Here is a 123,828-nt window from a genome sequence, read left to right as displayed (position 1 = left end):
CCCAGAGCCCTGCAGCACTTGGGTGGGAAATACCATGCCTCGCTGCTCAGAGGAATCCATCGAGCCACACATGAGAAAATATTTTCTTAACCATTGTAGAAGTTTCTCCTGAATGTTGGCTACTGCACCTAGTTGTTAACTGTCTGCCCCACGAGACGCTAAGTCCCATGAGATTGGCAGCTGCCTGTCTAGGTGATTCACCCTTGATCCTAACCTAGCAGATGTGTGGCATTTTGTAGATGTTCATTAGATGGTTGCTGAATAAATCAGAGAATGGGAGCATGGATGGATGGATGGATGGATGGATGGATGGATGGATGGACAGATGGACGGATGGATAAGTGGGCTCATTTCCGATTCTTGATTTTGATGTCTTTCTGGGTGAGGTAGATGGCCAATTGCATCACTGTGTTCACCATATGAAGCCTGGATGGAACCGGACTCTTGGGGCGCCTGGCTGGCTCAGTCGGTAGAGCTTGCTACCCTTGATCTCAGGGCTGTGAGTTCAAGCCCCACATTGGGTGTGGAGCCTACTTTAAAATTAAATACATACATACGTACATACATACATAAAGTGTAGAAAAAAGACTCCTATTAAGACTCCTGGAGGGCTCCTGGGTGGCTCAGTCAGTGAAGTGGCTGCCTTCAGCTCAGGTTATGATCCCAGGGTCCTGGGATCGAGTCCCGTGTCGGGCTCCCCACTCAGCAGAGAGTCTGCTTCTCCCTCTCCCTCTGCCTGCTCCTCCCCTTGCTTGTGCTCTATCAAATAAATAAATTTTTAAAAAATATTTTTAAAAAAAGACTCCTGGCATATTTTTTAATAGAACTAAATTCAGAAGGAGAAGCCCTCCAAGTGTTAGTGCTTAGGAAGCTTAGGTAGCATTAATTGGATAAACTGCAACAGTACATCAATGGGTTTCTGCTGCATAAAATAGAATAATTTTTGTAATAACAGCTGAAGTGTTTACAGTTACTGTCGTTGCTTACAGTTTCAGGATTTATGAGTGGGATCACTTTGTCAGTTTCCCTAAATACATTTTGTCACATTTACATACAAGGGCTTTGAGGCTGGTACCTACTTTCGAAAGAATATCAGCGATGTTTGTACCCCTGTTAAGTGCTCTTTTTTTTCCACTGTGGTAAAATATACATAAAATTTACCATTTTAACTGTTTTCAAGTGTACAGTTCAGTGGCATGAAGTACACTCACTTTGTTGTGCAAACATCATACCATTTAGCTCCAGAACGTTCTCATTGTCCCAAAGACTTAAACACTAACTCCACGTTCTCCCTCTCCCTAACCCACGGCAACCCCCATTCTACTTTCAGTCTCTATGAGTTTGGCTCTTCTAGCTAATTCACATAAATGGAATCATGCAATATTTGTCTTTGTGCCTGGCTTATTTCACCTAGCATAAGATCCTCAAGGTTCATTTATGTGGTCGCCTGTGTTAGACTTTCCTTCCTTTTTACGGCTGAACAAGACTCCATTGTATGGATAGACCACATTGTGTCCATCCCATGCATCCATTGGTTGACACTTGAATTGTTTCTACCTTTTGGCTGCTGTGAACAATGCTGTTCTGAACATGCTGTCCAAATATCTCTTTGAGTCCCTGCTTTCAGTTCTTCTGAGTATATACCCAGAGGTGGAATTTGCTGGATAGTGTGGTAATTCCATGTTTAATCTTTTCGAGAAGCCACTATACTGTTTTTTGGCTGCACCATTTTTCATTCCCATCAGTGATGGTTTTCATTTTTTTCACATCATCACCAACACTTGTTATTTTCTGAGTTTTTGATAATGGCCATCCTCATGTTGAAGGGGTAGCTCATGGTAGTTTTGATTTGCATTTCCCAGATACTTAGTGATGTTGAGCATCTTTTCACATGCTTTTTGGCCATTTGTATATCTTCTTTGGAGAAATGTCTATTTAAGTCCTTTGCCCATTTTAATTCATGTTTGGTTTCATATTGGGTTGTAGGAGTTCTTTATATATTATGGATATTAATCCTTTATAAGATACACGATTTACAAATATTTTCTCCTATTCCATGGGCCATAAACCCATTTTTAATCAATTAAAAAATAATTCCCACAACTAAAAGGCCTTGGTTAAGACCTCACTTGTGTTTCTTATACAGTTCATCACTGTTTTCCATGATGTTTGTGCCAACCCCCCCAAGAATGGGGTCGAATGTATCAGCAGTGGAGAGTAGGTGTGACTATTTGTCAGAATTTCAAAGACAGAAACAATTCTTGGTTTATGCAACTCAGAGTAAGAAAATTCCAGAAAAATCCCCCAGTCTTTTTTGCCATTTGATTAGATTGAGGTGATGGGTATTTGGTCTTTCTCTCCATCAATTTTCCTGGATTCGAGTGGAAAAAGGACACTGAGAAGCAGGGGACATTTTAGACAGTGTCATCCCTCTTTGCCTTATGTATTGAGTGACCTTTCTGCCCCACATCACATTTTAAAGAGAATGAGTGGGACAAGGAAGTAATATCTGCAGGCCAGAAATCATTAAACACTCTTCCAAATGTTCACACTATTTCAAAGAAGTGTTCAGTTACCACGTACAAATTGTATATTAAGGAGCTCATTCTGATTGATTAACAAGTATGAGAGGAGAAAAGTTCAAAAAACAAGCTTCAGTGACCATCGAAGCAGGCACATTAATTTCCCTTGCCAACAAATGTTTGAAAAAATTAAGACTCAGCAATTACTGAACTAGCTGAGCCCCTCAGGCCAGAGGAAATAAGCAATAAACCATCAATCACCCTCAACCACGGGATGGTGGCAACACAGAGTGAATTAACTGATACACACACTGCTTTTGCTGATTTTTATATTACTTCATGTCATTTTATGTTTCTCAATAAAGGCAATTTATAAGATTGATGTGACTGGCTTGAGGGCTGGAGGGAAAAAGGGTTTCATCCAAGGGCAGTAGCAAGAGGTGAAGAAAGAAAACTGCGTGACTCCAGGCCCTGAGAAATCTCAGCAGGGGAGGGACGGGAGCCCCACAGGCATTTTGGGGGCACAGCCAAGGCCCACTTGCACCCCACAGCACCTGGCTTCCAGAATGTCTTAGTGCAGAATGCTTCACCAAAAGGAGAAACCTGAGTCTGACTGTGGTTGAATGGGGCATTTGGGGTGGGAACAAGACACACTTGGCCTGAAGTTGTGGGGACAAGGCTCAAGGATGAGTGAGAAGTTATTTATTTGGGGTGATACCAGGCTGACCCTCAGCGCTCCCCTCTCCTCCCTGCCTTGGGCCTCTCTGCCCCCACGTTTGATACTCACCCCATCTGTGAGCCACGGTTCCTGGGCCTCATTCCAGGGCTTTGGGACAATAGCCAAGCCAACCAGGAGCTTTCTCCACCCCCAGTCCTAAGGCCTCCAACCACTGTGCCCCTCACCAAGTCCTGCCTTTCCCAGGCAGGGAGTCTAAGGTTCTATAGGGAGCCACCCCACCCCCACCAGCCCTCTTCTCTCAGACAGCGGAGCCAGCAGCACCAGAAGGCACAGGCCCTAGCTCTTCCTCCAGGGTCAGCCCAAGTGGAACAGGTGAGATGCAAGAGCCAGGCCTTCCTCTTCTGTCTCGTGAAGGCCTCAGGGGAGACCCCCAGCCTCAGGAGCTGGTAGCCACCGGGCGTCATTTGCTTGGGCTGCCATAACAAGGTACCACAGACAAGTGAGGCTGAAAGTCCGAGATCAAGCTGTCAGCAGGGCTGGGGGTCTCCTGAGGCCTCTCTCCTTGGCTTGCAGATGGCTGCCTTTTCCCTGAGTCCTCATGTGGTCTTCTCTCTGTGTGCCTATGTCCTACTCTCCTCGTCTTCTAAGGACACCAGTCCTAGTAGATCAGGGCCCACCCTAATGAACTCATTTTAACTTAATGACCTCTTCAGAGCCCCTATCTCCAAATGTAGTCACATTCTAAGGTGCTGGGGTTAAGGGTTCACCATAGGAATTTGGGAGGAACACATTTCAGCCTATACCACCCCTTCCCTGAAAGGCAACTCTGTCCTGTGGCCCCGGGAGTCCTCCTTCTGTGACTGAGCTGCTGAGCCACCGTAAGGAGCAGTACCTTCTGGGCTGGGCTTTCCCTGTGGTGAGCACATGGCTGCCACCCCCACGTCATACACAGACATTTGCATCAGGGTGGGGGTACAATCATTCACACCCACGTGCACTCACCAGCTTGGTGGGAATTCTGGTTTGGGGGATACAGGTGTGACTCCAACATTCCCCCTTTCCAGGGCTTTTCTCCCACATCTCTGACCCCAGTTCCACTCCTTGAGCCAGGCCCTACCTCCTCCCCAACCCCCGAACCGTTGCTCCTGCTTCCCGCGAGACACCAGCCATTGGCCTGGAGAGATCTGAAAAGCCGAGATGCTCAGTGCCTGATGTTTGTTCATTGCACAAATGTGCTTAGGGCGCTGGCTCTGTGCCAGACACTAGCTAAGGGCTGGCGAGAAGACAGTAGTGTCCCCAGAATCCTGCCGCCAGCAAGCTTACCAGTGGGGCAGAAGCAACAGCTTGCTGCCAGTTCAAGCTCCCGTGGCACCCGATGTGCCTCATCCACCTGCTCTGACTTTTATATGGACCCAGAGAATTAGGCAAAAGTGCCCCCAATTTGTTAAGGAGGAAAAGGAGATTCACAGAGGTTAACAGGCAAAGGGTGGACGAGGAACCCAGGTCTGGCTGCCCTAAAGCCTGGGGGAAGGGAAAGCCTCTGCTGGAAGACTGCCTGGGCTGAATGTCCCTTGTCTCCCCGCCCCCATCCGGTGCTAAGCCACCAGCCTCCCGCCCTGTCTCCCCGTAATGATGGGCGGCTCGCTGTGTTCATGCCCCAAGCCTGACAAATGAGCTAACGAACACAGACGCAGGCGGATTCCATCTGTCTGGGCATGCCCCATGGACCCTCCTCCACGCAGGCACTGAGGGAGCCCCTACGTTAAGATCCCCACGGACCCCCAAATCACAACCTCCCCTGACCTATGGAATTAAGGGCCCAGTTTTGAAGCGGCGGGGTCCTTTGGTTCCAGAATGCCTAGAGTTGGGGTCAGAGCTCTAGCAGCTTCCAGCAACAGAGCAGCCACTTCTTACACTCTGCTCCTCCACCTCGCTGCCTGAGAAGGGCCCCCGAGGCAGGGGGCAGGCCTGAGCTGCTGTTTGTCTGGGTGGAGCTTGTCGCAACACTGTTTACCCACCTTTGCCGGGGCTCAAAGCCCCTCGGAATGCGGTAGATACAGAGCCAGCCCGGAGCTCAGAGGTCACTGTGCTGCCTGCTCCAGACCCTCGCTCCACCTCGCCTCTGCACCCCCGCTGCCCAGGGCTCTGCTCCCAGAGGAAGCCACAGTCAGCCGAGGCCACTGACCTACCCCTGGAGCCATGGTAGGGTAACATGGCACAGCCGGTCAGCCCAGCAGGGCTGCGTTCAGGCTGGGCCCATGAACCAGGCATGGGAGGAGAAACTTAGGTCACGTTTGGGGCCGAGGGGAGGCCACGGGGACCGTCTTGAATTGGACATTAAGCTCTAGAGGTGTCACTGGGGTGGTGGGAAAAGCATGGGAGAGGAAGGCCTGGGTTGGACTCCAGTGTTTTCACTTGATCGCTGTGTGTGCTTGGGGCAATTACTTCACCTCTCTGAGCTTCTGTTTCTGCTCCTGAAAATGGGAGTAATATTACCTATTTTGTGGCATTATTATAAGGTCTAAATAAGATACGATGTATAAAGGATCTCAGTACAGTGCTGGGTACACAGGCCGGTACCAGCAAACGAAAGGCTTATCCCCAGGGCTCCCTGCTTTGGTCTAGAGGCCAGGAAGGCTGCTGTGGAGTCTCCCAGACTTGGCCGTTCCCGGCAGGAGGAGCCTGGTGGGAGAGCTGAAGGCCAGCTCCAAGTCCTTCTTGGGGCCACTAGGCCAGCTCCGGCCGCCCCTTCCCATCACCCTGCTCGGTCGGAGTCCACCTTCTGCTGGGTCCCTCGGAGAGGTGCCCCAGACAGAGCAGGGGACAGGAGCCCCGAGGCCAGCTTTCCCCAGCTCCACCCCGCCCCTTCTACTGAGGAGGGATGTGGCCCGTGTGATCTGGCCGCGCGGGGTCAGGGAAGACCCGCTCGGCTTCCGAGCTTCCGGCGCTTGTTACATCTTCCCACCGCCCGGAGACGTGACCAGTGCGGAAGAGCCTGGCTCGGCGCCCAGGCCTGGCGTCCCATCCTACGATGGCAGGAGCGTGGAGGGCCGTCCGGGCAGCCGGCAGCCACGGATCTGAGCCACCCAGCTCTCTTCCCCTCACAGGTCCATGGGTACAAAGGAGTCAAGTTCCAGAACTGGGCTAGGACCTACGGCTGTTGCCCAGAAATGTACTATCAGCCCACGTCCGTGGAGGAGATCAGAGAGGTGAGTGTGCATCCAGGGCTAGAGACCAGGCCCTGCCTGGCTAGGAGCAACCTCCTCCCCACGCACCCCCCACCCCAGAACTGCTGGCCAGGCGAGAGCTTGAGGAAGCCGACTACAGTCTGGGCTCCAGGCCCCTGCTTCCCCTGTTCAGCCCCACGTGAAAACTGAGCAGGCCACCGGTGGCTGCTGGCATTACACTTCCAGCTCAGAGCCCTCGTCTGGGCGCTGTCCTTGTGTGTCCCAGAGTCATCACAGACTTCAGCCTCTTCTTTGCCTGTCTCTGCATGGGGCACCTGCTTGCTCAAACTGGAGGCCAGGAAGTGGGGCACTGTCTTTTCTTTACCCTTATCTGGCACCAGCAAGACTTGCCCCAGAAGTTTCCAGAATCCATCCCCTTCTGTTCTGCACCGTTGCTGCTCTCCATGCCCAGTCCACCATCCCTTCCTCACCCACCATGACCTGCGGTGGCCTTGTCCCTGGTCTCCCTGCTTTTGTTTTTACTTCCTTGGAATGTAACTTCCATATCAATAGAAGGAGTTTTCTTAAAATGTAAGTTGGAGGGGGCTACTCCCCTGCTTGAAGCCGTTCAGAGTCTCCCTATTGTTTGTGGAGTAAAACTGTAACTTGACTCCCAAGGCCATGTATCACCTGGCCTTGGTTCACCCTTTGTTCAAAAGATAAACCAAACCTTGTCCTACCTCGGGGCCTTTGCACTTGCTGTCCCTACCACCAGGAATGCCTGTCCCTTAACTTTTCACATGACTAACTCCTTTTCATCCTTTAGGTCTCAGGGTAAACTTCAGCTCCTCGCTGGACTCCCAGACCACCTAATCTGCAGTATGGCCCCAGTGTTCTCTGTCGCCGCTCCTTGTTTTTTTCCTTCACTGCATATTTATAATCACTTGCAATTATACTGTTTCACAGATGGGTAAACTGAGGCTAATAGAGGCTTTGTTATTTTCCCATATTAATAAGTATCAGAGCCAGGAGTCACATGGGGATTGTCTGAGTCAAAGCCCCCACCTTCTCCTGCAGGAAAAGCTACACACAGGAGAAGCGGTTGAGCTGGACCCAGGAGAATGAACAAAAGCTCCACAGGGGGTTGGGGAAGGGCACTGCCAGCAAGGGAGTGTGGGGAGTCAGTGAGTGATGGATCCAGGGTGGGGACAGACATGCCTGGAAGGGATGAGTGGGCAGAGGATGAGTGGGCAGAGGGCAGAAGAGAAAGGCTGGGATGGTGGGATCAGAGGGCCTTGAATGCCAAGGCAACTGGCTTCCTTCTGAGCTGAGGGAACAGTTGGAGGTATGCTGAGACGGCCATAGGCCAAGGCCGTTCCTCAGCTGTGCTGGCCTACGCAGTTGTGAATTCCTAACAGATGGAGGCCGCTGCGGGCTGATGTCTCCCTAGAGGGCTAGTAGGGTCCTAAAAGTCGGTTGTGTGGTCAAGGGGGCTCACGGAAGATGATGATAAACAGATTTCTTTGTTGCAGAGCCCGTGGTCTTAAACATACCACAGGCGTGGTGGGTGGAGGAGACAGGCACTTCCAATCTCACTTGCTCATGGAACCTCTCATGGTACCCATTGTCAAATCAGTGTTCCATGGACCAGATGTGAGGTTTTTGAGCAGGGACGTGAGGGTGAAAGGGAATGCATTCATTTAAGGGATACCAGGCATTTATTTATTTATTCATTCAGTGATCACTAAACACTAGTGGGGCTGGGCCTGGGCAGACACAGGTACCGAGTCAAATTAAGTCACTGTCACCCCCAGCGGCCTTCATTCCAGCTCGGGAGGCAGCCGAGCCCAGGTAGGCCAAGACGGGAGCCGGGACCTTATTCTGAAGGCACTCGGGTGTCCTTGAAAGGTTTTGTGCCGGGGAAGAATGCGATCAGGTGTGCCCACAGAAGAGCCCCCAGCTGCAGCGGGGAGAGCGCATGGGAGCCCCACCTTAGGATGATTCCTTGGTTCTCCATCCCGCTCACTTCCTGGCCCTGCATTCTCGCTCCCTTTCCCGGAGTGGACTGCACAGTGGCCTCCAGCCAGGCAGGGGCCTTGGAGGCCGGGGGGTGTGAAGCCTGGGCGGCCCACCCCGCTGCGGGCCCCGCAAGGTCTCCGGCTGCCTCGCGGAGAAAGGCCGGAGCTGGGCTGACTCCGGCATCGTCTTGGCAGGTGCTGGCCCTGGCCAGGCAGCAGAACAGGCGGGTGAAGGTGGTGGGCGGTGGCCACTCGCCCTCGGACATCGCCTGCACCGATGGCTTCATGATCCACATGGGCAAGATGAACCGGCTACTCCAGGTACTCAGAGCCCTCAGCTCCCCACCCCTGCTGGCCCCCAGCCCGGCAGCCTCGGCCTCCACCCCAGGCCCCAGGAAACACCCCAGGCCCCAGACTTTGCCCTCAAGCCTGATCCCCTCCCTGCCCCTGAATCCAAAGTGACACCCCAATTTCTGACCGCCCGTGATCACCCCTCCCCAGAGCCCTCCCTGGGCCTCCTCAGGCTTCTTGTCAGGTGTGCGCGCCTCCCTGTGGTCACAGAGAGGATGTTCACCCCTCCTGCCAGGGCTCCCTGTCTGCTTCTCTGGAAGAATGGCAAGTCAGACCCCCAAAGATGCATTCACAATGACAAGTCTGGAAGGATTGACACTTAACTCGTTTTACGTATGGGGAAACAAGATCAGAGAGGGTGAGTGACTTGCCTAGGGTTACACAGCCAATCAGTGACAGAGCTGGGCACAAACTCGGGAGTCTAACACCAGCGTTGTGCTGAGATACTGTCCGTGCAATTCAGCCAGCACTTGGTGAGTGCCCCGTCCCTGCCCCCTGGGCACCTGCCAGGGCATAGAGGCCAGATAGGTGCCCTGCACGTTAGGAGGACCCCTATTCTCCCCTGACAGGGCCAAGTCCCCCAAGCTACAGTTTTTGCCACATAACCTCCTCTCCACCCAGCCCTGCTAGCAGAGATTTTGGGTTCCTCTCTATTATTTCCTCCCTTGCTCTGGCTGACAGTCTCCACCCTGCAGAAAACGTTCTGGTCAAGATGTCAGTCATGGCAGTAATTAACTCTGATTGCTAAGTAGTGAGGATTGGGCTCCAACAATTGATTTTGCCCAGCTCTGTGCTCAGGGTCAGTGCAATGAGCTGCTCATTTAGAGTCACGCAGATGTGGATTCTCCTCTCAGTTCCACCCCCGATTCTCGTGTGACCTTGAGCGAGTGACTTAAAGTCGCTGAACTTGAGTCTCCTCCCTGCCAAAGAAAAGACTCTGCTCTAACCTCCCTGGGCTGCCGGGAATCTTCTAGTGCTCTTACTGCACATGTGGGAAACTCCTGTCCCCTTCCAGTCCCCAGTCTTCGCCTCAGACCTCCCCGGGTGAGAGTAAGTGGAGAATTCGGACTCCAACTAGCAAACTCAAGCCCCTGCGGGATTAGACCCTCCTTAGTTGGTGACTTTGAGCAGCTCTGCAGGAATCCCACCTTCCTAGTCTGGGGGGCACGGTTGTGGCAGTTAGGAGACCTGAATGCTAGTCCAGCTCTGCCAGTGACCTTGAGCGAACCCCTTCTCTTCCTTGCTCATTTCCTTCCCCTGTGAGAAGGAGGGGTTCCACAGACTACACTAGTCTCCCCCTTACCTATGGTTTTGCTCTCTCTGGTTTCAATGACCCTCGGTCAACCACCCTCTGAAAGCAGATTGATCAGAAGGATCATAGAAGGACAGAAGGACGTATCATCAGAAGGTCAACAGTAGCCTAATCCTATTTCACAATTCCTATGTCCTTCACCTCACTTCATCCCGACACATGGGCATTTTATCTTGCATCCTTGCAAGGTGAAAAGCCTGAGAACAGTACAATATCTTAAGAGAGACCACATTCACGTAACTTTTATTACAGTATATTGTTACAATTGTTCTATTTTATTTTTAGTTATGGTTGTGACCCTCTGTGCATCATTTATAAATTAAACTTTATCACAGGTATGTGTATATAGGAAAAAACATAGTATTTATAAAGGTGGGTGTTACCTGTGGTTTCAGGCATACTTTTGGGATCTTGGAACATATCCCCTGTAGATAAGGGGGGAATGACTATATTCCCCAAACTCCAGCAGATCCAGGGTTCTGCCCACACTCCCTTCGGCTGCCTGCAGCAAGCGGTGGCTTGAGCTGACCACAGGCTAGGACAGACATGTTCATATTTGCGGGACTGTGGCTGCCAGGGAAGGGCTGGGTGAGAGCCTAGCGCACCCCAGCCTATGCTGGTCTTTTGCAGGTGGACACAGAGAAGAAGCAGGTGACTGTGGAGGCTGGCATCCTCCTGGCTGACCTGCACCCACAGCTGGGCAAGCACGGCCTGGCCTTGTCCAAGTAAGAACCACCTCTCCCATGCCTGGTGGGCCAGCACTGCCCACCACCCCTGGCCCTGGTCTCAGCCGGACACTCAAGGATCTGGGAGGAGAGAGAGAAACACTTCCCAGGGTGCACCCCCCTTTCTCTGAACCCCTGTTCTTTCCCCATGGGGTACCTGTCTCCCATCGTCCATGATTTCAGGAACCATTGTGCAAGAATAAAAAGAAACAGGTCAGAGGTGGGCCGAGCATTAAGTAACCGCCTTGTAAAGGGGTGTGAAAATTATGGATTAAGTTTTTCTTAAAATTTGAAATAAACAGCTGCATGGACCCAGACAGAAGAGTATGCAAAATAAGCACAGAGGAACAGAAGGGCACGCAGACTGAACCACAGTCTGCATGTTCAGGGTATACCTACCTATGGTTATACTCATCTCTCTATGCAAACATGTCAGGGATTGCTCTGGTTTAGTATCAGGGGGTTTCCATTGGAACAGGAGTCAAATATAGCCAAAGGATTGAATGTCTAACTGTAGAATTTCAACCTCTGGAGAAAGGTGACAGGTGTTTTGGATGTTGGGGTAGCAATCACTTTGCAGCTCAAAACTGCACCCACAGAAGCCTCTTGTTTGTTTTTAAGTGTGGGTGGTCCATTTGCCTTCACTCTGTTATCACAGGCTGGGAGGCACTGCTACAACTTTATTCTGGAAACTATTCTGTCCTGTTCCTGCTTCTCCAAAGATCATGGCGACTCAAACATTTATGAGGTGTCTACCACGTGTAGGTCTTGTTCAGGCCCTCAAGAGGCAAAGATGAGTAAAACCCAAGGAGCTCCTGGCAAGGGGCAGACCAACACCCAAAATGATAAGCATGATGCAAGACAATAGGTTCAATGTCAGAGAAGTGTCCAGGGCACTGTGGGGCTCTCAGGTGGCCCTGGGTTCAGCCTTGGCAGGCAGGGGAATACGTAACGGGATAGGAATCTGGGAGCCTGCAGAAGGGGCCCCTGGATTGAGTCCTAAAAGATGATGGGGCATAAACCAGAAAAAAGGGGAAAGAAGGGATTCAGGCAGAGAAAACAGCATGAGCAAAAGTCCAGAATGGGGAGAATGTGGGGGCATACAGGGGCCGATGAGCAGATAGTGGGACAGAGTCTGTGACCAATGATGACAGGAAAACTTGTTCTAGTAACATTGGGCATTAGCCTCTGGACTCTGACGCATCTCTGTGCCCTGTTCATGGTGTGTCTCTGTCCCCCCTGGGAACCAAGTCCTCCTCAGTGGCTGCCTACATGGGGCCCTTCTGCCAATCAAAGGGAGTCAGGATGTCCTATCCTGTGTATCGCAGAGGAGCCTGGGTGGACAGCTCCAAGGATGCTGTGGGGACTCCAGGAGTATCTGTGGCTGGGGGGCTGAAGAGAAGGACAGAGCTGAGGCCCCAAGCTGGGTGCTGACAGGTGAGGAATAGAAGCTACAGAGGAAGAAACCGGGGTCTGAGGCAAAGTGGCTTACCAAAGTCACACAGCTGGAAAGTTCTAGAACAGTCCACCATGTGGTGAACCAGAGGAGGCAGGACAGCAGCTTGGTGTAGACCCCACCCTGCTTCTCCAGAAGCAGATGGCCTGGGTGCAAATCTTGCTATTCGCTGTTAGTCAAGTTTCTTAATGGGCCTCAGGCCTAGAAAATGGGTCTTCAAACAGGACGCTCAGAGGCCTGGATGAGTTTAGGTTGGCTGACATAACTGCTCCATAAATGTCCATGCTCGTTGCCTTCTGGCTCCGTGGGGGCCTAGCTCCACATGTTCTGGAGTTGACCTTTCCCCTGGGCGTGTGATCTCCAGCCTCTCAGAGGCCAGTCTAATCCATCCTTCCTTGACCCTTCTCCCTCAGGGCCTCGCTGTAATCCAGCTTATTTCTTTGAACACAGTGGTCACAAACCCATTTCCATATTGCTTTTTAGTCTGGTAGGCTGCAGGGACAGGCGGAGACACATTGCAATTCCGTTAACCACCCCGTTCGTGGGCGCTGAAGCCCTCCTCAGGTTGTCACGATTCTGCGTAATGCTGTGATGAACGTCTTCATGCTAGACCTTTCCTCGCATTGGAGGATTTCCCTAGAGCAGGATTCCACGATCCTCTCTTAACATTCTGGTATTTTCTGGGCTCCTGGGTGGCTCCGTCGGTTAAGCGTCTGATTCTGGCTCAGGTCGTGATCTCAGGGTCCTGGGACAGACTCCCACATCAAGCTCCACGCTCGGCGAGAAATCTGCTTCTCTCTCTGCCTCTGCCCCTTCCCCCTCCCCCCGTTCCTGCTCTGTCTGTCTCTCAAATAAGTAAATAAAATCTTCATTTAAAACATTCTGGTATTTTCAGAAGTAAGCCAACTCATGTGGACAAAGACACAAGACTAGACACAAAGGTGGTAGTGGGGGTGAGTAAGGGGAGGCTGGAGAGCCTTGGATTTTTTTGTCCGTTTCCTGTTCTGCCAGGACAGTCCCCAGGTCTCACCGCCTCCACAGGAAGGTCTGAGGCTGGACTGTCTCATCACTGTCTTAATGGCAGGTGTCCTGCAGTGCCTTTGGGAGCCAGGGTCCGCCTGCCTCGGGCCCGCGGTCGGTGCTGGGAGCCAGGGTGTGAGTGGCGGTGGGCACACGGCTACCCCTGTGAGCCCAGTGCTCAGGTGGGCTGAGCTGTGGTGAAGATACCGTGTAGCACGTAATGCTCCCACCGCCTCGGCACCCAGGGGGCCGTTAGTAACATAAACATCAGTTTCCTTCTGCTTTAAGCTAGAGCTAGGATGTCTCAGAGGACGCTGCTAAGAAGTAAGATCTTTGAGCACTCTTTTCCCTGGACGCTGAGTTCTGGGCACATCTTTCTAATTCCTGCCCCCAGAGCACGCCTCTAGAGGGCTCCTGCTCCGCTTCGGAACTCTGGTCCTCCTGTGTACACACAGTGCTGTTAGTATTCCTTCCAGGGCCCGGGACTCTGGGCTGAGGGACGTGGGCTTGTCCTCGGGGCCCCGAGGAACCCCTGAGCGTTTCTGAGCCTGAAGGTGACAGAACGTCGTCCTCCTCCTTTCCTGGTGGCTAAGGAAGCTCCCGCCTCCTCGTACCTTCCTGGCACAGCTGTGTGAGCCATTTGAACCAGGTCACTCGCTCAGGGACTTGCAGGCCTTGACAGGCTGGGTCTAGAGAGGTGTTCGCAGGATCATTTGGGCCTTTGGTTGGTGGAGAAGCTATTGTTGACAGATGGGGGCCAGAGGAAAGGCATGTTCCACGTTGCAGAAAGCCCAGAGCCGGGCAGGCAGGCACCCCCCTCAGAGCCAAACCACGCCCTCACCAACTTATCTGACAGGCCACTGAGATGAGGAGGCTGAGGCTCAGAGAGGGGAAGGGCCACCAAGTCAGACAAGCTAAGTCACAGTACATTCGGGGCCAGAACCTAGGCAAGAGATGAATCTGTTATTCTGCTCTGAGTGCCTTGTCCTGAAGCCCAGTGGAGGGGATGGGTATGGTCTGGTCCCAGGGGAGCCTAACGGGTCCCTTGTGTCCCTTTTGCTCCCTCCTGTTGAGCCCAGCCTGGGAGCTGTGTCAGATGTGACTGCAGGGGGCGTCATCGGGTCTGGAACTCACAACACGGGGATCAAACACGGCATCCTGGCCACCCAGGTGAGTCCCCCTGCTTGGCTGCTCCCCTGACTGCCAGGGGTGGGGGTGGGTGGGTACCTCTTACGGCAGCTCCTGGGAAATTAGGGGCTCCCTCGGCCTCAAAGCCACCCTAGCTCCCTGCCTCTGACAGACAAGTGGCAGGTGTCCTCCAGCCACTTTATCTCCTTTAAGTCTCATTCGTCTGCAACAGACACAAGTGATGAGACATCCTGCCTCTTGGGAGCATCCTGGCCACCCTGTAGAAAGGGCAAGCAGGGCAAAAGTTTCCATCCCCATCGAAAGGTCTGAGCCAGGAGCCAGACACGGCAAGAGGTCTTCCCAGGTCAGCAAGTCACAGAGGGGCCCGGACTGGAGCTGGGGCTACCTGGAGTGGAGTCCAGCACTTGTGGGCCCCGATCTGCCCCTGGTGGTCAGTGAAAAGCACTTCTTAAACTTAATGAGAGTCCAGTTTGGGGAACTGGTTAGGAACACAGATTCTGGACTCAGATCTGGGTTCAAAAGCTGCCTCAACATATAGTAGACATGCGCGTGTAGGCAAGTTACTTAACTCCTGTGGACCTCCCTGTTTTCATATGTAACTTGGAGAGAACAATCCTCAGCCCAGGAGGACCAAAGGAGATAGTGTATGTTACTTACGTGGCTGAGCCAAGGACACTTCGTGGTTTCTGTGTTGGGAGCCACCCTTCGGAGGGGCTTCGTAACAGGCCGGGCTGCGTGGCCACGAAGCAGGCTGGCGGCGTGTGCACCGTCAGGGACGGTGTTTCCACCTGCAGGGGCTCACCTGCACTGTGGGCCGTGGGACCTCCGGCCCCTGGAGCATTACGGCTGGGGACTGGGGCCTGGGTTTTGCATCCTGGCTCTACCAGTATTGTCCGATCTGGGGCAAGTCTCTACCTCTGGCTACCTCAGTTTGCTCAGCTGGAAAATGGGGGTGTCACAACAGCAATGCTTCTGGGATGCTTAGAAGAGTGTACACAGTTAGTGCTCAATAAACATTCGTGGTGGGTTTTGCATGTCAGACAGGGCCCTTTCCAGAGCTCTCACTCTGTGCTGTAAAAGAAATTTCAGGATTGCTGGGGATTAGACCACATGGATCGCTTAAACAACCCCCGTCAACTACTCAGGTGTATGGCTCTCTCCTGAGGTGGACAGAGGCCCCGTAAACGTTATCTGAATGTGGCTTCTGGGGACTGGGTCCCATGTGTGCCGGTCTCAGAGCAGCTCTGAGATCAAAGGAAAATAGTCCAAAAGCAATTTCTAAGAGATTGATTTTTTTTATATTTGTTTTCCTGAACACCACGAGGGAAACCTGATTCACACTTGCCCTTAAAACTTCTCTTTGCTTTCTCACCAGCATTGTGCACGGACTCTGGTTGCTCTTGTCCTCCTCCCCTCCCTCTTTCTACCACAAAAGCCCCACAGAATCCCCAGGCAGGCGAGGGTTGTCGTGGGGGAAGGGCATGAGCCAGGGGAGGGACGCCGACCAAGGGCAGCTGTGTTCATCGTGCTCGACCCCTCCCATAGCAAGAGCTGCTGCCCCAAAGCATGCTGGGCTCTGTGGGACCCGATCCCCAGGTACTTGGAGCCCTCATGAACATGCCATGATGCCCTCAAAGCTGGGTTCCCTGCCCAGCAGAGCCCAAGTGGTAATGGGGGGTGACAGACAACAGCCACCCCCCAAGATTAGGCCACAGTCCTGATCTACTGTCCAGGGCTGATGGCAGTTTCTAAAAAATGCTCAGCAGAGTATGAAATAATTCTGGGTCACCACAAATCAAAAGGCACATGAGATTTCCCGGCCCCTTTTCTTAGGAAGCTCAGCTGAGCAGGACCAGCCCCTGGAAAGAGTGGGAGAGGCCCGCTGCTTTATTTTGCATATTATGGCAATGGCTGGGAGCAAGGGGAGAGGATTGATATCTTCGGTGTCCCCTGTACACCAGACACTCAGCTGGCTACTGCACATGCTATCTCTGAGACAGTTACTGTCCTCATTTTACAGATGAGGAAACAGAGAGGTTGGATAACATGCCCTCGGTCACACAGCTGGTAAAGCAGTGCCTACTGTCTTTGTTGCTGGACCCTGGAGAGGGGTTTCACTGGCCAGTTCTCACTCACAGCCCTGGATCGTAGACAAAATTTGTTTTTTATAAAAATCATTCTGATGCCCTCACTCCTACAGATGGCCGTCGTGCCCCATTTCTGCCAATTTCTCCCCTCTGGTCTTGGTCGCTGTTAATTAGAATTAGTTCAGCTTTCTCTGTTCTCTCACCCGGAGCACCCAGCCACCAACCACGCATGTCAAAAGCAATTTCCATCCGAATTAGCAGGTAGCAGAGTGTGGAGAAGTACTTAAACCGGCGATAAAAGAGGATTCCTCTGGAAATGGGGGCCCAGGGTAAGAGACTGGGGACTGATGCTGCCCAGACAGAGCCTGGCTTCCCTGTTGCCCTGTGGCCAGATGGCACTGATCTTCGGGGCGTGGTGCTACCTGGCCTCTCGCAGCCCAGGAGGGCCTCGCCTGGCGCCTGCGGGAAATGCCCACAGGGATTCTGCAGTGCTCTTCTCCCACTGCTAGGTGGTGGCGCTGACCCTGCTGACGGCCGACGGGACCGTTCTTGAATGCTCCGAGACCAGCAACGCAGACGTGTTCCAGGCGGCGCGAGTGCACCTGGGCTGCCTGGGGGTGATCCTCACCGTCACCCTGCAGTGTGTGCCACAGTTCCACTTGCAGGAGATCTCCTTCCCCTCAACCCTGGAAGAGGTACTGGTGTCTTGCTCGCCACCGCTCAACCTCAGAAAATAAATGGAGGGTGCTGACAAGTAGGCCATGTTCCACTGACGACCCCGGGGGGCTCTGCTGGCCCCCTGAGTAGGGGAGTAGGCTGACCTCTCTAACTCTTCCTTGGCCCAAGGATACTGTGGCCACGTCCCTTTCTGAGCAGGTCAGTGAAGCTCAGATGTCCTGGAGAGAAGGGAGGTTGGGTAGAGACTTGCCAGGGGAGATACTGTGTTGGCATGAGCTGACTGCTCCTGGAAAGGCATTAACTCTCAACTGCACTGAGCCAGACAGTGTGCCCTGTGTTCCCTTTACAATGGCTTCTTCACAGCCAAGTGGGTGGGCTAACTTTCCATCGGGCTGGCTGCCTCAGGTCACATGCAGGGGCTGTGGATCTAGGTGATGGAGGGCAGAAAGGAGGACTTCTGACTGATAGGACTGTTTTGGGAATGAATGAAAAGCATGTTGGTTGGCTGGCTGGCTGGCTGGATAGATGGATCAATGCATGGATGGATGGGTGATTGGATACATGGATGGCTGGGTAGCATGCAGCAGTCCTGAAACGCCTGGCAGGCGGGGTCTGTGGCTGGTAATCACTAAGCTATGGGGCTCGAATCTATCGTTCCAAGTTCCGTGGTCTTTTGAGTTCCTCCATGGTCACCTTATCATTCGATATGAGTAGACCCTCTGCACAGTTGGAATAGTCAGTGATGTAAACACTACTGACCCAACGTGCTTAAGATGGGACTGGCGATTCAATTAACCTGTCCTTGAATGCTGGCCCTGCCACTTCAAAGCTGTGACCTTAAGCCTATCATTTAACCTTGTTAAGCCCTAATTTCCTTATCCAGAAAGAGAGTTAACAATATCTACCTTAAAGTATTGAATCTGAGGATTAAATCAGGTAACACACATAAATTATCTAGTTCCGTATTACAATATGCCCCCAATGGCACCAAGTCAGTGATAAAAGGAAAATACTGTTACTTAGAACCAGGTCTCAAATCCTGACCTCAGAATTTCTAATGCATGAAGCCACAAGGCAAAGGCCTTAAATCCAGAAGGCCCCCTACTCAGAGGCATGATGTTTGGTGGAAATTTATCCCCAGAACTCCCAGTTGGTGGTAAAGAAAGTGATTCCACGGGTCTGGGCGGGGGCAGCATCGATCCCTGGAGTACCAATACTGAGCCTGATGGGCCAGTAATTGGCAAGTGAACTGCCTGATGCCTTGGCCCAAGAAAGTAGGACTGGTTTGAGACGAGGACATTTCATGGAATTGTTTGGCAGGGACAAGGTGTAGCTAAGCCAGAAAGTCCCACGAGGGGCTGGCTGGAGGCCCACATGACTCTGCCTGCAACCAGCCCAGACTCTGAGCTCTTTGGGGCCACCTAGGCCTGCCTCAACCAGCTACAAGCTCCCAGACCAGTGCTAGAGGGCAGGTCTAGACCCCTTGTTCACTCCAAGTAGGGTTCAGAAAGCATCCTACGTTCTGTTCAGTGCCAGGCATGTTGATTGAGGCCTCCTGTGGGGTCAGCATTTGAGACTCGGATGACTTTAGGGCTGACTCCTAAGGCCAGGGAATATTCTGAGCACCCACTGCAAAGATCAATTTTCCCTTCAGCCCTCATGCCTCTAGTATCCTCAGGCTTGTCATTCTGTACTACTCAGAGGGACAACACCTCCATCCTGGGCAACCCCTCTATCCTGGTCATGCAGCAAGATGTGGCAGGGACCCTCCACTGAGATACAACCCGGGCATTCTTCTCAGGCTTCAGCTGAGAAGCCTGGGTACATCTATTTCTCAACAGACCCAGGGACAGTCTGCTTCTCTGCCCCTTGGCGGCTGCTACCATCCGTCCTCTGTACCCTCCCGGTGTCTTGCCCCCGGGCTGGCTGCATAGGAGATCACGGATCCTCCACCATCCCTCATCCCTGCTGCTTCTGAACCAAGTGTGCCAGTCTTCTCAGCCAAAGCGTTTTGAAGAGACAAGGAATTACAGAAATGCATGCAGGGGGAGGTTACAAAGATCGCTCATCTTGGTCCCCACTCCGAGGTTAACCAGGTATGCCGACATGGCTAACGAGGGCACGATAGTCTTGGAGCTGGGGCTCCAGGATGCACCGACTAGCCAGGCTGCCCCGGGCCTTGAAACTGAAGACAGGAGCCAGTGCAGATGAAGAAATAGTCCATAACAACCATCATGTCCCAAGGGAGCCTGGCAGAGAGCGCTTTGACCAAAGTCAGTGCTGGGAGGGAGATTTGGAAAAGAATGAGGTAGAGGGGGCATAGCCTGGAGAGGTACACGAGGAGCTGAATTACAGAGCCAAGCCCACTTTTTTTAGGGCACAAGTTAAGAGAGATTTAAGATGAGGAACCAGTAGGACTTGGCAGCTGAGTGTGGGTTGAGGGAGTCGGAGGCAGGAGGCAGAAATGGTGCTACCACAGAGGTGGAGAATCCAGGAGGCACGGCAGGTGCAGGGAGCGAGATGGTGGGTTTAGTTTGGGAACTCAGATTTGAGGTGTCTCAGGTGGAGGTATAGGAAGGCAGCTGGCTTTGCACGTTTGGGACTCAGGCAGGAGGCAGAGGCTGGAGGTGCAGATCGAGGGGTTGTGTTAGTCTGCTAGGGCTGCAGTAACAGCACGGACTGGATCAAGATGTCTACAGGGTTGGTTCTTTGTGGGGACTCTCCCCTTGGCTTGTAGATGTCTGTCTTCTTGCTCGTCCTCACATGACCTCCTGTCTGTGCATATCTGTGTCCTAATCTCTTCCTACAAGGACACTAGTCATATTGGATTAGGGCTCACTCAGTGACCTCATTTGACCTTAGTTACCTCTTTAAAGTCCCTGTCTCCAAATATAGTCCTATTACGAGGTAGTGGGGGTTAGGATTTCAATATATGAATGTGGGATGGATACAGTTCAGGCCAAAGTAGGGGTCATCAGCCCCCTAAGTCGTCATGGGGTAGGCAAGATCACCCAGAGAGAGGGGGTTTGGGTGAGAAGGGAGTGGATAAGAAGATGGAAAGGGTGTCAAGGAGACCGAGGAGGATGGGTTATAGAGGAATGAAGCCCGTGAAGAGAGGATGGCCACAGGGGCAAGGGATGCCAGGTGTCTGGGCTGGAGCAGTCAGCAAGGTCTCATGCCTTGGGGAGTTTGCGTGTTGACCGGTCTGGTCATCAGCAGGCTGCAGCTGGCCTTGGTGAGGATGGTTTCAGGGGAACAGGGGGCAGGTGGTGGGATGGATGAGTATCACCAGCGAGGAGGGGAGCGGGGATCCAGTGAGGAGGGGGGTTGGGCAGCACAGACCACTTCAAGCAGGAAGGCGCTGTAACGGGCTTTACTGCTGAATCTGTTTTCCTGCCTCTCAGATCGGTCAGCACTTACTACTTGTTAAGATGAAGATGTTGACCCAGAGATTAAAAAAAAAAAAATTGCTTCTTTTTGCCAGTAGCACAGGCCCCCAGGTTCCTACCAGGGTATTGTAGCCAAGTGGATGAGTGGTCTCTGATACCTGGTCTGTTCTCTTTCTGCTCCTCTTCTGCCCCAGCTGAGATTGACTAAGATTGATTACAGCCAGGTCCTGCTTCTAGTGGAGCCTGTTCTCGGGCCACCCTCCGCCTCCCCCCACACACTCACACATGCATGTGCGCGCACACACACACGCACACACACACAGAGGCTGGCCTCTATGTCTGTCCAGAGCACAAGGATATTTTTGCCTCCAACTTAACCTCAATGTGGAGACTTCTGACTTAGTCACGCCATCCTTGAAAATTCTCAGTGGCTCTAGGCAATGGATTGCATTCTTCTCAGAGCTTCCAACTTCTTTGATTTTGAAAGGCTAGGGTGACACATGAGAAATAGCAGTTGCCATCTCCTCCCCTAAAAGACAACGTGGGCGCACGTGTGTGTGTGCGCACACACACACACACACACACACACACACAAGTTACAAACCAATGAACACTCAACAGGATGTAGTGAAAGGTGTCCAGGGAGGGAGGCAGGGCCCCCGAGTCTGGCTGTGCTGCCGCCCTGTTTGAATAGGGTCCCTGCTACCCTGATTGAGCAAATCCCTCACATGTGGGGTCCCCAGTTTCTTTAGCTTTTAAAAGCAGGGTCAAAGTGGATGGCCCCTAAGGCCTTCTCAGCTCTGACACTCTGTAAGTCAGAGCAGCGCCTGGGTGCAAAGCTGTCCCCCCACTTGCTCACCACACCCTGGAGGCAAGAGTTACGTCCCACATTACTGTTTCTCTCCGTTGGAGCACCTGGTGAAGTGCTTGGGCCTTACCCACAAGGAGAGGCCTGAGCCCCGTGGGAACACTCCCACGGCTCCCACATAGACCCCAGCTCACCCCGAGAGGGCTCCTGGAGCAGGTGTCTGTGAGGCAGCAAGCCCTCTGTGGGTCTCCCCCTTTCTGTGAACCCATGGCTGCCGCTCTCCCCGCAGGGCTGCAGAGCCAGCCTGGCTCTCTGAGAGGCCCATCATCAGGGCCATCAAACCTGCCCACAGCCTTCCCCACACTCACAGGCCAGAAACAAGGGCTGCCACGGAGGGTCGGTGGCATTTGCAGCCCTGTGGTTTATTCCAAGGGGGTGTGTGTGCAATCAGTGGCTCCATACTCAGTTTGCTTTTGCTCTCTCCGCTCAAAGAAGCCTTTAAAGGACACCTTTAAGAGGCTTTGAGTACTCAGGAGGAAGAGCTAAGTGGATATGGAAAGCCACACAACACGGGCCTTCCTCCCCTCAAAGGAAAGAAACCCATGGAAGAGGAGGAAGGATCAGAAAATCATCATTAGAAACTTCTCATCCTTGCTCAGCCTCAGATGTTTTCCCTCTAATCTAAAAGGAGCAATAATTGGATGTAACCTTCAGGAGGCATGAAGTTTTTGAGAACCAACAGGAAGACAGGGCACCCTCCCGTTCAGACACTGGTACCTGCTCCTGGTTTCCAGCCATTCAGGTTCCCGGGAAGCTGCCCCACCTCCATTCGGGTGGCAAACTCCCTGAGTGTTTGCCTCTATGTCTGGGCCACTCCCAGAGGCTCGCGGCTCCCCGGCATCATGTCCTCTCTGACCGCGGGCTTGTCGCTGATGGCCAAGCCCTCCAGGCTGTCTGGCCCTGAGTTACAGGGGGAGCATTTGAGAGTAGGAGCGCAGGAAGCCAGGACAAAGGAGAATGACAGCCGCTTCTGGCGCATAAAGCTGGGTTTGAAGCTCTGGCTGCGCCACCGTTTTCCCTTCCCTTACGTCTTTCCTTCCCTCTTCTCCTCCTTCCTGCCTTCCATCCAGCACGTGCTCACTAAACACCTACCATGGGTCTTCCAGCCTTGAACTTTGGAAGAGCCCAGGTAGACCCATCATGAGGCGTGTGACGTAGAGGTTGGGAATCTTCTCCAAGTCACACCACCAGGTTTGAAGCCCGGTGTCTCCACTCACGCTGTATGAGTCTGGGGAAGTCTCCTCACTTCCCTGAGCTTGGATTCCTCACCTGCATGGTGGGGAAGAGTGCTCCAGTGTCCGCACAGGCTGCTGTCAGGACGCAAGGAAACACAGAAGGTGGACCCTCTGCTCTTGCTTTCCTTTAGAGTCTCAGAGAGAGGAGCCCCCGGCGCCTCTTCTCTCTGACTTTACTCGCAGGGACTATTACTTACTGACACAGGCTGTGTGGGTAGATCCCAGAATCCGAGCTTGGGGTGCTGGTCACTCTGCTTTGCTCATGGACATTGTCACCACTTCTTGAAATGTTCCCCCTCCGTCTTGCTGCTCAGTGATTCCTTTCTGGAGGGCAGGGATTTTATCTGCGGCCTCCTGTACCCCAACATCCACAAAACACATGGCCATGCTCAATACAAGGCAACTTAAGGTCAGTTAACCAGCAATTTATTAAAAATCCATCCTTCCTGGGATTTTCCCCATCTCCTTCCACCCATGCTGTGTGGTGGTCCGTCTCAGATACGAGTCTGTGCTTCCCATTACTGATTCTCCTCAGTACATTACAGCATGATTTCTGAACGCTGCTCAAAGCTATGTGAGGGGAAACGGTCATTCCTGGGCCCCAGGGAGAGTTGGAATCAGTGTTTCTAGATGCTGGGAGGTGGGGGGGTATGTTGGCTCGTCCAGTTTTGTGGTGCCAAGAAAGGGGCAGCCTTCTCAGCTTTTCTGGCAAAGTCTCAGCATTTTAGACGCTTGCCATTTGGTCGGTATGGAATCACAACCAGTTAGAAGGCGTGAAGGTTTTAGAAATTGTTGTCAACCTTTTTGCCCTTTATGCCGCCCAAAGCTTAATGAGATGTGATGAGGACAGCTGGCTGCCACAGACCCCAGGAAGCAGGACTGGTCCTAGTTCTATCGCCAACCTGGTCGTCAGCATCCAGATGCTAGCCACTCCCTGGGGTAACTGTCCACTGAGGCTGAGGACCCCCCCCACCCCTTGTCAACTCAAAGCCCTCTGCTCACAAGCCTGATAGCCAGTTCCCAAAAGCCAACTCCACAGTGCCACAACATCTAAATCGGGGTGGACAGAACCCTCTAGAACCCTTCATGTCAATAGTGTGCCAAGGAAGAGATTCCTGTGGAACCCAAATGGTTGTGGTAGTGCTCCCAGAAAACACAGGTTAGAGCAAGGAAGTCCATGATCCTAGGGACCATCCTTCTCCAGTTAGGATGGTTTGTGGGTCCTGAAGGAGAGAGTTTAAGTTACAGTTGGGGGGGGGGTGTCACTGTTCCACCACCATTCGGCAACCATTTGGTGCATAGTTAGGGCCACAGAAAGTCCAGAGCTTGATTATGCATGGTTCATGCCTCTAGAAGCTTAGAAGTGTGTGTGTGTGTGTGTGTGTGTGTGTGTGTGTGTGTGTGTGTGTGTGTATAAGATACGCCTTGTTCTCTCATGCAGGGAGGAAAACAAATGGCTGGTGTCAGGAGAGAGGCACAAAGTGTAATAGGGGGGTTGATTCTCATCACCCCACTCTATGTAGGAAGCTAGATTCCGGCACCAGAGCTGAGAAGGGTGCCATTACATTTACTACTGGCATTCTGGACAATAGAGTTGGATGGTCTGGGATGCCAACCATGAGGAGATGGGGGTTTTTCTCCTTTCCAGTGTCCTAGCCCCATCCTCCAGGCCAAGCCAGCAGGCTGTGCTCTTGGATCCCCCAGGGGAAAATCAGCTCGGCCCAGAGGCTTCCCATGTGAGAGTCCTGTGGACCATGGGCCCATCCCTCTGTCAGGATGGAAGTGATAGTGACAGGGGTCTTGGGATTTCATCCTGAACTTTTCCTGGGCCTTCAGCACAGCAGGAAAAGCCTTCCTCCTCAAATAAGGAGTGATAGGGTACTCCAGCATTTTCTGTGCAAGGCCTTGTGCCAGCAGCTCTAAGTCAAGGGATTGAGAAAGTACAGCCCGCAGGTAAAAGTTTGTCTCGCTGCCTGTTTTTGTAAATAAAGTTTTATTGGCACACAGCCACGCTCATTGTTAATGTATTGTCTGGCTGCTTTCACGCTACGGTGGCAGAGTTTAATAGTTGCAACAGAGACCATATGGCCCCCAAGGCCTAAAATATTTCCTGTCTGGTTCTTCATAAAACATTTTGCTGATCTCTGCTCTAGCAGGGGGAACCAAAGCTGGATGAGATAGTCCCTGACCTATAAGAGAATGTTGCCCAATTTCAGAGACAGATGGATGCTTCAGTAACTACAATATAATTCTGGGATGGATGCAATATATGTAGAAGCCACTCAGGATGGGAGGAGATGGCTTTATGAGGAGCATTTGAATTATACAAATCTCAGCTCAGATAAGTCAACTTCAGGTGCGCAATGGCCAGTTGTGGCCAGTAACTGTTATATCAGACAGTGTTTGTGGACAGAGATCTGGACGCTGAACAAAGTTGTGTGGGTTTTATTCTGTAGGAAATAGAGAGCTGCTGGGGCTTCTGAGCTGTGCTTTGGATGTTCTCTGGAGATGTTGTCTGGAGAGATGAGAAAGGGGGGATATTATGAGGGCCAGTGCAAGAGTATGGGTGACAGCTAAGAAGGGCATGGGCTATATCACAGCAGCAGCAGTGGGTCACAGGAGAAGGCTGGGGAGACATTTGCAGAGTACAACAGGGGACCAACAGCTTGGGGCTGGGGTGGAGTGGGGGAGGGTTAGGAGGAAAGCCACATTACTTGAATGCAACAATCGTCCACCCATCCTTGTATCCCTGGCTCTACCATGCACTGCTTGTGAGTCAGGGGGCCTCCCTGACAGTCATGACAAAGACCCAGAATTCCAAAGTTCCACTGCCCTCAGACACTCCAGACTTAAGTTCTAGATGGGTTCATCTCAGTGCTTCATCTTGACTTCACCTTCCTGATCAGATGTGGCCATCCTCCCTCAAGCTCACCAACCTCTTTAGACACTGTATTAACCCATGATTCGATACAGCCTTTTATCTGTACTGGGTACCAAATTCCCCACAGTGTGCTTGGTCAGGAAGTTTTTTTTTCCTGACACTCTGTCCTCCCTCACTCAAATGTTGAGTTTACACAGCTTATAGAGTGCTTTTAAATCCATGATTTCCTCTGCTCCTCACAAGATCCCTTGAAGGAGGGAAGGAAACGTATTACTGTCTTCATTCTACAGATGGAGAAATGCTACCCAGAGGCCTCAAAGCTTTCTGGAAGTCACAGCTAGGGACTTTGGGGAATAGGACTGGTTGGTGTGCGTGTGCTAGCATTGATCAAATCCAGAACCAAACTGTTACTTGGCCACATGCCACATGGCAGTCACTGTACCTGGGAGCTTTGACATAGGTTATGTCATTTCATTGCACAAATGCTCACATGTTATTGATAGGAAAGCCAAAGCTCAGGGTACATGGCTCCTCCAAGGTCATGCAGACTGTAAGCTACAGACCAGGACTCAAGTCCAGAATTTACTCCAAGACCAGTGTACTTTTCCTCAACCTCCCAGCTCCCTGTCAAATGCCCAGTCTGTCTACCCTTGTCTCAGAAATTGTCCTCTATCTGCCCGATGGGTTTTAGGAAGACATGATCTGCTCTCTGATGTCATCTCCAGGAGTACAATGATGAGTCACATTACGGCGAGATTCTTCTGTTCATTTTATTAAGGACCCATGATGTGAGGGGCGTTATGGGGATAAAGGATAATGGTGATGACAATGTAAGGGTAGCAGCAGCAGCAGCTTACACCTGTACAGTGCTTACCATATTTGTGACACCATCGTAAGCACTCTCGAGGCATTAATGCATTTCATCTTCATACCAGTCCCAACATGGGTATTGTTATTAGTCCCATTTTATGGATGAAGAACTTGAGGCACAGGGAATTAGGTGCCTTGCCCAAACTCATATAACTAGGAATTGTTCAAGCCAGGACAAATAAGAAATCATTTCTATCCTGTGAGCTGCTTGGGGAAGTCAACATGCAAAAGGAACATTTTAATGTCCAATGAATTACAAGCCACATTCCATGTCATCTGACAATGTTAGGGCAATTTTAAGTATTTCCTTTTGATGGGGAGAAACTGAGGCACCCCCAGGCCCTGACTCCCAGTACTTCCCCACCATCATCCTGTAACCAACACAGTCTTCCCTTTTTCCTTCTGCCGAGGTCAGGTCCTGAACAACCTGGACAGCCACCTGAAGAAATCCGAGTATTTCCGCTTCCTCTGGTTCCCACACAGCGAGAACGTCAGCGTCATCTACCAGGACCACACCAACAAGGTAGCAACAGCACCATTCCTTCCCACCCTCACACACAGCCTGCAGTCCCCAGGGAAGCTGACATTTGTCATTGTGCTGATGATCAGTGAGGTGTGAGAGGGAAAGCAAGAGTGGGCATCACTGAGCATGAGGACAGAAGCAGAAAAGGCGGGAGGGTGGAAGGAGGAAGGAAAGTTGGTCCCATAAGGGTCCAGGTGACCACAGTAGGGATGTGTAGGAGTGAGGTCAAGGGACAGCCTAGATGAGGGAGAGGGGAGCGGAAGTGTTGGCAGAACAGGATAGGATAAGATAGAGTACAAGGCAGCTGGGCTATACCTGGACGAACCACCTAATACACCCCCACCTTCCCTCCGACAGCCCCGTCTTTCCCACCCCCAACTGGACAGGTGAAGGAATCAAGTTTTGTCTTTCCCCCATGTCCTTAGCAAATGGGCTGCTTCTCAGCAAAGCACAAAGCCATCACTTAGGATGAACATTCACGGGACAAGTCAAGGAAAAGCAATGACACTCATTGTATGTTAGGGGCTGGCATAGGTTTCATAAATGGGGATCGCTGGACACCTGCTTCACGGGCTCAGAAGACAAGGGACAAATGCACATCTTTGTCTTGTGCAAAATATGTACATGCATAAATACACATGAAATGAAAGGGGCAGGAGATTTGGCTGTGTCACCGAGTGAGGCTTTCAATTGTCCTGGTAGGTGGGTCACCCCTCCCCCCCACACACACACACATGTGCAGCCACTCCTGGGACACATCTCTAAGGGGCACTGTGATGCATAGGTCAGAAAGCAGCCACTGAACTCTACTCCAGAAACCAGTACTGCTCTGTACGTTAACTAAAATTTAAATGTACATGTGTATGTATATATATATGTCTATGTATATGAAAGCAGCTGAGATCTGGCCCTGAACTGATCACGGATTTTTCTTCCCAGCCCCCCTCCTCTTCTGCCAACTGGTTTTGGGACTATGCCGTCGGATTCTATTTACTGGAGTTCCTGCTCTGGATCAGGTAGGAATGCAAGGTTACCTTCTTCCAGCATCTGCTATATGCTGTTGAGGATGTGGTCCCTGAGAAGAGTAACACCCTGGCCTTTATGCATGTGAATTGGGTCTGTCTCCTGGGTCTAGAGCAGTGATTTCTAACTCTGCCTGTACATTCAAATCCCCTGAGGAGCTTTTTTAGAAGGACCAATGCCCAGGCTCTACTCTCTGGCTCCCAGGTGATATGTACATCTTCACATATTGTCCTGTTTTCTACCTCCTTCCCAGCCTAAGATCTCTGTTCATGCTCAGGCCCCATGTCTGCCAGTGGAACTCTGAGTGGTGGGGAAGGTTTCACAGGGCCTTGAATGGTAACTTTGCATCCAGCCAAGACATGGAATGGCATCATGTAATTTTTTTGAAGTATTTTATACATGCAAAATAATACAGAAAACAAAGTATAAGGAATAATGGAATAAGCACCCACGTGGTGACCACCAGCTTAAGAAATGACACAACTTGAGTACAACTGGCATGTCCTTTGTGAAATCCCAAATCACAGCTTCCAAGGGGTTACCAAGAAGTAATCACTACCCTGAACTGTATGCTTACCAGTCCCTTGCTTTTATTTACACTTTAGTTATATGAATCCTGAAATAATAAATTTGGTAATTCAGTGTTGATAGTGATAATTACCCATGTTGATATGGATAGCTGTAATTACTTGTTTTTCACTGTGGGCATTTATCAGGATGTGTTTATCCATACTAAGATATTTGGGTGGTTTCTAGGATTTTTTTTTTTTCCGTACTGCTGTGAGCATTCTCAACCATTGCTCCTGGTGCATTTTTATTTTTGTCCTGAGTGGAGTTTGTCATGAGTGGACTACTCCTGAGTGGAATTCCTTGGCCATCGAGTATGAGTATCTTCAGTGTCCCCAGATCCAATTGTTCTCCCAAGTGGTTATGCCAAGGTACCTCGCTGGGCACTGTCAGATTCTCTGTGCTGCGCCAGCCGGTCAAAATCGGAATTGTCAGGCTTTTACACTTTCATGTGGCATGAATTAAATAGTATCTTACTTTGGTCTGAATTCTTATTTCCATGCTTACCCGTAAGGGTGCACCATTTTTCATTTTATTGATCCTTCGGACTTCTCCCCTCTGAAGCACCTCTTTATGTATTTTGCCCTTTTTAAAATTTGAGTGGGTATTTTTTTCTTACTGTTCTGTAGGGTTTTACTGATATATTTTGGGCACTCACTTTTTGTGTTGCAACGTCTCCCTGTTTGTGTTGTCTTTCACTTTTGTGGCTTTTTTTTTTTTTTGACGTGTAGACGTATTTAATGTTAATATAGTGAAATTTGGCCATCTCTTCCTTTACCTTGGGGACTTCCGTGTCTTGTCAAGAAATCCTTCCCTACCAAAAGGTCAGAAAAGCCCATCAAGGGTGGCACTGACGACAGGCCCTGTGGAACTAGCTGGAATTCCTGTCAGTCCTGGACGCGGCTGAGACCTTCAGCACCATAGGCCTGCATCCGGGCATCTGGGGAAGAGTTGGCCCTCCCCAGGGTAGGGGAGCTACAGGTGGCATCAGATGGGACCCACGCTGGGGTGACTAACCACCTGGAAGGTGTTAGGAGAGTGAAATGCAAGCTGGGACTCATCTGAGCAGGGAAGGGACAGGGAGCCGGGAGGAAGCGTGCCAGGGGGCTACTGCACCAGCAGATTATGGCTGGCAGTGAGTGGAACATGCCCGGTCAGGCTCGCTCTCCACCTTCCATCACAGCCTCTCGGCAGCTTATGTGTGTGTGTCTGCGGAGCCCAAGCCCAGTGAGCACCCAGGTAAATTGGGCTCTAAATCACTGCTGCCCTTTCTGGCCTGAGTGGACGCTCTGTGAGAGCTCCGCAGCCTCGGAGTTCAGCCCACGTGGCTCTGGCTTAGCTGCTTCTGGAAACCGCGTCCACCTGGCTCGCCCCTGCAGCTCGGCGGAGCTCACTAAGCTGCATGCCCTAAGGTGCGGGAATGAAGAGTGAATAACAGATTATACCTGGTGGTTTAATGGCTGCTTCACAGTAAGACTCAATGTGTCCCTGTGTCCCTGTGTCCCTGCAAGGGCAGGGACCCTGTCTGTCCCATCACACTCGGTCCCCAGTGCCCCGAACAGTGCCTGGTACCTAGGAGTGGCTTCTGGAGATCTGTGTAAGAAACGCCAAATGAAAAACCTGGTGCCTGTCTCTGAGGAGTTCAGTGGTGGTCCCCTGTAGGAGTGATGGTGGTGGCCAGAGCTGACCAGGACAGAAAGGCAGGCTGTCCGTTGGGAACAGGCCCCTGGAGGGTGAGCCAGGGCCAAGGCCAAGCTCAGCAACTCTGGTTAGAAGAGCCCTGTGCCCAGGGGCCAGCGAAAGCCCCACTGCAGCCAGCTGGCCTCTGAGACACCAGAGAGCATCTGCCTTGAAACAGATGACATCCTTCTCCCTGCACCCCACCCCTGCGGCAGGTACCCAGGTACCCCTTCTGAGTCCCAGGAAACTGGGCATCTTGGGACCATGGGAGCAGCATGAGCTGTGGATTCAGGGGGACCTGGACTCTGATCCTCACCTCTTCATTTTCCTGCTGTGTGACTCTGGGTAAATCGCTCAGCCTCTCTGAGCTGTAGTTTACCCATATATAAAGTAGAGCTGCTAGCAACAGTTGGGTTGTTTGGAGGATTCAATGTCAAGTCTGCTTGAAAGGTGTTTACTAGACCTCACTTCCCTCTCTTCTCACTACGGCTTCTGTGCCGCACCCAAGTGGCAGGATGCAAGGCCCTGAATCTGCTGTTACCTGTAACCCCCACCAGGTGCTCTGAGCAGCTGGGATGGATTTTTGACAGACAGTGAGACGGCAGGGATGTGACAAGGGACAGGCGTCTGGGAGGGTGCCTCTAAGCAGAGGCCAATGTGGGCAGGGAGAAGCCAGACCAAGCCATGTTACCAGGCGTCTAGAGTGACTCCAGGAGAGGCACGAGCCACCACTGATGCGATTAGAGCCAGTTCAACTCGGAGGAGCCCGAGCTGGCGGGAACTGGGTTCATGAATGGGATGACCAGACAGGTCCCTGCAACCAGCCTCAGGACCTGTGTCCCCTTTGGGTATATATCTAAAAGAATTGAAAGCAGCGACTCAAAGAGATAATTTGCACGCCCATATTCATAGCAGCGTTATGCATAATAGCCAAAAGGTGGAGGCCGCCCACATGTCCGATGGATAAATGGATAGACGAAATGTGGTCTGTACTTACCATGGCATATTATTCGTCCTTAAAAAGGAAGGAGGTTCTGACAGAGGCTACAACATGGATGAACCTTGAGGACAAGATGCTGAGGGAAAGAAGCCAGTCACAGAAGACAAATACTGTAGGAATGCACTTCTGGGAGGTGCCTGGAGCAGTCAGATTCATGGAGACAGGAAGCAGCATGGGGGCTGCCAGGGGCTGGGGGAGGGGCAGTGGGGAGTTGTTCTCAGGGGACAGAGTGGCAGCTCCGCAAGATGCCGGAGACTCACTCCACAACAACGTGAATACACTTAGCACTGCTAAACTTCATACTTAAACACGGCTACGAGGGTGAATTTGATGTTATGTATTTTTTACCACAATAAGAATGAAAACAACCCAAACACTGAAAACAAGCTAGTCCTGGGTAGTGGAGTAGGAGCATGCTGGTGGGCTCCCCAGAAGGGGCTTCTGGCAGGGGTGGGAGGGGGAGACCATGCTTTGTAAGCGCACCTCGGGGGCTCGCTAAATGCTGAATAACAGGATTATTTTTTTAAAGATTTTATTTATTTGTCAGAGAGCACAAGCAGGGGGCGGGGGAGAGGGAGAAGCTGGCTCCCTGCTGAGCGGGGAGCCCAACACGGGGCTCAATCCCAGGACCTGGGATCATGACCTGAGCCGAAGGCAGATGCTGAACCGAGCGAGCCACGTGGGGGCCCCGATCATATGATCATGAATTGCCCTCTGCGCTGCCCCTCCAGCTCCTTCCTGCCGGGCCTCGTGGGCTGGATCAACCGCTTCTTCTTCTGGCTCCTGTTCACCAGGAAGAAGGAGAGCAGCGACCTCAGCCACAGGATCTTCACCTACGAGTGCCGCTTCAAGCAGCACGTCCAGGACTGGGCCATCCCCAGGTAGGGGCTGTGCGGGCCAGCTGCGGGGTCCGGGTCCTCGCGCAGCCCCGGCACACACACTGCCAGCCAGGTTCCCGGTCCCGCCCGTTCGTAGGGGGCACCCTGGAGGCCGAGTCCCCTCTTGGCACCCTTGGGCCCAGCTCTTCTGCCTCTGAGGGCACAGCAGCCACGGAGTCCCCTCTGCTCTCCTGTCAGTCCCTCCCCAGCCCTGAGGTGGGTCACAGCATGTGGGCGTGGACTGTGGGCCTTCCTGCCTAGCTTGTTTTTTGGAAAGACTGTCCCCTGCATTCCATCTGTCGGGGGAGCAGAGCCCACCTAGCATGCCAGGGGCAGGTGCTCTGCCTTGGGAGAGATGCCTGGTGAAGACCGAGGCTATGTCTGTAGCCCTGGACCTCATTACAGCTTTCTCTTGGAAGTGTCCCCTCTCTTTGTCTCTCTCCAGGAAAAGGGGGTGATGGTGCCCAGGGCTTAGGGGTTGCCCCTGGCACTGTGTTCAAGGGCTGGGACACTGCTGTACTGGGGGGATATTAGAGCAAGTGGAAGTATTAGAATCAGACTGGCTTTGCTCTGTCAGAAAAGGAAGAGGCCGGGGGTGTGGGACAGCTGCGGCCAGACACCCGAGGGGAGCCCAGACTGGGCGGGGGCCAGGGCTAAACCAGGAGCCGGAGTAGCCCCCCATGAGGCACATTCACAGGCTCCCCTTCTGTGAGAAGGACTTTGAGAGGAGCCACCAGCCTGGACTGCCTCTGGCACTGGGAGCTCCCATCCCTGGGCGCGGGCTGGGGGGCCGTGCAGAACCCTGTGTGAGGGCTCCGGAGACCCTTCCCCGAGGTCTGGGTTCTGTCCCCCCCGGCCGAGTGCAGAGAGAAGACCAAGGAGGCCCTGCTGGAACTGAAGGCCATGCTGGAGGCGCACCCCAAGATGGTGGCCCACTACCCCGTGGAGGTCCGCTTCACCCGCGGGGATGACATCCTGCTGAGCCCCTGCTTCCAGAGGGACAGCTGCTACATGAACATCATCATGTACAGGTGACCGGCTCACTGCGAGCGGTGGGCTGGGGTGGGGTGCGGGAGGCGGCCCCTCCGCTTTGCAAGGACCCCTCTCGTCACCCATCTTTCAAGGCCAGTTCAAATGCCGCCTTCTCTAGGGAGACTTCTTTGGTCCTGGAAGCAGGAAAAAAAATATCTCCCCTTTGGGTTTCTACACCTGTAGTATGTGAATTACGTGAATGACAATATTATGGTAATGCGATAATTAATATTAATTAATAGCTAATGTGACTACGAATAGCTACCATTTGTGAGACAGATGCTATGCAGTGGCGAAGGCGTGCTCTCTCGTGTGCCTACTCTGGTCGATGGCTCTGAGAGCCTAGAACGCTGTGTTGAGAAGGATTCTGAGACCAGGTTTAGGTTAAGCAGAAAAGAGGATCACGCTGCTTTCGAGCTGTCTGCCTGGGTGCCTTGGCCATCCTGACCCTCTGCACCAGGCGCTGTGCAGTGCCGTACGCTCACGGAGGCATTATCTTTTTTCTAGTAAGTGATACGTAGCAGTCTCCAGGATTACAGACAGGCACGTTGAAGAAGTTCATCTCTTAAAAAAATGTCCTTGTAAAATGTGCCTCTTCTTCCCACCTCTCGTTGACAATAACCCTCCTCTGACTTTGCAAAAGAAAAACATACCTCTTGCCCAGCTCGAATCTTACTATGGTGTATTTCTCTAGCTTGTAAAAACCCCAAACCTTGAGGATGCCGAAGGGACAATTAAGGAATGCACTGTTCAGAAAGGTGTCCCAAAGATGGGAGGCAGCTTCTCTCACGCAGGGACAGACTCCTGGCAAGGCTCAGACCCTGTCTATCTGTCCCTCTGTCTGTCTTCTCCCTACCTATGAATGCAAATCAGTAGTGAAAAAGTTGCCATGTGTATGCATCATGTTTATTTGAATTTTTGACTTCCACTTTTTCTGTCTGTAAGTCTGACTTGGCTGGCAGTGAGGACTGACCAACTAGGTGATATGCCATGCTTGCCATACATCAAATGAGGGGATTCAGAGATTCCTAGGCTTTGTCAAAAAGACGGCATATTTAGGGGCGCCTGGGTGGCTCAGTCAGTTAAGTGTCTGACTCTTGATTTTGGCTCAGGTCATGATCTCAGGATTGATGAGATCCAGCCCCACATCAGGCTCCGTGCTCAGTGAGTCTGCTTGAGATTTTCTCTCCTCTCCCTCTCCCTCTCTCTGCCCTTCCCCCGTTCACTCTCTTACTCTCAAATAAATAAGGAAATCTAGACAGGAAGGAAAGAAGGAAGGAAGGAAGGAAGGAAGGAAGGAAGGAAGGAAGGAAGGAAGGAAGGAAGGAAGGAAGGAAGGAAGGAAGGAAATAAAAGAAAGAAGAATGCCATGGCATTAAAAAAAAGATGGCATGTTTATATGCCATAAAGATGTGTGCATGTGTGTGCATATTTAAACTCGTGATACTTTTCAGAGGCCAGCTATAAAATATGTGAGAGGAAGCAACCCTTTATGAAATCCCTCTGGTGATGAGCAATGAGCAAAAACCCTGAGGTTGCGCGATCTCTGCAGTCCATGTCGTGCGGACAGAGCCACCGACTTGATCTTCGTACCACACGCCACGTGCTGGGCATGGCACGGAGAAGGTGCCACGTCACTGGGGTGGGATTCTCAGGGCAGGGACAGGGCCTCACCTCCTTCTGCTCCCCACCAGGCCCTATGGCAAGGACGTGCCCAGGCTGGACTACTGGCTGACCTACGAGACCATCATGAAGAAGGTCGGGGGTAGGCCCCACTGGGCCAAGGTAGGGTTTGCCAGTGAGAGGCTTGCAGGGCCATTGGCCGGGCAGCTGCTGTGAGCTGGGGGCTCCCCAGAGGGCTCCTCTCTTCCCTGGTCCTTTGCCTGCCCAAGGCTCAGAAGTTGGGAACAGGGGCTGAGCGAGTCACAGGAAGGAAGGGTTCCACTGCCTTACGCAGACCCAGCTTCCCCCTGCATCCGTGTTCCAGCTGCTCGGTGATTGTACTCAGTGACAACTCCCTTGGAGTTTTCAGAGACATTTCTCATCTTTCATTGCATTTGATTCCCATAGAAACCCCATGAGCAGGATAAGGCAGGAGTCCATGAGCCCCTTTAACAGATAGGGAACTGAGTCTCTCAGAGGTAACGAGACTTACTAATTAGCAGTAGAATTGGGGCCAGAGCCCTCTCCACTGTCATCCTGTGGGGTGCCACAGGGAGTGGAGAGTTTCATGTTAACACTGTAACACCTCCCTTCTTTAGCTTCCCAGAACTTCCTCTCTCCGGTTTGGGTCTTTACATTATGTGTGCACGCATGCGTGCATGCGTATGCCTGGATGTGTGTGCACACAGGCGTGCGTGCACGGATAGGTATCGGTGCATTTTGTGTGCATGCCTGCATGTGTGGGTGAGTGCACGCATGCGTGTGCCCAGGGATAGGAGTGTCACGTATGCAGACATACAGACTCAGGGTTGCCCATTTGCAGCCCCACTGAGATGCCAGCTCCAGGGAACAAGGCCTGTTGTGTCTGGTTGCTTCCCCAGGCCCACAACTGCACCAGGAAGGACTTTGAGAAAATGTACCCAGCCTTTTTGAAGTTCTGTGCCATCCGAGAAAAGCTGGACCCCACCGGGATGTTCCTGAATGCGTATCTGGAGAAGGTGTTCTACTGAAGCAGAAACAGAAAATAGATTGAGCCCACCCCATCTCATCCTTCAGGCCCACCTCCAGTGAGGTTGAAGGCTCACCGTCCCACGGGCCTGGTGGGGAGCAGACCTCTCTCTGCGGGCCCTCCGCTGCCGCCCCCACAGCTGCTCCAAACCCCAGCGACGAGCCTGGATCTGGGCAGGGCTCCCTATTCTCCTACTTCCTGTATCCTTATAACAACCCCTTGCAAAGAAGAGCACCCAAGTGTCCATGGACATCATTTACATGCGGCAGTCCCTTTTCCTGAACCTACAATCACCGCAGTGTGTTTTCCCGGGAAATAGAGAAACCCGGAACTGTTAGGTTTGTTTAAGAGGTCGGGGATTCGGTCATTCACGGGTGCCACCTGCTAGCTAGGAGTCTGTAACTTCTGGTCCCCTCGTAACATGTGTTTGGGCACAGTTGTCGTGTGTGCTCTGCGTTCTTACACCCTTGAAGGTTTCTCACATGCTTAGGTGAGTGCCTACCTGCCCTGGGGCTGCCCTCGTCCAGTTTCCGTCTGTCCACCTGACCTCCCATAGCCTGACCTTCAAGCACATCTGTTTCAGGGGATGTTTGGGGAGTGGGCCCCTCCTTGCCTTCTTTTAAATAAAAACCAAGAATTATTCACTCTCTGCCCCGACCTCTTCATCTCCAGGTAATGCTTTGGGAACAAGAGGCTGGGTTTTTTTCCTGGGTTCCCTCCAGAGGTAATGGGGTCTTGGGCCTGCCTAGAAAATGTTCTTCATATTCCTTTTGCAAATGTAGTTTCAGTTGGCCTCTGACCTGTCACCCTTCGTGACCGTTCTTTTGTGAGTATCCACTGCACATCTACTAGGGTGTCAAGTGCTTTGGGGAATTGATGGAACATTTAGACAGATTCCTGGCCAAATTTCATACCTCATAAGAGGATACCATCCATGGTATATAAAGAACTCTTAAAATTCAACAACAACAAAAATGTTGAAATGGGCAAAGGACTTGAGTAAACAAGTCTCCAAAGAAGATACCCAAATGGTCAAGAAGTCCCAGAAAAGATACCCCACATCACGAATCATTTACAAAGTGCAAATAAAACCACAATGAGATAGCACTTCATACCCATGAGGATCATTATTATTTAAAAAATTAAATTAAAAAAACAAGTGTTTGAAGGATGTGGAAAGAGAGGAACTGTTACGTATCACTGGTGGGAACGTAACCCGGCACAGCCACTCTGGAAAACAGTATGGCGGGTCCTCAGAAAATTAAACCTAGAATTACCGCATGACCCAGCAATTCCACTTCTGGGTGTGTGCCCAGAAAAACCGAAGGAGGGACTCGAGGAGAGATTTGTACAGCATGTTCAGAGCAGCATTATTCACAATCGTCAAAGGGTGGAAGCAAGCCAGCTGTGTGCGGATGAACGGGTAAGCGCAATGTGTAATGCCCTCACGGTGGAGCGTTCAAGGCGGAGCCACAGGCTACGGTATGGATGAAACTTGTGGCCACCATGCTAAGCGAAATAAGCCAGTCACAAACACACAAACACTCTATGACCCCACCCAGATGAGGCAACTACCGTAGTCGGATTCATAGGGAGTGGAATGGGGGTTGTGGGGGGTGCTGCTGAGGGAGGGGAAGTGGGGAGCTAGTAGTTACTGGGGACTCAGTCTTGGACAATGAAAAAGTTCTGGAGATGGACGGTGGTAATAGTTGCATGACAATACGGATGTTAAAATGATAAATGTTAAAATGATAAATTTTAGGTTGGAGATTTCTTACTCCAATAAACATGAAGAAATGAATATTCTAGTTCAGGGAAACAAAATTAGTGTGCATATGACATTAAATAGTGCTATCAAGGAGGGTAAGATGAAGTGTTGGGGAAATTGCAAAGCTGTGAAGACCCGGCCAGCCCATCTGGACGAAACTTCCTCAGGGAGGCTCCCTCAGTCGGAAGATCTGAGTCCGTGGCTAGGGAGCAAGACCCAGCCCTTCTGCTGGTCTGATTGTGTCATTCACAGGGTCCAGGGCAAAACAAACATGCCAAGAGGGTGACGCAGTGCATGACACCAAGCGTAGGGTCCTTCTGAGCACCATGGGTAGTGCCCTCCTGGGCCCTCCTCGGAAGTGTGTGTCACAGGTGTGACAGCTCGTTTTATGTTGTCCACTTACTAGACTCTGGTACTGAGTTATTTAATCTAGGAACTGATCTGAAGATGTTTTGTAGGTGTGTTTAATGTCTACAATCAGGTGACTTGACATAAAGGAAATTATCCTCGAAAACGTGGGTGGGCCTTGTGCAATCAGTTGAAAGACTTAAAAGCAAAAATTGAGGTTTCTGGAAGAAAAATGAATTCTGCCTCGAGAGTTTCCAACTGAATTTCAAGACTGTGGGGCTGCCCCACGGATTTCAGGCTTGGGAAAATCACAATAGCCAATTTCTTGAATAGATATGAAATACACCCTGGTTCTGTTTCTCCAGAGGACGCTGACTGATAAACGTAAGGGATGGATAAAGTTACTAAAAAGAAAAGCATAGCAGGAAAAACCCTGAGGCTTTGGAAATCCAATCACTCTCGGGTTCTACAGAGGAGGAAACCAAGGCTCAGAGAGGTGAAGACACTTGTCCAACATCACACAGCAAGTTAGGAAAAAGTGTCTTCAAACCTTTCAACTGAGGAATGGCAGTGCTACATTTTCGAGAATTTGAACTTAATTTCTAAAATCTATGGATGTTGCATTCTATTTCATAATGTAACTGTGTTTTAAACTTTTGAGTAAAATTTTACTTTCCAAATCTTGAAATGACATTTCCACTCTAGGAAAGAGTGGCACGTTTGCTCTGTGGTCTTCTGGCAGCTCACGCTGACCCCAGCAGGAGAAGTACACATTCTGAGGGACACACAGCACAATGTCTTCAGTCTGAAACCTTGAGATTCAGTAAAACTTCCAGTCCTGCAGTGTTAGGGTGAAAGAATGTTCTGGAAATGTACTTATTATTGCAGAACCCAGATGTCTCTTTTGGCTCAAGCTTTTGACAAATCTATTTTACTCTTCCTTGGATTTCAGATGTTTTGATGCCTGAAGGTCATCCTTCCCAAAAATTAACAGTGCAGAATCCTTTCGATATTGAATGCTGTGTCCTGAGGCCATAAATGGGGCTCCTGAGGGCATCACTGATACAGATCCACTTTTTCCTCTCCTTCCTTGATTCCTCCTTGCTACTTCTGTCCCACATTCCCACTGGCTGGCTTCTCTTCTCTCCCAGTGTAAGCCTCAGGTCGCAGGAGCCAGCCCTGCCCCTACGGCAAACACACCCATCTCAGGAAATTGGGAAAATCATGGTGCTGAGGCCTGGAACCTCTGCTCTGGCCCTGGACTTCTAACAGTGGACGGTGACTGCCATCACCATCTAAAGGGACAGATGGAAAGATAAGGAATGGTGTCTCCCCTGGGCCCATGGGAAGCTACATTGCGGTGCAGAATCAGGGCCATGAGGGCTCTCAAGGCTAAATTGGGGTGTGAGCTCAGCAGCCAAAAGAAAAGGTGCAAATCTCCCCCAAGTGGAGTAATTGAACTGTGGGTGGCGTCTCCCTTGGGGCGGCCACCTGGCCCCTCGCCGCACAGGGGAAGGGCTGAGAATCAGAGGGGTCCGGATGAGCTCTGAGAGTCTCAGAAGGATGCGCCTCCTCCCAGAAAGTCTCCCACAATGCAAAGATGTGAGACATTTAAAGGCCCAATATGGATGCCCCCTCGCTTCACTTGCAGCATCTCCGCATGGGGGAAAACCCCAGATTGGCTGAATCAACCTGACCACCTGCATGAACGGGGCCAAGAGGATAGACAAGGGGGTGGGTAGGTAGGGCCAACTCGAGGGAGGGGGCGGCGAAGCCCACTGGCCTGGCTGGTGGAGCTGCAACACAACTGTGGTCCTTCTCTCCAGGTCAGCATCCACTGTCAGCCCCAGAACAGGGACTCATGGCGCCCCCTGGTGGCAGCTGTCCCAACCGAGCCAAGGTACCCAGGCGGAAACAAAGCAGCCCCGCCCTGACGTACACCGCGTGGCCGGCTCCCACTTTGCCACGAGCTTCCTAGAGGCCAGAAACGAAGGGCTCATTAGCCACAGTCTTCCTGCCAGAATTCCCCACATACATCGTGGCCCTGCACCTTGGTGATCTCGTGCCCTGCCTTGGTCTTTGTAGTGTCTCAGGCTAGGATATCTGTCGGGGATGGAGAGACATCCAAGGACCCTCAACAAGGCTACTGTGCAAAGGGGGAAAGAGGATGGACACATGACCTCGGAGTCAGCTTTAGGCTGTTTTTTAAGGTGCTAGCCTAGCACAGTATAAGATTGCATAAAAAGAAGCAACATTTGGATATAGTGGCTTCCAGAATCTAGTGACATAATTAGAAAATAAAAAGTAAATTTAGAAATAAGGATGTGACAGTAATGCGATACATGATTTACCATGATGATTTTAGCAAACGCCTTCTGAAGCCATGCCCCTAATTAATATATGTCATTAAGTGACTCATACTAACTTTATTCTGAATGTCTTTGGGAGCAATATGAAAATACCAGCTTCTTTGATGAGCTAAGCCTTGGAGTGTCAGTTGTGCTGCAGAGGTCCTTAGAATTTAAAGATGAGGAACAGTGACCTAAGAATATTCTAAGCGTTTCATTAATATGTGGACTTTGCTACAAACCTGGAATGCAGCCAGATGTGTTTTCTTCATGTGAAGTATATTTGACAAAAAGAATTCCATAGTTAGAAAACACTCAGAAATGGTAAGGCTGCATAACTTAATGTTGCGGGAAGAACCATGGTTAGGCAGGGCCATCTGCTGGCAGCACAGGGTACTGCAGCCCAGCTATATCAGACTAAGCGGTAAATACGCCATCAGGAAAAACCCAAGTAGAGAAGTTGTGGTCGAGGGAAAGATAGGAAGGTTGCATAGATTGACAGCAGACAGGCAATACCACAGTCAAGAAGGTGTGACAGGAATTCCAAACCCTTACAAGTAAAAAGGAAATTGCCTCATTTTGTTTCTTGGGGATGACACATACCATTAAGAAAATACCAACTGGGCATTCAAATACCCGGGACGCCTTATTATTATCCCTTCTTCAATCCTATTTTCAATGTGTTCCTTCAGAAGATCTCACCCACCCCAATCAGAATACAGCAACTGTTTTATAATGGAACGGACAAGATTCACTTTTCAGAAATATATTTTACTTGGCCGTTAGAACACATTTCTGCTCCTAAAAGCAAGAAATCCTTGGTTTAACTCTGTCGCACTCCTTTTATTCTCAATTACATGATATTCCTTATACCATCTTAGCTAGTGCTTTTCTTTTCTATTTTTTTTTTCCATACCAAAATGAAGGTGTGTGGGAGATGGAAAAACCCAGCATAAAAGCAGGACACCCCAGAGCACTCAGATTACTGGCGGTTTTATTGAGTTAGTGGCACGTAGGAGTTCTTCTCATGATCAGCGAACACGGCATTATGGTGCAGAGTCCAGAGGGAGGAAAGCCTGGGTGAGGGGACAGGAGGGCCTCGAGGCAAGGCCCGGTCACTCGGTGACATGCGGAGCTCTCTCTAGGGGTCTATTGCTCATCTGGAGGCAACGGAACTCAGACGCCCCCCTACTGGGAGAGGCAGTGATCACATCTCATTCCTCCCTGAAAACAAAACGGAGGAGAACGAAAGGTGAGGGCTAGACAATCACCCAGAAGCACCAACCCATACTCAAATGCTTCTCAACAAAGAAAGAACATCCTCCAAAGGAAAAGTAAAATTTCCAGAGATCAGAGATTTTCTGGCTTCGTGCCTGGGCTCTGGCTACTGGAGCAATCATTCCTAGGCTGAATCTGCTGCCGTTTTTCTGGCTCCCGGGGACCTGCAGGGCCCGGAGGGAGCACAACTGAGGCCTGCATACTCACCGGTTCTTCTGGCGGTATTCCTGAAGCGCTTTCTCTGCCACGGTCTCCATAAATTTAGGATTGTTCCTGGAGACGACTTCTGGGACCATCACAGTAATGGGGTCGGAATCGAAGAGCTTCACAACCACCTTAGTGACGCCAGAGGGCACGCCGGAGTCAGAAGTCTGGGAACCCACCTAGGAGGAAAAAGGGTAAGAGAAGGACTGAAATATTGGTCAAAGTGGACTCGTTTTTGCAACGAAAGCCAGGCTTAGATTTGGACAGGTGACCCCTTTGCTTTTTACTAAGTCTGACATCCGTACAATTCAATGAGCAGAAAGGCCCTAATTCAGAGACACTTGTTTGTAGGTGTAAATACTATCTGCAAATGACCAGCCCATGGGGAACCCCCCAGAGGAAAAATGGTTTCTAAGCCACCACGTTTTCTTGGGCAGCCCCTAGCTGGGCTAGTAGCAGAAAAGGAATCAGGGAAAGAAAAACAAAACAAAAAAAAGGTTACCAGCACGAGAGAGAGGCTTTCTATCAGTGGTAGAGAATAATGCATCAATTCATGAGCCAAGCTACGTGGCATAGGGCAGCAAGGCCACTTCGTGGGAAGATCACAGGCTTTTCAGCCAGGCAGACAGGTTCAAATGCCTAGGTGAGTCACCTGTTAGTTATTAAACCTTGGACAAGCTGTTGAATCTCTCACTTTCCTCAACCATAAATGGGGTCATGATGGGGGGGGGGGTGCCTGGGTAGCTCAGTGGATTAAGCGCCTGACTCTTGATTTCGGCTCAGGTCATGATCTCAGGGTCATGAGATCGAGCCCCACCTTGGGCTCCATGCTGGGCACAAAGCCTGCTTAAGATTCTCTTTCTCCCGGGGCGCCTGGGTGGCACAGCGGTTAAAGCGTCTGTCTTCGGCTCAGGGCGTGATCCCGGCGTTACAGGATCGAGCCCCACATCAGGCTCCTCCACTATGAGCCTGCTTCTTCCTCTCCCACTCCCCCTGCTTGTGTTCCCTCTCTCGCTGGCTGTCTCTATCTCTGTCAAATAAATAAAATCTTAAAAAAAAAAAAAAGATTCTCTTTCTCCCTCTCCCTCTGCTCCTCTCTAAAAAAAAAAACGGAGTCATGGCGTGCTACACCTCACTGGGGGATGAGGTCTCCATGCATCAATGTACCTCAAAGTTATGTTTCCTGCCATATGACAAATGCTCGATCTAAAGCATAAGTGCCCCCTTTAATCCCTTCATCCCATTTTGCTCCCAGACCATACCTGCCCACCCCCCAACCCCGAGCTTCAGTGTGTGGCCAGGACGGGCCTCACCGTCGTGACCTGGAGATAGAATGGGTCTTCGCTTTGAGTGAGATTAGCCAGCTGGGACACCCAGCTAAACTGCTCGTTCAGCTGCTTCAACAGGGAGGACGTGTTGAACATCTTCTCCTGGTAGGACTGCAGCAGCTCGTCGTACAGCTTGGTGAACTTCTCGGCAATCTGGAGGGAATTATTAAGTTCCTGTCGCAGCTGGACCTGCGCGGGGTTGTTGGAAGAACAGTCTGCCCGGAGATGGAAAAGAAAAATAAAAAAGGCGGAAATGTGAAGGGAAGGCTAAAAAGGGATAAAAACATGAACTAGAAATCAGTTCATGGAGCGAGGACCCAAAGCAGGGCAACTCTAAGTACTTAGCCACACGCCGTGTGTGGTCAGTCTGTAACGAGAGACAGAGCTCTCCCCAGAATGTCAATCAACACGCAGCTTCCTTCATAGACAAAGTCCTGCTCTGGAAAACAGTGTTACCTGATCTAAACAGTGTCCTTAGTGACATCATTGATTTACCTTTGGGTGCAAAACCCTCACCTCCTTGGAGACTGGTGACAAAGGGCGTTGACCACACTTTGAGAAGCACTGATCTCAGTCTGTGTGCTCAGACCTGGAGCTATTCTCGCTGCCCTAGTCCCCCGCTGCATCATTTCCAGAGAGAAGGAGGGTTCCTTAGAGCTACTAGGTACCAGACACTACGCGAGTGCTTTGGATATCCAGTATCTCCGATAAGCACCTCTCTTCTACCTTAAGTATTACCAGTGATGAAAATGAGACCCACAGAAGTAAATAACCTGCGTAAAGACATAGAATGAATGATTTATGGGACCAGGATTGAACTCAGGGCTTTAATTCCTAAACTAGGCTCTTCCTCCTCTGATTCTGTAGCTCTGGAAAATTCTCCAAGCCTATCTTTTGAGCGTATCTTCAGAGCTAAAACCTAGTGCCAACAGTCCATGACACAGAAGAGCTGGCCAGGATCCTTGGGGCACAAAGTGCAGCAGCCTGGTGGCTCAGGGGCCCGGCCTGCCCATCTGCCCGTCACGGCTGGTCACCCAGCTCCCCCGGGGGACAGAGAAGACACAGGGCCCTGCTTTGGGGCCTGGAATGCCCACTGCAGGTTGTCTGAGCCATAAGAGCTGGCAACGACCCACTATCCCGTGAAAAACTACTGAGTTTCTTTCCCTAATTAAAAAAAAAAATATCCAGTACATCAAAACAGATCTTTGCACACTGCGTTTACTATAAAGGGTCACCATAAGTGATTATAGTAGATGCAATCATTTGTATTAAAATCTTAAAAATGGTAGCTGGGGCAAGAAATAAAAGCCAGGTTGAAAAGATAATATAATGGATAACCTTAACTCTTTCTCCAGGGATAAATTAAAAAGTTAGAAAAGTCATCGAAAACTGAAACTCCGTCTAGAGCAGTGGATCTCAACCGGGGGCTCTGCTACTGCCAGGGGGATATTTGTCAAGGTCTGAAAATAAATTTGGTTGTCACAACTGGTGTGGGCAGGGAGGCTACTGGTGCCTCGTGGGTAGAGGCCAGGGGTGCTGCTGAACATCCCACAGGGCACAGGACAGCCCCCACAACAAAAAGTGATCGGTCCGTGGGCGCCTGGGTGGCTCAGTCGGTGAAGCATCTGCCTTCGGCTCAGGTCATGACCCCAGGGTCCTGGGATCGAGTCCCGCAGGGGTGGGGGTGTGGGGGGATGGTCCCTGCTCAGCGGGGAGCCTGCTTCTCCCTCTGCCCCTCCCCCAGCTCATGCACACACACACACACACACACACACACACTCTCTCTCTCTCTCTCAGATAAACAAATAAAATCTTAAAAAAAAAAAAAAAAGGCACTCTAGTCCAAAATGTCAATAGTGCCGAAGTCGAGAAACCCTGGTCTGAAGTGTTTGGGCAGTGCGTGCTCATTTGGCAGCCCACGCCTGAAACAAGAAGCCTAAGCCTTCCTCGGCGGAGAAGGGAAGGCAGTGTGGGTAAGCTGTGATCGCTGACCGTTAAGATCTGTGCTCGGGGCGCCTCCCTTCTCCTGGCCCACACCTGACTCTCTGGTGGTGAGGAACTGTGATGCTCCTTGGGGGTAGCTGATGGGCGGAGCCCGGGAGGCTGGGCTGAGGTCTCATCCCCACTTCATACGCCAGCCCCTCCCAGCACGTGTATGTATTTTGCAGTGGCTTCGAAAATTATAGGAGTGAGGCTAGGAATATTTAACTAGACTCCGAAGGCTTGCCCCGGCAAACCCAAACGTATTAAGTAAGAGCAAAGCCACAAGATCGATCTGCTACGTCCCAGGGGAACAATTAACCCTTTCCGAGCAGAGACTACTGTGTGCCAGGAACCATTCCAGATGCTTTTACAGCTGTTACTCAGAGTAGGAAGAAATGAGCCATGGAACAGCTGATACAGCTGAGGGGAGCCGCTGATGGGAAGTACGGTTGACCCTCGAATAACACGGTTTGAACAGTGTCTGCTTATATGTCGTTCTTTACAGTATAGTATTGTAAACATAGCTTTCTCTATCATTTTCTTAATAACTTTTTTCTCTAGCTTACTTTAAGAATACAGCATATGATGCAAGTTACACATGAAATACGAGTTAATAGACGGTTTATGTTATCGCCTCCCCTCACCCTCTCGTTGTTCAAGGGTCAACTATATTTCCGTTGCTTTGGGGACTGCCAGCCAAAGGATATTTTGCTGGGAAACTAAGGGGCCACTTACCGGTGACCCACGTGTTCTGGGGACAGAACACCAAATACTGGTTAAGGTGATGGGTAGTAAGGAGGGCACGTATTGCATGGTGCACTGGGTGTTATACGCAACTAATGAATCATCGAACTTTACATCAAAAAAAAAATAAAACAAAATAAAAAACAAAACAAAACAAAAACCAAAAAGAACACATCCCAAACACCTAACTCTCCAACATATGGGTGTCCTATAATCTTGGGAAGTTACTCAACCTCCCTGTGACTATGAGCTTTTTCACCCCAGTAAGATAGGGACAGTCACTGTACCCAACTCAGGGTCATTCTGAGGAAATGAGTAAATGTTTGCAAAGTGTCTACAACAGTACCAACATGATAAGAGTTTGTTAAACAGAATACATATTATCTAAAAGTCCATCATCTGCAGGAAAAAAATGAGGTCTACCCGGCATGGCCCTTGGGAAGAGAGTAACTGGGGAAATCAAAAAAAGATGTCTCCCAATTTCAGGGACAACACTACCTCTTAACCCTTGTCTACAGATGGAGGCCCACGTGGAGCAGGACCAGGGAACCCCTCCCGCCAGTGCCACAGCTAGAAGGCAGCGGAGCTGGAATTTCAAGTCCCACATGTCTGACCCCATAAAGGGAGCCCCGGTGAGGTACCAGCAACCAAGGCTCTCCGGCTCACCCACGGACAAGATCTCCTGGCACTTTTCACACTGGTCCTTCATCTTCAGGCACCCTGTGGAGTTATGACGGATCTCCTTGCACACAGCGCGGTCCTGGTTATCTTCTGGAAACACACGAGGGAAGAGGGAGTCACGCTGAGGGACCACACAGAGCAATATAGTGAAGGGCCTCCCCTCCGACCCCTTTCACACTACTGTCTGCCTCTTCGAGATGCTTCTGTGAGCAGAGAATGAGTTGTCTGCTTGCAGACCCAGGCCTCTCTGGTCAGGCCTCCCTGCAGAGGGACAGGAGGGCGTTCGCGGGCTCCCTCAGCTGGGTGTGACCTCGCCTCCCACCATCTCGGTCCGAGGAGCCCTTCCTGCCTGCACACTGCCATAGCTATATGCACTTCTCTTTGGCATCAGGACCTTTCTGCTCTGCATTCTGTCAGGCCCACCTCTGCCCCCCTGGGGTCAGCAAGCCCCTCGAAGGCAGGAATGAGATCCTCCTTAGAGACACCTCATAACACAAGCCCCCCCACCATTATGTATCTAATAGATAGCAGTGGATGCTGTCAATTCAATGTCCTCCTGTATCCCAAACCCTTTCAAGCCAAACTTCGTGCCAGTCGGACAGTAGCATTTAGGAGACGGTGTTGGTTCAAAGACGGAAATCACTTCTAAAAGTATTGACTTTTCATGTCCATACTAGACCTCATTCATTAAAAAATATTCATGCATGCCCATTCTCTACCAGGTCCCAAGGTGATAGCCAGCAACAGCTTTCTAAACTGTAGCATGGACAGATTATATAATTTGTCACCACTGTATGCATGGCATCCACATAAAGGCACCTGGGTTCCCAAGACAAAGGGGTCTGGTTCTCTAGAAAGGCGTAGTAAGGGTCACGCCCACCAGTGGCTGGAAGGGGCATGGTAAACTTGAAAGAACACAGATTCCAAGTCTGGCAGGGCTAAATCTGACTGGGTCCCCCTCTATCAGCTGTGACTACTTGGACACGTTCCTTCACCTGTCATACTTTTCTCCTCCTTAAATGGGGATAATACCACCTTCATGGGGTTGCTGGGGGAAACTGAGATGGCACACGCCAAGCCCCTGGCATCGTTCTTAGAATCTAATGGGTTTCTCAATAACCTGCTAGTTCCCATCCCTTCGTAGGATGAATGAGACCCTTTCTAACCTTCTGTGAATTCCATTGGGAAGTGGGGGAGTCTATGCAGGTTGACATCCATGGCCTGTTGAGCCTGGTGTATCATGTCGAAGAAGGGCTGAAATATGTCGTGGAAATTCAAGGGTTGGTAGCCAGGGAAAGGCATTATGTTCCGGGCGAAGCGGGACTTGGGATTGAAGAAGAAAGGCCTCCTCTGGAATGAGCTGAAGGGTGAGTAGTGGAAAGGATCCTGGGGCTCACGGGCGAAGAATCTGTCCTGGAAAAGCTCATCCATAATGCTGGATACCCGGTTGAAGCTGTCCTGCATGACGTCCAGGGCGTGGGTCTGCTGCCGGTCATTCTCCAGCAGCGAGTCGATGCGGTCACCATTGATCCAGAAGTAGAAGGGAGAACTCTGGTTCAGGAACTCCTCAAGCTGTGACGGGCAGGATGGGGAAGTTAGAAGCTCACTGAAGTCCCAGCCTCCTCCTGCACCCCCCTCGCTGCCCCTCGGTCACCTCAGTCACATAGCTCGTGACCAAAGGCCCTGCTGGGGCTGGCTCCCTGGCCCCCCAACTGTCAGGCCAACGCCCTTCCATTCTATCCACCCAAAGGGGAAGAGTTTGGGAAAACATCTGAGGCCAGGAGATGCACAAACCCCTGTCACCTGAGACTAGTCTCCTCTTTGGGCACTAAGGATCCCCACCCCAACTCAGCCAAGGGCCAACAGATAGGCCTTCAGTTCATGAGTTACAACTGCACAAGGCCCGCAGGGGAGGATGGGATCGATATTAATGTGCCAAAATTCTTAATTCCTTCTGCCTAAGTGCACCCAGGGATGTGCCATACTACGAAGTCGTTTGTTATGTTATCCAGCTAATAATTTCTGGATAAGAATCTTCTAACACATGGCACAGGTGCTTGTAATGACTTCACATTTGCGCACTGACAGCAAACGTTACCAACTGCTCGTGGCGCTCCGGGCCCCAATGCAGCCGGAACAAATCAATTGCATCTGGCATGTGAAATGAAGCCCAGATACTGTGACATATAAAAAGAAGTGTATATTTGGTCTTTGGTTCCTAAAGCCCTTAGAATTTCCTGTGAGGAGAGGAATAATGGTCTTTTGTTATGCTAATGAGGTGGCTTTTGGAAAGCACCTGAGGATGGGGCCTGGTTGCCAGCGGAACCAACCAAGATTAGAAGGGTGTGGAGGTTGACTCCATCAGCAACCGCCAATGATTTTATCAGTCAATCCCATGGGAGGAAGACTCCATAAAATCCCAAAAGGATGGGCTTGAGGAGTTTCTGGGTGGCTGAACATGTGAAGATGCAGGAGAGCGGCGCCCTCTCAGAGGGCATGGAAGCTCCCCACCTCTTGCCCACACCTCGAGCTGTGCATTGCCTCCCTCTGGCTCTTCTGAGTTAGATCCTCGTATAAGAAACCAATAACCGAGTAAGTCAAATATGTCTCTGAGTTGTGAGCTGCTCCAGCAAATCAACTGAACACAAGGATGGGGTTGTGGGACAGTCGGATAGCACGGGTGCCAAGCCAGACTTGTGACTGGCGCCTGAAGTTGGGGGGGGGGGCATGGGGAGGACAGTCCTGTGGGCCTGAGCCCTTAGCCCGGGGATCTACTGCCGTCTCCAGGGAGACAGTGCCAGAACTGAGCTGACTTGTAGGCACCCGGTGGTGTGGGAGAACTGCTCGGTGTGAGGAACAGCCCCATGCGTTGGAATTGGGTGCAGGACCAGAGAAGAAGCATATTGCACTCAGCTCCCACATCTGCCACTCTGAGCCCAGCTGTGATCAGCAGCCTGTCCCCTTTCACCTGGTGGCCGACCAGCCCCGAGCCGCTTCTGCAGACGCGGGCGTAGAACTTCATGCAGGTCTGTTTCAGGCAAGGCTTACACTCCTCCCAGAGGGCCATCATGGTGTCATTACACACCCCCTGGGACGCCTTCAGCTTCGTTTCGGAATCCTTGGTCTCATTTAGGGCATCCTACAGGAGGACATGAGGCCAGGTTAGCCATGCGAGACCACAGGCTTCAGGCTCTCCAAGCAGGCCCGATGGTGCTGGGCCCCCCATCCCCAGAGGCAGGCCTTCCCAGGTCCAGCCACACAGCATGGCTCTTTCCTCCTCTGCCTCCTGTGTTGCGTCCCCTCCTTCGCCTGGACTTCCCTCCCCACCTAGCTTTAAACGTCTTCTCAACTTTGACCGGGCTCTTCTTTACGGTCTTCCCCAGCCACTAGAACCCATGTGGAAATCCCTTTTCTCTGATGCTGCACTTAGTCTTGACCCCAGGATTTACCCCTCGCTTATACCCTATTTTCTATTCTCCACTTTCAGTATTTAAATGCTGTTTTCCGAAGCTTCCCGAGGCTCTCTGAATCATTCATCTATTGCAGCCTCGGTCACCGGCACGCCACAGGAAGAAGCAAGCCTTCAAAATCAAAGTCACGACAACTACCAACACCCTCTAGCACATCCACGTCATTTGGCCCAATAATTCCGTAAGAATCCGTCCCAAGGAATTCCTGCCATAAAGGGGAAGTCCATATGCATGAAGATATTTGTTCAGTGCTCGTTTACGGCAGGGGGAAAAAACACGGGAATCAACTCGGACGCGTAAAAATAGAAGGTCAAGCAAATCGTGGTCCGCACAGAGGCCGGAGAAGCACAGCTTCGTGAGGGTGTTTGTAGTTAAGTTTTAAATAGTATAACAAGCATTTTTCATGTTAACAATCTGTGAGTTTGAATAACAGTGACTATCAGAAGAGTATAGAGGGAAAACTAAGTAGTGAGAAACAGATCAAATGTTAACAGGGAATTGTCCGAGGGAAGAGGGTTAAGGGAAACTTTTCTTCTTCCACTTTTCTATATTAAAATCTCGACAAATGAGTGTATTAACCCTTCGAAGAAGTAAGTAGACCATCCACACCCCAAAGCAAAGCTATGCTGAGAAGGGCTGAGCAGGAAGAGTTCTAGTGAGCTCTCTCTCCTGTTCCAGGTCCCCTGCTTCTGCTGGGAAGGCCACCACATCTCCTACCGAGCCAATTCACAAGCGCCAACTGCACTGCCCTCTTCCTTTCTTTCCCTGGTCAGATTTGGGAACCAAGACGTCATGGAGTCTCTTCCTGACCTTGATGGGCTTTATCACAGAATCTGGACTGTAGAATACCGAACTCTGACGATAACCACAAAACTCAAGAACAGGACTTGCCTGACACGTCTCTATGAGCTACTTGAGAATTCTCATAGAATGGTGAGGAAAAACACGATGCCAAGGAAGGGCATTAAGTGTCAAAAGAAAGAGCGGCATCCAGGCCAGCATTTCCTTAAGTGGCTTCCAAGGAATTGTGCTAAAAGCTATCATGGGGAAAGGGGTGCCTGGGTGGCTCAGTTGGCTAAGCGTCTGCCTTCAGGCTCAGGTCATGATCCCAGGGTCCTGGGATCCAGTCCTGCATCACATCAGGCTCCCTGCTCATTGCGGAGCCTTCTTCCCCCTCTCCCTCTGCCCCCCACCCCGCCCTCACTCATATGCATTCCCTCTCTCTCTCTTGCTCTCTCTCAAATAAACAAATAAAATCTCAAAAAAAAAAAAAAAAAGCTATCATGGGGAGAAAAAAGGATTCCCTGATCAATTCAGTTTTGAAAACACAGGGTTAAATGAAGTTCCACGAACTTCTTTACTACAGAACTTCTCAGAGCCTTTAAAACACTTTATTATGCATTACGAGTCATGAAGGTGTCAGGTGACCCACCTTGGCATCTCCTTCATTAGGGGTAGGGAGGCAATGGGGGTAGGTTTTTAAGATACCCTTAAGGAGACTACTGATTTTTAAAGTAAGTCGTTTATTGCATGGTGGTGTTTTAGTTTTATTGAATCACTAAGCACAGTCTAGACCCACTAGTTTCACTATTCGACTTAGATGTCTCTTTATGAAGTAATCACAACTCTAGAAAGCCATGGGGCACTGCAGCGTGTGCCGGCCTAACCCCAAAGTTATTGCCCTACTAGATAAGCTTCCTAAAGGTAGGGCGCCATCCCCCTCCTGACCTGGGTCAGATCCTATCCAAAGCCTACCTTGGAGCTTGTATAATCAGGGTTTAGAAAAATCTATTGGAGTGAGTCTGGTCATCATCAGGCACTGGGCCAGGCTGGCAAGAAACCAGATCCAAGATCTAACCCCTCAAAGCTTTCAAAAGCAAAATAACCTTCCCTCTTTCTTAACTACAGCCCCAGCATCAGCTGACACTAGCCCGAAAGGGCTGAGGGTCACCATGGCAACCCAGCAGGGCACCAGAGGGGCGATGACCACGCCCCTCCAGCAGGGGGACTCAAGTGGGGGTGGAGTGCGCTCAGCTGGCTCCTCCTTACCTCTTTCTTCTTCTTGGCCTCTTCCAAGTTGCTAAGCAGGGATTTGCGCTCCTCGTTTGTTTGTTCTATCAGGGTCTTTATCTGTTTCACCCCCTTGAGAGCATTTTTAATTTCCTTATTAATGTACTTACTCCCCTCGGTGGACATTTCTGCAAGAGAAGGGCCGGGAGGGAGAGTGAGGAGAGAGGAAGAGGTGATGCTGGGGCTATCACCCTAGAAGCAGCTGGAATGGTCAGGAAGGCCAGTTCCCTCTAGGGGCAGTCAAGGCTGGGAGCACCCACCCCGACGGGCGGCCTTCGGCCCCAGCTTTGCCCTGACCCGGGGCTTATTGTGGACCTGGGGCCCGAGTAGCGACTATGCCACCTGCTCAGGAGCACAGAGCAGTGGCGCAGGCCCACCCCAGAGGAGGGAGAGCGAGCAGCACGATGCCACGACGCCCCTGCAGCTCTGCAGAACGAGCCTGCCTGGCTGCAGGAGAACATTTTCATGGAAAAAAATCCTGAGAAACAGAACAGAGGATCATAGGGGAAGGGAAGGAAAAATAAAACAAGATGAAATCAGAGAGGGAGACAAACCATGAGAGACTCTTAATCATAGCAAACAAACTGAGGGTTGCTGGAGGGGGATGGGGTAACTGGGTGACGGGCATTAAGGAGGGCACATGATGGATTGAGCGCTGGGTGTCATATGCAACTGATGAACCACTGATCTCTACCCCTGAAGCTAATAATTCACTATATGGGACTTAAATTGAATTCAAATAAAAAACTTTAAAAAATATTCTGGAAGCGTAACTGTGTCAACATCAAAATGTAAAATCTTATTTTGGATACAAGTGTTTCTGGGATTCAGTTTTACCAAACATCTGAACTTCCTTATTCCATGGCGCCACGTGATAGGGGACACAAAGATGAATTGATAGCACCATTCCACAAGGAGACTGTGATCCAGACCCAATGCAGTGTGGCAAATACAATGAGACAGTGTCACTGAGGTACTGAAGGAGTGACAGCTAAGGTTTTTCTGGTGGTTCTCCCGGGTCAAGCACTGAGCCAGCCACGTCACATGCCTTCCACGTAATGCTCTCTGCACTGACGTCATCCCCACGGCACCAACGAGGGAAAAGCAACACAGTGAGATCAGACCCTTGCTCCGGGTTAATACAGCTGGGGAGTCACAGAGCCAGACACATACCCAAGTCTGATCTCCAAGTCTGAGTTTTTAACCCCAGAGAACCAGTCAGCTTGCAGGACAGTGTGGGGAGGATGGCAGGGGGGTTTCAGGAAAGGCCTGGCAGAGGAGGGGACCCTGAAGCTGGGCTTTACAGGAGGACATTTCCCCTCTCCTGGATACGGAGCATTGGTTTTGTAGGTGGAAAGGTGGAGGGTACATATAGTAGGGGCTATGGAGACTCAAAAATGGAAACTCACAAAGGCTCAAATGAGCCAGGCTTCCCGGAGGAGGCGTGGGGCCCGGGACAAGCAGACTGGTGAAAAGGGACGCAACCGCCAGCAAGTGCTGGGGAGACACGGACAAATGCCTAAAAGCGCACCTGACCACCAAGAACCTAAAGCAGGTTGCTGAGGAGAGGAGGCTCCGAGAGGGGCAGCCTGAGCAAAGCTTCAGGCCCTGGCAGAGAGGAAGTGTCCTAGGAGGGGAACCCCTGCTCCACTTACCCTGGAGCTCTGCGTCTGAGACCATCTGGTCTCCCAGAACCCGTCCATTCTCCCAGGTCAGCAGCAGCCCCACCAGCAGCAGGAGAGTCTTCATGGCGCCTCCCTCTCCAATTCTGGAATCCCAGCAGGCCTCTGTTTGTAGAGAACAGGAGACTGTCATGGTAACAGCTAGCCAGCCTGCTGGTTTCCGGCTGGCCTACAGCTTCCCGGAGCCCCCATGGAGGCCCTGCCCTCAGCCGGCCCCTCAGCTGGCATTACCGTGTTTTTATCCCCCGGGGAAATTGGGAGAAAAGATCAGACTTGCCTCCGGACCCCTTCAAAACAAGGTGGAGGCAGTGGGTACAGGGAGGAACCATCAGAGAAGCAGCCTAATACAGAAGCAGGGAGAACTCTGGAGTCAGCGCCCTGGGCTCTGGTCCAGCCCTCCTCCTCCTCCTCCTCCCCCTCCTCCCCCAGAATCGCTGACTAAGTCTGAGCATGTGCTTTCTGCATCCAGAAAGGATGTCTATCTGATACCTGCTCATATCAAATACACCCTCAAAACACCTCTCTCGGCTGATTCACGGGCCCTCTCCTTCCCCAGCCCTAATGGGGGGGGGGGGCAGACCCCCTGTGCTGTGTGTATCACTAATCCGGCCCACAGCAAGTGTCCCCAGTCCTTCATAAAAGAAAAATCCCCTTTTTCTCCACCAAGCCTCAACACCCCCTAAAATGGCCTTTTAAGACTCTGAGGCAGTGAGAGTCAACCCTTCGGGTCAGCAAAGGAAAATAAATGCCATTTGCTATCCCTTGCATGAAACCTGAGATATATATCCCTGCATAGATTTGGGGTATAAATGCAGGGGAGCAGGGGGCAACTGTCTTCAGAGAGAGGGGGGTAAAGTCAAAGGGTTAAAGGGAAGGCCTCACACCTCCCCTGAAGTTCCCTCTGGATGGGTGGACGCCTTGGCTGCCAGGTCCTTTCCAGTGGCTGTCCCCTTTAAGCCCACAGTAGGGTGCCCTGCCAAGGTGCCCCCGCCACCACTCAGCTGACTGCTGGGAGCCCAGGACAGCCCAGTCTTACACAATGGACCCTTTCCCAGAAGCTGGAGTTGTTGCATAAAACAGAACCCCTCTCCCCAGCAGCCCAGCTTCTGGCCTCCCCGCACTGCCCTCACCCCCCACTGCTTATCTGAACTCCATTTCCCCTAACAAAACTGGGAGGTGGAGTTCCCCCCTTCCTGAAATTGTGAACATCTAAAAACCTTCCTCAGCTCGGCAGACCCATGGGGACACTTGGTAGCACATGAATAAAGAAAGCCTCTCCTGGAAAGTAATTAGTAAAGCAGCCAAGATGGAGTTCGCAAACCAGCCACACAGAGCAAAGGAGCAGCGTGGGAGAAGAGAGTGGGTCATTGCCTTCCCCAAAGACAGGGTGGGTGGCTGAGTCGGGGTGCTATTTCAGGCCTGCCAGAAGGCCCAGGGCTCACGGGCTCTGCCCTAGCTGCTCACTGAGGCCTGAAGCGCCTCAGAGAGAAACAGAGCTTTTGTCACGCCAGAGAGAGAAAGCCAGCAGGAACACCGACCTCTGGGGGAGAGGCCCCTGGATACTTCTCAGAAATTCATACAAGAGCCTCTGAAATAGGTCTGGACCAGAAGACAGGGCGTTGGGCCCTAAAGAAAAGGGAGCTGAAGGCAAGAGCATTGACTGAGGAGTCTAGAAACCCAGCAGCCAGTACAGCGTCTCCTACCAGGAGCCTGGGCTCCATGGGCAGCCACTGGGTTCTGAGCTGAGAAAAATATCAGTCTCCTGCCCCAATCCCTCCACTTCCAAGGGGAAGCCAAACCCAGAGACAGCATGGGGCTCCCCAGGGTCTGCAGCAGGCTGGCAACCCCAGGATGAGAACCCAGCCTTCCTCCAGGGTTCTTTCCCAGGCACCATATCACTTAAATCTGAGCCTCAGTGTCTTCATCTGTAAAATGTCCCCAACATGGACCTCAGAGACATGAATGTGTTCTGCAAACACAGGGGTCTTAGATAATCATATAAATTCTGACTATTTCGAAATCTGACCTAGGAGCAATTGTGGCATTGGCACTATCTTTCAGGAAAGTGGGAGGAGGTGGCATGTTTGGAGAGGGACAGAGGAACCTGTGCCTTTGCTCCCGGCAACGCTCAGGTCCTTTAGAGTACCTATGAATCCCCGGGGGGGGGGGGGTGAAGGGGTTGGGGGGAAGGGACTTGTGACAATGCTGACTCTGACTCAGAACGTGATATTGATACTGCTTGTCCAAGGACAGCGCTAGAACTGCCCTCCGTGTGTGCTGACTCTCCTCTCCAGCTCGGGCCTGGGCACCTGGCTGCCAATTGTTCTGATTGGACAAGTCCTGCCAAGGTCCTCCTCTCCTGGACCACCACTGCCTGGCAGCCTCTTTCCCCCAGGAGGCCTCCCCCACAGCAGATGGAGCCATGGGAAGGACACAGAGACCTAAGCCAAGTAGTCACGCAGCTAGTGTGCTGCACAGTTTTTAAAGCCCACGACCCAAGCTCCTATCCGGCTGCCTCCCCAAATGTAGAAACTAAACCGAAAAGAAAAACCAGTACCATCCAGAGACAACTAACACTGTGGTAGATTTCCCTCTACTTCCATGCATATGTGCAACAGATCCCTCACACCCACTATCTTGAAGTAGTCTTTAAAAGCACGCCTCTGTGGCTGCAGAATGGTGCATTTTCTGTTGTACTCTATTTTGCCACCCCACAAGGTTGGGCATTTACATTGTACATAATTTCCCACTGTTATTATAATGAAGACTCTAGCCAGCACCCTTCCATTCTCTCTGTCCTTATTCTTTAATTCCTAACTTCTCTTTGAAAATAAGAATGATAAGCTGCTGCTGCTTCTTTTTTTTTTTTTATTAGGTCCAGAATTCTGGAAGATCAAGGCTTCAGTTCTAGTCCTGATTCCGACACCTACATGCTGTTTATCTTGGGAGAGGACCCTAAACCTCTCCAGCCCTCAAATTATCATCTATAAGATGAGACAGTTGGAGCAGGCGTCTGCGATCTGATGGCGGTTGTGACTTCTCTGATGTATCCTGGTGCATTAGGAAGCAGAAGAATGGAACTGAAGTGGTTGCAACATGTATTTAAATCAAAACCGACTTATAAACACCCTGTGGAGGGAACTACGGAATGGAGGAGCAGACACGATGACTCAAGTAGGCAAGCTGACAACCACTACTGGAGCTCGGTACCTGGACAAGGAGGATGCCACAGGAAGGTCTGGGCCTCCGGCAATGGGCATGAGTTTTCCAAGTCTCGGTTCCCCATCTTTGCAAAAGGAGGGTCATTACACCTGTTCTATTGACCCCACAGAATTGTGGCTGGAGCACGGGGACTCCGGGGTCCCTGCCTGAGCGCCACCCCCCAACAATTCTGCCTCCAGCTCGGCGGAGCTCGGCGGCCCGGTGATGGGTGATGGGGCTCTCGCCACCTCCCTTCCCTGGTTCCCCGACTCCATCCATCCAAAGCGCAGCTCTGGCAGGCCCGGGGGTACCAGCGATCTTCCTGTCGTCTCCCGGTTGCCACCCCCGCCCGCCCTGCGTCCCGGTGGGGTTCTGCGCCGGGTAGGAGAGGTGGGGACATCTCACCGGTCTGCGGAGCCCGGCGACCGTGCGCTGCTCCTGGCGACGCCGCGTGGTGAGCACCGTGAGGCGCGCGTATTTATAGCGCTCTGTCTAGTCTACACCCCCTTTGGGGCTGGCTGCAAACCTGCATGACTCACGCCCAAAGAATTCTGTGGAATTCACCGGGAGCTTTCTGGAAGCCGGCGCCGGAGGGGATGCGGAGGCGGGTTAGGGGGGCGCTCCCGGGCAATGACCGGCGGGGGGAGCACGTAGGGTGGGGGCGGTGCGGGGGGAGCAGGGTCTCTGCACCGCGAACGGCCGCGCCGGGGTGCTGTGGTGCACCGCTCCCTACTCCGCGGCGGCTCCGAGCTGGGGGACGGTGCCCTCAGGAGGGGAGAGCTCCAGTTAACATGCGCAACTCGGCGACCCCTCCACATGGTTCCAAGGGTCCCCTGCGCTCCTGGCCAGTCCCCAGTCCAAAATAAAATCGCACAGTTCTTTCACATTGAACGTGAACCTTGTTCCACTCAAGCAGAAACGCATCAGAAATAATGAGGGTGGGATGGAGAGGGTGTTGTGCGAGATAACGCTGAGGGAGAAAGAAATATCGACTTCTCCAGCCATCACAGTGACCCCGTGGGACTTTGGTATGTCTGCTGGCCAGGAAGGAAATAGAAGTGTGTTTTTAAGGGTTGAACAGAGCATACCTTTGGGGAACCAGAACGTCCCCCTGGCTCCTTGATTCCTGAACCTTAGGCAATTATTGTCCCCATCCACTTGGGGCCGATAAGCTGGGTGGGCTTCATGGTGTGGGACTCAGCAGCCCCACACTGGGCTTGAGGGCTCTCGCTGCAGTCTTGAAATTCCTCATAGTTGTTGAACAAGGGCTCCTAAATTTTCATCTTGCACCCGGCCTTGCAAATTATGTGCAGGTCCTGTTTCCAAGGGGGCTCACTCAGCTCAGCTTGTCTCAGTTCCCTCTGCTGACAGGAGGAGCTTATTTCTAGACTCCCTTTGGCAGGGGGCTTTGGTGTGACAGAGAGATGGGAGCTCTGCGCCACCCCCTGGCAGGGAGGACACCAACCCAGACACCCCTCATGTATAGCTACGTCTTGGGAAGGAAACAGCCACCCACTCTGGACCCCCAGGACATTTGCACTCCAGGTGAAAAGTCACGCTGCCTGAAGGTGGTTCTCACACCAATGGGGGGAGATGGACAGGCATGGCGGGGGGAGGCAGCCTGATTTGGGTGGCCGACTTTGAAAACCATGTGAGTTGTAAGGCTTTAGGGGAGACCTGTATGGTCAGGGGCTGAGTTTTTCTGCTCACAACTTCACTGCTCACAAGAGATACAGCTTGAGGCCCAGTCCCTAGTTGCCCAAAGTCCGGGGACAACTGGGACCCCACCCCTTTTCCTGAGGGAGCATGGACTGAACTTCTAGGCCTGACAAAGTGGGGGTACTTGAGTGGGGGCACTTGAGCTGACTACAGTCTCAGCTCTGCCCTAAGGTGCTGGGTGACCCTCTGGGCCTCAGTTTCTTCCCTGTGGACAATGAAGAATCTGGAAGGTAGGTGTCATCTCCAAGGTCCCGTTCAACCTCACCTGAGACAATGCCAAGTGTTGAGAAAATTGGCCCAGAAAAAAAAATAAATCCAGTGAAAAAGTGGAATAATATTTCTCTCCTGAGGCTTCCCTTCATTTTTCTTTAAAAAAAAAAAAAGTCTAATTATCAGTAACAGCTACATTTTCTATGGAAACTGCCTCCTCCTTAGCATATCAACGACTGAGGTCACAGGAGCTGTTTTTGAGCACGCTCCTTGTAACTTTTCTGTTCTGTGCCCTCCCCTCATCCGGCACAGGAGGCAGAAATCTGTGATAATTATATTTGTAAAAATCAGACTTCGGAGGACAGGCAAGGAGATCTGCCTTAGTCAGCTGGAGGAGGGGAAGGGAGGAGAGGAAGAAGGGATTTGGAAGAAAATAACACAATTCACAGCCAGGACTGTGGTCCCCTGGGAATGATTACTTGATTACTCCAGCTACTAAGCAAACAGGGCTCAGAAGATTAAACTTTAAGGGGGAAAGTGCGAATTTTGAAAGCTTTCATACCATACTTCAGTGCTGACTCCCCACCACCACCGGCAACGTTCCCCCCAGGTGATCATCCTGCCTCTGTTTGAATGCCCCCAATGCCTGGGAGCTTACTACCTGTATGCAAACAATTGTCTAGAAAAGCTATTGATCGCATTAGGTTCTCAGAGTCTGGCTCTTGCAAGGGCCAGCCCCAAGCCCAGTTCTGTCCTTTGCAACCATACAGGAATACCCAATCCATCTCCCCCCTGCTAGTCCTTCAGATATTTGAAGGCAGCTAGTTGCTTCTCCCAGTGATCTCCAGGCTTGTGGCTGCCTGCCCTGTCCTTGTTTTCAGGTTCCTCCCCAGCCCTTTGGCCTTCTGGACCTTGCCTCTCTTGACCGTCTGAGCCCAGCTGTGAGCCCGCCAATACCAGGGAGGGCTGACCACCTTTTCCCTTGCTCAAATGCTCTAGACGAGCTTTTGTTCAGCTGCTGAGTCACTTGGCTGATTCATATAGAATTCATCATCTTTTTGGCAGACGCTGCTGTTTAATCATTTTGCTCCCATCTTGGACTTGTGCAATCAGTTTGGGGTTTGTAGCTTGATTTTTTTTTTCCTGGAACAGGGGACCATGGGGAGGGGGGAAGGGGAAAGTAAAGAGCTTTATGTTTATTGGTTTCTCTGATTTATCTCTGTATGCTTTGCCCCACCATCTCTCCCCTGCTATGCGATATCTTTGTCATGCATCCCCATCACCGCCACACCGCCCGACTCAGGCCGACCACTGCTGACATAGCTGGAACAAGCTAGAAATGGACAAAAGCAATAAGTACCCCGTGGCCTGCTATTAATAATGCCCCTCCAGGCTGGAATTATTGAACGGGTATATTCCATCAATTACAGACCTATAAAAAAATCACGCATAATACAATTGTATACAGTAAACTCAGCCCACAGCTGATGCAGAGGTGTCCTGAATGCTTTTTCAGGACCACCCTAATGGACAGAAAGTTTCACTGCGGCAGGTACATTTCCCTATCCTCCCATCTAGGGAATACCTTTTTGGGAAAAGATAAGAAGCTAGCCTCCTCCAAGTTGCTTATCATGGACCTCTAAGTAGACAAATACTTAAATTGTCTTCACTACTACACTTGCTATTGACTGACTACATGGTCTAGATTTTACTCCAGAGTTGGTCAATTCTAACATTTAGCTCTAATTCTTTGATTAATGGGCATTTTTAAAAGATTTATTTATTTATTTCAGAGAGAAAGAGAGAGAGGAGCAGAGGAAGAGAGAGAGAAAGAAAATGCTGGAGCAGACTCCCTGCTGAGTGCAGAGCCTGACATGCGGCTTGATTGCAGGACCCAGAGATCATGACCTGAGCCAAAATCAGGAGTCAACCACTCAACAGACTGAGCTACCCAGGCACCCCAATGGGCATTTTTAAAAAATTGGCCCCCAGATCTGTCTCAGGGCAAACTTACTTTTTCCACAACCACCTGGAATCCAACTAGTAATTATTTTCGATCAGTGGTTTTCAATGGAATCACCTGGGGAGCTTTAAAACTTACCAGTGCCTGAGTCCCACCACCAGAGGTTATGATTGAATGAAGCTGGGGTGCAGCCAGAGAAAGCATCAGGACTTTTCAGATTCTCCAGGTAGTTGTTGTTGTTTTAAGATTTTGTTTACTTATCAGAGAGACAGACACAGGGAGAGCACAAGCAGGGGGAGCTGCAGAACGAGAAGCAGGCTCCCTGCTTTGCAGGGAGCCCAATGTGAGACTTGATCCCAGGACCCTGGGATCATGACCTGAGCTGAAGGCAGACACTTCACCGACTGAGCCACCCAGGCGCCCCTCTCCAGGTAGTTTTCATGCACAGCCAAAGTTGAGGACCACTGTTTTCCAGTTTACAAGTTACTGGCTTACACTGTGCCCATTGATCCTCACTGTATCTCTACGTCACTGTTAAGAGTATGTGGTATTCTTCTATTTTATAAAAGACAAAATTAAGGGTCAAAAGAATCTTAGCAAATTTTGCTTACACTGAGCCGAAATCTGCCCCTTTATCACTTCTCCATCCCCCATCTTATTTCTAAGGTGCTGTTTGTTAAGTTACCCCGCCTCTACAGCACAGCCCCTCAAACATTTGAAAACAATGATTCTATCTCAACTTGGATATGTTTCCTTCCTTTTTTTTTTAAGGATTTTATTTATTTATTTATTTAGAGAGAATATGCGTTAGGGGAGGGGCAGAGGGAGAAAGAGAATCTCCAGCAGACTCCGCGCTGAGCGCAGAGCCCAACTGGGTCTCCATCTCAGGACCCTGAGATTATGACCTGAACCAAAATCAAGAGTCCCAGGTGCCCCTGTTTCTTTATACAGGTCCTTCACTCCCTTCTCGTAGAGGGAGGTTGCCAGAAGGTTGCCAGACGCCACACTCTGCCCCTCCCTGCCCCAAGGGTGTTCCATTTCGTCCCTCCTCCTCTGGTGTGGCTTTAGGGACAAACACAAGCCCCAGCTTTGGGCAGCCAGGCGGGAGGGCAGCAAGACACAACTTGTGATTTAATACGAAGCTCCTTGTGCCCCCAAGGCACGCTCTGCTTACTTTTCTATTATGTTGTAACACACTGTGCTTCTCAGATTGGTTCACACTGACCCCTGGGGCTGGCTGTGGGCTGCTGACAGCACACAAAGATACAGAAGTAACCGACTGCAGTCATATTCAGATTTAGGGAGAAAAGTTAATATTTAGAGAGTAATCAATTTCCCTTCCTTGTCTTCCTTCTTTCATTTCTTCCTTTCTGTCTTTATTCAATTTCTCCCTAAATCGCATGCTTGGAAAGTAATGGATGTCCATTCAAACATAAATTTATATTTAGAATGTATGTCTGTATATATAATATATATACATAATATATATTACGTATATAATCAAATAAGGGATTTGGCCTTTTTCTTTTCTTTTTAAAAATAAATTTAAAATCATATTGTACATATTGCTTGCTCTTTCCCACACTATCACGGGTATTATGGCTATCCCTCCAGGTCATATGTAGATAGATACAAACCATGCTTTTCCGTAGCTACATATTTTACTCAGCCATTCCCCTATTCCGATTTTTTTCTGTCACTATAAACTGTGCCACAATAGACAGCCTTCCCCGGGTATCCCTCATATGTTGGTTTCTTTACTGGCATAAGGTAGACTCTCAAACCGGGATTGCTGGGTGAAAGGGATAGTGTAGGAGAAAGGAGACTTATAGACTTCACGCACATTTATACTGCCTGATGGTTTTCCCAAAAGGTAGTGGTAACATCCACTCTCTCTGACGATGTCCTTTCCCCATGTGATCATCAGACTGGCCTTCTGAATTTTGGCCAATCTGGTTTGTGAAAATGACATTTTGCCACCTTAATCCCTTTGCCTGTGTATTGTTTTCAACGAATCATTTTTTTAAAGATGTTCTGTTTAAGTAATCTACACCCAGCGTGGGGCTTGAAGGCACAACCCCGAGATCAACAGTCACACACTGCACCGACTGACGAGCCAGGTGCCCCTCAACTACTCATTCTTAAATGAAGTTTCCTCTTCGCTGACTCGCCTATTCACATTGTTTGCTCATTTTATTGGACTTTGATCCCTTTTTCCTATCCATTTATAGTAGCAGTTTAAATAAAATGATCTTAAGTGTGTTGCAAAGGTTTTTTACCAAGTTATTATGTGTCTTTTACCTTTGATTATGGAGGCTCTTAAATTCTTATGTAGTGAAATTGGCTTTTCCCTTTATAGTGTCGAGGTCTCCTGACCTGCTTAAGAATGTCTTACTAAAATATAGATAGTTAATCTCCTGGTTTTCTTCTAGCTTCCGGTTAGTTTTTGTATTTAGACATTTAATCCAAATGGAATGTGTGTGTTTGTGGGGTGTGTGTGTGTGTGTGTGTGGCATAGAGTGTGTGTGTATGTGTGTGTGTTTATGGTGTGTGCACGGTAGGGGTGTGTGTGTGTGTGTGGCATGGCGTGTGTGGAGGAGGAAGGTGAGGCAAGATCTAACTTCATTTTTTCCCAGATGTACAGCCAATTATGCCAACATGATTTATGAAATAAACTACCATATTCATGCTGAATTGAAATGCCAGTTTGTCATCGGTGAAGTTTCCCAAATAAATTTGGATCTGTTTTAGGACTTTTTAGCTTATTCCTTTGGTTTATTTTTTATTCCTGTGTAACATATTGTTTTCATTACATAGCTTTAAAACAATAATTAATATTGAAAAGGTAATCTCCCTCACCCTTCCTTTACAAATTTTCTTGGCTCTTCTTGGACATTAATTCTTCAGTATGAACTCTGATTTTGTCCAGTTTGAAAAAACAATGGTATTGTAATTATAACTGCACTGAATGTACATACTGGTTTTAGAAGAATTCTACACTTTTATATTCTTTCTTCCTACTTGGAAGCATAACATAGGTCTAGAAGTAATTGGAACTATTATTTTTGTTAAATGAAGTTTTCTTTTATCAAAGCGAGATATGTGTATAATTTGAATTTATCAAATAGTACAAAAAGTGCCAATGCAGTAGTCCTCCACCACATTCCCCACCCTCCCTCCTCTCCAGGCTGCCGCCACGCCCACCCCCAATCCAGAAAAACATTACTTCTGTATTCAAACAAGTATCATTTCGTTGTGATATGGCATGCAACTTTTACATCATTTTTCAAAATAAGAGGAAAGATTTCAAAGACATTTTTGCTACATCTGTCATTGTGGCGGTGGAAAAGTTAGAGAAATCTTGACAAAGTATAGTATACTGAAATTTATCCGATTAGAGTTCAACTGTTCCCCCACTTCCATTCAGCTTTGTGCTCCCATTCTCTGAGACATGGCCCAGCATGCAATAGGTGCTTAATAAATACTTGTTAAATTACCTAAATCAATTTTTCAATTATTGAGATCTAAGATCCCCGGGTTTTGGATTTTGTTTTTTTTCAGTAGTCTTATCCTATTTTTGATTCGTATCAAAACTGTAATATCCACAAGGCTAGGGAACCTACCCTGCACTAGCACAGCCCCTGGCTACATGTTTGCGTAATAAGGGAATGAAAGCCATGCATGACCAAATATCAACTACATCTTTTTCTCTGAATTGCTAAGCTTCATTTTGTTAATGCGACTGATGGTGAATCTAAATGTAGGGTTTATATTTATTCTTCTTGAATTTTATCTTTTTTTTCTTGAATTTTATCTTATAAGTGTACTGTGAACAACTGTCCAGGTTGTTCTGAATTTGTTCTTCCAGTTTTGAATGAGAAACAAAGAAATAAGCATGCCTTCTGGGTCTCCTCCATCCAGAGTACAGTTAGGAATGTCCATTAGGACCCTTCTTATCACATTAAAAGCCCAACCTGTTGAAGGCCTGCTATAAATAAATTGCTGTGTACCAAATCCTTTGGAAAATCTCTTCCTCAAAAGCATTCATGTCCCTCCAGCTCTGGTCTTTCCATTTTAATATGTATGATTCTTTTTTACCTGGAAACAGAGGTTTTTCCCGTCATCTTTGCAGTGATCCAAATTATGGAATTTCTGCAGGGATCCCTTTCCATTATCCAGTGGATGGCTTGGCTAAAAGAGGCTTCTCCTTCTTACACATCATCAAGGCTCCTTTTTTCATCTATATCCAGCCCCAAATGAAGTCAGCCACATTCTTCCTGAAGTTACAATTGATTCGGATGAAAAGTCTAAGTACTTTATCTTTGCTAATACCTTATTACATTAATCTGAAAGATTTGTTCAAGCTCTGATGCATCTCTGTAATTAAACTGCTTTAGGGGTGCCTGGCTGGCTCAGTGGGTAAAACATGTGACTCTTGATCTTGGGGTTTTAAGTTCAAGCCCAGTGTTGGGTGTAGGGATTACTTTAAAAAGAAAATATTTTAAAAAATAAAAATAAACTGCTTTTCTTTGAACTTCACCTGTACAGAGTTCATAAAATATGGTATTCATTTGACAATATAAAGCCCCTTTAAGAATTTCCAGGCTAGAAGAATTCATATTATATAGCATCACCTACTGGTAAAGGGTGGTATTGCAGGGCACCTTTTGGCCACTACATATATATACATTCTCAGAAATTCTAGTACTGACATATATGAAGTGAGGCAAGAATCCATAGACATGGAAGAAATCTTAGGTGAATTTCTGGGGGGAAGCAATCAAAGATAGGAACCTTAGGGCGCCTGGGTGGCTCAGTCGTTAAGCGTCTGCCTTCAGCTCAGTGCGTGATCCCAGCGGTCTGGGATTGAGCCCCACATCAGGCTCCTCTGCTGAGAGTCTGCGTCTTCCTCTCCCACTCCCCCTGCTTGTGTTCCCTCTCTCGCTGGCTGTGTCTCTCTCTGTCAAATAAATAAATAAAATCTTTTTTTAAAAAAGGGGGAAACTTAAGAATTGTGAAAATAGCACATAGTTCAGAGAATGGGTCAAAGAAGGCCAATTTAACACCTCTCTGGGCAAACATCTTCAAACTGAAAATATTGATGGATTCCCGCCCCCCCCCACCCCAGTAAATTCTATTTCTTATTTTAAATGGAATCCAACAGGAAAATAGGATTTATATTTTCCTGTACGGCCAACATTCCTGGAACACTGCTATGAAATACCATGGATTGACCCTTTGTGTCCTTTCAAAAATTTACTCCCATGCAGCGTTGATGGTATGGTGGAGAGCATACCTGCTTTCCAAAAAATAGTTCACTCTTTAGCTTTCAAGGAATGATTATTTGGGTGAGTAACAAGGAGGCATGAACAAGGCGGTAACACTGTGAAGAGTTTCAATCCATGGCATTAGAGAGCTCATTGAGGGGGTAAGGCCGAAAACCTTGCCAAGGTCTGGGTTGGAGAGGGGTTTGTTAAAGCACTGGAGGGCTCACCAGTATCCATGTCTCCCCCTCTCCTCGCGGTAACCCAGCTAAGGGCTAGTTCCCTGCCCCCCTGCCTTTGGTTGAGGTCATGTGACTGAGATCTGGCCGGTGGAATGGGGCTGACAGTGACTGCGTGCCTCTTCTAGGTCTGTGCCGTGCTAATGTCCAACCCCCAATCCTCCAGTCTTTCTTTCCATTCTCCATCAACCTGGGAGGCTACTTACTGAAGATGGCAGCATCGCAGGCCGGAGGAAGCCTGGACCCTCCAGCCACCGTTTGTAAGGGAGCCACCTAACCTGCAGTGGATTGCGATACACGTGGGAAATAAGGTACTGCTGTGCTGTCATTAAAGTCTTGTCGTTGTTTATCAGTGCGAGCGCCACTTGCTCGAACTCCTACAGAAACGATCTTGAAATGGGATGCCACGGTGATAAAAACACGAGAATGTAGCATAGCTTAGGAACTGGGTAGCAGGATGCAAAGAACCTGCTATTAGAGGCTGAAAATATGAAAATCTTTATTATGCAGTGGCGACGTATTTGGTAACCTGTGTCCATGTTATCTAGGACGGCAGACCACAAGCCTACTAACGCTCAGGGGCATTTGTTGGAAAGAATCAAAGTGATAGTGAATGTTCTCTGCTGTTGGCTGTATTTGGCAAAGCAATCTAAGACAAAGAGGAGCTCAGGAGAAGTGGATGGTTGGCAAAGAGAAGTCAAAGGGAATAGAGAAAGTTCAGAAAATTTAAGCCTGATAGGGTGGAAAACACCAAGGGCTTCTAGATCCCAAACAGCAGAAAAAGCCCATTAAGACCCAGCCTTGGTGAAAGATCAGATTAAGGATATGACCTTCCCGGTCAAGTCTTGTAGCATCAAAGTAGCAACCTGCCCTTTGAGAGATAGAAAGAGGCACAGAGGACAGAAACAAGGAAATAAAGCAGGTTTGGAAATTATGTCTAGGAAAAACTCAAGGTGTGGTCACTAGCCCATGGAATCGACTAGAAGCAAATAGATGAGACTTAGCTAAAATTTTGAGGGACCTTGATCATATACAAACACACCCCAAAAAACCCAAAACCAACTGAACACATAAAAAAGCCCCATATGCCCAGACTTTTACCTTTTATCTCAACTATTGGAGCTGTAAAATAACCCTGCTCCAGAAGGAAGTGGGTTGGGAGAACTGAGCAACTCTAGGGAAGACTCAGCCCCCAGCACCTACTTCAGATGTATACAAAGAGGGTAACGGGTCAGAAAGAACCTTCTAGAGAACATAGCCTAGGATATAATAAACAAGAGAGCTCCTGCAGAGAGTTGAACGAGGGCCTAAGTAAAGACCTTGCCCTATCCCAGGGTTAGGGGCCTTTACAGCATCTGAGAGGGCCTCAAAATATCCACAGACCTATAGCTACTCTGTCTTTCTCTCTCTTCCCTTTTCCAAATGGACGTTTTTATTATGGTTATCTGATCCATGTTCTTCCATTTGAGATTGGAGCCACTTCCGATCTGACAGAAAAAACAGAATCACAGGGAGAGCCCAAGCTGTGAGCTCGATGCAATGACCAGGTGGGGCGTGGAGTTGAACCCCCACCCTGGGGGGGGGGGAATGAATGTGCTTTATGTGTGAAGACAAAGAAGCAAACAGACGTTTGGTGGCCAGGAGGGTGGACTGTGTGGGAGAATGCCAACCCCCCAACTCCGATCTGTGCTTTATTCTCCATCAGGGGCCCACGGCTCACTGTTTTCAAGCCCCCTCGCTGTTAGGTAGGCTCTGGCCAGTAGAATATGGGTAGAAGTGCTTTTCGCCAGCCCTGCCCACAAAATCCTCCCATGCGTGGTCCTCCATCCTCTCTGCCCTTTTGCAGCAACCTTAGAGCCACATGTTGACGACAGTGGTAAAACAAGATGGAAGGTCCCTGGGTCCCTGGGTCAGCATCTGGAGACTGCCCCACCCACACGGAATTGTGATGTGAGTGAGAAATGAACTTTTGTTGTATTAAGATAGTGGGATATAGAGGTTGTTGTCACAGCAGTGAGTATTACTTACACTGACTAGCATCAGGAGAGGGAATGCCTATATTTAGAAAATATACTGAATAGGAGAAGCTATTAGAGAAAGAGAAGCCAAAGAATCTTAGAAGAACCAGAAGTATGTAGGATCAGAGAAACCAGGGGAGAAGAGAGCTTCAAGAAGGAACTGCTAATGGTGTTTGTGATGGTTAATTTTACATGTCAACTTGGCTAGGCTGCAGTACTCAGATATTTGATCAAACATTATTGTAGATGCTTCTGGGAAGGTGTTTTTTCGGTTGAGGTTAACATTCAAATCAGTAGATTTTGAGTCAAGCAGATTACCTTCCATCCTATGGGGGGCCTTATCTAATCAGTTGAAGACCTTAATAGAAAAAAAGACTGACCTCCCCAGAGAAAGAGGGAATTCTGTCGGTAGACTGCCTTTGGACTTGAGCTGCAACATTAACTCTTCCCTGGGTCTCCAGCTTCCTAGCTATTTGTTCTGTTTCTTTGGAGAACCCTGACTAATACAGTGTCGAGTCTACAAAATAGTCGAAGAGGATACAAGTTTTAAAAAAGGCTATTATCTTGGCAACTAAGAGGAAGGAAGCAATTTTAGCAAACATTGTGGGTTGAAGCTACATCTGAAGAAGAAAAAGTGGAAGCAACGTCCTAGTGCTGGTGAAGAACAGGATGGGAGGGGAAAGGATCAAAGGCACAGAGGGAGAAATTGAGCTTTCGGAGAAAGAGATGTTTGTACCTGAAGTAGAAAAGACAAAAGCAAGTCTGGCGGAGCTCCCTGGGGGATTCTGTTCTGAGCAAAGCACAGCACTGCTCAAGAACTGACGTGAGACTCTCTCCTTCATTAATACAGAGGGTTCCATCATTAGTGATTCTGGTTTTTTCCCCCTCTACATGACCTCTGCCCTATAGCGATTTCCTTTGTCTTCCAGCTGAAGTATGGCTCACGTGTCACAGTCAAATGCACCCACCCCCAGTCCAAGTTATTAAGCATTTCTCTCTATCCCACCCTACCCCACCCCGCCTGTGTTGTCTGTGCCTCTGTGCCCAAGTCCCAGCCTGAGCTCCATCCTGATAGCCCCTCATCATCTGGTCTCTTGGGGTGGGGCTGGGATGGGGGAGCTAAGAGGTTGTTTCGGTTGACCCTGGGTCCATCCCTCTGGCTGTTGGTAGAAGATGCCTGAAATTGAAGCTGAAGGCTTTCACCCAAGAGCTGGTGTAATTTCTAGGAAATCCCTGTCTCCTCCTTTCTTGATCTGTGATCTGTGACCATCCTTTATCCTTATCTCTCTGCCTTCCCTCTGAACCATTTCAGTGCTCTGACCTCTCCCGCCTGCCAACCTATCTCCAGCTCTTTCCTGCCACTCCAGAGCGCTAGGCCCCCTCTCCCCCGCGTCCTTTCCGGACTGGAGTTCATCCTCTGAACCTCTTCAGGGCTGGGGTCCAGCCCTACTCACCCAGGACCCATCTGCAGCCAGACGCAGGCCTACTTCATTTCTTTGCTGATGTTTGCTGATGCATTTGCATATCGTAGCAATACCAGAGACCGTATACATCCTCCAAAGCCAAAGGGGCAGGGAGTGGGGGGGGCACTCCCTCACCTCAGGGTTAGGCCCTTTTTGTCACTGAACATCTTGGATCAAGCCAACTAAAGAAAGCATGGAGAAAACCAAAGGCCATTTGCTTGTTCTTCCTGTCAATACATATTTGAGTGTCTTTATGAGAGGCAGCTATCCACACGAGCACCGGATTTAGCCTGCATGGTTCAAGTCCCAAGACTGCCACTTACTAGCTATGTGACAGTCAGCACTTGATTCATCTCTCCTTCCCTCCGTTTCCTCCACTAGAAAATGAGGACAGTAGTTGTGCTTGTCTCATAAGGCTGCTGCGAAGACTAAATACATTGACACACCCGTAACCGAGGTCAGGAGTCGTTTGATGTGAATATCGCCCTGGTATTTAGGAAGCAGCTCCCCGGGTCCATGCCGCAATCCCAGGAGGCTGAGGTGCACTCGGAATCCAGGTTCAAGGAGTACATCGTGAACTACCGCGAGGTGGGCCACAGCGTCTCTGAAGCTCAGTCTCCACCTCTGTACAATGGGCACCATGGGTCCTGGCTCCTGCTCTAGAGGCTGCGGCGAGCTTGCCTTGAGAGAACGGAGAGAATGTGCTGCTCCAGCCAGGTGGAGCCCATTAGAGATGGCTGAACATCACCCTTTGGGACAGGCTGGGGTTTGTGAACCGTGGCTGTGCCGGGCCCCTTCTCAGCTCCTGGCTTAGAAGAAAGTGTCTCTGCTTTGTCTCTACCTACTTTACTCTAAACGCCAAACGGGGGTGGGCCTGGAAGTGTGGGGATGTGGGGAAAGGCCAAGCCAGGTTGCCCCCACACCGCGGTCCCCTCTCTCCCTTCGCTATCCTGTTACAGCGTTCATCACACCTCAGCACCATTTCTTGTTTCATTGTTGGTTTTCCTCGCCAGACGCAACCTCACGGAGTATTCCTCACGCTCCCAGAGCTGGGCGCAGAAGCTGGTACGTGGAAGTTGTCGGGAAATGTTCCATGAATGAAGACTGACAGGTCTGGACCCCAGAGGAGAGCCACTGACAAGAGTCACCACTCCTGGCTTGAGGTCAGTTTCCCTCCGATGTCATTGTACAAAATCACAGCACTTGGGAGCGCCTGGGGCCCAACTCCCTCCTGCAGAAAACCGAGGTTTGGAGACCTGAAGTGGCCCCCAAAGGCACTCACCCAGCGCGGCAGAGCTGGGGTGACCAACCTCGCTGGCCTTCCCGGGGCTGAGGGGCTGGCGGGGATGCGGAATTCCAGGGCTGAGGCGGGGACAGTCCCTGGCAAACCCGGGCTGGAAGCCGGGGACCCTGGTTTCCCCCAGCCCCTCTACCCCTGCGACAGGGGTGAGGAGACCGCCCCGGGCTGATAGCCTCTCCCCCACCCCCGGCCCAGCCCAGCCACAAGGCGGCCCCCAGGGCGGGCTCGGGGCGGGGGGGGGGGTGCCCCGCGCGCTCCCCGGGGCGCCGCGGACGCACGGCGGGCGGGGTCGGGGACCCGCGGCGGCACAAAGAGGCCCGGCCGCGGCAGTTTTGAAACTACCGAGGAAGTGGAGCTGGGCCGGGGCCCAGGGAGTGACGAGGAGGGAGGGAGCGCGCGCCAGCGAGCGAGGGGGAGGCGGGAGGCGGGGAGCGCGGGCCGCGGGCCGGCCGCAGACCTCGCCGGCCTCCAGCGGGAAGCGCGCGGGCGGCGGCGGCGGCGGCGGGATGGGCGGCCCGGCGCCCCCCGGCTGCGACCCCGCGGACCCTCCCCTCGGCGCGCCGCCTCCGCAGCCGGGCGCTCGAGCTGGCGGCGCGTAGGGCGGCGAGCGGGCGCTGGCCGACGAGCCGCGGGCTTCACCCCTGGCCACTCGGCAGCTCGAGCCGCCACCCCGGGGCGCTCCCGAGGCCCCGCAGGAGGGACCATGAAAGGTAAGCGCCGAGCGCGCGAGGGCCGAGGAGACCCCCGGCTGACCCCCGGCATCCCCGACCCATCGCGTCCGGGGCACGGCGGGCGCCGCTCCTGCCGGCGGGGCTGCGGAGGGGACGACTACCCGGAGCGAGCTCGGTGCTCTCCGGGCCCTTCTGAGCCCCTGCGGAAGGCATTGATGGGGAGGACCGAGGGAGCCCTGAAGTCTAGAGGAGGGGGAGAGGAGACGGAGGAGGGGGAGAGTTCACACACAGCCCCCTTCACAGTCCTCTTCTCACTCTGCGTTGCTTCATCCCTAAGAACAGCTGGAAATTCCAGAGAAGTTTCTGATCCCTTTAACCGGTCATCGCAAAAAGATGCCACCAGCCCAACCTTCTGGCCATGTTAAATCCCCATCCAGGGGACCCATCTCAGAGGCTTCTGCAGCCCCTACCTAGCCTTCTGCGGGGGGACCAGGCCTAGGATTCTCCTCCAGGAGCTTCAGCCCCTTCCTCAGGAGAGACCTGTTGTGTCCAAGTCCCTCAGCCCAGACCCTGCCCTTACTGACCTCTGAACCCTGGCTGACCCACCCTCTGACCTCCCAGGGACACAGCAGCTGGGGAAGGCCCGTGGTCCAGGCCTGAGCTCTCCCCAGGGCCCTGGGTCATCCCCACCATAGCCCTTGCAGCCAGGTCCTGGGATGGACACAAGAACTTGGTCCCAGGTGCTCATACCTGGGCCTGGCTTTCTTGAGCCCTGGGAAAGAACACGCTTTGTCTTAACACTCATTTTCAGTCTAGGGGAGCAGCAAACATTGGATTCATCCTATGGCACAGGGAACCTTTGGGGTTTTTAATGCTCTCTTCTGTGCTTGTCAGTAATCCTTCCCTTGCACCTCAGGCAGGTGTTCGGGGAAGTGAGCACCTCCCCACTTCTCGGACTTACTGAATGTGGGGACTGAAAACGACCTTCGAGATCATCTAAAGGGCTTTAAACTCTACTCTCAGGTGTTGTTGAAGAAGCAGCTCTGTTTGTGTCTTTTACATAGAAGGGGCTGAGGGTTGCTGTGAAGAAAGGGCTCACAGACAAACTTCTGACTGAACACAGCCTCCGTGTCGTATAGTTGAAGAAACTGAGGCCCAAACAGGTCGAAGCAGGCTTCACGGGTATGCAGACCTGGGTGCCTCTCCACAGGTCCCCGCGCTCGGAAGGCCTCATACTAGGTTTAATGTTTTGAAATTCTTAATAACGTTTCACCGTAGGGGTCCCCTCACGCTTTCATTTTGCACTGGGCTCTACCAGTTATGTTACTGGTCCTATGGATAGGAGAGGGAACTTGCTTAAGAGTCACGGCTAGTCAAGGGGGCCAGAGCCCAGGGGCCTGGCTTCCAGGCCAGAGCACTGGCTAATATACCCCTGCCTCTCTGTCGCCTCCTTCCCTCTGGCCTCTGGCCCCTCTGTGTGTGCTTCCCAATGGCCTCACCATGTCTTGGGCTGTGTGGGATGAGGAAGCAAGTTATAATCAACCCCAGGGAGTTGCCTTGGCTGCACAGAGGAGCCTCACCCACGAAGCTTCTGCTCTCAGCTACCACATCTATGGAGCTGTACCCACCCCCGTTAGCCGGCCTGGGGCAGGTCATTACCCAGAAGCCTCTGGAAGGGTCTTAGACCACATCTCGCCACAGGCTTGGGGCCCACACTGCTCTGGACCTTAATGATGATGATAAGATGCCATACATACTCAAAGTGGTTTGGCTCCACCACCACTCTTGACAAGCACTGTAAGAGAAAATCTGGTGAGGGTAAGACAGGCAGGACAGAAGTCCTCTGAAATGGAGGCGACACCCTTCTCCCATAGAGGAGGGAGTTAGAAGCACATGACCTGCCTTTCTGAAACTCAGCAAGGCAGTTCCATTTCTCTGAGTGGAGAGAAACAAGCTGGTGTGGATGAATATTTGGAGGAGGACGGGCTGTACCAGGCAGCAGGTCTCTGGGTCCTCCTGGCCTGCTGGCTGGAAGGCTGTGGGCTCCCTCCCTGGGTTCCCAAGGTCTGCGCCTCTCACCTCCGTTCTCAACCAACAGCCTCACCAACCATGTGGAGCCAAATTCCTGTCCACTGAAGCCTTGGGGGCAGCTCTCATGTATTTGTCCTCCAGGCTCAGGGAAAGCTGCCGTGATCTCCTGTAACATCCCAGGGGCGCGGGCTGCAGGGCTGCGGGGGAAGACGAGGGTTGATTTCCAGGACACCTCTGTCCAAGGTCTTCCCTCATCCTTCCCAGGAGCCAGGAAGGGCTGCCACCTCTACCTGAGATGGAAAAAGCAGGGCAGACAGCAAATATTTGGCCTTTGGATCTGTGGAGTATGAAGAATCAGGACTTTTTTTCACCCACATGGAAAAAGTAAAGTGCCCAACGAAGCAGGGCGGCCCTTCCAGACTGGCCCTTCCCCCAAGGGGAACTGGCTTCCAACCCTCCTCCAAAGGCCCCACCAATCTGAGAATTACATCTGTTGGCAAAGATTCACCTCCCCCCCGCAAAGCAAACACGGTGACGTTATGCTTTGTGGGGGAGAGGGGTGTTGGTGGGGACGGTACTTAAACAAGAAAACGCATTTGCTGAGGAGTGCGGCCACCAGTGGCCAGGCGCCAGGGCCTACTCTGCCAGCCACGCTGTTTCCACCCCGGGGCCCCTCCCGCCTGCCTGCCTGCCTCTGGCCAGGCCTCCCAGGCAGCCACATCCTTCAGTGCAGGCCGGTACCTGGCCCCAGGTGTAGCCCTTCTCATACCCGAGGGGCACACAGCTGCCACCAGCCCCTTGGTGACAGGCCCATCTAGGAGCTTCCCACTGGCTTGTCTGAGCCATTAACAGCCACCTGGGGCATAGTTTATGCACCTGTGGAGAGAGGGTCCTGTGGTGGGAGCCCTCCCAGCTCTATGAGCTCCCCCTTACCCCCCTTTAGAAGCAGCCTGGTTCACTGTGATTTGAGAGTCAAAGACATGGGCTGTATTCCTGGCCCCACGTAGGGCTCTGGTCAAAGTGTTTCCCTCTCTGGGCCTCATTCTCCTCCTGGGTGGTCCCTGAGGCCCATCCTGCCCTGACGCAATGTGACTCAGCCCAGGAACTCTGAGCCTGAGTACCACTTGGGGAGGGGAAGTGACTCGGTGGCGAGATGGTTGGAAGCAGGCCCACTGCACGGGTGACTCTGTGCCCTTGGGAGACTTGTCCTCAGCTGCCATATACAGGGCAGAGCCACACCCCACTGCTCCCCAAGCGTGGGAGGCCCAGCCCCTCCCTACAGAATCAGAAACCAGTGCCCACACTTCGTGGACAAAGGGCGGACAGGGAGAGAAAGGGCTGCAGAGCACAGCAACGTGATCCCAGGGAAATCTCCCGCCCCCAGCTTGGCAGAGGACATCATATCCACTCATGAGTGCATAGACTGGGTCCCCTTTGAAAGCTTGACCCCCATTCCCCAGACCGTGGGTGCTGGCAGGAGCCTGAGTCTAGAAGAAAAGGAGCTGATGTGGCAGGGTCTAAAGAGCCACTAAACAGCTCAATTTCGGGAGGACCCAAGGGCTGAAGTGATGGAGATTAGCTTCAAACCCTCAGACACACACACACACACACACACACACACACACACACACTGCTCACCTTGCCATCCAGCTGTGGTAATTTTGATAACTGAAGACTCACATCCCAAAGCTAATTTGAGAGAAAAAGTTCTGCTTCTCAGTAGATGTTTGCTGGAAGAGCTTAGCAGTTTTCATGAAGGACGGGCGGCTGTGCTGGGTGTGAGACCTGCGCGTACGGCAGCAGGACAGACCGTGCCCCTCATCACTCATAGATACGCTGCCCAGGCTTGGTTATGTTTCATTTAGCAGGTGTGTGTGTGTGTGTGTGTGTGTGTGTGTGTGTTGTGAGCACGGAAGCCCAAGGTTCGAGCAAGCCCTCTCACCCACCAGCTCTATAAGCTAGTAGCTATGATGAAGTCATCGATACCCTCTGGCCCTCCTTGTCTGCAGGTAGACTGGATCATCTTCAATGTTCTTTCCAGCTTTAACTTTCCACTCTATTGTTTCTCCTTCTGAGAGGGCGCGTTTATTTATTTATTTTATCTGAGCAGCATTGAGCCGCAATGTTACCTTAGTTTCAGGTGTACAACAGAGCTGGGCTCACAAGGGTAGCTGCCATCTGTCCCCACACAACACTGTTACAGGATCATTGACTCTATTCCTTATGCTGTGCCTTTTATGCTCATGGCTTATTCACTCCATAACTGAAAGCCCGTATCTCCTAGTCCCCTTCGCCCGTTTTGCCCATCCCCCTACCCACCTCCCTTCTGGCAACCATCTGTTTGTTCTCTGTATTTATAGATCTGATTCTGCTCTTTGCTTATTCATTTGTTTTTTTTTTTTCAGATTCCGCATATGAGTGAAATCATATGGTATTTGTCTTTCTCAGTCTGACTTACTTCTCTTAGCATTATACCTTCTAGGTCCATCCATGTCATTGCAAGTGGCGGGATCTCATCCTTTTTCATGGCTGTGTAACATTCCACTCCATACACAGGCTATATATATTTGTCTCTCTCTATCTATCTATTGATCTGTATTTGTTTTTCTCTCAGAATAAGGTGGTGGAGCCCACAGGGTAGTGTTAGCATGTGAGGTGTATGAATACAGTGACCCTGGCTGCCTGTTTCTTGCCTCACTCTTTCCCAATGCCTAGCACTTAGGACCTATCTGCTACATCTGCCAGTGGGCAAATCTGAGTCCCCCACTGGGCTGAAATCCTTAAAGGCAAGAGGAACACCATGGGATCCCCAGAACCCAGTGCAGGTCCCCAATAAAGACTCATGCTTCTATTTCACATGCTTCTATTTCACATCTGCCAAATGTTAGAGCTTGTATGCCTATTTGTGCCTAAAGGCCAAGAAAGATGCAAAGAAGAGCTCAGCATCCTGTCTCTCAAGGAGCTTACCCTTCGCTAGGACCGGTTCTTTCCTGGCTCCCTCCTTTACTGCTCCTCTTCTGGATGAGTCTGGTATCAGCCATGGAACCTCTGGTTCTTAGGCGGTCCCCATTCTTGAACAGTCTAAGCCAGCCATGTGGATTTGACACGTGGGGATAGGCTGATGACAGCGGCTTTACAGCACTGGGCTCCGGACGCCTGTTTCTGAGAGTGTCCTGAACACCTCTCCATAGAGTCCTGCAGACACCTCCTTCAAGGCTCGGATGGACACCTGCACGTCCACCGGAACCTAAGCTGAGCTATTGGTGATTCTGGGATGTTGCCCCGCACTCTGATGGCGTCTGCCCTCAGGCAGACAAGACAGACACACTTAAGAGGAAAACCAGATAACGAAGGGAGAAGGAGTAACAGAACCAATGAATGGTATATACAGGAGATTTGGTAGGAATCCTGGGGAGAAAGAGCATTACAAGTTGGGACAGCTTGGAGAGGCTTTCAGGAGGCGTTGAAGGGTGAGCAAAACTTGGATCAGGTCATTCAGGGATTGTCAGGAGAGGCAGGAAGTAGTGTTGGGGAGAGCTGGGTTTCCTTCATCAGTGACTGCTTAGTGACGGATAGGGAGATTTGCTTGGAGTTGAGAGTCGGTTCAGAGACTCAGGGAGCCACGAGACCAGGAGGCCTCAAGTGCCATGCCAAGGACTTCCCATTGTGTCCTGTTGATTTTGGAGCGGCCCTGGGAGGGTTTGTCAAGAGACGGCCTGTTGCTGCTTCTCCCTGGAGATGTGCTCTAATGACTTTAGCGCACATTGGACAATCTCTACATTCAGAGAATGGGAGGAAGAAAATGAGCTTGTGAAGAAAGGAGCCAGGAATGGTAAGGGACACAGGCAGAGAACTGTGTGGGTCCAGCCACAGAAGCTGAGAGGAGAGAGTTCCAGGAAGGAAGAAATGGCCAACAATGTTGACCGTTCATCAACAGAGTTAATTGGTTCGAGAGAGCCAGGCTGCACAGGCTGAGGGGGATGGGTAGGTCTGAAGCAAAGGTGCAGGGAAGCCCTGAATTAGAGAAGTTTCAGGAAAAGGGAACTGCAAGCAGCAGGGCCCAGGCAAGAAGGGGTGTTCGAGGTGGGGCTGGCCTGTGCTCATTGGAAGCAAGAGGGAGAGAAGGGAGAGGGAAACAGTCACATGGTGAGGAAGGAGGTAGCAGTAGGAAAGCTTTGCCTCGGGAAGAAGAAAGTCTCTCTTCCTGGTGACCTGAGGGAAGAGAGAAACGACAAATACAGACATAGACTTGTGGCATTTAATCTTTTTATAATACATATGCATTATGAACATTTTTGAAAAATTCAGTAAAGGGCAGAAAAGAAAGTACTTATGTGAACTCCTACCCCTGAGAGATAACTGACAGGATTTGGATGAGCATTCTTCCAGAAATCTTTCTGGTATATTTGCACACAGATTTTTTTTTCATATGGATAAGATTATACTTTCCATGTTATTCTGTATATGTACTTTTAAAATTCAACAATAGAGCATAGATATCTTCCCTGGGCAAAAAATAGAGATCTGCATCATTTTTCAAATGGTTGCATAATATTCCACATACGACTTCACAAGCATTTATTTAACCAACCCCTTATTGATGGGCATCTGAGTTATTTACATTCTCCTCGGGCTTATCATAGCATGCAACAATGATTTTTTTTTATAATGATTTTTTATTATATTATGTTAGTCACCATACAGTACATCCCCGGTTTCCGATGTAAGGCTCTATGATTCATTAGTTGTGTATAACACCCAGTGCAACATGCAATATGTGCCCTCCTTACTACCCATCACCGGTCTATCCCATTCCCCCACCCCCCTCCCCTCTGTAGCCCTCAGTTTGTTTCTCATAGTCCATAGTCTCTCATGTTTCATTCCCCCTTCTGATTACCCCCCCTTTCTTTATCCCTTTCTTCCCCTACTGATCATTCTAGTTCTTATGTTCCGTAGATGAGAGAAATCATATGATAGTTGTCTTTCTCTGCTTGACTTATTTCACTTAGCATTATCTCCTCCAGTGCCGTCCATCTTGTAGCAAATGTTGAGAACTCGTTCTTTCTGATAGCTGAGTAATATTCCATTGTATATATGGACCACAACTTCTTAATCCAGTCATCTGTTGAAGGGCATCTCGGCTCCTTCCACGATTTAGCTATTGTGGACATTGCTGCTATGAACATTGGGGTGCATATGGCCCTTCTCTTTACTACGTCTGTATCTTTGGGGTAAACACCCAGTAGTGCAATGGCTGGATCATAGGGTAGCTCAATTTTTAACTTTTTAAGGGACCTCCACACTGTTTTCCAGAGTGGCTGTACCAACTTGTATTCCCACCAACAATGTAGGAGGGATCCCCTTTTTCCACATCCTCTCCAACAATTGTTGTTTCTTGCCTTGTCTATTTTTGCCATTCTAACTGGCATAAGGTGGTATCTCCTTATTTGATTTGAATTTCCTTGATGGCTAATGATTTTGAACATTTTTTTCATGTGTCTGTTAGCCATTTGTATGTCTTCACTGGAAAAGTGTCTGTTCATATCTTCTGCCCATTTTTTGATTTGATTATTTGTTTCTCGTGTATTGAGTTTGAGAAGTTCTTTGTAGATCTTGGATACCAGTCCTTTATCTGTAGTGTCATTTGCAAATATATTCTCCCATTCCGTGGGCTGCCTCTTAGTTTTTCTGACTATTTCCTTGGCTGTGCAGAAACTTTTAATCTTGATGAAGTCCCATAAATTCATTTTATCTTTTGTTTCTCTTGCCTTTGGGGATGTATCATGAAAAAGGTTGCTTTGGCCGATGTCGTAGAGGTTGCTGCCTATGTTCTCCTCTAGAATTTTGATGGATTCCTGTCTCACATCGAGGTCTTTCATCCATTTGGAGTTTATTTTTGTGTATGGTGTGAGATAGTGGTCAAGTTTCATTCTCTTGCATGTAGCTGTCCAATTTTCCCAGCACCATTTATTGAAGAGACTGTCTTTTTCCCACCGGATGTTTTTTCCTGCTTTGTCAAAGATTAGTTGCCCAAAGAGCCGAGGGTCCATTTCTGGGCTCTCTATTCTGTTCCATTGGTCTATGTGTCTGTTTTTGTGCCAGTACCATGCTGTCTTTGTGATCACAGCTTGCAACAATGATTTTTACACATCCATCTTTGCCTCACTGTATAAGTATCCCCTGAGGAAAAAAACTCCTAGAAGGGGGTTTGGGGAGTCAAAAGGCATGCTCATCTGAAGTTTGGAAACAGAATGCCACACTTCTCCAAAGGCACAAGCGGGCCCTTCATTCCCACTGGCTTTGAGGTGTAAAACCTAGAGCGAGTTTGAGGAAGGTGGAGAATGTCCATCTTTTCAGAGAAGGAGGAAGCGAGCATATCTTTGGGGAATAGCGGGCTGAGAAGAGGAGGAGAGAGTGAGGATCCAGGTGGCAGGACTTGACTGGAGACAAATCCACCCTGCCCCCCCCCCCAGGTTCCACCCACCAGCAGTGCAGAGAAAACAGGCTAAGGGGCTGAAGGGCACAAGGGCCAGAGTATAAAGCTAAGGGCTCCAGGGAGCTGAAGCTTGTGCTGGGGGGCTAGACTGATGGCAGGATGGAGTAAGGAGTGAAAAGGCTTAGTGCAGCAGAGAGTGGGAAGCGCAGTGGGAGAGGTCCTTGCAATCCTGCAGATGGAATGGCAGGGAACTTTCTGTTCCAGAGGGCACAGCAGCTGAGCTGTGGCTTAGGCAGAGAAGAGACCCAGGTCTAGGGGCCCTGAGGTCTAGAGAACCAGTGGACTTTCAACAAATGTTGCCTCCATTAAAGTTGGTGGCAGGAGACAGGATAAAAAAATAATCCCGTTCAGGCGATGTAATTATCCAGAACAGTGCTCCCCAAAGGAGGTGTACCTCTAAATACCAGTTCCATGCAACTTAATGCATCCTTCCCCCCCCCCAAGAATAGCAGAAGTTCTATGATCAAATGTTTGAAAAATATAAAACACAGATTGAAGTGGGCTTTTTTTTTTTTGCCGGACTTGTCAAAATCTTCACTGTGTTAATGTCAGTTTCTAAGATGGTAATAGAGTATGCAGCATTTTGTAGACTTCCTTGATCAAAGAACTTTTTTTCACAAAAATAATTTGGAATTCCAAGTGTTTCACAGGACATACTTTGAAAAATGGGTTTCTTTCTTTCTTTCTTTTTTCTTTTTAGAGGGTGGGAGAGGGACAGAGGGAGAGAGAGAGAGAATCCCAAGCAGGCTCCACACCCAGCACAGAGCCCGACAAGGGGCTCAATCTCACGACCCTCAGATCACGACCTAAGCCGAAATCAAGAGTTGGATGCTTAACTGACTGAGCCACCCAGATGCCCTGAAGAATGGATTTCATGAAAGTTGGAAATTGGTCCTGAGCATAAGAGGCACTGAGAAAGGATAATAAATGACAGTAGCAATTCCAGTAGGATCGAAAAAGAGTCCCAATAAAAATGACAGCTACTACCATTTATCAAGTATTTACTGTGTGCCAGGTACTTGTCATGTATCAACTTGCTGGGTTTCCACAGCAGCTCTGTGAGTAGACGGTATGCTCTCTAGTTTGCACATGAAGCTGAGGGTCCTCATGAGAAAGAGAGCAGGGATGTCAAGTGGTGAAACACAGGGAGAGTAGGGGGTTTAAAGGTCCAGAAATGACAACAGAGATCAAGCAGCTGGTGATTCCCACCCCTCTCCCCCATTCCCATGGGATTTTGGGGTTGGGGGGAGCAGAGGAGCTGCTGTCTGCACAGAGGAGGACCCGTGTGTGTCTATGTGATGGGGGAGGGTTGGGTCTGTTGCATGAAGTGAATAACCAGGGTTGTCTTCTCAACTGGAGGTTACAACACCCCTTGAAGAAATGGGGTGCGCATTTGGAGTTATCACAGTGACCAGGGAGCACTGCTGCCATTTGGGGTGCCTAAAGTCTGCACAGCGTGGGTAAATCCTGTCTAAGCAATTGTGCCACCCAGATGCTGAGTGCTCCGCTTGGAAACACAGAGGGCGAGAAAGGGGAGGAAAGTCACTGGGGACAGAAAGGGCTTAGGAGAAAGGCCAATTTTCCCCTCAGCCTGTGTGGTGTCCAGGAGCACAGTGGAAGGCGGGCTTCGGGCTGGCTCACAGGATTCAGACAGAGGTGGCAGCAGGAGAGAGAAAACCTATCCCAGAGCAACGAATGGGATTTCAGGAGCAGAAAGGAGGTGACTGTTACAGGGAAGCAGATCATGACGACTTGACAAGGAGGAGAATTTAAAAGGGAAGGACCAGATTCATTAGTGCAGAGAGGGGCAGACGGATTCCCACCGGACTATAGACGTATCCACACAGGAAGCCTGTGGGGAGGGGGTAATGGCAGGAGGGTTCTAATGAAAACAATTTTGCAACCTTAATTATAGCATTCTCCAACCTTAAACTATAGCTATTTTGCAACTGTAAATATAGCATTGGCTCCTGAGAAGACTCTGAAATCTTTATTTTTACTGACCCAATTGGCTGTTTTGAAAACCCACTCTGTGAACTCCGTAGAAGATAATCATCAAAATATGTTCCTTGAAGTTCCCAAAGAAAGACCTTTTATTCAGTTCCTCGAATCTCTCCCCCTTGCTGACTCTGACGGAAGATTGCAGTCCCAGAAAGGCTGAGGAATGAATTAACTCCATATTTTTGGTCAACCGAAAGAAAGCCGGAGTCGGCAACCACAGACGAGTTAGCAGTTGGTTCACAGGTCCGGGCTGTTTTCCACCCCCCGGGAGAGGGGAACCCAGCTCAACCCCAACAGAGTCAGCAGTCACGCCTAACAATGTGCCAAGACATGCACCTTCAATCACGCTTTCTACGTGGCTCTGTGGGAGCAGAGGCTTAAAAAAAAGTGGTTTCTCTTGTGGCTGTCCTTCTGCTATCTGAGTCAGCTATTATGACCTTAGGGATGAGAGGAACAGAGCCTCTTTCAACTCTTCAGGGGTTGCTGCTCCTTTAGGAGCCTGAACTTGAAGCCCTGGCCTTTGAAGGCTGTTGGATTGTTCGTTTGTTTCAAGCACACTGCCTGCAATCTGTGTATAGAGCACTAGATGAGGAGCAGAGAGCCTGGCTGTGCTTTGGTAGGTCATTCACGGGCCTGGCTTCTTTATCACAGTGACCTGGATATTCCCTCGTGACAGCTAGAATCCCTTGGGGCCTCTGGAACAGGGGAGGCAGAAACCGTCTTAGATGTTTGCTAACTGAAACAGCCTGCTGTCCCAAGTCTGCTGTGAGAGAGGGGACTTCCCAAAGACTTACAGTCCAGACATTATCATCTCTTCTCCAGCGTCCTTTCCCCAGCCCACCCCCTCTTGTCACAATTTATCCTGGAGTCAGCAAAATGGGAAAAGGAAAGAAAAAAAAAAAAAAAAAACAGAAGGCAACGGAGCCCTATTTCGCTTTCTGGAAACGTAGCCTCCCTTCAGGCACCCGTGGCCTGCAACATGGCCTCTCCTTCCGCCATTGCAGACGCCTGGCAGCCCGTGATGTCTGACACGCAGGTCCCCTCAGTTTTCAGCATCGCCAGAAGTCCTCAGTTTCACGGATAACTTATGTATGTCACAGGGAAGAGCCACAGCCTTATTTTAGAGGGCTGTAAAATGCTGCTGGTATTCTAAGGTAATTGGGACACCACCGGAAAAAAATAGCCCCTCCCCCCCCAAAGAGGCCTTTTAGCTTTAGGAGAGGAATACCCTATCCCTTGTTCTAGTTCTGGGAACGGCAGGGGAAGCAGACCCTACATTCTCCTGAGCCCTCCTGCTTCGTTCCTTTTCAATTCAAACACTAGGCCCCAGGTGTTAATGCTAAGCCTTGGTCTGCTGCTTTAAGCCTTTGCGTCCTCAATGCATTAGCACTCCCCAACACCCCCTGGTCATGGAGAACTAAGAATAAACCAAATTTAAACCATATTTGAAGTCATTAATCTTTATTTTTAAAAAAAATGAGCTCTTAATCGGGACGGTGGAAATTAACAATTAACTAGGGGTGCAGGCCTTCTCAAAGGGTCAGCAAACCTGTCTTTTTTTTTTTAATGTTTTTTTATTATATTATGTTAGTCATCATACAGTACATCCCTGGTTTCTGATGTAAAGTTTGATGATTCATCAGTTGTGTATAACACCCAGTGCACCTTGCAATACGTGCCCTCCTTACTACCCATCACCAGCCTATCCCATTCCCCCATCCCCCTCCCCTCTGAAGCCCTCGGGCTGGAGGATGATCTCAGACCTCAAGGAGATGTAAACAGATGTCAGGCCTGGATGGAAAAGGCTTACCACAGCTCTGTGGCCTGTCTGAGCTGGCTGGTGCTGCCCTGCGAGCACTCTGTGCGTGTGTTTGGACCTGCTTTCGGATCCCTGGACATTCAGGAACCACCAACTAGCTGGCAGGTCACTTCACCTCTCCACGCCTTTGTACCATGACAGATGGGCTGTGTGACTTGTCAGCTCCTTCCCACACTCCCTGTCTCTGAAAACCCTTTGGAAAGCTGGTGTACCCAACAGTAAGATTGCAGCAGAAGGCATGGGAGACGGAGAGGGGGAGGAAATTCGTTTCCTGTCTCTATCCACCCCACTCAGCCCAGCTCAAGGAGGGAGTACAGACTCCTGTCTAATCAATCATCTTCTGATCAATCACAGCCTCTGTATCCTCAAGCCAAGCTTGTTTCAGTGCTTTCCATCTGTTTCTTCCACTGTCCCCGACCGGAACAATCTTGGTGTAATGCGACTATAAGGAGCCTGTACTCGCAAAGGGCTTGGCTTATAAAAGCCTCCCAAATGCTTTGAATTATGTTCTCATTAAAATGAACAAGGCTGAAGTGGAGCGTTGCTAGAGCATTCCAGACATAGGTAAATTAGAGGTCCCCAAGGCCTGCGGCTCAGGGCTGGTGAACAGGAAGTCCAAAGGATTAGAAAAAGGAGGAGACCCCTTTGGGGATCAGGGAGGGCGTGAGCTACGGAGCTGAGATGTCAACAGAGGGAACGGTGCCAAACACTTGTGAACCCCTCGTCTACAGACAGCCAAGTTCCGGGCTGGCAGTCATTTCCCTGCCTGTGGGCCACCAAGTACCGGAACAGAGCCTTTCTTAATTCCCACTCGCTAACGATTGCCAATTTTGGGGGCCCTCAGTGGGAGAGCAAAGTGATCGCAAAGCTGTGTGCTTTGTGAGGGGGTGTTTGCTGAAGGTCGGTGTCAGCCTCGCTTGATTTAAGTCCTCCCAGATGCCTTGCAAAGGCTATAAACAGCGAAGTGATGAAATTGGCCCTGGAGCCAGAACAGGGAGGAGGCCAAGTCCCAAGGGAGGGCAGAGAAGCACCATCAAGGGGTGGGGAGAAATGAGAAACAGGGGCAGGAAGGCCTAGAAGGCACTTCTGCTCCAACGGATGGAAGGAATACCTCCCCTGGGGACCAAGGCGGCGGTCAATCCGACAGCGCGCAGCATGGTTCTGGCTGAGATCATCTGGGGCTGAGAGGGCATGGCTGGTTAGGGTGAGGGTTTGGTCAGACGGAGCGCAGAAGGCACCAAGGGACCTGAGCCTGCCTCATCCGAGCATCCATGTATGAGAAAGGGATGGTAATCCTGGTAACCCCCCAGGCACAGTTACCCTCGTAAACTGTTGGCAGATTGATGACAGGACGGCAGCCTGAGACACAACGCAGGGCTGGAAAGATTGATTTCTTAGCTTATTGATGAGGGGATCAGTGTACCTGCCATACAGCCCTGCTTTTGCCACCATACCCACCCCCAAGACCCCCAGATGTGCACACACAACACACACACTGATGAGAACACACTAACTCTATCAGAGGGAAGCTACCTGGAGTCCATTATTGTGGAGAGAAAACAGCCAGGATTCAGGAGGTTTTGCCAGCGGCTGGCTCTGTGACTGCAGGAAACTCAGTTTCCCCACCTGTAAAATGGGGAGAATGACTCCCCAGCCTGTTTATCTCTCAGGCTAGTCATAAGGACCAAATGAAATAATGGATATGAGCCCAGCTCTCCACCCTCCCCCGAAATTAACTCAGTCTTTGAGAGTGGGACACTAACCTTGGTCTCTTGACCAAGCTCCCCACTGATACCACATGCAAGCATAGACCCTCTTATGACTGGAAATGTAATTTGAAATTATTCATAGATTCATTTAGAATTGTGTTTGTTGAGCGTTTCTCAGTGCCATCCACTTTGGATAAAGCAGAGAACAAGGCAGACACATTCCCTGCCCTCAGATCGTAACACCGGGGAGAGAGCTGCTGAATAAAGAATAAAAGGTATATAGCCTTCTACGGCGGGAGGACACAGAACATGCCCGAGCATCCGTAACAAGGGACGGGTCCAGTTTGGGAGCTCAAGGAAGGCCACTGAGGAAGTGACGCATAAGCCGTGAGCTGGAGGACGGCGGAAGGCATTCGGGGCAACGATGGCGGCATCTTTAACTTGGGGTCACCCTCCGTCCCTCCCCTTCTGAGCCCATTTAGGGCTGCCTTCACTCACCTAGTGTCCTTGCCCACTCTGCCTCTTGGCTCCTGTCTTGAGCAGGGTCAAAACTGCACAGCGTTTGGGGAATGAGGTCTCGGTGCCGCTCAGACTGCTTCCAGGTCGTTGCCAGAGCCCCTGAGCCCCCCTGCTCAGTCGGCACAAGCCCACTTCACTTCTACCAGCTCACCTTGTTGCCGAAGCGAGGTTTCTTGGCACCTGTGGGACCTGTGCTCGTTTCTCCAAGGAGGCAGTAGATATGGCAGGAAAGATTTCCGAGTTCAGATCTCAGCCTCACCACATGTTCTGTGTGCTGTTAATTAACTTTTCTGAACCTCAGTCTTTTTGTCCATAGAAGTGATACTTTAGACTGTAAAGTTTATAGGTTTGTTGTGAAAGTTGCCACAAGGCAGGACCCAAATTTTTATCACATTAAAAAAGGGAAAAAAGAAAAACAAAACTTCATGTTTCTACTTCTAGTGTTCCCAGCTTAAAATCTTCTTCGATTATGAAGTTTACTGCTAAATGCATAGCTGAAGTTGAAAGAAAATGGAGGAAGTTTCTGAAGACCAAGAAAATTCCAATTAGGAGCTAAAACCCGCGGGAGTCTTGGGTGCAGGAGGAACAAGGCTGCGAATGGCACAAGGAGGGGGACGGCCGACCTGAAGACCCCCAACGGAAAGCCTGTCACACTGTGTCACCCTGTGAAACCCTGGGATAGCCGTTCTACCTGTTTTATTTTGTTTTTCGTCTCAGTCTTTTCTGATTGGTCAATGCTGGTTCCTCTGGTTAAAGATTTTGAAGCTCCCCCCTTCCCCTAGTCTGCTCCTTGGATAGAAGGGGAAAGGAGCAAGAGGCTAGAGGAGGGGAGATGCACCTGCCAGAGAGCTGACCAGGAAACCAGATGTCTCCAGAGAGTCCAGAGAGAGGAAAGGGCTGTGCCAGATAAGGCTTGCCCTCACATGGGCTGGGGGTCCAGTCTATATTCAATGTGCATACTTGGGTAACCCAATTTAATCACTCAAACTGCAGTGGTCCCAGACTGGTAGTTCCCCTGGCACCTGGCAAAAGTCAAAGAAATCCCCTCTGGAAGAAAGAGTCCTGAATATAGACAGATTCCTCAGGATTCTGCCATTTAATCAGGGGTTACCGTGTGAATGCCCTTCCACTCCTCCCTGCCCCTTGCCCTTCTCCTCCTACCCCGGAAAGGCACTGTGGCCCGAGAGCTGTGCACACACAAGCTTAAACAATTTTAGAAATAAGTATATTGAAACAGCTGCAAGACACGTGATGAAAAGTTATGTTCCTATGAAAGTCCCCCCCCCCCCACCAAATCCACAGCTTGACAGAAAAATGGGCAAAGGCTACCTATAGACAATGCATGGAAAAGAACGGCTCGTAAGCACTTGATAATGGTCAGCCTCTTAATCGCTTTTAAATGTGGAAAATAAAATATGGAGAGGCTTTGAGTTAAACTCATAAAAACATTTATTTTTATGACAAGAACCACTGCGGAGGGACCAGGACGTCAGTGTCTATCATACGCTCTGTGGGTAGGAGTGTAATTTGTTTGTTTTCCAGAACATTAAAATGTCCTTACAGTCTGATCCAGTCAATTCACTTTTAGGAAATTATCTTGCGTAAAAATTTAGGCACAAGGATTTTCAATGAAGTGTCCATACACACACGTATACGCATATGCACAGACGCATACACACACCTAATTTTTTCTGGAGCACATACCTCATGGCACTTCTAAACATTCAGTGTGGATTTCCTAAGAATAGGAATATGTCGGAGTACAGTCGTAAACTCCATGAATTTGCTTTAATACTTCATCTAACCGACAGTGTGCATGCCAGTGTTACCGTTGGCCAATACTTTCCCCTGCACTTGTCCTTTTCTCTCCTGCACAGAATGCAGTCTAATGTTAAGGATTGCATTTTGTCGTCCTGTCTCTTTCACCTTTATTGTCTCTGATGACTGATAATTTTGCAAGAGACAGCCCTGTCCCACATCCTTTTTTTTAATGTGACGATCCTCACTTTGTGCTTTTCTCATGTTTGCTCGTGATTGGATGGGGGTTATGCGTTCTTGGCCAACAAACTGCATACATGTGGTGCTGCTTCCGCTGTCACATCTGGAGGCACCCAGTGTCCACCTGTCCCTCATAGGTGATGTCCATTTTGATCACCTGACTGAAGTGTTGCCTGATTTCCCCCACAAAATCATTACTGGGGTTTTCTCCCTCCCTCATAACTAATAAGACATCTGTAAGAAGACACTTTAAGACCATGCGTATATACTGCTTTTCATCAAGATTCTCCCTAAAGGTAGCATCCGTTGATGGTTCTTGCCTGATTCGGTCTTTACTGTAAAGACTGCAAAGTGCTGATTTCCCAGCTCCAGCTCTGCTGTGAGAAAGAGCCCTTCCCTTTTCCTCCCTGGCTGCTTAAAACTCGGCCACCACCATGAACGACACAGTTAACTATCCAGACTAGGAAGTTCATGACCAACTGACGACTTCAGCAGAAACAAATGGCCATTGATGTTCTTCACCCAGGAAAGGCAACAGTACTAAGACAGAAATTTGGAGAAAATCTAGCCAAAATGTACAAGACCACACCAGATGGCCTCTTTGTACTTGGATTCGGAACCCATTTTGGTGGTGGTGAGACAACTGGTTTTGGCATGACTTATGATTCTTTGGATTATGCAAAGAAAAATGAACCCAAACAGACTTGCAAGACATGGCCTGTATGAGAAGAAAGAGATCACAAGAAAATGGGAAAAAGCGCAAGGACGGAGAAAGTCAAAGGGACTACAAAAGCCAGTGTTGGTGCTGCAAAAAGCAAGCTGGGAATTGGACAACAGAAGGAGTAAAAATTCTGCAGTGACTTTATCTGTGGTGATTGTGCAGATTTTTCAAGAGAGGATTAGTAAAGTAAGAACTTAAAAAGAAAATAAAAAGGAAGAGCCCTTCCTTCTATCTATCTGTCTTCGGTGGTATGGATTCACGAAATCCTATTTTTTCAATGACTTGTAATAGCATTATTATACTTAATTATTTGAGGGCTCAGATTGTTCCAGATTTGGCCCATGAGGACATCTTCAGAATGGTTTCTGTTTCCTTATGACATGCCCCTGTCATTTTTTTTTTAGCGTTCCTTTAATTTCTGAAACAACGAGATGTCCCAGATTCATCTTTTACCTGCCTTCTATCCCAACCCTGAAATCAGCCATTTCTCCTAGGATCCCTGGTTTTTTCAAGTGGGAAATGGTTTTAGCCACCAAGATCTGGGCTGCTCAGAGAGTTCATTGCTATTTCAGTGTCTTTGCTTCCTGAACCTTTCAGCAAAGTTACATGTATACACGTACCTATGCATACAGATACACATACATGTTATTTATGCACATAAGCATGAATAAGTAAATACCTATACATATTAGAAATTATGAATTTATGTGGATATCTTCAATTCCAATCCATCCCTAAGCATTCTTTCTTGTCTCCCCCATTCCATATTTTTGGAAGTGTAATTCTGGATCCCCTTTTCTGTAATGAAAAACCCTGGGTCCAAACCATATCAACACATTTACTCATTTGCTCAGTCTTGGATTAATTTAAGATAATTTCAGAATTGCTTTACCCATGCTACAATAATAAATAAAATTACTTTAGAAGTTTAAGATTTGTTTGCACTTCCTCCCCAATTATACCCTACCATATCCCAGACAGAGATTATACGGTCAAAACTAATTTAGTTTACTTAGATTAAATAGTTTTAGCCAATTTATTAGATTAGTTCTTCTTTCTTTCTCATTCCTCCCCCCCCCCATATGTTTATTATATTCCTTCAGAATGTAAGTAAGTTATGTTTGGTTCCAGGTGTGGTATTTTTTTTTAATCAATAAAATTTAATTTTTTTGAATATGTAAAATATTAGCATGTTTTCAAAAGCCAAAACTATACAGAAAATTTCACTCAGAGAAATGCCACTCCTTCTGTGTTTCTTCCACCCCATTTCCCCCACCCCATCCTTTGTAGGAAACAACTTTTTGTTTTTTGTTTTTTCCTTCCTGTGTTTCTTCTTTTACTGATAAGCAAATATATGTATGTTTTCTTACTTTCCCTTCTTTCTTACAAAAAAGGTAGCATACTATATATGTTCCTTTGCACTATACTGTTTTTATTTAATATCCCCTCGAAATGACTCCATCTCATGCATAGAGATCTCCTTATTCTTTTGTATAGCTGCATGGAGTCCCATTGTGTGTATAACCATTGTATATCAACCTGTCTACCCTAGTTGAACATTTAGATAGTTCTCAGTTTTTGCAATTACAAATGATCTTGCAGTGAATGGGCTTGTCATATATGTTTTCAGATTGTTGGAGGGGTTTATTGTGGATAAATTCATGCAAGTGTGATTGTGGGGTCAAAGGGCAACTGTATATGTTAAATTCTCCTCCACCAGGTCTGGACCATTTACATTCCCATCCCAACTCCCCATAGCCTGGCCAGTGGAGTATATTGTCAGCCTCTGCATTTTTGCCAGTCTGATGGGTGACAAATGTTTTCACACTGTAGTTTTAAATTGCATTTACCTTGGAGCACCTGGAATGCTCAGTCCCTTAAGTGTCTGACTCTTGATTTCGGCTCAGGTCATGATCTCAGAGTTGTGACTTTGAGCCCCATGTCAGGCTCCGTGCTCAGTGTGGAGCCTGCTTAAGATTCTCTCTCTCCCTCTCCTATGTCCCTCTCCCACCACTAAAAAAATAAATCGGTAACAATTTTTTAAAAATTAAAAATTGCATTTACCTTATGAGTAAAGTTGAACATCTTTTCATTTGTTTAGGGGACTTCTTTTTTTAAGATTTTATTTATTTGAGAGAGAGAGAGCAAGAGAGAGCATGAGTGGGGGGAGGGGCAGAGGGAGAAGGAGAGGGAGAAGCAGGCTCCCCTCTGACTGGGGAGCCCAACGCGGGGCTCATTCCCAGGACCCTGAGATGATTACCTGAGCCGAAGACAGACACTTACTGAACCACCCAGGCTCCCTTCATTTGTTTTGTTTCTTAAGTTCCACATACAAGTGAAATCATTTGTCTTTCTCTAACTTATTTCTCTTAGCATTGTACTCTCTAGCTCCATCCATGTTGTTGCAAATGGCAAATATTTCATTCTTTTTATGGCTGAATAATATCCCATTCCATGTTATACATATATCACATCTTCATTATCCTTTCATCTATCAATGGACGCTTGGGCTGCTTCCATAATTTGGCTATTGTAAATAATGCTGTAATAAACATCAGGGTGCATGTATCCCTTTGAGTTCATGTTTTTGTATTTTGGGGGTAAATACCCAGTAATGTGATTACTGGATCATAGGGTCATAGGGTAGTTCTATTTTTAACTTTTTGAGGAACCTCAATACTGTCTTCCACAGCGGCTGCACCAGTGTGCATTCCCACCAACAGTACACAAGGGTTCCCTTTTCTCCACATCCTCCCCAACACTTGTTACCTCTTGTCTTCCTGATAATAGCCATTCTAACAGGTGTGAGGTGATATATCATTGTGGTTTTGATTTCCATTTCCCTGAAGATGAGTGATGTTGAGCATCTTTTCATGTGTCTGTTGGCCATCTGGATGTCTCCTTTGGAGAAATGTCTGTTCATGTCTTGTGCCCATTTTTAATTGGATTTTTCATATTTTGGGTGTTGAGTTTTATATATTCTTTATACATTTTGGATACTAACCCTTTATCTGATATGTCATTTGCAAATATCTTCTCCCATTCTGTAAGTTGTTTTTTAGTTTTGTTGATTGTTTCCTTCGCCATACAGAAGCTTTTTACTCCTGATAGTTTATATTTGCTTTTGTTTCTCTTGCCTCAGGAGACAAATCTAGAAAGATGTCGTTATGGCTGATGTCAGAGAAATTATTGCCTGTGCTCACTTCTACGATTTTTGTGGTTTCAGATCTCACAGTTAGGTCTTTAATCCATTTTGAATTTATTTTGTGTATGATGTAAGAAAGTGATCCAGTTTCATTCTCCAGTTTTCCAGCCGTCCAGTTTTCCCAACACCGTTTGTTGAAGAGACTCTCTTTTTCCCATTGCATATTCTTTCCTCCTTTGTCAAAAATTAATTGACCATATAATTGTGGGTTTATTTCTGGGTTTTCTGTTCTGTTCCATTGATCTATGTGTCTATTCTTGTGCCAGTGCCATACTATTTTGATTACTATAGCTTTGTGATACTCCTAGTTTTTGTTTTTCTTTTCAAGATTGCTTTGACTATTCGGGGTCTTTCATAGTTCCATACAAATTTTAGGATTGTTAATTCCAGTTCTGTGAAAAATGCTGTTGGTATTTTGATAGGGATTGCATTAAATGTGTAGATTGCTTTGAGTGGTATAGATGTTTTAACAATATTTGTTCTTCTGATCCATGAACATGGAAGTTCTTTCCATTTCTTTGTGTTATCTTCAATTTCTTTCACCAGTGTTTTATGGTTTTCAGAGTACAGGTCTTTTATCTCTTTGGTTAGGTTCATTCCTAGGTATCTTATTGGTTTTGGCACAATTGTAAGTGAGGTTGATTCCTTAATTTCTTTTGCAGCTGCTTCATTATTAGTGCATAGAAATGCAACAGGGGTTCCTGGGTGGCTCTTAATCTCAGCTCAGGTCTCAATCTCAGGGTCATGATTTCAAGCTCTGCATGGGGCTCCACACCAGTGTGGAGCCGATAGAAAAAAAAATGCAATAGATTTCTATACATTGATTTTGTATCCTGTGGCTACTGAATTCATTCCATTGCCTGATTTTTTTAAAGCTCTTTATAAACTTGGTATATTAGCTCTTTATCTATAATATATACTGTCAATATTTTCTCCCAGTTTGTCATTGACTTTTTTTGGTCATGCAAAAGCATTTTCATTTTATTATCATGTAGTCAAATACATCAGTTTTTTTCTTTTATTGCCTCTGGATTTTGAGGTATTGGTTTTTTTGGTTTTTTAAGATTTTATTTATTTATTTGAGAGAGAGAGAGCACAAGCGGGGGAAGGGGCAGAGGGAGAGGGAGAAGCAGACTCCCCACTGATTAGGGACCCCAATGTGGGACTCAATCCCAGGACCCCAAGATCATGACCTGAGCGAAAGGAAGATGTTTAACTGACTGAGCCACCCAGGTGCTCTGAGGCAAAGTTGTAAAAAAATCCCCTCAACAGACATCTCCCAGGAGTTCAGTTGTCAAGATCAGCTTGCACATCCCCCCGCCCCACACACTTCACAGGACAAAAGTACTATTTGCTCAATTCTTAAACACCCACTTGGAAATTTGGCTCACCTCCTCCTATTTTGGGCATCTTTCTCATCATTTACAAAGGACCAGGTCTTGTAAGCAGGAGGAGGTATGAGGTGCCTGGGGAAGCAAGGGCACTCTCCTGAATGAGGGAATCCATCGCCTAGTTCTTATTTAGGGAACACATGATCCCAGGGACTAAGTATCAGATCACCCTTCCCACATGAGACCTGCTTTCCCCATGGTCCCTATCACACCCTGTCAGGTCCTGGTGAGGCAGTGTGTGAAGCAGAGGTCTGTGATTATCTCATATCCTCTTCACTCCTACTTCCTCTTCTCTGCAGCCCCCCAATTGGGCTGGATGCAGCATCTTGCAGATTCACCCTTGACCTTGGAGCAAAGGAATTCTGCTTGTGTTACCATGTGCCGGAGAATGGAAGGTTGCTGGGCTGGATCAAACAACCAGCTCTAATTCCTTCGTATTCCACCCCAAGGGTTTGAGCAATGTGCAGAGAGAATAGGCAGTTGAGCTGGCCTGTGTATCTTTACTGGCTTGTGTGAGATCATAAAATCTCCTTACCCAGAGGTGTTGGGACATCTCAGTTCCTCAGTCGCTTGATTCTTATCTCCTTTCCCCTTTCCTCTGCTCACTGCCAGATCACCTGGACTTGGATTCAAGGGCAGGAGTGGGTGTGGGGTGTGGGGATTGTGGTAGCTGGAGAGGGTGGGTGTGGCTCCAGGTTCCAACTCCGGGTCTGACAGCACTGGGTCCATCACAGTGAGGTCAGCCACTGGCGACGGAGATGCGTTATGTGTTACAGAAGAGGAGCTGGCTGGTGACGACGAGGACATGCCGACCTTCTCATGCACACAAGAGGGTAAGGGCCCCGGAGGCTGCCCTCTGATCTCCTTGCGCCTACCCCAGGCTGGTGACTTATCTCTCTACATGGCTTCAAAATCCTGGCTGTACTTTCTCCACTGCTCCCTGGAGGGTGGAAGGGCAGAGTTGCATGGGCCTGGGTTAAGCAGTATGGATGATGTCAAAGTTTGACACAAGAGACATCCGTCTCCAGGACTCCTCCTGAGACCAGTCAGGGACCTCTGCCATCTCTCCCAGGGCCTGCCCTCTAATTGGCCCAGAACTGTCCCCTTCACCATATTCCATGCCTCCCAAGTGGCTCATCCCTTTGGCCTTCAGGACCCAGCTTGGCACACAGATAATCTCAGAAACCAATGCCACCGGAACTGTTACTTAGAGGAGGGTTTCTCGGTGGGTTTTGGTACAGATTCGCACAGCTATTCTCAACCATGCTCTATATTGTAATCACCCCAGGAAGTACATGACCAGTCCTCAGAAATTCTGATGCTTTGTTCTGGAGTGTGAAAGGGGCATCAGGGTTTTAAACGTTCCCAGTATTCATAATGTGCAGCCGAGGTCGAATCTGCCTTAGAAATGTCACAGCAATTTCACAGTTGCATTCCCACTGAACATTGGCCTCGTGTGAGAGTAGCCAGGAATACCTGGCTCCCTTTTCCTTCCAAACCAGGGACCCAGCTGGTGGACTGGAATTTTTTTCTGTTTCCAGGAGAACTGCTTGTCACCCAAGAAGTTTGGGGACTGAGGGGTTTCCCTGGGTGTATGACTGGTTAGCCCCATACCGAGGAATTCCCACAACAGGAGACTTTTTGATGCTAAAGCCCAGAAAATCCTAGGCACACTGGGACACGTTGGTCACCCAATGATGACACAAGGCTTGCTGCCCCATGTTGTGGACCATCATAAGGCCAATGTATCAGGAAGAGGTGTTTCCCTACACCCTGGGCTCATTGATGTTGCCCTAAGAGAGAATGATGGCAGTGATGGGGGTGTTCTTTGAAGACCCCGACTCTGGTCTCTTCTATCACTAAAAGCTTGAGGACCTAGAGAGAGCACAGTGAGATGGGCAGACATGAGATGAGGATGGAGAACAGCTCCCCTTCTGAGGCTGGATTGGGATGTGATGAGACAGGTCAGAGCGGGGACATGAACCTGACCCTTCACCTGCAGCCTCAGCCACTGGTCTCCGTTGCCCCCCAACAGGCCGGCCGGGGCCCCGCTGCAGCCGCTGCCAGAAGAACCTGTCTTTGCACACATCGGTGCGGATTCTTTACCTCTTCCTGGCCCTGCTCCTGGTGGCCGTGGCCGTGCTGGCCTCTCTGGGTGAGTGCAGGTGCCCAGCAGCCTCGGATAGTCCAGCATCTTTCTGCCTAGGGAACTGTCATACTTGATTCAGACTTCAGCAACCGGCCGCCGATTTCCGGTCAGTAAGTAGCTGTGTGGCTTTAAGCAAAGCGCTTCCCTTCGCAGGACCTCTGTTTTCCTACTGGTAAGATGAGAGGACAGGACCAGCCCAGCCATTCCCAGTTTCAGCTCCATGTTAGAATCAGCTGGGAGCTTTGAAAAAATATTGGTGCGTGGGCCCCACCCCAGATAATGTACATCCAGGGCTGAGATCCCTGGATCAGGCAATTTTGAAGTCTCTTCCATGGTCTTTGTGAGTGTTTCTCAAAGTGAGGTTGGATGCCTGCTTGCATCAAGATCACCCCGAGTATTTGTTAAATGCGAATTCCTGCGTCTCACTTGGACCTTGCTTGTTAGAGCAGAGTCCCGCAGGTGAAGGCCGGGGACCTGGAGTGTGGTGGGGGTCATACACACCACAGCTTGTGTGACTATGGTAGCCAACCAGATGATGGCTCCCAGCCAGGTTCGGGCAACCTCTGCCTTTCGGACGCTAAGAGATTGTGCTAAACTGAAGGAAACAAATTTGATGGCTTCTTGCTGCAATCCCATGCCGCTCAGGTTCAAATTTTAAAAATCCAGATGTCTTTACTGAGGGAAGCCAGTAGTTTGTTTGTTCCAGTGGACTCGATATTGGGGACAAGGCCAGAACTCGGGTGAGACAAGTGAGGAACGAGAGGGGCGTGGGTGCCTCAGGCCAGGTGAGCGCCTCCCTAAAAGGAGGCACCTGGTCCCGGGCCTGGCTAGAGATGTTCAGCAACTGGCTTTCTTGGGTAGAGGGTGAGAGGCCAGCATGCTAATGACTAGAATAGACACTCTAGTCACATCCCAGGAGTCCTGAAGGTGTTAACTAATTCAAGAGAAGCCAAGCACCTACTTTTGCCAGGTGAAGGGAACATCACGATGAGTCCCTCACATTTCACCATCAGAGAGAGCGGGTCTCCTAGAAAACCTCGGAAAGACGCCAGAGCTCCTTGTTCCAGATGAGCGAGATCATAATCTCTGGGTAGGACCCCAGCTTTACTAATCTGTAGAAGTTTCTTAGGGGATTACAATGTGCAGCCAGGTTTGAGGACCATTGATTTCAAGAACTTTCCAAGCACTTCACCCTGTTCAGCCCCAGTTCTTTCTACTCAATCACTTCATGGGGCTTGGCTTCTCAGAAAGTGGGTCAAATCCTGCCAGAGGAGGGGGGAAGCTGCTGTCCACCATTCTGAGGTAGCAAACTCGACATCAGGGAACTTTCAGAGTCTGTTCCTGGTCAGGCCTTCCAGGGCCCCACCTCCCCGCACCCGCAGGACCATGAATAAAGCTCCAGCAGCCATAGGCTTGAGCCCAGAGAGGAACACAGGCACCAACCCGCTCAGAGGGTGTGGACAGTGATGGGTGCTCACCAGGTGCCAGGCGCTGTCAAGCACATGACATCCAAGAATCATCTCAACAAGCCCCAAAATGGGCGGCTGACCTCATTCCACATATCTGGGAAGGTGAAATATTTGCCCTAAGATCCAGAGTGAGTGACCAGAAGAGCATAATAATTGGGGGGGAGGAGTGCATTCAGGGAATCCAGGGAGAACTTTAGGCTTCCTTTCTATTTTTGCCTCCAGCCTGGGTATCCCAAGTCCCTAGAGCAGAGCGGGCACCATCCTGACCTGGTTAGTAGGCGTTCGATAATATTCGTCAGATGAATGACTAGAGATTTGTGAATATATATGTGGACAGTCCTAGTCAAGGTATTATGGTCAAGACTGTGGATAAAGTCCGGAGGGTTGAGCAAAATCAGTCTTCCTTATAGGGACTTGGAAAATCCACTTATTCATTTAATCAGGTATCTGTTGCATGCATACTACAAGCCAAGAACTGTATTAGGCACTGGGCATATGCTGCTTAATAAAACATAGGTCTTGTCTTTATGAAGCTTATAATCTAGAGCAAGGTTTGGCAAACTTTCTGTAAAGGGCTAGGTAATAAATATTTTAGGATTTACAGGCCACATATGGTTTCTATCAAAACCACTCTGCCATTGTAGAGCAAAAGCAGCCAGGGGACAATAGGTAAATGAATGGAGTTGGCTTTGTTCCAGCAAAGCGACATTGGGTTACATTCAGTGTGCAGATCCTGCTTTGCCAACCCTAGGTCTAGAACAATAATCTATGAACTTTTTTGACCGTGCACCCCATCAGTAAAAGGTTTGATTTAAAATGCATCAAAAAATTAGATGGGTTGATGAATAGATAAAAAGATAAAATGGAGATGTATAATAAAGTAAATACAGTAAAATGTTAATTATGGAATATAGACAGTAGATACACAACTGCCTACTGTACAAGTAGGATAGTCACTGTCCAAGCCTTGATTACTCTGTTTAAAAATTTTTATACTTAAATATTAGGAAAGAAAAAAAATGATAATCTCACACCTGTAAAATATACCTATTTATTTATAAATTATATATGTGTACTTTTTTAGTATACATTACAAGACATAATTTTGAAAAGATGAGAAAAAATAAGATCTAAAAAGTAAGGAAAACAGTAAACAAATTCATATGTAATTACAAATCATGAAATGTACAGTAAAGAAATGAACAGGGTGAATTACATGAATGAGCCCTTGGGTATTGGCTTGGAGGTAGACTTTATAAAGCATTAGGATAGGAATCAAAGTCATTCATTATTTCTACACCTCTGTTTCCCCCATTTATATAAGCAATTATAATTTGGGGGAGGCTCAAATGGAATAATAAATACTATAAACTGTAGTGTAATATAATGGCATAGAGCTCTTCCTAGGATCTCTCAACATGTCACTGCTACTATTAAGTTTCAACAGCTCTGAGATGTACAATGTTAGTTAAAGCCCAGAGATTCAAAAAAAAAAATGGAATCATGGAATTTTGGAGCTGAAAAGAATATTAGAAGTCATCTAGCTTCATACTTTCCTTTTACAGATGATTCAGTTGAGCTGCAGAAAGATTAACTGACTTGCCTGATGACACCCAACAAATCTGAGGCAAACATGGACCAGAAGTTGCATTCCCTAACTCTCTTGTTGGGACTATTTCCATCCCCCGCACTTACCTTCCTAGGCTCTGTGGGAAACATCTTGTCTACCCTGTCCTCTCCTCTCACTTCCCCACCCAGCCGGCATTTGCTAGAGAAAGCCAGGGATCCTGCTACTGCCCAGATGAGCTGTAACCTCTGGTCAGCACTGACCCCTGAGAAGCTGGTATAAGCTGGTAAAACTTTTCCTAGGGGTCACTTTGGAACCATGTGTCCAACTTCAAAAATATTAATACACTTTGACCCATTAATTCTATTTCAAGCAATTTATCCTAAGAGAATAACCATATACACACAACCATCGAATATAAGGATTATTTCTAGGAACAAGTGTTATTCATACTTACGTATCAAGTCTTATTTGTAGGCTCAGAAGTGTCCCCCAACCACAGGGGATTTTTATATAATTGCTGAGTCATTTATATAGCATATGATACAGACATTAAAAGTAATGGGAAAAAAAGGTAATGATCTTAAAGTGATTTAAACCTCAATAGAAAAATGTCCATGACATGATTCCAGTGAAGCAAAATGAAAGAAAATAGATGAGATATTCCAAACATTCCAGGTTACTGTTGTTTTCTAAAAGAGTATACATATATCTATGTAGCTACAGAATGGTTTTGGAGATAAGAGTCCAAGACATACATAAGATATTGATGGCTATTATCTCTCAGTGGTAGGATTAAAAATATTTTTTATGTTCTTTTTGTATTTTTTTTCTATATTTTCCCTATTCTATTCTATCCTGTGGTCAGGTCCTAGTTTTAAAACGTGGAGGGGGCTGTATAGATACACACACACGCACACACACACATTCATATACATATATACACACAAGCATATAAACACTTAAGGGAGATATATAAAGAGGTATGGATCTACCTAGATCTATAGATAGATGTAGATCTATATTTTTAAGGAATGCGTGACAAACTCTGGCCATGAGAAGCATTTTCCTTCCCCCACTGAAAAGCTCCATAGAAGGGTGAATGGTTTTGGTTGCAGAAAGGCTCATAAAAATACCTTCTCAACAAATGACTGCTGTTTCTCTGAGCTAAGACCCTGCCCCAGTTTCTCATTTGTGTTTCCCATACAGTTTTCAGGAAAGTGGACTCTCTCTCAGAAGACATCTCCCTGGCCCAGGCCATTTATGATAAGAAGCTTATGTCTATGCAGGAAAATCTCCAGGGACTGGGTAAGTGTCCAGTGTCCAAATGTGCTCATGACTAAGAAGGAAGACCAGTATTAATGGGGGAATGGTGAGTGTTTCCTCCAGGCCCAGAATAGGGCAGCCTTCACCAACCTTCTAGGCACACAGGAAAGACAGCTATTGCTCCCTGCCTCCCTGTCCATTCAGAGAGGGCTGCTGTCCTGGGATTCACCCAGGTCTGGGGCCAGGGTTTCTGTGTGTGGTACAGATCTAGCCAGAGCCTGCAGATAGAAAAGGAACCTGTAGACACTGCATTCCTCAGTCATTCTCATGTATCTGAAATGATTATTATTTTTTAAAGATTTATCTATTATTTGAGAGAGAAAGAAAGTGCAGGTGCAAGCAGAGGGAGGGGCAGAGACAGAGAGAGAGACAAGCAGACTCCCTGCCCAACGCAGGGCTCGATCCCAGGACCCTGAGATCATAACCCGAGCCAAAATCAAGATTCAGAAGCTTAACCAACTGAGCCACCCAACCACCCAGAAATTATTTTTAAGATCTTCCAAAACCTCTTGATAAGTCTACCCTACCCTACCCTACCCTACCCTACCCTACCAGTCCATGATGCTATCTCCTGCTTCAACCAGGGACCTTCTCATTCTGAGACTGAGACAGAAGGGGCCATAATAGAAGGGGTAGAGGTGGCCTGCCCTGATAGAAAGAGAAAGTACTAGCTGAGTGATATATGGCAAGCTTCTTCTCTGCACCTCATTTCTCATCTGTCACAGGGAGAAATCTTCCCCACACCATCTTTTCCCCATAAGTTTATTGGTAACAAATATAAAAATATTTGGAGAAATTTTAAGATAAAGTGTAAGTGGGTGGTTCTTGGCAATGTTAGAAAAGTTATGAAGATATATTCTCGAGAATTTGGTGGCTAGATAGAAAAAATGTCCCCAATTCTACATTTCAGGTCATAGTAAAGACATTTGGTAAAATAATATTTCATAGAGATGGTAAGGTTTTTCCAAAAAGGATTTCATAGCAGGCTTAGGATAGGAAGAGGGATCGGGAAGCCACTTGACAATTCATTACGCTCTGAAATATGTAAAGAAACAACTTTTGTCCCATGATCCTTCAGCAACTCAAAATGTTGTCCCTTTCCCCTGAAGATCTGAAAACCCCAAACAACTGTTCTTTCTGCCATGAGGCTGGGCAGCTGGAGCAAGAGATCAGAAAACTGCAGGAGGAGCTGGAGGGAATTCAGAAGATGCTTCTGGCCCAGGAAGTGCAGCTGGACCAGACCTCTCAGACCCATGAGCTGCTCTCCACCACCAGCAGTCAGATCTCCCAGGAGATGGGCAGTTGTTCCTTCTCTATCCACCAGGTCAACCAGTCTCTGGGGCTCTTTCTCGCCCAGGTGAGAGGCTGGCAGGCCACCACGGCTGGCCTGGACCTTTCTCTGAAGGACCTCACCCAGGACTGCTATGACGTCAAGGCTACCATCCACCAGATCAACTTCACTGTGGGGCAGACTTCAGAGTGGATCCATGGGATCCGGCGGAAGACTGACGAGGAGACCTTGACCCTCCAGAAGATTGTCACTGACTGGCAAAACTACACCCGGCTCTTCAGCAGCCTGCGCACCACCTCAGCCAAGACCGGAGAAGCAGTCAAGAACATCCAGGCCACCCTGGGGGTCTCCTCGCAGCGCATCAGTCAGAATGCCGAGAGCATGCACGACTTGGTGCTGCAGGTCATGGGCTTGCAGCTGCAGCTGGATAACATCTCATCCTTCCTGGACGACCACGAGGAGAACATGCACGATCTGCAGTACCACACCCGCTATGCCCAGAACCGCACGGTGGAGAGGTTCGAGACGCTAGAAGGACGCATGGCTTCGCACGAGATCGAGATCGGTACCATCTTCACCAACATCAATGCCACTGACAACCATGTGCACAGCATGCTCAAGTATCTGGACGACGTGCGGCTCTCCTGCACGCTGGGCTTCCACACCCACGCCGAGGAGCTCTACTACCTGAACAAGTCCGTCTCCCTCATGCTGGGCACCACGGACCTGCTCCGGGAGCGCTTCAGCCTGCTCAGTGCACGGCTGGACTTCAACGTCCGCAACCTCTCCATGATCGTAGAGGAGATGAAGGCTGTGGACACGCAGCATGGAGAAATCCTTCGCAACGTCACCATCCTGAGAGGTAAGAGCCAGACCTGGGCCACACCTGCTACGAGCACCCAGAGGGCTGTGGTGATCTTGCCCGACACAGAAGTACCTGGTTTCAGGCAAAAGTCCTTGTAGTTCATACAATCCTGTAGCAAATGCCTAGGGCAACTGGAAGCTTTAAAAAATGCAGTAGTCCCTCTTTTATCTGTGGTTTCAATTTTCTCCTAATGAGGTATCCTCAGAAGGTCAATAGTAGCGTAATGCTACGTCACAACGCCTGTGTCCTTCACCTTACTTCATCTCATCACTTAGGCATTTTATCACCTCAGGTCATTACAAGAAGGGTAAATGCAGTACCATAGGGTATTTTGAGAGAGAGAAAGACAACATTCACATAATGCCTAATTTATGTATTAAACTTTATCACAGGTAAGTATATATAGGAAAAAATAGGCTATGTAGGGGGGTCTTGGAACATATCCATCATGGGTAAGGGAGGACTACTGTACTTACAAACCTCTTTTGTGAAGGTGCTATGGTTCCTAATTTTGCCTGCCATACAAAACTGAATTTTCATATGTGGACTTGTTTGATAGGGTCCACACAGAGAAATAGGCAGACTTCACCTTGGAAACTCTGTTTTCTCATTTTCTCCCTTCCCACCTCATCACTGGGGCGCTCAGCCACCTGCTCCTTGGGATGCCCATCACTGTGATGCTCTGTTCTCTCAACTCACCCCTGCATTAGTCAGAGTTCTCCAGAAAAACAGAAACAATAAGAGAGAGAAAGAGATTATTTTAAAAATTGGCTTATATAATTAGGGAGGCTGACCAAGGCCAAAATCTGCTCAGCTGATGTCCCAGTTTGAGTTGGAAGGCCAGAAGCTGCTGTAGAACAGGAAGAGATGATGGGCCAGCTTGAAGGCCACCAGGCAGGAGAATTCTCTCTTACTTATGGGAGGGTCAGCCTTTTGGTCTATCCAGGCCTTCAACTGATTAGATGGGGCCCGCCACATTGGGCAGAGCAATCTGCTCTCCTCAGTACCAATTTAAATGTTAGTCTCATCTATAAACACCCCTACAGACACATTCAGAATAATGCTTGGCCAAATGTCTGGCCACTCTGTGGTCCAGTCAAGTTGACACATAAAATTAACCATCACAAATCAACTTGGTACCCAATATACATCTCCTTAAATCATACTTAATTCCCAAATGGAAATACTAACAAGGTTACAATTCTGCCTAATGCTCATGATGTGAGTGTCCTCTGTGCAACCAAAACTGCACTAACCCCTTCCCCAGAAGAAAAGGTGAAGTCCCTGAGAAATATTTACTCTTCCCTTTGATATCTCATAATTTAAATACTATGACATAAAGTTAACAATATTTAAATACTGTGATATAAAGTCAATATAGTTTAGGTTTTATGTAAGGGGATAAAAGAGGGAAGAAAGCAAAAATAACTAGTGTATATATATATCTATATATTTAAAACATACCAAGGAGGGAATACTCTTGACAAGGAGTACATGGTCATAGCTGGTATTTATAACTTCCTCCTTCCACTACCCATCTGTATTTTCTTTACCCTCGGCAAGCACCTCAGTTGGTTGTTATTCTTTACCTGGTAGGGTGATTCAAACCTTCATTCTCAGTCTAGGGCCCTTCCTAGTTTGGATTGAGCTGTTGTAGTTTTCCACTGAATTTATTTCAGGGCATGGTAGCACCGAGAGACACCCTGCAGGATCTTCTGAATTCCAGACATGCTCTCTCTTACCTCCATTGTAGAGTAGTGGTCTAGTTTCTCCTTGGTAGTCAGGATCAGTCACCTCAGTCAGCACAGTAACTTCTTCTTTGCTTATTAATTCAGAGGCATGAGAAGCCCAAAGTGACTACGCAGCAGTCTTAACTTCCAGTTCAATGGAGTCATTGTTGTATCTCCTGGCAGAAACATTCCTTCCTTTGGAACTAAGATCTCTAAGCCAGCAGAGCATAAGGTTGTGGGAATAAGAAGCAAACATTTTGCTAGTGGGTCACTAGGGGTGACAGTGGGTGGTGTCTTTCCCATCGCCACCCCTTGATCCTAGGACCAGTGAATCCTGGCTATCAGAAAAACAGCACCATTGTATCCTGGACACTGATTCAGACCCTATAGAGCCCTGCAAGGTATGGCCACAGAGTTAGCACTGGAAGTGAGTCTTCAAAGGCCATTTCAATCTGCTGTCACACCAGCTGTTTCAAGATGGTGGAGACCATGGTAGCACCAGTGAATTCCATGATCATGGGCCCATTGTTGCACTTCGTGTGCTGTAAAGTGATTTCCTTGATCAGAAGCAGTGCTACATTGGAATACCATGGAATACGATGATGGTGGATAATGCATTCCATATGGTTTTTTGGGGGCACAAGCACTTCATGCAGAGAAGGCAAATGCATAACCAGAGGAAGTTTCTATTTCAGCAGGAACAAAACATGGCCCTTCCATGATGGAAGTGGTCCAATGTGATTAACCTGCCACCAGGTAGCTAGTTGGCTGATCACCCTGTGGACTGTGGATTTGCTGGTGGTCTCTGCTGTTGGCAGTTTAGGCACTCAGCAGTAGCCATAGCCAGGTTGGCCTTGGTGACTGGAAGTCCATGTTGCTGACCCCATGCACAAAATCCATCCTTGCCATCATGGCCACTTTGTTCATGAGCCCATTGGGCAATGACAAGGATGACTGGAGAAGAAGGCTGACCGATATCCCACAGAATAGGCCATGCTATATCCACTTGACTATTAGAATCCTCCTCTGTGGAGCTCACCCTTTGGAGAACATTAACAGAGGACACAAATGTCTTCACATTTTTTGCTCCTACAGAGAGGACTATTCACATACCTCTTCCCCAGATTTTCTTGTGACCAGTTTTCCAATTGCATTTCTGCTAAGTCCCTGACTATCCAGCCAAACCATTGGCCACAGCCCATGAAGCAGGTTATAATCACGCATCTGGCCATTTCTTCTTCCAAGCAAGCATGACACAGCCAGGTACACTGCCAGAAGTTCTGTCCACTGGGAAGATGTTCGGTCCCACTATCCTTCAGGGAAGTCCCAAAGAGGGGCTGTAAAGTTGCCGCTGTCCACTTTCAAGTGATGTCTGTGTATCATGCAGAACCAATGGTGAACTGGGCTAGAATCTTCTCTTCCTCTGTCAGCTGGTCATAGGGAAGGCCCCATAACACCATAGGTGTGGGCTGGGAGAGAAGAGGTAGTATAGTAGGAGTGGGGACCATGGGTATTTGGGCCATTTTATCCTGTAACTTATTTGTGCGTTCATGGCCTGCTCAAGCCTGATTACATATACACCACTTCCATTGAATGGTGGAATGTGGCTCTGTATGCCCAGCTTTATAATTTGGTGGGTCAGAAAGTACCCAGTGCAAGATGGGCAGCTCGGGTCTCATGGTAACTTGGTGGCCCATGGCTAGCATCTAGTCTCTACCCAAGCCCTATAACAGCCCAAGAGATGTTTCTCAAAAGGAGAGTAGTTATCCACAGAGGATGGCATGGCTTTGCTCCAAAATCCTAAGGGTCTATAGTGCAGTTCATTTATAAGGGTCTGCCAAAGGCCCCACTCAGCATCCCTATCTGCCACTGCCACTTTGAGCACCATTGGGTCTGCTGGATCATATGGCCCAAGTAGCAAAGCAGCTTACCCAGCAGCCCGACCTGTTGCAGAGCCTTCTCTTGTCCTGGGCCTCACTCAAAACTAGCACGTTTTCAGTTCACTCAGTAAATGGACTGGAGTAACACACCCAAGTGAGGAAGATGTATATGTTGCCTCCAAAATCCAAAGAGTCCCACTAGGTGTGCCTAGTGCAAGCCTTCTCTTGTCCTGGGCCTCACTCAAAACTAGCACGTTTTCAGTTCACTCAGTAAATGGACCGGAGTAACACACCCAAGTGAGGAAGATGTATATGTTGCTTCCAAAATCCAAAGAGTCCCACTAGGTGTGCCTGGTGCCAAAGAGTCCCACTAGGTGTGCACTAGTGCCTAGTGCCTATTCTTCACCTTAGAAGGGACATCTCAACATGTCACATCACTGGGCCACTAAAAATTTCACTGATGTAGAAGGCCCTTGAATTTTTTTTAAAATTTATTTGAGAGAGACAGAGAGAGACCCCAAGAGGTCACTTTTCCTGGGGATAGGGAAACTGTTTCCACTGTCAAAGATGATTCATAATAATTTAGGGGTCCCATGTCCCCAGTTCCATCAGGATCTTCCCACATATCTCCATTCCTTCCCAGGATCCCATTCCTTCCCAGTCAATGCCTTTACTTTAACAGTAGACACCCTGGGAAGCTGGGAATTCAATCTGCATTGCAATTCGGCCAGTCATAGGATGAGGTTGTATGTTAGATTTTTCAACAGTTTCATCCCTGTAGCTACAGGAGATAAGGGCGGACATAGAAGCTTGCATGTCATTTATGTGACACTTGAGCTGGGAATTTGAACCCCCTCAACCTTTTCTTTCCCCACTTTGTCCAGTAACATTAGGAGCAACCAATCTCATTATACTCGTTATTTTGACAAAAAATGTTCAAAGTATCATACACATGGTCACCCAGATCCTTGCCTCTCTTAAGTGGTTGATGAGGAGTCCCCCATACTTTTTATACCTCTATTGTCATATCGTGCCTTGGACTATTAGGCTCTCTGTACTACTAGAAATAAAGTCATTGGCATCTTTAAATCTTAGATTAGAAAGTCAATTCCAGAAACCCCAGATCAGTTTGGAAAACTCATCTTTAAAATTCTGTCCCTTTAGAATCACTCTTGGCACCAAAATCTGTATTAGTCAGGGTTCTCCAGAGAAACAGAACCAACCAACGGGATATATGTATATATATATGAGACCCAGGAGAGCTGATAGGGTAGTTGCAGTCTGAAGGCTGGCAGGCTCAAGACCCAGGGAGAGCCAATGTTTCAGTTCAAACTCAAAGGCAGGAGAGAGCTGATGTCCCTGTTTGAAGCAGTCAGGCAGGAGGAGTTCCTTCTTAGCCTTTCTTTCTACTAAGGCCTTCAACTGATTGAACGAGGCCAACCCACATTGGGGATTTACTCAGTCTACTGATTCAAATATTAATCTCACAGGCATACCTGGAATAACATTTGGCCAAATATCTGGGAACCCCATGGCTCAGTCAAGTTGACACATGAAATTAACCATCAGACCTGAGAAAAAGGAGGAATAAGTCAGGTATAGCAGGGTCAGCATGGATGAGCAGAAGACTTCCAGGTGGAGGGAGAGATACATACCAAGATCCTGGGGAAAGTGGATGGCATACACATTATCTCCTTTTATTCCCGGGATCCCTGAAACTGAACCCAAGAAGCCTTTACCAAGAACTGAGTACCACAGGAGGTCTAGCCAAGCTCACATAGCTATCAAGGAGTGGACACAGGATTCAAATTCAAGGCAGTTCAGATCCAAAGTTGCAAGCTGCCTCGAATGGCCTTCTCCAAAGTCACCTAAAACCCCGTTCCTCTAAAAGCACCCAAGCAAATGCAGCATGCTCCTCGGTGACCGTGCAGGCTGATCAACGTCATTGCTGTGGTCCACTCCTGTCTCTCGCCATCAGTTTCCCCAGCAAGCGGCTGACCTCCTCTTCCCCTCAGGGTGCCTCCATCCCCAGCTTACCCCTAGATTCCATATCGAAGGGCGGTTCCCTGGCCCACTCCTTCGATTCACTTGAAGTGCTCTACGGCTTCTGCTTATGAGAACTTCATTGTGGAGTAAGCATTGTATGAGCCCGCTCAGGCTGCTGCTGCAAAGTGCCACAGACTAGCAGGCTTCAAGAACAGAAATGTATCGTCTCACGGCTCTGGAGGCCAGGAGTCTGAGATCAAGGTGTACACAGGGTTGGTTCCTCCTGAGGGCTGTGAGGCTCTGTTCCAGACCTTGGCTTGTAGGTGGCTGGCTTCTCCCTGGGTCTCTTCATTTTCTCTCTGTGCATGTCTGTCTCTGTATTCAGTTTCCCCTTTTCATAAAGACACCAGTCATATTGGATTCGGGGTTACCTAGTGGCCACATTTAAAATTGATTCTGTGAGCACTCTGTCTCCAAGGAAGGTCATATTCCAAGGTACTGGGGGTTAGGACTTCAGAATATGAATTTTGAGAAGACACAATTCAATCCCTAACATTCTACTCCTTCACAGCAGTATACCCAACAGTTGTTCTCTTGGAAAAGAGTCCAAAAGACTCCTAATTGGGATTAATTTATACTAGGAACCTGGATGGCTATACTTAGGTTCCCCGGACCCTTCCTGAGGAAGAGTGTGTCTTAGTGGGAAGAATGTTCAACCTGAAAATATAACCAGTCTTGGCTCTAAAGAATAGAATTAGTTAGCCACTGAGATCTGGCAGTTCCAGAATTTATGGTTTACATTTGGGGGGGCCAACATCTGGGCCTGATAACCTAGGGAGCTCCAAGGAGGAAGGAGGGAGGTCTCCACGATCCCAGACGCTCTGCTCTCTCCGCAGATTTGGAACCAACCTTTCTGATTCTCATTTTGCTTTAACTATTTAGTCTTAAACCTGTATTGCCTTTATCTTATATCAGTGAGCATTTCTACGGCCACTAGGGTTCATTTTTTAATTTAATCTAAATTGGTGGTGTTGGGTGGGGGTAGGTCCTGTTGGCCTGTGGTCATATTTTTACAACAAAGCTAGGTACTGAGTGTTTCTTGGGTAACTGAAACCTGCCTGCAGTATTTCACCTAAAATAAGTATCTCTAGGATACAACCTCTAGGATGCATTTTTCCAGCAAAGACATTGTTAGGTCGTTCTTATGGTTCACGCTCTGGTAATTTTGTGTTTTCGTTGCATTGAGCCCAAGAACAAATGAAATATAAATCTTTCCCAATAGCAAAGCCCATTCATACGCTTTGTTTCATTTCAGCCTCACAACCACCTTTGTAGAGTAGACAAGATGACACTGGGGAGTTGGTGTCTTTATTTTACAGAAAGATGACCTGAGACTGGGCAAGGTTAAGGCATGAACTCGAGGTCACACTTGATTTTATTTTTTTTAATGATTTTTTATTATATTATGTTAGTCACCATACAGTACATCCTCGGTTTCCGATGTAAGGCTCGATGATTCATTAGTTGTCACACTTGATTTTAAATACTGACCCCTCATCATGGCTTTGAGATGCACACATCCAGTGTCCAGCCTGAAGACGGGACACCGAGAGCATGAGCTTGCAGATACCAAAAAGGACTTTCCACTCAGGTCCTGCCTAGGTGTAGGATGCGGGGCAGAGAGTGAGAAGGGAGAGATGATACTCAAAGTGTTGGAGGGGAACCTCATTCTAAGTATAACCCAGCAAGAGTCATGGGAATTTATATCTGCTTTTGTGCTAGTAATAGAAGAATTCTCATCAAAGGACCTCATCTTAGCTGGCGAGTAAGGTGGGACATTTGTTTCAGCCACATCCAACCCTTGGTTCAACCTCCGCACATCTGTCTACATTCCCCTTGGTTATTAAAGCAGCACAGATAAAAGCTTTCTCATTGGAGAGAAAATTTCAGGTACAAAATGTATACGCCTTCCTATAGGAACTTGTTTCTCATTCTTTCTCGCACAGACAAGGGTTGCTAGCCTCTCATGTTGGAGCTGGCAGTGAGGTCTCCTCTTGGCTGGAGCTGAGCTGCTCTCTAGAATACCGGGGGTGGGACAGCAGTGTGCTGACCGAAGGGCTGGACTCTTAAACGACATGGGAGAGGAGTCTGACTTTTAATTTGCTCTGAGTCTGTAAACAAAATCACTTAATCTTCCTAAGTCTCTGTTTTTTGTTTATATTCTTCATCTGTAAGTGAAAGGATAAGACCAACTGATCCTTGAGACCTCTTCTAGCTATGTTTGCTCAACAGAAAGCCTGTGATACTTCCGTAGTCTTTGTGCCTCTCATAGGGTAGTTCTGTCTTCCTACTCTAGGATTATTTCTGTGTCTGTGATAGACAGTGTCTGTGCTAGGACTGTTGCTTGGGATTGGAGACAGGAAACCATCATTGCTTATAAGCTGAGTGACCTTGGACAAGGCTCTTGGCTACTTTCAATTCAGTTTCCCTCATCCGCAAATAGGAGTATTAATACCTACCTTGCTTATAGCCTATGGGGTAGCCTTGAGTATCATTGTCAACAAGGAGTAGGAACAAGTTTTTGTAAACTATAAAAGGGTGCCCTAATTTCAGGGATGATTTTGAACCTGATTTGCTTTATGATGGGCTCCTTGTCTCACTCACCAAGTACCCAACAGAGTGCCTGCCCTTGGAAGGCACTCAGGAAACATTTGCTCAGTGAATGCATAATGAAAGCATAAACAAAGCTGGAAGCTGAGGGTGGGCAAGGAAGGTGACACTTGGCCTATTTCTTTCTTTTTTCTTTTTTTTTTTTAAGAGAGAGAGAGCGTGTGCTCGAGTGGGGAGGGCCAGAGGGAGAGATAGAATCTCAAGCAGGCTCCACGCCCAGTGCAGAGCCCCATGCGGGGCTCAATCTCAGCACCCTGACATCATGACCTGAGCTGAAATCAAGAGTCAGACACCTAACTGCCTGAGCCACCCAGGTGCTCTGACACTTGGCCTATTTCTGGCACACTCGTACGTACAGTGCGTGGTCCTGGAGGACTGTTTACGAGGGCCCCACCACCTTGTCGGTCCTGCACTCCAACTATTGTCTCCCCAGCACCACTGGATGAAGCTGAACGTTCTGTTCGACTTTTGTGCCCTGTGGTCCTGGCAGCAAATGCACACACAGTCTCCTTTCCTCCCGGATCTTGGCAGCCCTGAACTCCAGCCCCAGTGAAGCTGCTGAAAGCCCTGCTCAGCTTCTCAGCCTGACAGCCGCAGCCTTCTGTCTGGCTTCTCAGCTTCTCTGCCCACACGAACCACTAATCGACAAATGCCTTGAGAAGAAACGTGGCTAAGAAGGCCAGGCCTTAAGGGGTCTCCCTTCTCCCTGTGATTTTGGCCTTTGGTTTCTCTCCAAAGCCATCAGAAGGGTGTCTTGCTACTTGACCTGATGATTCGGATTGTTCTCCATGGGAAGTTTGGTCTGCTGCCATCTAGTGTGTCACAGAAGTAGAAGTCCATTGTCATTTTTCCCGTGTTCCTCCGGTAACAACAGTCAGTATCGACAGTCCCTGACTCAGGCCAACATATTCACTGAATAGAGGGAAGCCTGAGGTGCAAAGAGGGACAGAGACTTTCCCAGCCACCCAATTTGTTAATACCAGAGCTGGGACCCGAACCCAGGTCCCCCAAAGGCCAGGCCAGCATGCCTCCCATGGCACCAGTCTTACGAGAGACACCCCTTCTGTTTCGATGTCTTTCTGCCCTTGTAAGCTGGCCTGCTGCTTTGGACCATGAGATGGACTGTGGGCCCCTCCTGCCCACGCACTACCCCACCCATGGGTGGGCCGCGTTGGGTGCTGACAGACTCAGGGCTTCTGCTCACACACACACACTCCCCACCTCTTCCTCCGGGTTCCCAGTGCAGACCAGAAGCAGACCCCCTACTTGTCCCAGACATGCTGTCAGTTGTGGCTCTACCCTAATGGGCCGGGATGGCCTAATTATAGTCTCTGGCTTCCTGAGTAATTACGGGCCTCCCCAGAACTCCGTGGCACTCCGTGCCTCTCCCCCAACTCTGCACCTCAACCCATGCCGCTCCGTTTCCTCCTTTGCTTCAAATGTCCCCCCGGTGCCCAGAGCGGGATCCAGCCCTCCCCTCCTTTGCCTTTAGCCCCGCTGATACCAAGATCTGATTATAAGCTGCGTCGGGGGCACCCTGTCCTGCAAAGTGCCTCGGTCAGCCTCTGCCCACATTCCTGGCTCCTAAGCTAACCACTAAACTATGGTTGTTTACTTCCTCCCAGGCTAGACCCAGGTCCCGCCGGCCCTCCCCTCTGACTGCATGATTCATGGTTGGCCCAGGAGGGACTGGCAGACGCTCTGCTTACCTTCAGGTTTCCCTTCCCCGCTCCGTGTGTACCCTCCCCCTCCTCTGGGCAGCACCAGGCCAGAGGCCTGGCAGGGGGAGGCCAGGAGGGGCTGGGGGGGAGTGAGGAAAGGGCCAGGAGCCCCAGCCACGGTGTGATGAGGACCAGAGGTGGCAGGGTTGGGGGAAGGAGCATGGGTTTCCAAGCTTCAGGCCTGGCTTTGAATCCTGTCTCTACCCCTTCCTATTGATGACGTTGGGCGAGCCGCCAGCCTCTGCACCCCGTTCCTCCTCTGCAGACTGGGACAACAATCTCGGTGTGCAGTGCTGACACAGGAGACTCGGGAGACACATGTTCGCTGCTCTCATTGTCTTTCCCTTCTGCAAGAGAAGGCAGGTCACAGAGAAGTTAGAGAGAGAGCCAGGGGCTGGGAGTCGCAGGCACACCGACACAGGGCAGGCTCCGTCCTCTGGCCCCTGACGTGGGCAGCAAGGGAGGCCTGGTAAGTGGCCCCAAACGAGGCCACCCCACCTGATGTCTGCAAGGTGACTGTCTAGGACACCCTTCTGTGTTCTCAGAGATGGGGTCAGTGGGGACAGCCACGACTAGCGGTATGGAGAGGGAGGTGGCTCTTTTCCCTGAAGTCCTCCTTCCACGCTTGCTGGGGGCTGTCTCCCCCTGGGGCACTAAGGTGAGCACACACCTTCTACCCCGGGCACGTGGGCAGCTAGCCTTCCCCAGCCAGGGAAGCCGCCAGGAGCTTCCCCAGGAAGAAGAGGCTGCGAGAGCTGGTGGGAGGGGGGCAGAAGAGAGGGCCTTTACCCTTTGCCTTGTCTCCCTCACTACTGGCATAGAGGCCCTTAGACGTCCTCGGCAAGAGCGGAGTGGACACCTGATGAAGATAGTGTCGAGGGAAGGATGGGGTCCTGGGGAGATTGAAGGGGCCCCTGTTGGACCTGAGGCTGCTCAGAGCAGGGCAACCTCATCCACAGGAGACTTCTCATGCTTTTCCTGAGTCGGGGCTAGAAATGGGGACTGTGGACCCACCCATCCAGGAACAAGAGTGGAACGCACAGCAGCGGTTGTAAGGAGAGAGGGTGAAGAACCAGGGAGCTGTGTCCCTGGAGGAGGCAGAGGCTGAGCCCAAAAAAGCAGGCCAGGGAGCAGGGACAGAGGCAGGAGGAGGGGTAGTGGCAGAGTGACAGGGGCCCTTCGGAACTGTCAAGGGCGACTCTCAATTTTAGAGATGAGACCTGAGCTCCAGAGTGGGCAAGAGCTTGCCCAGCGTCTCTCCAGGGCCCTCTGACTCCCATCCACTGCCCCCCCCACCTCCAGGGCCCTCTCCACTTCTAATGGCTCTGCTTTTCCAACCTCAGCTCGCTCAGGTGCCAAGGCCAGAGCTGGGTAGAAGACCGACGGGGCTGTGACTTTGCCAGCTCCAAGTATGTCCTGCCAGGCTGCAGGGCGCCGTCCCCACATGGGCCCCTCCCTGTACCAGGTTGCAGGGTGGGGTGAGGGGCTGGGGGAGGCCCACTGCAGACCAAAGAGCAGGTCCTGTCTCCTGGTTGCTCCCTGGCCAGGTCCCCTCCAGAGCCAGCCAGCCCCACCCATGCCCCCGCCAGCCCGATGATGGAATCCCCGCCCTTGCAGCTGGCAGGCCACGTGAGCCGAGCCCACACAGGGCCACATCCCCCTGGGTGGGGGGAAGTGGGCATGGGCAGGCGGGGGCAGGGAATGGCTGGAAGGTTTTTATTGGCCCTCGTGGGGCTGACTCTGTCTGGGCTCCAGTTTCCAGTTTAGATCCCAGTTTAGATCTTAGAAGAGGATGGTGTCACTGACACTCTGTTCCACAGAAACACTCTGGGAGGCAGACACGCAGGGAGCAGCAGGGGTGGGGGGCATGGAGGGGGGAGTGAGGGTGGGCAGCAGGTAGCATCAGCTAGGACTCACAGCCCTGGCGTCTTCATTAGCTGGAGAGGAGGCCCTGGCGCAACAGACCTGGGTCACGGCCACTGGCAGGGCTCCCAGTTCCCAGCTGCAGGATCCCTTGTCCCCGAGAGGCCCACCTGGGTTCTGGTTTCCGCTCGGGGGCCCCTGAGGATACTGCTTCACCTCTCTGGGCTTTAGTTGCCTCCTCTGTGAAATGCAGGAATTGGACTGGCTCCCACCTCGCTCGAAAATGCTGGAAGTCTTTTGCAAGAGGAATGATGTAGCAGCCGAATTCTCAGGGGGAGCTGAGTCCGGGCATGAGAATTCATCCCCCAGGCCAGCCCTGGGGCCCACTGCTCCCACCACTCCTACCCAGTGTCCTTTGCAGAGACCAGTAAAGAAAGCCAGGTCTTTGCTGGGCCTTTCCTGCACGATCCTCACGAGGCCGGAGGGTCCTCTTTCTCTGCGCTCAGGGTATTGAGAGATGCCTTGGGCAGAGTGATAGCCACACTGTGCTTTGTGTCCTCAGGGCTGGTACCGCTCTGGGAGGTGGTGACTCTCAGGCCTACAGAGTCACAAGGATATTAAGGTCATCTGACCCCTGGCTTGGGAGCTAACCTGGGCTCTTTAAGGACAGACTACATCTACACCTCGGCATCTCCCCCAGGCACCAGGCTAGAGCCTGGTGGGGGGGGAGACAGGGGGGCCACAGTTGTGGGGGGACTCTCCCTGCCACGACCCAGGCTCCATGCCCAGGGTGGGGGATGGGAGCTGTGGTCTTCACTCTCTTCCTAGGGTTCCACAGTCTAGCGGGGCCCACCAGATAGGCACCGAGGGTTTGCTTTCACTGTACTGTGACTTCTTTTTCTACACATCACCTGAAAGATTCAGCAAGTAATAGCCTCAGGAGTTCAGAGAATAGGCTGGTGTAGTCAGGGTGGGCCTCCTAGAGGAGCTGCCCTTTCTCTGGGCTGTTGTGCCCGTGTACTCATCCTGGGAGGGGTCTGCTTCTCATGCCTCACTTTTTTGGTTTTCTGCCCCATGTCACCTGACTCCATCCCTGTCTGGTCCCAGATGCTTTCAGAGCCTGGGGTTGAGATGTCTGTGGGGCGGTGGGGGTTCTACCAAAGACCACGAGAAGGAGTAGAAGGCCAGGCTGGCCTCCAGACCCGGACAGAGAGTCCTGGACAGTCTTGGCCGTTTCCCAGAGCTGTCCAGCTCTCTCAGTTCCCATACTGAGCCCTGAAGTCGGAACAATGACTCATTGTGCACCTGCCTGGCATTTACAGGCCTTGTCTCAGAACCCCTGCCAGCGTGCAGGGGAGTCTTCTCATCCCCACCGCGCAGGTGGTCCAGCTGATTTAGAGGGGTCGCAGAATCAGCCCGAGCTCCCAGAGCCTGCAGCCGGCAGACCTGGCCTTGGTGTCTGGCTGACCCTCGGGCTCATCACTGTGGCCTGGGCACCGTGCCTAGTTCGTGGGAAAGCCTCAGGAGACCTGCTCCTTGTGCACTGACTTCTCCCCTCTTTTCTCTGACCCTAGGTGCCCCCGGCCCTCCAGGACCAAGAGGACTCAAAGGAGACATGGGCACGAAAGGGCCCGTTGGCAGCAGAGGACCAAAAGGAGACCCTGGCAGCTTGGGTCCCCCGGGACCCCAGGGGCCTCAGGGGCAGCCTGGAGACAAAGGACCTGTGGGAGAAAGGGGGCCGGTTGGCCTTCGAGGTTTCCCAGGCCTCAAAGGCTCAAAGGGCAGCTTTGGAAGTGGAGGCCCAAGAGGACAGCCAGGCCCCAAGGGGGACGTGGGGCCCCCAGGGCCAGAGGGTCCCCCAGGGTCTCCAGGGCCCTCAGGGCCTCAGGGAAAACCAGGGATTGCTGGGAAGACGGGATCACCGGGCCAGCGGGGGCCCATGGGGCTTAAGGGTGAACCAGGGATCCAGGGACCCCCTGGACTCCCAGGGCCTCCAGGCCCACCAGGAAGCCAGAGCCCTTAGTAGAAGGGCCCCAGTCCCAGACACTGCTACACAGAACAGCGGGAAGGGCCTTGGGGCAGAACAAGCCCCCCAGAAAGCCACACCTACAGACGGTTGTGGTCCTTTGATCCCAAAGGGGCTTTCCCCCCGGCCTGCCCCTGCACAGTACTGACTATACCATAGAAAGTAGCCCCTCTCACACACACGCACACGCACACGCACACACACTTCTCTGCTGGCCAGGGAGCCAACCGGGTTTCCCTGGCTGGGCAGGAGGAGAGGGCAGGAGGAGACGCCCCCTCTCCTGTGACTGAGCCTGCCAGGGAGGTGGCTACCTTGGGAGGAAGGTCTTAAATCCATTTCTGAATTGCTGACCAACTCAGCTCTCCAGCATCTTCAGAACCAACCTAGCCAGCAGTTCGACTGAGAAGACCCAGGAAAACTTTTGCAGGGAATGTCGTTCAAGCTCTAGGGACAAGGTGGATTTGGCGACCAAAACACTCTCCTAACCATGGGAACAGAGTCCCGGGAGCGGCCCCTGCCTCACTCAGGCCAGAGGGACTCCACCTGTGCCACTGTCCTCGGGCTCTGGGCACCGTGCTCCCATGAGTTCAGCAACTTTTTCATGTCTCCAGAAAATTCCTCGCATCATCCTTGCTTCCTTCTCCCAGGAACATCCCAGCAGAAATCCAAGCAGGAGTCTCATCTGTGTGGGAAGGCTATCTAGGCCCTGGAACATTCTCCCAGAGTGGTGCCCAGCAGCTGGGAAGCTGGAGGAAGGAGGGGCAGAAGCCAGTGTGAAGAGGAGTGGTCACCGGGCTGTCTGTGGAGCTGGCTCCCTTGCTCTGTGCCAGGCCAGTCTGCTCCACTCCTGGGACGGGCCCCTCTGTGGTGGCTGACGGAGGGCCACGCCTGGTAACAGCAGCTCTCTCCTCCTGCACCCAGCTCTCCTGTCCACAGCAGCCTGCTGACCTCACCCTGCCATGACTCAGAATGGCCCGAGGCCTCTCTGCATGGCCAGCAAGACTGGACATGAGGAGAGAAGGGCCTGAATGTCCACAGGAGGCTCACTTTGACATCACCCCTCACCACCTCCAGCTTCCTGCGCACACGGGCAGAAAGGAGCCCTGGGAAGCTCCCCCAGCAAGGAGAAGGCACCCACTGGCTAGACCCATTGCAAAGCTGCCCTCCTTTGTGTTCAACAGATTCCGACCACTCCTGGGCCGGGGGCATGGAGCTGTCTCCTCCCTGGCCCCAACTCAGACACCAGCCCCTTTCCTCCTTCTGAAAGCCTTAATGCCACCTCCCTTCTCCTAATAGAAGTGCAACTGGTTTGCACTCCCGCCCGCCCCCACTGCCATGTAATCCCGTCTACATATGCTATCATGTGACATAGTATTACTGACTCAGTAAACAACTCTTTCCAGGAGGGAGGTGTCTTCTGGTCCTTTCGGCCCAAGCAGGGGCATAATGCCTTCAGGGGCTCTGCCTCACCTGCCCTGGAAGGGAACCAGTGGACAAGGGGTCCCCTAGATATTCACTGTGGAGTTTGGGTCTCTCACCCTGCCCCTCCATCTAGAAACACTGAGCTCTGCCAGGAATTCACAGTGGTCCTATTGGGGCCAGGGACCAAGAGCATATGAAGGAATTACCCACAAAGAGCAGGAGCCCAGTGAGAAACAAGGCGAGCTGTCTTATTCTTGCAGCAGGCTAAAATGGGTCCTGGGCATCTGAGTGATACCTTCCTGAGGTTTCCCTCTTCTGCCTCTAAGACCGGCAGTTGAAAGAGAAAAGGAGGAAGAGACCAGGCTAGATCTTCCCCCAAAAGCCTGGCTCTCCAGGATCCACAGGAAACAGGACAGCCGGGTCCCCCATAAATCAGCCACACCTGCCCTAGGAGGCCGGGGTGTGTGAGAGAGCTCTGCCCTCAGAGGCTGGCTTGTAAAGCAAGGGTCTTAGTCCATGTGGGCTGCCATCACAGAATACCACAGACTGCCGACTTATAAACAACAGACATTTATTTCTCATCATTCTGGAAGCCAAAGATCCACGATCAAGGTGCTGACAGATTTAGGGTGTGGTGAGGCCGGGCTTCCTGGCTCGCAGATGGCTATATTCTCACTGTGCCCTCACCTGGCAGGAGGGGGGTCTCTCTGGGGTCACTTTTATAAAATCCCATTCAGGAGGGCTCCACCCTCAAGACCTAAACACCTTCCAAAAGCTCCACCTCCTAATATCATCGCACTGGGGGTTAGGGTTTCAACATACACATTTTGGGGAGACACAAATATTCAGTCTACAGAGGGTAGCATAGTGCGCTCATTTGCTAGGAAAACATGGCCTCGTTTGTATTTCGTATTTTTGTATTTTTGTGTTATCTCCAGAGAAACAAAATCAATAGACTATACAGTGGTCCCCCGTTATCTGTGAAGGATGTGTTCCAAGACCCCCAGCGGATGCCCAAAACCACAGATAGTACTAAACCCTATATATAGTATGCTTTTCCCCCCAAATATACATACCATGATAAAGTTTAATTTATAAATTAGGCACAGTTAAGAGGTTAACAACAACAATAATAAATAGAACAATTATAACAATATACTATAATAAAAGTTCTATGAATGTGGTCTCTTTTTCTCTCTCTCAAAATATCTTGTACTGTACTCACCCTTCTTCTTGTAGGGATGTGAGATGATAAAATGCCCACGTGATGGGATCAAGTGAGGTGAAGGATGTAGGCGTTATGACCTAAGTGTTGGGCTACTACTGACCTTCTTCCTGGGGGTCAGAAGGAGGGCCATCAGCTTCGGGACTGTGGTTGACAGTGGTAATTATAACCTTGGAAAGCAAAATCGCAGATAAGGGCAGACTACTGTATACATAGGTGTGTGCGTGTATACATATTGGGGCAGAAGTGGGGGAGGGACAGAGACATACAGAGACTGAGAAATCCCACGATCTTCCGCCCACAGGCTGCAGACCCAGGAGCATCAGTGGTGCAGTTCTAGTCTGAGTCCAAAGGCCTGGGAACCAAGAGAGTCAGTAGTGTAAATTCTAGACCTTCTAGACCAAGCCAGAAGACCCATGTCCGAGCTCACACAGCCAGGCAGAGATAGAATTCTCCCTTTCTTCACCTTTTTGTTCTACTCTCTCGCCCTCCACAGATGGGCCGATACCTACAGTTTTAGTGAAGGTGATATTCTTTACTCAATTTACCCATTCAAATGCAAATCTCTTCTGGAAACATCCTCACAGACACTGCTAGAAATAATGTTTAGCACAGAGGCCTTGTGCTGTGGGGCTCACCTCTAGGAGGGGAGGGTGGCACATAGTGAATGACTGGTCTCCACCTCAAGCAGCATGTGAGGCAGGCCAAGGGTGGGAGAGGAAGGGGGCCCTGGGGGCAAGTGTGGAAGGTGAGGCCGAGTAGGCCAGGGAAGGCATCACCCGTGGCACAGAGATGGTGGGCCTTGAAGGAGGCAGTAGGGACGATTCAGTGGTATCATTTTACAGCCTGGGTCCCCAAGAACTCCTCCAGGAAATTCCAGACATTCACTGTCCAGGGTAGGGTTGACGGCATGGCTGGTGGGGCCATGCTCCCCAGCACGAGCCCAGGGGTCCAGGGAGCTGGAGGAGCCCAAGCCTGAGGGCAAGCCCAAATGTCACAGAGTCAAGATCCAGAAAGTAGATCTGCGATCAATTCCAAGAAATGTATTGGGATCCAGAATGAGAGACAAGGCTGCAAGGATAAAAAACCAAGCGATTCGAGAATATAGAAGCAACCACATAAGAAAAACTCACGTGTCCTGCCCAGTGGTCTGGAAGGGGTTCAGCTTGATTCACAGGCAAGGACAAGGCAGGCACCCGGAGCCCACCTGGGTAGCCACACAGCCCCCCTCCGCCAGGTCCACACCTCCACTCTCCCTGGCCATGGAAGTCCTCTCGACCCTAGCAACGAAGTTAGAGAGAAGGGGTTTATGATATGGACACAGCACGCAATATCAGGGCTACAGAGGCTGAACAGCCCGGCTTCGGGCTTGCTACGTGCCAGCATCCCAGGCTCCCGTCTTCACTGCAGAGGGTGACCTGTCTCTTACTTTCTCTCAGTGGCCACTGACCTCTCCTTCTACCAGCATCTTCCATTTGCATAAGGCACAGATTAACAGGGCTATTGCTCTCCACCAAAGGACTCTCCTTCAATTTCTAATTCCCAACCCTAGGAGAACAATCGAATTGCTAACCCTGGGGCTCAGTCCAGGGTCTACCCCAATCCAGAGGGCTGGACCACTCAGGGGAGGGGGTCATGTGGTAAAATTAGAGGCACGGGAACAAGATCGACTCTGAGCAAACCTGGCCATGAACTCTGTGGTTGGCAATAAAGGAATAAGAGAATCATAGCGACAATAATAACAGCAGACACCGGCGGAGAACTTACTATGCAGCAGAAGATCATTTTAAGGACTTTACGTATAATAACACATCTGATCCTCACTACGATTGATAATGTAGCTATTATGTCCATATGTACTGTTATTATTCCCACTTCACAGATGGGGAAACTGAGGTCTGGAGAGATTAACTTCCCAAAGTCACAAAGATGATGAGTCTTTAGACTTACGTCTATTGAAACTCAGCCCTGGGCGACTTATCCTCTCTGTGCTTCTGTTCCCTTCCTGTAAAATGGGAGCTATAATTGTACCTACCTCCTGAGGTCATTGAGGGCATTAAGTAAGAGGATACTATAAAGAACAAACAAAATTCAGCTGACTAAATTTGAAGATCTAATTGGCTTAATTAAATGATTCCTGAATCAGGCAGCACACCATCTGGCAAATAGAAGGGCACTCAGAGGAGCTGGACAAAATAGAGAGTTTTCATAGGAAGGGGGATGGGGCAAAAAATCATAAGCAAAAGAAAAGAAAGGATTATTTCAGGCAAAATCACCTTCCCACAGTGGGAAGGGCAGGGGGTTTTACTAAGCAGATTACCTCATCTTCCTTTGGGGAAGGGAGAAGACCCGTGTCCGCAGATGACCTCATTGGCGTTTATCAGAAAATTCCTGATTGACAGGTTGAGACTTACATTTCTGGGGGAGATTGAAACTGCAGTTAGGCTAGGTATTAAGCCCAGGTTTGATGACCTGCCGTGGTTCAAGTCCCGCCATTTGGGGCCCACGGTTTTCTTTATAACAACGCAATTGGCCAGTTGCCTGGTACGTTAGCACCTGAGGCTGTCATGACAAAGTACCACAGGCTGGGTGGCTCAGCCAATAGAAATTAATTTCCTTAGGGTTCTGGAGGCTAAGAAGTCCAAGGGCAAGATGCCAGCTCTTCCTGGCTTGCTGTGTCCTCACCTGGTCCTGGGGTGGGAGGTGGGGAGAGAAGTGTCAGAGGGGGGAGAAAGGGAGTAAGCGAGAGTACCCTTTTCCTTTGCTTATAAGGCCACGGTCCTAACAGATTAGGGCCCCGCCATTATAACCTCCTTCAACCTCAGTTCCCTCCTAGGATCCTATCTCCAGATACAGTTGCACTGGGGGTTAGGGTGTCTGCATGTGCATTTTGTGTAGACACAATCCAGGGCGTGTACGTGGCAGTGGTGACTATGCTATTAGCAGCCATAATCACGAGGGTCACTATACAGATCCGGAGCTTCCTGAATGGCGTTCGCCACTGTCCTCTGTAGGTGACCGGCCAGAACTCCAGCCCCTGCAACCCCCACTCCCACATTCTCTGCATTGTTAGATCCAAGATCGAGCTGGTGGATCACCAGGCTCGGCCTCTCTACTTTCCAAGACAGAAAGCAATGGCTGAGTGAGAGAGGTGAGGAGTTTGTCACCATCTGGGACTAGAACTCAGGTCTCTTGGGTCCTGGTCCCTGCAACTTCTCCTATCTCAGATTGTGCTGCAACTCGACTTCTCGGGTCCCTTTGCTGTTGGTCACAACCCTTGAGCACCTCCTGATGCACATTCCCCAGAAGTACCCCCGGTCCCTTTCTTTCATCAAATAGCTACTATTAATGTGACCCTTTATAGCGTCCAGCCCATTTTAGGTGCTGCTGGGAAGCCCAAGAGCTGGCCGCAGGTGTCGGTGGGGAGGGCAGCTGGAACCATCGGGCGTGTAGCAAACACTCTGAATCAATACACTGTTCGATGCAAAACTGTGTGAGACGCACCCACCCGCTTCACAGTGGGATGACTGGCTGGGCTCCATGATGGAGCTCCTTCACGGGCATGGAAATGGCGCAGGTCATGCTTCCGACCCGCTGGGCCCTCCATTCATGGTGCAGCTGCAGGCTGACAAAGCCCTGCTCTGATTTTTGGTTTCTCTGCTAGGAAACAAAGAGAGCGGCTCAGTCTTGACATCCCGTCAGGAAGTCACCTGGAATGTGCCGGATCCTGCAACTCTAACCAAGTCTTCTTTCTCCCGCCCTGCTTGATTGCTTTCCTGGAACATGCCAGGGCTAAGGCATGACAGTCTGAACCCAGACGGAGAGGTGAGAGCCTGTGAGCTTTCAGTCACCCGATTAGAATCATGGCCTTTGCCATCAGGTTGTTTTAATCCCCACCAGATTTGCAAAGCCTTGAAGGAACTCCAGGGCTTCCTTCCAAGGAGAGCAAAGGGGCTTCCTGGAGGCCACAGGACTGGGATATGTCTAAACGCCCCCGGGCTTGCCCAGCATTCCCCAGCGAGGGCCGCCTCACTCCCCTCCAGCTGGGATAGGACATGGCCCTGAGCAGAGCCTCCAGACCTTCCTCTGGCCCCTCTTCGCTGGTCAGGGCTGAGCTGGCAATGTGTGATATGCCAGCCTGGGACACACCTGTCAAAACAGAGCCGTAGGAGAGGCGAGCAGGGAGCTGACAAACACGGCCTGACCACGCCGTGCTTCCCAGCAGGGCTGGGCTGGGCTGGGGAGGGCCGAGCCGGACACACAGGCAGGCTGCTCAGTGTGCAGCCTCCCAGGGGATGGCTTGACCTGCAGAAACACAGGTTGCTTGTTGTCCTTGCCATCACCTGTCCAGTCCTTCTGTTTTCTTTTGAACGCTTCAAAGTGCAAGGCTCTGTGTTTGATGTGGTAGGAGACGCACAAAGATTAGGGCAGTGCTCTTAGCGGGGACAACCACCCAGGAGGCGGGAGAAATGCAGACAGCTGGCTTCCACCCCTGCTCCAGAATCGCAGACGGGGTGGCATAGGAGGAGGGACGGGGAGAAATCCCCAGGGAATTCTCCTGCGCCAAATGAAATTTGAGAACCACAGAGGTAAGAGATATAGAAAGTGCACTATGTTGTGTGGGTTTTTTTAAATTTGTGTATAGCATCTCATCCAGTTCTCACAAACTAAAAGTATTTTCATCTCCTAGGTCAGAAAACAAGGCGCAGAAAAGTCAAATAATTCACTTAAGGCCTTGTAGACGTTACGTGGATTTGAACCCCAGCATTTACCGAAGCCAGCTATAGTGAGATACTTCTTACAGAATGGTAGGATTGGGATTTTAGTCGGGCCTATGCTTTGCAGCTGAGAAAGCTGAGATCTGCGGAAACAGACTTGTCAAGGACCCACAGCAAGCCGGTGACAAAGCTGGAAGAAGGCCCCAGATCTCATGGCTGCCAGGCCTCTCTGGCCCAGCTGCCTTGTCACTAAACGCGTCTGGGGATTAGGAAGAGCAGTGCAAGAGTTAGAGACAG

At 49.8% G+C, this 123,828-nt stretch overlaps 3 protein-coding genes and 1 pseudogene across 5 annotated transcripts; 3 read left to right on the top strand and 1 right to left on the bottom strand.

Moving 5' to 3' along the window:
• Positions 1-5,222: 5,222 nt before the first annotated feature.
• On the top strand, positions 5,223-36,430 carry LOC123777422 (L-gulonolactone oxidase). Its single transcript, XM_087866606.1, has 12 exons — positions 5,223-5,403; positions 6,309-6,410; positions 8,582-8,707; positions 10,680-10,774; positions 14,330-14,420; positions 16,996-17,181; positions 26,823-26,930; positions 27,870-27,946; positions 31,932-32,081; positions 32,945-33,109; positions 34,805-34,895; positions 35,654-36,430. The coding sequence occupies exons 1-12, from the start codon at positions 5,401-5,403 to the stop codon at positions 35,780-35,782; spliced, it is 1,323 nt and encodes a 440-aa protein (XP_087722732.1). The 5' UTR covers positions 5,223-5,400; the 3' UTR covers positions 35,783-36,430.
• Positions 36,431-41,222: 4,792 nt separating this feature from the next.
• Positions 41,223-57,440, bottom strand: CLU (clusterin). 3 transcript variants are annotated; one of them, XM_045774102.2, is made up of 9 exons: positions 57,292-57,440; positions 53,659-53,790; positions 51,983-52,131; positions 49,432-49,602; positions 47,630-48,035; positions 46,449-46,553; positions 43,041-43,270; positions 41,731-41,906; positions 41,223-41,469 (listed from the first exon to the last, which is right to left on the bottom strand). In XM_045774102.2, the coding sequence occupies exons 2-9, from the start codon at positions 53,750-53,752 to the stop codon at positions 41,460-41,462; spliced, it is 1,341 nt and encodes a 446-aa protein (XP_045630058.1). In that variant the 5' UTR covers positions 53,753-53,790; positions 57,292-57,440; the 3' UTR covers positions 41,223-41,459. The 3 variants fall into 3 exon arrangements, with proteins under 3 accessions (XP_045630058.1, XP_045630057.2, XP_045630059.1); XM_045774101.2 differs by lacking the exon at positions 57,292-57,440 and adding an exon at positions 53,963-53,981; XM_045774103.2 differs by lacking the exon at positions 57,292-57,440 and adding an exon at positions 53,917-53,935.
• A 12,838-nt stretch (positions 57,441-70,278) lies between these two features.
• On the top strand, positions 70,279-117,571 carry SCARA3 (scavenger receptor class A member 3). Its single transcript, XM_087866417.1, has 7 exons — positions 70,279-70,406; positions 71,258-71,772; positions 94,400-94,456; positions 95,659-95,778; positions 100,018-100,116; positions 101,244-102,287; positions 115,715-117,571. The coding sequence occupies exons 1-7, from the start codon at positions 70,279-70,281 to the stop codon at positions 116,161-116,163; spliced, it is 2,412 nt and encodes an 803-aa protein (XP_087722543.1). The 3' UTR covers positions 116,164-117,571.
• On the top strand, positions 88,772-89,152 carry LOC123777432 (small ribosomal subunit protein eS24 pseudogene; annotated as a pseudogene).
• Positions 117,572-123,828: the final 6,257 nt, after the last annotated feature.

The sequence above is a fragment of the Ursus americanus genome, chromosome 13 (genome assembly GCF_024610735.1).
Source record: "Ursus americanus isolate L20-20 chromosome 13, mUrsAme1.1.p, whole genome shotgun sequence".
Lineage (NCBI taxonomy): Eukaryota > Metazoa > Chordata > Mammalia > Carnivora > Ursidae > Ursus > Ursus americanus.
The sequence above is the reverse complement of the archived record's forward strand: the minus strand, read 5'-3'. Positions and strand labels throughout refer to the sequence as shown.

Bases quoted from the DNA above. Each gene is read 5' to 3' on its own strand.
- CLU (XM_045774102.2), bottom strand. From the start codon at position 53,752: ATGAAGACTCTCCTGCTGCTGGTGGGGCTGCTGCTGACCTGGGAGAAT. The intron at 49,603-51,982 runs GTAAGGAGGAGC...GTCCTCCTGTAG, and splicing joins AGGCCAAGAAGAAGAAAGAG to GATGCCCTAAATGAGACCAA. The intron at 41,907-43,040 runs GTGAGGCCCGTC...TTTTCCTCCTAG, and splicing joins TCTATCTCCAGGTCACGACG to GTGGGTTCCCAGACTTCTGA.
- SCARA3 (XM_087866417.1), top strand. From the start codon at position 70,279: ATGCCGCAATCCCAGGAGGCTGAGGTGCACTCGGAATCCAGGTTCAAG. The intron at 70,407-71,257 runs GTCCTGGCTCCT...CCCCCGGCCCAG, and splicing joins CTGTACAATGGGCACCATGG to CCCAGCCACAAGGCGGCCCC. The intron at 71,773-94,399 runs GTAAGCGCCGAG...TATGTGTTACAG, and splicing joins CGCAGGAGGGACCATGAAAG to AAGAGGAGCTGGCTGGTGAC.
- LOC123777422 (XM_087866606.1), top strand. The intron at 17,182-26,822 runs GTACTGGTGTCT...TGCCGAGGTCAG, and splicing joins TCCCCTCAACCCTGGAAGAG to GTCCTGAACAACCTGGACAG. The intron at 27,947-31,931 runs GTAGGAATGCAA...CTGCCCCTCCAG, and splicing joins GAGTTCCTGCTCTGGATCAG to CTCCTTCCTGCCGGGCCTCG.